Here is a 144,179-nt window from a genome sequence, read left to right as displayed (position 1 = left end):
CCCCCACCTCATTCCAGATCCAATCCTCCAACTTGGCTCCGCCCTCTTGTCCATCTCCCTTCCCACCTGTCCGCTCTACCCTCACCCTCCAACCTATCACAATTACTCACATCTGCATCCACTTATCGCCTTCCCACCTACCTTCCCCCCAGCCCCACCCCCACCCCCACCCCCATATTTATCTGTTATCTCCCTTCCCCCTCCACAATCTGGATGAAGGGCTTATGCCTGAAACGTTGTCTGTCCTGCTCCTCGGATGCTGCCTGACCGGCTGTGCTTTTGCAGTGCCAACCTTTTCAACTCTGATTCTCCAGCATCTGCAGTCCTCACTTCCTCCTGAGAATTGACCTTGGAAACATGAAGAATGTGGGAAAGAAAAGAGATTTCCAAAGTGGGTCAACTCAAGACAGCAGTTACCAGATTAGAGTCGTAGAGATGTAGAGTCATAGAGATGTACATAGAGAAACCAACTCTTCAGTCCAACTTGTCCATGCTGACCAGATATTTTAATTTAATCTAATCCCATTTGTAAGCGCATGGCCCATATCGTTCTAAGCCTTTCCTATTCTTGTACCCATCCAAATGCCTTTTAAATGTTGTAATTGTACCAGCCTCCACCACCTCCTCTGGCAGCTCATTGTATACACTTTGTGTGAAAACGTTGCCCCTTTTAAATCTTTCCCCTCTCACCTTAAAGCTATGCCCTCTAGTTTCAGACTCTCCTACCTTGGGGAAAAGGTTATTTATCCTATCCATGTCCCTCATGATTTTATAAACCTCTATAAGGTCACACCTCAGTCTCTGACGCCCCAGAGAAGATAGACCCAGCCTATTCAGCCTCTCCCACTGGCTCCAATGCTCCAAGCCCAGCGACATCCTTGTAAATCTTTTCTGAGCCCTTTCAAGTTTCACACCTTCCTTCCAATAGGAGGGAGACCAGAACTGATCATGAAATTGTTTCACGAGATAAGGTGCTTTCTCCTATTGGAGATCCTCAAAGAGGGGAACCAGTGGTTGGAAGCATTGTTGAAAAATGTGATTTTAAAAAATCCAATTCCCATTTGGTTGCTTTATGATGAAGCATGGTATAATTTATTTTTAAAAAAGGAGAATATGGGAGATGATTGTATTCTATGGAATACAACAAAAATTAATTGCTAATCAGTTGTACTATAAATAGAATAAAAGTTATAGAGTCATAGAGATGTACAGCATGGAAACAGACCCTTCGGTCCAACCCATCCATGCCGACCAAATATCCCAACCCAATCTAGTCCCACCTGCCAGCACCCGGCCCATATCCCTCCAAACTCTTCTTATTCATATACCCATCCAAATGCCTCTTAAATGTTGCAATTGTACCAGCCTCCTCCACATCCTCTGGCAGCTCATTCCAGAGACGTACCACCCTCTGCGTGAAAAGGTTGTCCCTTAGGTCTCTTTTATATCTTTCCCCTCTCACCCTAAACCTATGCCCTCTAGTTCTGGACTCCCCGACCCCAGGGAAAAGACTTTGCCTATTTACCCTATCCCATGCCCCTCATAATTTTGTAACCCTCTATAAGGTCACCCCTCAACCTCCGACACTCCAGGAAAAACAGCCCCAGCCTATTCAGCCTTTCCCTATAACTCAAATCCTCCAACTCTGGCAACATCCTTGTAAATATTTTCTGAACCCTTTCAAGTTTCACAACATCTTTCCGATAGGAAAGAGACCAGAACTGCATGCAATATTCCATGTACAGCCGCAATATGACCTCCAAACTCCTGTACTCAATACTCTGACCAATAAAGGAAAGTATACCAAACGCCTTCTTTACTATCCTATCTGCCTGCGACTCCACTTTCAAGGAGCTATGAACCTGCACTCCAAGGTCTCTTTGTTCAGCAACACTCCCGAGGACCTTAACATTAAGTGTATAAGTCCTGCTAAGATTTGCTTTCCCAAAATGCAGCACCTCGCATTTATCTGAATTAAACTCCATCTGCCACTTCTCAGCCCATTGGCCCATCTGGTCCAGATCCCATTGTAATCTGAGGTAACCCTCTTCGCTGTCCACTACACCTCCAATTTTGGTGTCATCTGCAAACATTTCACTTTGTTTTCAATTAGTTTTGTCTAAAAATTGTTTTTATGTCTTCAAAATGTTTTATTTGCAGGGAGAACATCTAATATGGCAAACAGTTAACAAGGTCACTGTAGTAAATTGTAGGTGCAGATATAAAGGGTAAATAAGTGGGATAGTGTGAGCGTGCACGAGAACTTGTGTGTGTGTGCGTGCGCTTGTGTGCGTGTGTGCACGCGTGTGTGTGTGCACGCGTGTGTGTGTGAGTCTGTGTGTTTGTGTCTGTGTGTGTGCATGTGCTTGTGTGTGTGTGTGTGTGTCTGTGTGTGTTTGTATCTGTGTATGTCTGTGTGTGCATGTGTGCGTCCATGCGCTCGTGTGTGTGTGCATGTGTGTGTGTCTGTGTCTGTGTGTGCGTGTGCATGTATGCGCGTGTTTGTGTTTGTGTGCGCGTGCATGTGTGTGTATCTGTGCATGTCTGTGAGTGTGTGCATGCGTGTGTGCATGTTTGTGTATCTGTGTGTGTGTGTAAGGAACTGTAAGATTCTATTCACAAAGAAAGGGAGAGCAAAGCACCCAGTTCCCATAGTCGGCAGGACAGTGATTAGAGTCCCAGAGTCATAGAGTCATACAGCACAGAAACAGATTCTTTGGTCCAACCAGTCCATGCTGACTAGACATCCCAAATTAAATTAGTCCAACCTGCCTGCATATGGCCCTTATCCCTCCAAACCTTTCCATTTAATAACTGCATCTAAATGTCTCTTAAACATTGTAATTGTAGCCCCATTAACCATTTCTCTGGAAGTTTACTCCACATACAAACCACTCTGTGTAAAATAATTGCCATTCATTGTCTTTTATAAATCTATATAATGTACTTATTAAAATATGCCCCCCAACATTGAAATCTCCCAACCTAGAGAAAAGACATCTGCTATTCACTTTATCTACACCCCTCATGATTTTGTAAACCTCTATAAGGTCACCTCTCAACCTCCTACACCCCAGTGAAAAGTCGCAGCTTTTCCAGTTCCTCTTTATAACTCAAATCCTCCATTCACGGCAAATCTTTTCTGGACCATATTCAGCTTAATAATACCCTTCCTATAACAGGGCAATCAGAACTGAACACAATACTCCAGGAAAGGACTCACCAACTTCCAGTACAACCTCAGCATGACATGCCAACTCCTATTCTCAGAGGTGTCAGCCATGAAGGCAAGCATGCTAAACAACTTTTCAACCACCCTGTCTCTCTGTGACGCAAACTTCAAAGAAATATGTACCTGGACCCCAGGTCTCTCTATTCTACAACACTATCCAAGACTCTAGTTTGAATTGTATAATCTTACCCTTGTTTGTTTTACTGAAATGTAATATCTCACATTAATCCAAAGTAAACTTCATCTGCAACTCTTCAGCCCATTGACCCAAATGATTATCTTTTTCACTGTCCACTATGCCACCGATTTTGGTGTCTTCTACAAACTTACTACCCATGCATTCTATATTCTCCTTAACATCATTTATATAAATGGCAAACAAAAGTAGACCCAGCACTGGTTACTTGTTTTGTCGCACTGTTGGGACTAGCTCAGCAAAACAGAACTACATAAAAATGTCAGGATGTTTGAACTGAACAAGCCTCCCAGTGTAAACCGTGGACTGTGGACAAACAGTAGGAAATGGTGATCAGCTCAGAGTAGGAAGGCACTGCTGAGGAACTGGCCTTGTCCCTGCTGTTCCAAGTGGGCGAGTTTATTACAGTATAAATTCCTGACAGTTCAAATTACACACTCGCCTCCAAATGTGCATTTTTCCCTCGGGATACAGAATCAAACAGAACAGCGATTTGTTCCACGCTTCTTCCCCCTCCAACAAGTGGCAGGGTCAGCTGTGGTTAATTTGTGTTAACCTCTGAAAACCTTGGCCTGCTGCTGGGAGACATCAGGCACCGGGTTCCTTTCCTCTTGACCCCCACACCCCGTCCACAACCTGTAGGGCAAGGTTATTGAAAGGGGGCAGTTACAGGCTGCTTCACCCACAGAGGGTTCAATGCCAGCCTCAGTCAGACTCCCAGACGTCTCAGGCAGACCTTTCCAAAAAAAAATCTACATAACTTGGCAGCCCCCAAATGCTGGGTCCAATGATCAGTTTCAGTTAAATGGCATTCCTGCGTTTAGCTTCACCACACCACTGTGTCCAGAGAGCTTGAGGCATGATGGATCAGAGAGGATGTAGACAGTGGGGTGGGTGGGGGTCTTGGTTCAGTGAGTAACTAAGGAATCCCCCAAGAAATCATAGAATAGAATCAGAAATCATAGAATCCCTACAGTGTGGAAACAGGTCATTTGGCCCAACAAGTCCTCACCAACCGTCCACAGAGTAACCCATCCAGACTCAATCCCCTTCTACTCTGAATTTACCCCTGACTAATGCACCTAAGTTACACATGCCTGAACACTATGGCCAATTTACCTACCCTGCACATCTTTGGATTGTGAGAGGAAACTGGAGTACCCAGAGGATACCTACGCAGATACAGGGTGAATGTGCAAACTCTGCACAGACAGTTGCCCAAGGCTAGAATCGAACCTGGGTCCCTGGCACTGTGAGGCAGCAGTGCTAACCACTGAGCGACCGTGCCACCCCAAGACACACCAAAACACAGACACACAAAGAACCGTCCCTGTGCCTGTATCTGAAGCTGGTCACAGGGAAGGGAAACAGTTAGGGAAGGGAAAAGGCATGAGAGAGAATATAGGCTGATGGGGGAGTAAGATGTGATTGAGACAGGGAGAGGGTGACTGGGAAGGAGAGGGTAATTGAAATAGTGAGAGGGTGATTGAGACAGAGAGAGGATGATTGGGAGGGAGAGGGTGATTGGGAGGGAGAGGGTGATTGAGATAGTGAGAGGATAATTGAGACAGGGAGAGGATGATTGGGAAGGAGAAGGTGATTGAAATAGTAGAGGGTGATTGAGACAGAGAGACGATGATTGGGAGGGAGAGGGTGATTGGGAGGGAGAGGGTGATTGGGAGGGAGAGAATAATTAGGAAGGAGAAGGTGACTGGGAGGGAGAGGGTGATTGGGAAGGAGAGGGTGATTGGGGAGGAGAGGGGATTGGGAGGGAGAGGGTGATTGGGCAGGAGAGGGAGATTGGGAGGGAGCGGGTGATTGGGGAGGAGAGGGTGATTGGGAGGGAGAGAATAATTAGGAAGGAGAGGGTGATTGGGGAGGAGAGGGTGACTGGGAGGGAGAAGGTGATTGGGGAGGAGAGGGTGATTGGGGAGGAGAGGGTGATTTGGGGAGGAGAGGGTGATTGGGGAGGAGAGGGTGACTGGGAGGGAGAAGGTGATTGGGGAGGAGAGGGTGATTGGGGAGGAGAGGGTGATTTGGGGAGGAGAGGGTGATTGGGGAGGAGAGGGTGATTTGGGGAGGAGAGGGTGATTGGGGAGGAGAGGGTGATTGGGGGGGAGAGGGCGATTGGGGAGGAGAGGGTGACTGGGAGGGAGAAGGTGATTGGGGAGGAGAGGGTGAATGGGGAGGAGAGGGTGATTTGGGGAGGAGAGGGTGATTGGGGAGGAGAGGGTGATGGGGGGAGAGGGCGATTGGGGAGGAGAGGGTGACTGGGGAGGAGAGGGTGAATGGGGAAGGAGAAGGTGATTGGGGAGGAGAGGGTGATTGGGGAAGGAGAGGGTGATTGGGAGGGAGAGGGTGATTGGGAGGGAGAGGATGTTGTGATGGTGAGAGGCTGATTGAGATAGGGAAGGTGTGTTTCAGCTTTAAACTATTTAGTGTGGGTGGGAGTGTTTCAGCTGCATGAGAAATTAGAAAATCAAAGAGAAAGGAGAAGATACTTCATCTCCACAAAGACTGTGTGGTGGTCGCTCTTAATGATACGGGTGGTAAGGTTGATGTCAAGTATGTTTCTCCCTTTTGTTGTATCCCTCACCACCTGCCGCAGACCCAGTCTAGCAGCTATGTCCTTTAGGACCCGGCCAACCTGATTATTGGTGCTGCTGCCGAGCCCCTCTTGGACATTGAAGACCCCAATCCAGAGCATTCTGTGCTCTTGCCATCCTCTGTACATCCTCCAAGCGTTGCTCAACATGAAAGAGTACCAATTCATCAGCCGAGGGAGGACGGTACATGGTAATCAGCAGGAGGTTTACTTGCCCATGTTTAACCTGAAGCCATGAGACTTCATGGGGTCCGGAGTTAATGTTGAGGACTCACAGGGCAGTTCCCTCCCAATTATATACCACTGTGCTACCACCTCTGCTGTTCTGTCCTGCCTGTGGGACAAGACATATCTGTGGACGGCACGGTGGCACAATAGTTAGCACTGCTACCTCACAGCACCAGGGACTCGGGTTCAATTCCCGCCTCTGGCGACTGACTGTGTGGAGTTTGCACATTCTCCCCGTGCCTGCGTGGGTTTCCTCCGGGTGCTCCGGTTTCCTCCCACAGTCCAAAGATGTGCAGGTCAGGTGAATTGGCCATGCTAAATTGCCCGTGGTGTTAGGTAGGGGGTAGATGTAGGGGTATGGGTGGCTTGCGCTTCGGCGGGTCGGTGTGGACTTGTTGGGCCGAAGGGCCTGTTTCCATGCTGTAATGTAATGTAAATATGACTACGGCAGGCTTTTGCTTGACTAGTCTATGAGACAACTCTCCTTATTTTGGCGCTTGTCCCCAGATGTTAGTAAGGAGGACCATGCAGGGTCAACGGGGCTGTTTCTGTTTTGGCGCCAAGGTCAATGCCGATTGGTCCATCTAGTTTCATTCCTTTGTGGACAGTGATTTGATAGGAGCATTTCAGAGTCAACCACATTGCTGTGTTTGGAGTAGGCCAGAGCAGATAAGAATGGCAGATTTCCTTTGCTGAAGGACATTATTGAGCAAGATGGGTGTAATGTCAATTCAGCAGGTCACGTTTTTTGAGACTAGCCTTTCATTGGGGATTTATCAACTAGGTGAATTCAGATTTTTCCAGCAGTCACAATAGGATTCGAGCTCACATCTCTAAATTACTCGCCCACTGACATGACACGGCTCCCAGCAGAATTGATCCTAGTGTACACCCTGGTCTCTCTGAACCTGCACTATCGTTAACACTGTACCTTCTGCTTTCTTTCAGACAAGGAGAGATGTCTGAAGGTTCGGTGGAAGGGGGTCAAGGATTTAACAGATAGAAAGGGGCAAAGGTCAGGGGTGGGGCTGGGTGAAGGATACTCTCACGTTTCTGGTCTGGGCAACTTCAACATCATAGCCGACGGTGGAGCAGAAAGCAATGAATCGAGAAGACATGACCTAAAAAAGTAGTCGGACAAGGGAAATTCTTGATTCTACCGCAAGGGCTCTTCATCTTAAACTGTGTCTTGTTTCTGTCGGACTCTCCAAACTAATGAAGCTAACAGCATCTGGCTTTTTGGGAGAGTTCCAATTCTCCCATCTTATTAATGACATCTGCTCCATCCTTCAATGCCATCTGCTACCCTGACTTTTATTTCGTGGGAATGACTACAGGATCAACATGTTGCATGTTTATTTGCCTTTTTTTCTTTAAACTCGCAAGAGTATTTTCAGTACTCTTCATTGTGAGGGATGAGGACCAGCCTGGATCTTATGTGCCCACTGCTACAGGAGGTTTTGGTAAGGGGTTGGCACCTAAACAAGGGTTGGCATCCAGCTCACTCTCTTCTCCCATCCAGCCCCAAGCTCAACCCTGTAATATTCTAGGCCTAGCAGCTCACCCAGCACAGCAGTATGTGAGGATATTCACTCGTCCTGGCTTTAGATAATGAGCTTGGTATGTCACAATGAAACAATTTCAAGAGCAAACTGGTCACAACGCTGAAAACGTTTCAGCAGGATATCATGCCTGTGTTACACCAGGGACGCGTAGCTATTGGACACACATGACGGTTAACACGTGAGGCTGTTTGGTGACCAGCGCTGAATTACCATCTTCACTGACTCATGAATACCTGTGAGGTGTGTTAAATATACCCACCTGCTGCAGCAGAGGGAGCCTCTACATCAGCACAATGTTCCATCAATAAAGAAAACAACAGACACATTTACAACACAAGGGTGACATCCTTGTGATGCATTACTTTCCCGAGATTCTTATTCTTCAACCACTTATAGCAACACAATGAATTTGTCCACAATTTTCGATTTATTCAGCATCTCAGATCAGACTAGGAATTCCAGACAATGCGGTTTGTTTTGAAAGCAGTGAGGGAGATATTTTGAGATAGAGAGAATTGAAGTTAAGGAATTTCTGCATGAAGACAGGTCTCTGATTGATTGGGTCATTGAATCAAAGCAATCCAATTGATCCATGCTGACCAAATATAAATTTATCTAGTCCCATTTGCCAGCATTTGGCCCAAATGCCTCTAAACTCGTCCTCTTCATATACCTAAACGGATACCTTTTAAATGTTGTAATTGTATCACACTCCACCACTACGTCTGGCAGCTCATTCCATACACACACCACCCTCTGTGTGATAAAGTTGCCCTCAGGTCCCTTTTAAATCTTTCCCCTTTCACCTTAGACTTATACCATCTAGTTTTTGACTCCTCTACCATGGAGAAAAGACCTTTTTTATTCATCCTATCTTTGCCCCTAATGATTTTATAAACCTTTGTAAGATCACCCCTCAGCCTCCAACACTCCAGGGAAAACAGCCCCAACCTATTCAGTCTATAGCTCAAACCCTCCAACCTTGACAACATCCTTGTAAATCTTTTCTGAACCCGTTCAGGTTTCACGGCATCTTTCCTATAGCATGATATGGAGAGCCAGTGTTGGGCTCAGGTGGACAAAGTTAAAAATCACACAACACCAGGTTATAGGATTCTGGAATAGTAATGCTGGAAAAGCACAGCAGTTTATAGTCCAACAGGTTTATTTGGAGTGCTTTCGGAGTGCTGTTCCTTCATCAAGTAACTAGTGAAACAGGATCATAAGACACAGAATTTATAGCAAAAGATTACAGTGTCATGCAACTGAAATAATATATTTAACAAACCTAGATTGCTGTTAAGTCTTTCAGTTTTTAGGATGGGTTGCAGGTTTCAGTTCATCAATATGTAAATTCCAGAACTTTTTATAAGTCACATTCTTGAGATATTTTAAGGTTTATAAGAAGGTGACAGCTCAGCTCAGACAATTATGGGTGTGAGGTTAGAGTCTGTCTGTATCCAAATCTTTAGTTAGATGGTTCTATTTCCAAAGTAGGAACTTAAGAAAATGTTATATGGATTGACTGCCTGCAGGTTGTGTGCTTTTTGAACAAAATTGAATGTATCTGCAAATTAACTTCTGCAAATGCAAATTCACCCCATAGACTTATATGTGTGTGTTGTCTTTGTGCATGAGAGAGAGAGAGAGAGAGTGTGCATGTGACTACATTTGTGTGAATGTGAGTGCATGTGAGAGAGTGTGTGTTTGCATGTGTATGCTTGGTAAAGTGTGTGTGAACGTGATAGGGTATAAGCCTGTGAGAGGGTGGGTTTGAGTGTCAGGTGTGTGTGTGAGTTTCTGTATGATAGAGGGTCCTCCAAGGCAGACTTCGGGATATGCAACAACGCAGAGTGGGTGAGCAGAGGCTGATAGCCAAGATTGGTACCCATGAGGACAGCCTTAACCTGGACCTTGCATTCATGTCACACTACAGGTGATGCCACTGCACTATATACACATAGACACACATAGACACACACAAACACACTCATACTCTCTCTCTCTCTCTCATGCATGCACACACACCCAAGTCTATGGAGTGAATTTGCATTTAGATTAGATTAGATTAGATTAGATTCCGTACAGTATGGAAACAGGCCCTTCAGTCCAACCAGTTCACACCGACCCTCCGAAGAGTAACCCACCCAGACTCATTTCCCTCCAACTAATGCACCTAACACTATGGGCAATTTAGCATGGCCAATTCACCTGACCTGCACATCTTTGGACTGCCTGTCTCCTAATTTGCAGTATTATTTTGCAGATATATTCTATTTTGCTCAAAAAGCATACAATCTCCAGGCAATCAATGCAGGCAGTCAGTCCATGTAATATTTTATAAATTCCTACTTTGGAAATAGAACCAGTCTGACTCTAGATTGGGATATAGACAGATTCTAACCTTACACCTTTAATGCATTGTCTGAGCTGAAATGTCACGTTTTTTTTATAAAACCTTAAGTTATCTCCAGAATGTCTGAAAAGAAGTTCTGGGATTTACATATTAATGAACCAAAACCCGCAACCCACTCTAAAAGATGAAAGGCTTAACAGCAATCTAGGGTTCAATATGACACTATAATCTTTTGCGATAAATTCTGTGTCTTATGATCCTGTTCCACAGCTACTTGATGAAGGAGAGCAGCGTTCCAAAAGCTAGTGCTTCCAAATAAATCTGCTGGACAATAACCTGGTGTTACATGATTTTAAACGTTTTCCTATAGCAGGGAGACCAGCTGTTCGGTACAGCCACAACACAGAGATATCCCGGGAAAGTGAGCTCCACACTGAGGAGTCCCTTGATCCCCTTCATCCAGCAATGTTCGGCAAACCTGAGCCATGACAGTATAACGCATGCAGGGCCAATGGATGACATGCCCAGTCAATTCCCATGATGCAGCAAAGCAAACAATTTGTAACATGTGCCACATTGCAGCATCTCAACACTGAGCTCCTATCGTGCCCCAACGTGTTACATAACCTAACATGCTTTCACAAGAATCTGACATCAAACGTGGAGACAGAAACTCAGCATGAGGCCATTCAACCTATCATGCCTGCAATGTTTGTATCCCCCAGTGCCAATCTCCTGCCTTTTGCCTCAGATATCTTCACATATCATTTCTATGTAGTTGAGTGCTGAGATTGAGGCCTGTTATATGCAATGACTTGGCATCTGTCCTCTGGTGACGGGAAACCTTGAAGTGTTCAGTCTGAAACTGCAGGGGTACAATCCTCGACCTCGCCTACTGGACATTCCACGGGATAATGAGGAATACCCCAAGAAAGTTCCTCAACAGTGGCTGGTGGGCACAATCCCTCCTTTTTACTGCAGCCACCATTACAGTGTGGAGACCGTGGTGCACAGCAATATCCCACAAGCAGACCCAGGCCAACTGGGTTCAGGAATTGCTGAGGGACTGGCGTTGGCTGGGTCACCGAGGAAGGGGAAGACCCCCAGTCCTCCTTTGAAACCATTGCAGGGTGGGCCCCGAGAGGCCAGGATTCATGAGGGCTTTCCGGGGAACATTGTAGTGGTGAGCATGGGATTGTGATGCTTCTTTCTTCCGGATGGAGCTCGAGCTCCCAATTTCCTGTCAGTGCCATACACTGACACCTGCAAACCTGCAAACCTGCAAATGCTTAACCCGAGCTCTCAAAGCTCCTGATAGAAATAGTTACACCCAGTATGTCCTGGGCAATATAGAAGATGCTTAAAACACCTACACAAGGTGCCTGTGGAAAGGTATCTTATTGTTTCATTCAAACTCTTGAAAAATAACATGGACAGGCAGATATTTCCTCCCCAAGGGCATCGGGGTCTCCCCACACCACATGGACTGTGGCCATTATAGGGATGCAGGCACATAATTCCTTGAAAGTGACATCACAGGTAGAAAGTGTAGTGAAGAAGACATTTGGCACACTTGCCTTCATTGGGCAGAATAAAGAAGCGTGATTCTGTAATGTCATGGAGTCATACAGCACAGAAACAGGCCCTTCGGCCCAACTCAACCATACTGACCAGGTTTCCCAAACTGAACTAGTCCATTTGCAAGCACCAGGCCCATTTCCCTTTAAACATTATCTGTTCAAATGTCTTTAAAATGTTGTAATTGTGCCTGCTTCTATCACTTCCTCTGATATCCTTCCTTTGGTAAGGCAAAACAAGGCAGGGCTTACACAGTTAATGATAGGGCCCTGGGGAGTGTTGTCGAATAGAGAGACCTGGGGATGCAGGCAGGCACATAGTCCTTGAAAGTGGTATCAGAGATAGAGAAGGTAGTGAAGAAGGCATTTAGCACACTTGGGCAGAATAATGGGGTGTAGGAATTGCGATGTCATGTTGTGGCTGTACAAATCCAAAGCCACATTTGGAGTACTATATACAGTTCTGGTCACCCTGCTATAGGAAGGATGTTATTAAACTGGAAACAGAGCAGAAAAGATTTACAAGGATGTTACTGGGACAGGAAGGTTTTAGATACAGGGAGAGGGTGGATAGGCTAGGGCTTTTTCATCTGAAGCATCAGAGGCTGAGAGTGACTTTACAGAGGTTTATAAAATCATGAGTGGCATGGATAGGATAGCCAAGGTGTTTTTCCTCAGACGGGGGAATCCAAAACCAGAGGGGAAAGATTAAAAAGGATCTGAGGACGAAGTTTTTCATGCATGTGTGCCATGAGCTGCCAGAGGAATTGGTGGAGGCTGGTTCATATACAACATTTAAAAGCCACCTGGAAGGGTATTTGAATAGGAAGGTTTTAGAGGGATGTGGGCCAAACGCTGGTGAATGGGACTAGGTCAGATTGGGATGTCTGGTCGGTGCAGGATCTGTTGAAGGATCTGTTTCCGTCTTGTATGACTCAATAACTCTGGCAGTTCATTCCACATGCGAACCGCTCTCTGTGTGAAAGGTTTGCCCCTCAGGACCCTCTTAAATCTTTTCCTTCTCACTTTAAACTTATAGCCTTTAGTTATGGACGCCCTTACTCTGAGGAAGACATCTTTGGTATTCCCCTAGTTATACCCCTCATAAGATTATAAACCTCTATAACGACACCCTTCAACCTCCCATGCTCCAAGGAAATAAGTCCCAGCTAATCCAGCCCCTCCCGAGAACTCAAACCTTCCAGTCCCTGGTACACCCTTTCCAGTTTCCACCAATTTCTCAAGGGCCAACTGGGGATGGGCAATAAATGTCTGTCCAGCCAGCAACGCCCTCTGTCCCACAAATGAATAAAAACAAAGACAGAGCAGGTCTGACTCCCAATTGCTCATTAATTCAGCACGGGGTTTTCAGTTTGTTTTAAACATGGAGTTTTATTAACAGTAGTCTCCACTGGGATGTATAAAACACTCAGTAGTTTTATTAATGTCCTGGTTCATATCCAACCCTGACTCACTTCACCAACTCTCAGCTCGTTTCACAATAGAATCTCTTATAAATATCGGAAAGGATTTATTTATAAAAACTGACTGTTGCAGGGAGGTGTGGGTGGGGGTGGGATATGATGTGCAGCTCAGCGATCCTCAACAATGGACCAGAGACCCATTCGCAAGGTTTTAACAGGATTGAGAAGAGATGAAAGCAGACTTATGAGGATTACAGACAGCAGTCCGATAGCCGGGAGCCAGAAACATAAACTGCAGCCTCAATCGATTGGCTGGCTCAAATCTTGGCATGACCAGGGGCTTCAGAAGATTCTGGATGATTCTTGGGTGCTGGGGGAGCAGTGTCCAGTTATGTCAGGTGTAGCTGCGAGGCTCCTGTCTCCCCTCACCTCCACAGGAAGGTGAGTAAAAGGAGCTCAGCTGGCCTTACAGAGGCCAGGATCCCAGCTCTCTCAGACTTATCAGGGTCCTTGAGTCAGCTGGAGAGAATGTAAAGGACGCAACCACAACATACACGCAAAGGAAATCTGGGGGAAAGAGGATATTACACCAGGGGGTCTCATACCAGGGGAATAGGGGTCTCACATCAGGGGAATGGGGGGTCTCACACCAGGGGAATAGGGGGTCTCACACCAGGGGAATAGGGGGTCTCACACCAGGGGAATGGGGGTCTCACACCAGGGGAACAGGGGGTCTCACACCAGGGGAATAGGGGGTCTCACACCAGGGGAATAGGGGTCTCACACCCGGGGAATTGGGGTCTCACACCAGGGGAATAGGGGTCTCACACCAGGGGAACAGGGGGTCTCATACCAGGGGAATAGGGGGTCTCACACCAGGGGAATAGGGGTCTCACATCAGGGGAACAGGGGGTCTCATACCAGGGGAATAGGGGGTCTCACACCAGGGGAATAGGGGTCTCACATCAGGGGAATGGGGGTCTCACACCAGGGGAACAGGGGGTCTCACACCAGGGGAATAGGGGGTCTCACACCAGGGGAATAGGGGGTCTCACACCAGGGGAATAGGGGGTCTCACACCAGGGGAACAGGGGGTCTCATACCAGTGGAATAGGGGGTCACACACCAGGGGAATAGGGGGTCTCACACCAGGGGAATAGGGGTCTCACATCAGGGGAAAGGGGGTCTCACACCAGGAGAATAGGGGGTCTCACACCAGGGGAATGGGTGTCTCAGACCAGGAGAATAGGGGGTCTCACACCAGGGGAATAGGGGTCTCACATCAGGGGAAAGGGGGTCTCACACCAGGAGAATAGGGGGTCTCACACCAGGGGAATGGGTGTCTCAGACCAGGGGAATAGGGGGTCTCACAGCAGGGGAATAGGGGGTCTCACACCCGGGGAATAGGGGTCACACGCCAGGGGAATACAGGTCTCACACCACGGGAATAGGGGTCTTCACACTAGGGGAATAGGGGGTCTCACACCAGCGGCATAGGGGTCTCACACCAGGGGAATAGGGGGTCTCACACCAGCGGCATAGGGGTCTCACACCAGGGGAATAGGGGGTCTCACACCCGGGGAATAGGGGTCTTACACCAGGGGAATGGGTTTTCACACCAGGGGAATACAGGTCTCACACCAGGGGAATAGGGGGTCTCACACCAGGGGAATAGGGGTCTCACACCAGGGGAATAGGGGTCTCACACCAGGGGAACAGGGGGTCTCACACCAGGGGAATAGGGGGTCTCACACCAGGGGAATAGGGGGTCTCATACCTGGGGAATAGGGGTCTCACACCAGGGGAATAGGGGTCTCACACCAGGGGAATGGTGGGGTCTCACACCAGGGGAATAGGGGGTCTCACACCCGGCGAATTGGGGTCTCACACCAGGGGAATAGGGGTCTCACACCCGGGGAATTGGGGTCTCACACCAGGGGAATAGGGGCTCTCACACCAGGGGAATAGGGGTCTCACACCAGGGGAATAGGAGTCTCACACCAGGGGAATGGGGGGGTCTCACACCAGGGGAATAGGGGTCTCACATCAGGGGAATAGGGTTCACACCAGGGGAATAGGGGTCTCATACCCGGGGAATTGGGGTCTCACACCCGGGGAATTGGCGTCTCACACCCGGGGAATTGGGGTCTCACACCAGGGGAATAGGGGTCTCACACCAGGGGAATAGGGGTCTCACACCCAGGGGAATAGGGGTCTCACACCAGGGGAATAGGGGGTCTCACACCAGGGGAATAGGGGTCTCACACCAGGGGAATAGGGGTCTCACACCAGGGGAATAGGGGGTCTCACACCCGGGGAATAGGGGTCTCACACCAGGGGAATAGGGGTCTCACACCAGGGGAATAGGGGGTCTCATACCAGGGGAATAGGGGGTCACACACCAGGGGAATAGGGGGTCTCATACCAGGGGAATAGGGGGTCACACACCAGGGGAATAGGGGTCTCACACCAGGGGAATAGGGGGTCTCATACCTGGGGAATAGGAGTCTCACACCAGGGGAATGGGGGGGTCTCACACCAGGGGAATAGGGGTCTCACACCCGGGGAATAGGGGTCTCACATCAGGGGAATAGGGTTCACACCAGGGGAATAGGGGGTCTCACACCAGGGGAATAGGGGTCTCACACCAGGGGAATAGGGGGCTCACACCAGGGGAATAGGGGTCTCACACCAGGGGAATAGGGGGCTTCACATCAGGGGAATAGGGGGCTTCACATCAGGGGAATAGCGGGCTTCACATCAGGGAAATAGGGGGTCTCACACCAGGGGAATAGGGGTCTTCATGCCAGGGGAATAGGGGGTCTCACACCAAGGGAATAGGGGTCTCACACCAGGGGAATAGGGGTCTCACACCAGGGGAATAGGGGGTCTCACACCAGGGGAATAGGGGGTCTCACACCAGGGGAATAGGAGTCTCACACCCAGGGAATAGGGGGTCTCACACCGGGGGAATAGGGGTCTCATTCCAGGGGAATAAAGGGTCTCACACCAGGGGAATAGGGTGTCTCACACCAGGGGAATAGGGGTCTTCATGCCAGGGGAGTAGGGGGCCTCACACCAGGGGACTAGGGGGCTTCACACCATGGGAGTAGGGTATCTCACACCAGGGGAATAGGGGGCTTCAAGCCAGGTGGAGTGGGGCTTCATGCCAGGGAGAAAGGAATAAGGACTAAATGATTCTAACTTTGCTGTTAGAATAAGAACATAGGTACATCCTGCTCATTCAGACCAAAATGGCCTGCCCCTTATCCTGAGATTATCTGCCCTGGTACTAGACACCACCCCCAAGCCAGGAGAAACATATTATTATCATCCACCCCATAGTTTTTTTTTAAGAATTCTGTATGTTTCAGTGGGATCACCTCCCATTCTTCAAAACTCCAGAGAACACAGGCACAGCCACCTCAATCTCTCCTCATCAAACAGTCCCAGGGATCAGTCTGGCGGAATCACTGTTCCTATATGACAGTGGACACTTCATTAGGTAAGTGGACCAGAACGGCACACAGTGCCCCAAATGTTGTCTATGCAATTGTAGGAAGAGACCTTTAACCCTGTATTTGAATAACTACGGAGTTTAGAGGAATGGTGGGGAACTTACAGGAACTTATAAAATTCTAACAGGATGAACATAGGAAGGATTAGATTACTTACAGTGTGGAAACAGGCCCTTCAGCCCAACCAGTCCACACTGACCCTCCGAAGAGCAACCCACCCAGACCCATTCTAGCACATGTACCCCTTCACCTTACACTACGGGTAATTTAGCATGGCCAATCCACTTAACTGGCACATCTTTGGACTGTGGGAGAAAACCAGAGCCTCCGAAGGAAACCCATACATACACGGGGAGAATGTGCAAACTCCACACAGACAGTCACCCAAGGCTAGAATCAAACCTGGGACCCTGGTGCTGTGAGGCAGCAGGGCTAACCACTGTGCCACCGTGCCACCCTACAGATGTTACCCATGACTGAGGATTCCAGAACCAGGAGTCACAGTGTAAGAATACAGGGTAGAACCAAGAGGGGGAGAAATGTCTTCACCCAGGAAGTGGTGAGCCTGTGGAATTCTCTGCCTCAGAAAGCAGTTGTGGCCAGAACATAGAAAATTTTCAATAAGGAGTTAGATCTGGTTGTTAAGGGTCAAGGGATCAAAGGGAGAAAGCGGGAACAGGGGACTGAGGTCGATGATCAGCCAGAGAAGGGCCAAAGGCATATTCCAACCCCTAGGCCTGTGTCTATGTAATAGCAGTGAGTTAACTGGCTCTCAGTAATGTGCGGATCACCCATCAGTTTATGACGAACAAGTTAGAGGGGTGGCTTGCGAATCATTCCTGTATTATTCCTGCTATTCCTACATCGGCCTTGCAGAAATGGCAGCTCCCTCTCAGCCTCCCTTCGTATTGCACTTGCACCTTCATCGATCATGAGACTGAGCACAAACAGCCAGGCCTGGGAAGCCTGTGGTGCAATGGGAGTGTCCCTCCTTCTGGGTTAGACCATCTGGATACAAGTGTTCGAATAAGATCGGCACTGAGGGGCTCAGAACAAGGCCAGGCAGACACATTCTTTTCTTTACAAAGTTCAAGAAAGACAAGGCTCATACTGGGTGTGGTTAATGATGTGGTAATTGATACAACGCCAATCTGATCTTTGCAACCCTGTGAAAAAGCTGAAAATGTGTTGCTGGAAAAGCGCAGCAGGTCAGGCAGCATCCAAGGAGCAGGAGAATCAACGTTTCGGGCATGAGCTCTTCTTCAGGAAACAGGAGCAGGAAATCCTGCTCCTTGGATGCTGCCTGACCTGCTGCACTTTTCCAGCAACACATTTTCAGCTCTGATCTCCAGCATCTGCAGACCTCACTTTCTCCAAGAAGATTTTAACCCTGTGAAAAAAGCCATTCATACAATGCAATCCAATTCTTACAACCGGTGGAAAGAGAATTTTGGCCTTTGTTTTAAAGGGAATGGAGTATAAGAGTAGGGAGGATTTGGTAAAACTAGACAAGGCGTTAGTCAGACTGAAATACTGTGAGCAAATTTGGGCTCCTTATCTAAGTCCAGAGAAGGTTCACTCAGCTGAGTCTGGCATGGAGGGACAGTTTTATGAGGAGAGGGTAAGTATGTTAGACCTGTACTTGTTGGAGTTTAGAAGAATGAGAGATAGCCTTATTGAAACAAACAAGATTCTTGACAGGGGAGATGCAGAAAGGTTGTCTCTCCTTGTGGGAGAGAATAGGGCCAGAGGGCAGCATCTCAGAATAAGGGGTCACACATTTAAGACAAAATGAGGAGGAATTTCTTCTCTCAGAGGGTAATTAATCTATGGAATTCTTTACCGCAGAGGGCTGTTGAGGCTGGGTCATTAAGTGTATTCAAGGCTGAGCCAGCCAGATTTCATATTAGTAAGAGGGATTATGGGGAAAAGGCAGGAAAATGATGATAAGGCTTATCAGATCAGACACGATCTCATTGAGTGGCAGCGCAGACTGGATGGGCTGAATGGCCCACTTCTGGTCCTACGCCTTGTTTGGAAATTATTGTTATATATATTTCATATATTTCTAAACTTTCTATATTTCCTGCCTGTGATTTCTCTATCTCTCTCTCATCTTTCTTTCCCTCTTTCTGTACCTGAACTGACACTAACCTCAGTGAGAGAAAGAGAGGTGGCTGAATTTTCAGGTATTGTTTGGCGATATCCATGAGAATGGTAGAAAGGGGGTGATGGAAAAAATTTGGAAGAACAAATTGAATGGGTACTGATAGAGAGTGGAGCTACAGGGCAACATGCATGTAGTGGGGGAGCGAGGGCAGAGGGAATGGGACTAGTCAGGTTGCTGCACTGAAAGCCAACCTGAAATCGATAGGCCTCTTCCTGTGCGATACTCTATGACACCACCACCCCCGCCCCCAGAGTGGGATATCAGGTGGGGAGGGGATATAAAATTGATCACCATAGCGGTGATGCCATTCCCATTGCCTGCTTACCACCTCCTGCCCCCAGCATCCCATACTGTCCCCAAGATCGGGGCAGCCTGTTCTTCCAGGGGTCACTTAAAGACTGGCAGCTTTCAAGGTCAGAACCTACTCTCCCTCAACATTTGAAGACCCCTCCTCAAGTCAGTTAGCCACCAATAAGTGGCTTTAGGGTCATCAAGTGATGAAGTATAGATATATTGTGTGCAGATTGTATGCTGCGGGACGTGAACAGAGCCTTGTCATGTGGAAGATCAGTGCCTGGACCCAATGCTTCCCATCTCTGCTTCTCTCTCAAGCCTTGACATCTCATGGGCTAGGGAGATGCACTGTAAGTCTGATTGTTTATCAATGTCCCTCATGCCTCATTTTTCAGGTTCAGGGAGCTGAATCTGGAACTGACGTAGGGAAATAGCTGACATTGCACAGTGCAGCAGAGTAGTGCTGTCTGGGATGACAAGTTTCGGAGTGGAGATGAAACCATAGCACGACTGATACCAGCACTGAGCACTGATCTGTCACAAATCAGCTTCTGAGAAGCTGCTTGCTGTGAGTTCCAGGGCAATCTCCCACACTGAGAGACAGCGACAATCACAATACTGCTCTGCAGCCTCTCTCACCGAGACCGCCCCTGGTAAGATGCCCCCGAGCATTAATCACTGAGTGATTTTCAATTCCACAGAACAATCTGTACAGCCTGTACGGGAGCACTGATTATGTCAATGTAGCCAAAGGAGTAAACACACAAACAATGTGCTGGTCAGGCAGCAGCTATTTTATTATTCACTGCTGTTATTGCCCATCCCTAGCTTGAGAAGTTGGTGAGCTGCCTCCTTGAACCGCTGCAGTCTATGTGCTGCAGGTAGACTCAATGCCTTTAAGGTGGAAATTCCGACGGCAGCAACAGTGAACAATCAGCAATACGTTTATCAGGATGGTGGGGCACTTGCAGGGGATGGTGTTTCCATGTATGTGCTGTCCTTGTCCTTCTAGATGAAAGTGCTCATGGGTTTAGAAGGTGCTGTCCAATGACCCTGTTGAATTCTGCAGTGTACCTTGTTCACACTACTGCTACTGAGCATCAGTGGTGGAAGGAGTGGATGCTTGTAGATTCGGTGCCAGTCAAGTAGGCTGCTTTGTTCTGGATGATGTTTAAGCTTCTTGAGTACTGTTGGAGCAGCACCATCCAGGCAAGTGGGGAGTATTCTGCCACACTCCTGACTTGTGCCTTGTTGATGATGGGCACGCTTTGGGGAGCTAGGAAATGACTTACTTGCTGCAGTATTCCTAGCCTCTGACCTGCTCTGGTAGCCAAAGTGTGTTTATGGCACGTTCAGTTAAGTTTCTAGTCAATGGTAACTCCTAAGATGTTGATAATGGCAAATTCAGTGATGGTAACACCATTGAACATCAAGGGGTAGTGGTTGATCATCTCTTATTGGAGATGGTCATTGCCTGGCATTTGTGTGGCAGAAATGTTACTGACAACTTCTCAGTCTGGACATTGTTCAGATCTTGTTGGACGTACATGGAATAGTGTAGGTTAGATGGGCTTCAGATTGGTATGACAAGTCGGTGCAACACCGAGGGCCGAAGGGCCTGTACTGCACTGTAATGTTCTATGTTCTATGTTGTTGAACATGAACATTTGAACATGAACTGCTTCAGTATCTGAATATTTATGAATGGTCTTGAACATTGTGCAATCATCAGTGAACATCCCCACTTATGACCTTATGATGGAAGGAAGGTCATTAATGAAGAAGCTGTAGATAGTTTTAGATACATTACTAATTAGATTTTAAATTACTTACCATGTGGAAACAGGCCCTCCGGCCCACAAATCCACACCGACTCCCCGAAGAGCAAGCAACCCAGACCCATTCCCCCACACCTACCCCTTCACCTAACACTACGGGCAATTTAGCATGGCCAATTCACCTAACCTGCACATCTTTGGATTATGGGAGGAAACCGGAGCACCCGGAGTAAACCCACGCAGACACGGGGAGAATGTGCAAACTCCACAGTTGCCTGAAGCGGGAATTAAACCCAGGTCTCTGGCGCTGTGAGGCAGCAGTGCTAACCATTGTGCCACCGTGTCGCCCACCCTCTGTGTGGAAAGGTTCCCCCTTAGGTCTCTTTTATACATTTCCCCTCTCACCCTAAACCTATACCCTCTAGTTCTGGAGAAAGGTCCAGAATGGCCCCGTGAGAACCAAACCCACGACTCGAACCATTGAGCTATGGACCCTCCTAGTTGGACTAGGACATTACCCCAATGACCTGGAGCTGAGATCACTGACCTCCAACAACCACAGCCATCTTCCTATGCACCTAGTATGACTCTAACTACTGGAGAATTTGCCTCTTTGATACCCTTTGACTTCAATTTTGCAAGGGCTCCTTGGTACCACACTAGATCAAATGCAGCCTTGATGTCAAGGGCTGTCGCTCTCACCTCTGGAATTCAGCTCATTTGTCTATGTTTGAACCAAGGCTGTAATGAGGTCAGGAGCTGAGTGGCTCTGGTGGAAACCAAACTAGTCGTCACGAAGCAGGTTATTGCTGAGCAGGTGCTGCTTGATAATAATATCTTTCATGTCCAGCAGAGCATGTTCTGCCAGGGTAAATGCCACCATCTTCTCTCTGATACCTCACACTCAGACCATTGCTGCCACTGTACCTAACTCCTGCCAATTCTCATGTTCTACCCCTTTCATTACTGCCTCCAGTCTCTTCCCTCCACTTGCTCCCACCACCCTATATCCCTCCCAATCTCTGCATGGCTCTCTGCACTTCCAATGCATTCACTCAGGACACTGCTCCACCTCTCATTCACCTCCACAAGAACTACCATCTTTGCCAGCCATGTCTACCTCATTCAATCCCTGCCCTTGTCTCATTCCAGGTGAAATCGGCACACAATAGATGGAGAGAGGCACGACAGTGGCCAACATTGATCTGATAGAGACTGACATGTCCCACCCACCGAGTGAAATTCATCGTCTCTTACCATGTCGCTCCATCATTACCACCACTCTCAGCAGCCTTTGAACACGCCCCATCATCAAACTGTTCCCTGCTTCGCCTGAGGCACCCACCAGAAAATAACCCCCTCCCAGACGATGGATCCCTCAGGGGTTTAGCCAACAAAGGTTGCCACTCCACCCTCCCACTTGCACTCTCTGCCAGTCAGCTCAATGACTGATACCTTGGCTGGTTTTGAGTTTGACCCACATCACAGTCACGTTGCCTGCACAGCTGATGGCGAGGGAAGAATGTTGAGGGAAGACTGCCAGAGACCAGGTGCCTATTCAACCCCAGGCAGGGGAAAATCACATGGTCAAGAGTGTGGAGCTGGAAAAGCACAGCAGGTCAGGCAGCATCCGAGGAGGAGGATCGACATTTCGGGCAAAAGCCCTTAATCCAGAATGGTCCAGGAGGGTGGAGAGATAAATGGGAGGGGGGTGGAACTAGGGGTGAGGAAGCTGAGAGTGTGATAGGTAGATGGAGGTGAGGGTAATGGTTTTAGGTCAGAGAGGAGGGTGGAGCAGATAGGTGGGAAGGAAGATTGACAGATAGGACAGGTCATAAGGGCGGTGCTGAGTTGGAAGCCTGGATCAGAGATAAGGTGGGGGAGAGGGGAAATGAGGTAACTGGTGAAATCCACATTGATGCTGTGTGATTGGAGAGTCCAAAGGCAGAAGATGAGATGTTCTTCCTCCAGGCGTCGGGTGGTTAGGATGTGGTGATGGAGGAGGTCCAGGACCTGCATGTCCTTGGCGGAGTGTAAGGGGGAGTTGAAGTGTTCGGCCAAGGGGCCGTGGGGTTGGTTGGTGCGGGTTTACCATGGAGAAAGATATGAACACTTGGGAACTTGGGGACGTTAGCGGTGATGTCATGGGGACAGTCCATATCACAGGTGAGGAGGTATTGGATATATTAGAATGTATGAAAGGGGATAAATCTCCTGGTCCTGACCAGATATACTGCAAGAGGCTGGAGAAATTGTGGGGCCCTGGCAGATATTTTTAGCAACAGGTGAGCTCCCAGAAGTCTGGAGGGTAGCGAATGTTGTGCCCTTATTCAGGAAGGGCTGCAAAGAAAATCCTGGGAATTGTAGACCAGTAAGCTTAACAACTGTGGTAGGTAAGTTACCTGAGAAGATTCTGAGGGATAAAATTTACATTCATTTGGAAAGACAAGTTTTGATTAGGAGTAGTCAGCATGGTTTTGTGAGTGGGAGATCATGCCTCACAAATTTGTTGGAGTTCTTTGATGAGAGGTTTACAAAATCATGAGGGACATAGATAGGATAAATAGACAAAGTTTTTTCTCTGGGGTGGGGGAGTCCAGAACTAAAGGGCATTGGTTTAGGATGAGACGGGAAAGATATAAAACAGACATAAGGGGCAACTTTTTCACACTGAGGGTGGTACGTGTATGGAATGAGCTGCCAGAGGAAGTGGTGGAGGCTGGTACAATTGCAACATTTAAGAGGCATTTGGGTGGGTATATGAATAGGAAGGGTTTGGAGGGATATGGGCCGGGTGCTGACAGGTGGGAGTAGATTGGGTTAGGATATCTGGTTGGCATGGACGGGTTGGACCGAAGAGTCTAATTCCATGCTGTACATTTCTATGACTCTATGACTCTAAGTGACCAGGAAGGTTGGTGAGGGCAGAGCAGTAGACGTAATCTATAAGGATTTCAGAAAGGCCTTTGATAAGGTTCCAAGGCTGCTCTAGAAGGTTAGATCACATGGAATCCAGGGACAGCTGGTACCTGGATGGTGGAAGGATGCTTGTCGGACCAGAGGCCTGTGACTAGTGCAGTACCTGAAGGTCGGTGCTGGGCCCATTGTTATCTGGATGAATGAATCAGATGAGAATGTACAAGGCATGATTACTAAGTTTGCAGATGACACTAAAATAGGTGGTATCATGGACAGTGATGAAGGTCATCAGAAATTGCAGCAGAGTCAGGGAATTGGAAATGTAGTTTAATATAGATAAGTGTGAGGTCTTGCATTTTGGAAAGTCAAATCAAGTTAGGGGTTTCATGGTGAATGGTAGAGCCTTAAGGAGTGTAGTGGAACAGGGGGACCTTGGAGTTCAGGTGTTTGGTTCTTTGAAAGTGGAGTCACAGGTAAACAGGACAGTGAAGAAAGCTTTTGGCACCAAAAGAGAAAATGCTGGAAAATCTCAGCAGGTCCGGCAGAATCTGTAAGGAGAGAAAAGAGCTGACATTTCGAGTCTAACTGACCCTTTGTCAAAGCTTTTGGCACATTGGCCTTCATCAGACTGGACATTGAGTGTAGAAGTTGTAAAGTTATATTGTAGTTGTACAGGACATTGGTGAGGCTGCACTTGGAGTATTGTGTTTGGTTTTGGCCACCTTGCTGTAAGAAGGATGTTGTTAAACTGGTAAGAGTGCAGAAGAAATTTGCAAGGATATTGCTAGGACTCAAGGGACTGAGTTATAGGTAGAGTTTGGACAAGCTAGGAGTTTGTTCTTTTGACTGTAGGAGACTGAGAGGGGATCTTATACAAGCGTATAAGATCATGAGAGGCATGGATAGGATGAATGCGCTCAGTCTTTTTTCCCAGGGGTGGGGAATCAAGAACTCATGGGCATCAGTTTAAGGTTAGAAGGGAAAGAATAAAAGGGAACCCAAGGGGCAACCTTTTTATGGAATGAGCTGCCAGCAGAAGTGATTGTGGTGGGTACATTAACAACATTTAAAAGGCATTTGGAAAAATACATGGAGAGGAAAGGTTTAGAAGGATATGGGCCAAGTGCAGGGAAATAGCACTAGTGAACATTTTGGTCAGCATGGACCAATTTGGGCCAAAGGGCCTGTCTCTGTGTTGCACAGACTCTAAGACACTATGACTAAGTCAGGCCTTGTTGGACTCCCTTGCTTTCTTGAGTCCATGTACCAGCAGCAACTATAGTGGCTTGCCAGCCATACCCTGAAATCTATGAATGAGCCTCAAGCTGAGAGTGGGAAGAAGAGGAGAAAGTCCAGGAAAGAGAGTTCCTTCGTCCACATCTACAAAACCATGGAGCAGGTTCACCCCAGATTCAAGCTGCTCCTCCGGTTTTGAGTGCATCCAACCTGGGCCCCATGACAACACCATCAGCTCCTAGAAGATTCCATACTGTCTGTGTGCCTGTTGTTGCCCCAGGGGTGTTGGCCAAGCAAGCCTGTGTCCGAGGGCAACAGATATGCAGATTCTCCCTGAGCCTGTGTGGGTTTCCTCCAGATGCTCCAGTTTCTTCCCACAGTCCAAAGATGTGGAGGTCAGGTTAATTGACCATGCTGAATTACCCATAGTATTAGGTGCATTAGTCAGGGAGAAATGTAAGAGAATGGGTCTAGGTGGGTTATTCTTCGGACTACTGCCTCTCACTGGTCTGGAGGACATCCCATCAAAGCTGAAAGAGTTTGGGCCTCCTGCACTCCTTCCACATCGTGAGAGCACCCAATGCTGGAAACATCACAGTAGGAGCCTGATCCCCCTCCACTCGAGGCTAATACTACTCCCGGGCTTCCAGAGATGAACTGCTGCTCTCACAGTGTACCTTGACGTTGTTGGGAATGATGCCCAAACAGGTCCCCAGAGAAGACCGTGTTGACCTGCGGATGCTACCGAGTACCTACTTTGACTTATATTATCAGAATTCAATGGTGCAAAAAAGATTGACATGGATGGAGACTGGAGGGTTTGAGTTATAAGGAGTGGCTGGACAGGCTGGGACTTTTCCTCACTGAAGCATAGGAAGCTGAGGGGTGACCTTGTAGAGGGTTATAAAATCAGGAGGGGCATGGTTAAGGTGAATAGCCAACATCTTTCCAACATGGTAGGTGGGTCTCAACTAGACAGTATAAATTTAAGGTGAGGGGATCTGAGGGGCAACTTTTACAAATAGATAGTGGTGTGTGTGGAATGAGCTGCCAGAGAAAATAGTAGCGGTAGGTATAATTATAACATTTAAAAGACATTTGGACAGGTACAATAATAGGAAAGCTTTAGAGGGATATAGGCCAAACTCTGGCAAATGGGACTAGTTCAATTTAAGAAGCCTGGCCAGCATGGACGAGTTGGGCCGAAGGGTGTGGTTTGGCGCTGTATGACTGTGTGACTCTGGCTTCTGACGCTGCACAGGGGTGTGGGAGCCTGCATATAAATGAGGTGAGATTAGGGAAATCATGAGATATTAATATCGCAGATAAACCCTTCATCGTTCATTCTCATCTGGCTGTTGACATAAAATCACACATTGAGTTCCCAACAATCTCAGTTTTCCGATCTCACCATGTTTTCTCAAATGTCATACCACTGACCATGTCATTCAGGTCTGGGAAAATTCAGCACAGAGATTTTTGTTTCCTCCAAGAATATATTTTATTCATAACACTTGTAAAAAGGCATTGCAAAATAATTTCAACTTGAAAATTGCAGAATTTACAGTCACATTGTCTCCATCGAACATGTTCCACTCAATGCGATTGTAATATTTACAGTATATGCTCCATATCAACCCAATTGGGGAAAAACATTTGAAAATTGCGAATTGCAGGGAGTGCAATTAGATAGAAACATTCTCAATTCAATGTCAGTCTTCACGATATATATTCTTTGTAAGGCACAGAGCCCAATGGGGGCTGCAGTTCCCAGTTGCTCAGTATAGCCTGAGAGTGTGACTGACTCCTCACCAGATGAGATCTCGTCAGAAGTGTCCATGGGGCAGGGGATAAGAGCTCAGTTGTGTTTCTAGGACGACATAGCTCGGTGGTAGTAATCCGGGCAGGAAGGACAGGTTTCACCCTCTCCTGATCATCCCTCTGGTTTTGATGTGCCACATCCTCAAGTGTATTCTGTTTTACTGCTGCTGCACGTCCCTTTGTTCAAGCCTGCCGCACCAGAGCTTGACGCTGGCTGCAAAAGATGTTTACGTGCTCCTCCGCCCACGGTTCAGTGATTTCCTGCCAGTATAGCGTGAGGCATCTAGTTTTCACAGAGAACAATAGGGACAAAGCTCTTCCCACATCACTGCCCTCTGCAGTGGCAGATTGGATTCAGTTTAATTATTTCTCAGTCCGAACAAAATAATGGGGAACGTTTCAAAGCAGACTCCTGTCTGTGTGTTTTTGTCATGACACTAACTAATGAAGCTGTTAAGAAGAAATATGAGGTGAGGTTTTGTAGGCATCAATGGGGAGGCGGTGAAGGGTTCTTTTTAACACAGAAGCAATGCACTGGATTTAATATGGTGTTGCGTAACACATTTTCCAGTTCCCTTTGGAAAGTTGACCAAGCTTGCATTTGAATTTGGACAGAAGCTGTCCACCACCACAGGAGCCAACACGAGAAAGCTGGAGGGCAGGATGTAAACTAGACAGTGAATTTAGTATAGCCCATCATTCACTATTACTCACTGCTCTTAAAAAGAAACAGCTGGCAATATATTCACACAATGTGCAACACTTTCTCATGTCTGGTCAACCACAAGATGCAATTATTGAAAGTGTAGCCACTACTGTAAGATCCCTCAAGCAGTCGGACTTCTGTCAAAGGCAAATCATTAGGAGAACATCTTCAACCTTATTTCTTCTAGTCAACCTGTTTAGAAATGTTATTACACACCTCTGGAGCAGGTGGGACTTGAACGTGGGCCTCCTGGCCAGGGATAGGAACGTTATCACTGCACCACAAGAGGGCCAAGATTGCCAGCTCTGTTTCAACCTATTCCTGGAGGTTTTGATCTCATGACTTAGACCACCTGCTGCCAACCCCCGTCCCCCCACCCCCGCAAAGCTGCAGCCATTCATTGGCCATACCTCCATCCTCATGACAGATGACCTTCCCATCAATCAATAGGAAAGGAAAAAGGCTTACTTAGATAGAGTCATAGAGATGTACAGCACAGAAACAGACCCTTCGGTCCAACTCGTCCATGCCCTCCAGATAGCCCAACCCAATCTAGTCCCACCTGCCAGCACCCGACCCAGTTGGGATGATGATGGCTATCAACCACCAGCCTTCCCACCTTCTCCACCCCATTTTCAATATTTTTACATCTGAGCCAGAGAAAAACTCAAAGAAAATTTGTCATCTTTTTTTCTAATGTCCCTTTGATCGTTTTTCTGTGTAGGTTTGGACACAACACTGATCTAGGAAGTGATTTAAATCCCAGGAGTCTCCAGGACAATCCTGGTCATGGCCTTTGCCAGCTGTCTGAATTGGCCAAGACTTTTATTTCATTCACATGTGGAATATGGGAAGTGAAATGTGGGCGTTGCTGACTGGGCCAGCATTTATTGCCTGCCTCTACTTGCCCCCTTGAGAAGGTAGGGGTGAGCTGCCTCCTTGAACTACTGCAGTCCATGTGCTGTGGTTTGACTCCCAATACTGTTAGGGAGGGAATTCCAGGATTATGCCCCAGAGACAGGGAAGGAACAGGGATATATATCCAAGTCAGGATATGAACTGCTTGGAAGGAAACTTGCAGGTGACGGTGTTCCCATCTATTTGATGACCTTGTCCTTCTAGATGGAAGTGGTCATGGGTTTGGAAGGTGCCAATAAAGCAGCTCTGAGGATCTTTGGTAAATTTCTGAAGTGCATCTTTTAGTTAGTACACACTGCTGCTACTGAGTGTCAGTGATGGAGGAAGTGGATCTTGTGGTCATGGTGCCAATAAAGCAGGCTGCTATGTCCTGGATGATATCAAGCTTCTTGAGTGTTGTTGGAGCTGCACCCATCCAGGCAAGTAGGGAGTATTCTAGCACACTCATGACATGTGATTTTTAGATAGTGGACAGATTTGGGGGAGTCAGGAGGTGAGTTACTCACTGCAGTTTTCCTCGTCTTTGACATGTTCTTGTAGCCATTGTATTTAGATGGCGAGTCCAGGTCAGTTTCTGAACTGCGTTCTGAATTAGCGTCTTACTCAATAGGCAACACTCTTCCTCAGTCCTGCACTTGAAGCCTCCATCTAGAGTCGGGAGTGTGGTGCTGGAAAAGCACACCAGGTCAAGCAACATCCGAGGAGCAGGAGAATCAACGTTTCGGGCAAAAGCCCTTCATTAGGAATTCCTGATGAAGGGCTTTTGCCAAAAACATCAATTCTCCTGCTCCTCGGATGCTGCCTGACCTGGTGTGTTTTTCCAGCACCACACTCTTGACTCTTATCTCCAGTATCTGCAGTCCCTACTTTGGCCTCCATCTAGATGCTGAGCTCAGGAGTTAAATCTCTAACGAATTATAGTTTGAACGCATGATGCTAAATATTCTCAATGGATCTGTAGATTACAAGATAAAAGTTACTGTTATTGTCTGGGACCATTGGTGCTGAAAATGTGTTGCTGGAATAGCGCAGCAGGTCAGGCAGCATCCAGGGAACAGGAGAATCGACGTTTCGGGCATAAGCCCTTCTTCAGGAATCCTGAAGAAGGGCTTATGCCCGAAACGTCGATTCTCCTGTTCCCTGGATGCTGCCTGACCTGCTGCGCTTTTCCAGCAACACATTTTCAGCTCTGATCTCCAGCATCTGCAGACCTCACTTTCTCCTCAAAGATTGGGACCATTGGTATCAATGAAAACTTACACTGGATGATGGCTTAGTCATTAATCCTAGTCTCAGTGTGACCATTATAGAGGTTGTAATTTTGGACAGTTAATTACAAGGCAGTAACCTGGTGTACAAGTAAACCATTGATTAGAAGCAAACTGGACCTTGCTGAGACAACCCAACCATTGATAATGACATTATTTTTTAGGCACTAAACAGATCTAGAATTAAGAAGAGTTTGAAGCAGAATATGATATGTCCCACTTGTAAGGGAAATGATGAAACACAAATTGTCGAATCTGGATCAGTGGTGCTGGAAGAGCACAGCAATTCAGGCAGCATCCGACGAGCAGCAAAATCGACGTTTCGGGCAAAAGCCCTTCATCAGGAATAAAGGCAGAGAGCCTGAAGCATGGAGAGATAAGCTAGAGGAGGGTGGGGGTGGGGAGAAAGTAGCATAGAGTACAATAGGTGAGTGGGGGAGGAGATGAAGGTGATAGGTCACCGAGGAGAGGGTGGAGTGGATAGGTGGAAAAGGAGCTAGGCAGGTCGGACAAGTCTGGACAGGTCAAGGGGACAGTGCAGAGCTGGAAGTTTGAAACTAGGATGAGGTGGGGGAAGGGGAAATGAGGAAGCTGTTGAAGTCCACATTGATGCCCTGGCATTGAAGTGTTCTGAGGCGGAAGATGAGGCGTTCTTCCTCCAGGCGTCTGGTGGTGAGGGAGTGGCAGTGAAGGAGGCCCAGGACCTCCATGTCCTCGGCAGAGTGGGAGGGGAGTTGAAATGTTGGCCATAGGGCGGTTTGGTTGATTGGTGCGGGTGTCTCCGAGATGTTCCCGACAGCGCTCTGCTAGGAGGCGCCCAGTCTCCCCAATGTAGAGGAGACCACATCGGGAGCAACGGATACAATAGATGATATTAGTGGATGTGCAGGTAAAACTTTGATGGATGTGGAAGGCTCCTTTAGGGCCTTGGATAGAGGTGAGGGAGGAGGTGTGGGCACAGGTTTTACAGTTCCTGCGGTGGCAGGGGAAAGTGCCAGGGTGGGAGGGTGGGTCGTAGGGGAGCGTGGACCTGACCAGGTAGTCACGAAGGGAACGGTATTTGCGGAAGGCGGAAAGGGGTGGGGAGGGAAATATATCCCTTGTGGTGGGGTCTTTTTGGAGGTGGCGGAAATGTCGGCGGATGATTTGGTTTATGCGGAGGTTTGTAGGGTGGAAGGTGAGCACCAGGGGCGTTCTGTCCTTGTTACGGTTGGAGGGGTGGGGTCTGAGGGCGGAGGTGCGGGATGTGGACGAGATGCGTTGGAGGGCATCTTTAACCACGTGGGAAGGGAAATTGCGGTCTAGAGAGAAGAAGGCCATCTGGTGTGTTCTATGGTGGAACTGGTCCTCCTGGGAGCAGATACGGCGGAGGCGGTGGAATTGGGAATACGGGATGGCATTTTTGCAAGAGATAGGGTGGGAAGAGGTGTAATCCAGGTAGCTGTGGGAGTCGGTGGGTTTGTAAAAAATGTCAGTGTCAAGTCGGTTGTCACTAATGGAGATGGAGAGGTCCAGGAAGGGGAGGGAGGTGTCAGAGATGGTCCAGGTAAATTTAAGGTCAGGGTGGAATGTGTTGGTGAAGTTGATGAATTGCTCAACATCCTCGCGGGAGCACGAGGTGGCGCCAATGCAGTCATCAATGTAGCGGAGGAAGAGGTGGGGAGTGGTGCCGGTGTAATTATAGAAGATCAACTGTTCTACGTAGCCAACAAAGAGACAGGCATAGCTGGGGCCCATACGTGTGCCCATGGCTACCCCTTTGGTCTGGAGGAAGTGGGAGGATTCAAAGGAGAAATTGTTAAGTGTGAGGACCAGTTCGGCCAAACGAATGAGAGTGTCGGTGGAGGGGTACTGTTGGGAACGTCTGGAGAGGAAAAAACGGAGGGCTTGGAGGCCCTGGTCAAGGCGGATGGAGGTGTAGAGGGATTGGATATCCATGGTGAAGATGAGGCGTTGGGGGCCGGGGAAACGGAAGTCCTGGAGGAGGTGGAGGGCGTGGGTGGTGTCTCGAACGTATGTGGGGAGTTCCTGGACTAGGGGGGATAGGACAGTGTCTAGGTAGGTAGAGATGAGTTCAGTGGGGCAGGAGCATGCTGAGACAATAGGTCGGCCAGGGTGGTCAGGCTTGTGGATCTTGGGAAGGAGGTAGAACCAGGCAGTGCGGGGTTCCCGGACTATGAGGTTGGAAGCTGTGGGTGGGAGATCTCCTGAGGTGATGAGGTTCTGTATGGTCTGGGAGATGATGGTTTGGTGATGGGGGGTGGGGTCATGGTCGAGGGGGCAGTAGGAAGAGGTGTCCTCGAGTTGGTGTTTGGCTTCAGCGGTGTAGAGGTCAGTGCGCCAGACTACCACTGCGCCCCCTTTATCCGCTGGCTTAATGGTGAGGTTGGGATTGGAGCAGAGGGATTGGAGGGCTGCGCGTTGTGAGGGTGAGAGGTTGGAGTGGGGGAGGGGGGTTGACAGGTTGAGGCGGTTAATGTCCCGGTGGCAGTTGGAAATGAAGAGGTCGAGGGCAGGTAATAGGCCAGCGCGGGGTGTCCAGGTGGATGCAGTGTGTTGGAGGTGGGCGAAGGGGTCCTCGGAAGGTGGGCGGGAGTCCTGATTGTGAAAGTAAGCTCGGAGGCGGAGGCGACAGAAGAAGTGTTCGATGTCACGGCGTGTATTAAATTCATTGATGCGTGGACGGAGGGGGACGAAGGTGAGCCCTTTGCTGAGGACTGATCGTTCGTCCTCAGTGAGGGGGAGGTCTGGGGGGATGGTGAAAACTCGGCAGAGCTGGGAGCTGGGATCTGGTGTGGGTGTGGAGCTGGGAGTGGGGTCGGAGCCAGTACCTGGAGTGGGTGTGATGGTGGGGGGAATGGGGGTGGAGGCATGAGCAGGGGTAGTGTTCCCCTCGGGGTTCTGGGGGGTGGGGATAGTGACAGTGGGGTCTGTGGGGGGCGAGTCAGCAGAATGCAGGTGAGTGGCGCTGGTGGGGTCGGACGTCGTGGCAGACACGGCAGTAGGGGTGGCGGAAGTCACTGAGTGTGTGGCATCGGCGATGATGTGAGGGCCGGAAGTGGCTGTGGGAGTGGCCATGATGGGGGCAGAAGTGACATCATCAATCAGCGTGGGGGTGGTAGCTGCATCAGCCGCATGGCTAATGGTGTTTCCGAGGCCAGGGGAATCTTCTGGAATGTTTGAGGAGCGCTGGTTATGGAGGTGGGTGGATAAAACCATCATCTCCCAGACCACACAGAACCTCATCACCTCAGGAGATCTCCCACCCACAGCTTCCAACCTCATAGTCCGGGAACCCCGCACTGCCTGGTTCTACCTCCTTCCCAAGATCCACAAGCCTGACCACCCTGGCCGACCTATTGTCTCAGCATGCTCCTGCCCCACTGAACTCATCTCTACCTACCTAGACACTGTCCTATCCCCCCTAGTCCAGGAACTCCCCACATACGTTCGAGACACCACCCACGCCCTCCACCTCCTCCAGGACTTCCGTTTCCCCGGCCCCCAACGCCTCATCTTCACCATGGATATCCAATCCCTCTACACCTCCATCCGCCATGACCAGGGCCTCCAAGCCCTCCGTTTTTTCCTCTCCAGACGTCCCCAACAGTATCCTTCCACCGACACTCTCATTCGTTTGGCCGAACTGGTCCTCACTCTTAACAATTTCTCCTTTGAATCCTCCCATTTCCTCCAGACCAAAGGGGTAGCCATGGGCACACGTATGGGCCCCAGCTATGCCTGTCTCTTTGTTGGCTACGTAGAGCAGTTGATCTTCTATAATTACACCGGCACCACTCCCCACCTCTTCCTCCGCTACATTGATGACTGCATTGGCGCCACCTCGTGCTCCCGCGAGGATTTTGAGCAATTCATCAACTTCACCAACACATTCCACCCTGACCTTAAATTTACCTGGACCATCTCTGACACCTCCCTCCCCTTCCTGGAGCTCTCCATCTCCATTAGTGACAACCGACTTGACACTGACATTTTTTACAAACCCACCGACTCCCACAGCTACCTGGATTACACCTCTTTGCACCCTATCTCTTGCAAAAATGCCATCCCGTATTCCCAATTCCTCCGCCTCCGCCATATCTGCTCCCAGGAGGACCAGTTCCACCATAGAACACACCAGATGGCCTTCTTCTCTCTAGACCGCAATTTCCCTTCCCACGTGGTTAAAGATGCCCTCCAACGCATCTCGTCCACATCCCACACCTCCGCCCTCAGACCCCACCCCTCCAACCGTAACAAGGACAGAACGCCCCTGGTGCTCACCTTCCACCCTACAAACCTCCGCATAAACCAAATCATCCGCCGACATTTCCGCCACCTCCAAAAAGACCCCACCACAAGGGATATATTTCCCTCCCCACCCCTATCCGCCTTCCGCAAAGACCGTTCCTTCCGTGACTACCTGGTCAGGTCCACGCCCCCCCTACGACCCACCCTCCCATCCTGGCACTTTCCCCTGCCACCGCAGGAACTGTAAAACCTGTGCCCACACCTCCTCCCTCACCTCTATCCAAGGCCCTAAAGGAGCCTTCCACATCCATCAAAGTTTTACCTGCACATCCACTAATATCATTTATTGTATCCATTGCTCCCGATGTGGTCTCCTCTACATTGGGGAGACTGGGCGCCTCCCAGCAGAGGGCTTTAGGGAACATCTCGGAGACACCCGCACCAATCAACCAAACCGCCCCGTGGCCCAACATTTCAACTCCCCCTCCCACTCAGCCGAGGACATGGAGGTCCTGGGCCTCCTTCACCGCCGCTCCCTCACCACCAGACGCCTGGAGGAAGAACGCCTCATCTTCTGCCTCGGAACACTTCAACCCCAGGGCATCAATGTGAACTTCAACAGCTTCCTCATTTCCCCTTCCCCCACCTCATCCTAGTTTCAAACTTCCAGCTCCGCACTGTCCCCTTGACCTGTCCGGACTTGTCCGACCTGCCAAGCTCCTTTTCCACCTATCCACTCCACCCTCTCCTCCCTGACCTATCACCTTCATCTCCTCCCCCACTCACCTATTGTACTCTATGCTACTTTCTCCCCACCCCCACCCTCCTCTAGCTTATCTCTCCATGCTTCAGGCTCTCTGCCTTTATTCCTGATGAAGGACTTTTGCCCGAAACGTCGATTTCGAAGCTCCTTGGATGCTGCCTGAACTGCTGTGCTCTTCCAGCACCACTAATCCAGAATCTGGTTTCCAGCATCTGCAGTCATTGTTTTTACCACAAATTGTTGAATATTTGTTCTTCAGGATATGGAAGATCAAATAATTTATTAAAATATTTATTTGTGGTCTGGAACAAATGTTCAATTTTTGTTTCTTAAATGGTGTGCTCCAAGTGATGAGAGTCCATCCAGTTGGAGATATAGAGATCTATAACACAGAAAAAGGTCCATCAACCCAATTATTCAGGCCACTCAAAAATAACCAGGAGACTATTCTAATGCCATTTTCCAGAACGTGACCTCAGATGCCTCGGCATTGCTTACAAGTGTTTATGTAAGTCTTCCCCAGCAATGCTGGCCTAGTGAGCTTTGCATTTAAGTAAAGATTCTCTGCATTATTATTTATGCCAACAGATTCTTTCACTAAACAAGGACGGCCCTCTCAAAGTGCTCTTGTAGTTATAGTGGCAGTGTCCATACCTCTGAGCCAGTGAGCCCAGGTTGAAGTCCCACCTGCTTCACAGCTGTGTTGGTGAGAAAATATCCAGGACAGTCCCCTGAAGTGTGTTCAAAGAAACCCCCTTTAGCTCAGTAATCATGTGAGCTCAGTTCTTTAACTCACGTGAGTGGTTTGGTAACATTTAGTGCTAAGTATTGCATGGTAAAAGACTGCTGTATCACCTCGTTCCCTTCTTCAAATATCCATACATGCAATGTTAGAGAGTCATAGATTCATACAACACAGAAACAGACCCTTTGGTCTAACCAGTCCATGCCGACCAAAATCTAATCCCCTCTGCCTATGCTTGGCTCATATCCTTCCGAGCATTTCTTATTTATGTATGGATCCAAATGTAATGTACTCACATCCACTCCGTCCTGTAGAGGTTCATTTCACACATACAAACCACTCTCTTTGTGAAACATTTGCCCCTCATTGCCTTTTTTGAATCTTTCTCCTCTCACCTCAAAACTATGCCCCCTAGTCTTGAAAACCCTTAACACAGGGAAAATACATCAACTATCCACCTTATCTATAACCCTCATGATTTTATAAGCCTCTATATGTCACCTCTAATCTCTTACACTCCAGTGAAAAAGGTCCCAGCCTCTCCTTGTAACTCAACCCCTCCATTCCTGGCTACATCCTGGTAAATCTTATTTAAACTCTCTCCAGTTTAATAACATTTTTCCTATAGCAGGCCAAGCAGAACTGCACACAGTACTCCAAAAGAGACCTCACCAACATCTTGGACAACCTCAACGTGACGTACCAACTCCTATACTTAAAGGTGTAAGCAATGAAAGCAAGCATGCTAAACCACCCTATCTATATGTGACCCAAACGTCAAAGAATTATGAACCTGAAACCCTACTCTCTGTTCTACAAAACTACTCAAAGCCCTATGTTTAATTGCATAAGTCCTGCCCTTGTCTGTTTTACCAAAATACCTCATATTTATCCAAATTGAAGGACTGGAGATTTGAAGGAGTTGGGTGGAAGTGTAGGCAGTAAGAACTTGCAGAAATAGTCCAGCCTCTTAAATCGGCCACAATAATTGTTTTTATTTCCTTTATGCATACAATTATCACACTTCAATTAAAATATAGTTCTGAAGAACATTAACTGATTTTTCTCCACAGATGTTGCCAGACTTGTTGAGTTTCTTTAGCAATTTCTGTTTTTGTGCTTTTTTCAATGAAAACACAATTTGCTAAAAGTTGGAAGTGCCAGTTATCAAGGTTCTCTTGGGTGACAGAAACTTGCATTTCATTAGCTTATAACCTAACATCAAGCAGAATAATAAAATGTAACATAACACACACACACACACAGTCAAGGTTACATAGTTAAACAGTCCTTAGAGTCACAAAAGGTATTACATTCTTAACCTGAGACCACAATTGTTTAGCAGTTAATGTGTATCCTCAGCAGCAGTGCAAGCTGTAGATCTTTGAGTTCCGGGTGAACAACAGTTTTCTCAATTTGTTTTGTTTTTCACTGGATGCTGCATTTCAAGATGACATGTTTGGGGGGGGGGGGGGGGGGGTTGGTGTGGGGAGAACATAGAACATAGAACATAGAAGAATACAGCGCAGTACAGGCCCTTGGGCCCTCAATGTTGCGCCGATCCAAGCCCACCTAAACTACACTAACCCACTATCCTCCATATACCTATCCAATGCCCTCTTAAATGCCGATAAAGAGGGAGAGTCCACCACTGTTACTGGCAGGGCATTCCATGAACTAACGACTCGCTGAGTGAAGAACCTACCCCTAACATCAGTCCTATATCTACCCCCCCTTAATTTAAAGCTATGCCCCCTTGTAATACCCGACTCAATACGCGGGAAAAGGTTCATACTGTCGACCCTATCTAACCCCCTAATCATCTTGTACACCTCAATCAAGTCACCCCTAAACCTTCTTTTCTCTAGTGAAAACAGCCCCAAGTGCCTCAGTCTTTCCTCATACGATTTTCCTTCCATACCAGGCAACATCCTGGTAAACCTCCTCTGCACCCGTTCCAATGCCTCCACATCCTTCCTATAGTATGGCGACCAAAACTGCACACAATATTCCAGATGCGGCCGTACCAGAGTCTTATACAACTGCATCATGGCCTCAGGACTCCGGAACTCAATTCCTCTACCAATAAAAGCCAGTACGCCATATGCCTTCCTCACCGCACTATTTACCTGGGTGGCAACTTTCAGAGATCTGTGTACATGGACACCAAGATCCCTCTGCTCATCCACACTACCAAGTATCCGACCATTAGCCCAGTACCCCATCTTTTTGTTATTCTTCCCAAAGTGAATCACCTCGCACTTAGCTACATTGAATTCCATCTGCCACCTTTCTGCCCAGCTCTGCAGCTTCTCTATATCCTGCTGTAACCTGCCACATGCTTCCTCACTGTCAACAACTCCTCCGACTTTCGTATCATCCGCAAACTTGCTCACCCAACCTTCTAACCCCTCTTCCAGGTCATTTATAAAAATGACAAACAGCAATGGTCCCAAAACAGATCCTTGCGGAACACCGCTAGTGACGGCACTCCATGAAGAAACTTTGCCATCAACTACTACCCTCTGTCTTCTTCCATCCAGCCAATTTCTAATCCAAACCTCCAACTCACCCTCAATGCCATATCTCCGTATTTTCTGCAGTAGCCTACCATGGGGAACCTTATCAAACGCCTTACTAAAATCCATATATACCACATCTACCGCTTTCCCCTCATCAACCTCCTTCGTCACCTTTTCAAAGAATTCAATAAGGTTTGTGAGGCACGACTTGCCCTTCACAAAACCATGCTGACTATCCTTGATCACATTATTCCTATCCAGATGTGCATAAATCCTATCCCTTACAATTCTCTCTAAGACTTTGCCCACAACAGAAGTGAGACTCACCGGCCTATAGTTACTAGGGCTATCCCTACTCCCCTTTTTGAACAAGGGAACCACATTTGCTATCCTCCAGTCTTCTGGGACTACTCCTGTAGACAAAGAGGACATAAAAATCAAGGCCAATGGCTCTGCAATCTCCTCCCTTGCTTCCCAGAGAATCCTAGGATAAATGCCATCAGGCCCAGGGGACTTATCTATTTTCACCTTTTCCAGGATTTCCAACACCTCTTCTCTACATACCTCAAAGCCATCCATTCTACTTATTTGTGCCTCAGTATTCTCATCGACAACAATGCCCTGTTCCTGAGTGAATACTGAAGAAAAGTATTCATTCAGTGTCTCCCCAATCTCTTCCGCCTCCACACGCAACTTCCCCCTACTATCCTTGACTGGACCTATTCCTACCCTAGTCATTCTTTTATTCCTAACATACCTATAGAAAGCCTTAGGGTTTTCCCTAATCCTATCTACTAAGGACCTTTCATGTCCCCTCCTTGCTGCTTTTAGCTCTCTCTTCAGGTCCTTCCTGGCTACCCTATAACTCTCAATCGCCCCAATTGAACCTTCACGTCTCATCTTGAGATAGGCCGCCCTCTTCCATTTAACAAGGGATTCCAATTCCTTATTAAACCACGGCTCCCTCGCACGACCCTTTCCTTCCTGCCTGACAGGTACATAATTATCAAGGACACTCAATAGTTGCCCCTTGAACAAGTTCCACATATCATTTACACTCTTGCCTTGGAGTCTACTTTTCCAAGCCACACATCCTAAGTCATGCCTCACCGCATCATAATTTCCCTTACCCCAGCTATAATTCTTGCCCTGTAGTACACACTTATCCCTCTCCATCACGAGTGTAAAAATCACCGAATTATGGTCACTATCCCCAAAGTGCTCACCTACCTCTAATTCTAACACCTGGCCTGGTTCGTTACCCAGAACCAAATCCAGTATGGCCTCACCTCTTGTTGGCCTGTCTACATAAAAGAGATTGTCCCAGTTCTTCTCCTTTTCTCTGCTCTACTGCTCAAAAGCACTTGAAATATAGTTTAGTATATATTTTGGAGTTGAGCTCCATTGTCTTTCCAAGCTAGCTAGCTACCACATATGTGAAATTATCAAACAATTAGGAGATGTCAATTTCTTGACGCTGACTCAGTTGCCTGGTTCAATGCCTTTTGACGAAAGTTGTGATTCCAGTGTTTGTTTATTGTACATGGTTCATGCCTTTGTTTATTGTACATGGTTCTCCCAAGCCCTTTGTGGACTGCTGACCACTGAGGCAATTTTAGGTCAATGTTTATTCCTTCTTAAAACACATTTTGGTCTATGCAAGGTCTCAGTGTAACAATCGGCTAATGGAAGTTAAAATGTGATGGTCTATATTTACTACCAGCATCGACATCTCTGAGTGAGATGATGGGGGTGGAGAAATCTTTAACTTTACAAGAGTCAGAATTGATTTTCTGCCATTGAAAGTTTATTGAGGAAAGGAGATCAAAAATGCACAGGATACCAGTCTGCCAGAGCAGATTCGGAGCAGGATGGGGATGGCTGAAACAGAGATTGACACAGAGTGAGTCTTTCTAGTGAAGGGTTATAGCATGGTGGGCACAGGGGTAGACTAACAGAGGCCATTCGGGAGAAAAATACAATACCTGAAGATACATCTAGTGAGGGTGGTGAATGCAGATAGTCCAGATCATACAGCAAAGGTCAACAAGAGATCATTAAGTTGCTCAAGCCTGTTACCCCACTCAGTTAAGATTTGGACTGATATCAATTGAGAAGCAGGGTATAGACTGGTAGCAATATCTAACACCACAAACAATGCATTTTTCGGGATGGGTGGAGATTAGGGAGAGGACCTGTTCCTCCATAAAGTAAACAGTTGATACTGACCAGTGGTAAGTGAAGCAAGTTACAGTAATTGTCCAGGAGCCTGAATGGTTTTGCTTCTCTATGATTGCTTTATCACCCTGGAGGATAATTTTGGCGATTCATCTCCCATTCCAGAGGTGTGAACGTATGGGCTGGAAATCATCTCCCAGCTCCTGAACGATGTAGGTAATGGCGAGAAATTTGGGAAAATTGGATGGGAATTCCAGGGGGCAGCGAGAGGCTTTTTCCCCACAGGTGATTACTCACTAACAGTCCCATTGTTACCTAATCTCTCCTATTCTCCCACCAGCCAGATAGAATATGGACATTGAGAATTCCTGACAGGAAAGTCAGAGCAATGACTCCAGCTCATTGCTTGCTCCTCTTAACCTCAGCAACACTGCATTGGGAACTGGCTGCATGTACGTCTCACATGTTGGCATTGGACATGTACCAGACCCCATCACAGCACCATAGCTCATCTCCCACCAATTTCCAGCGAGGTTCTGCACTTTAGTACATCCATTTGAATGCTGCTACCATGACACTTAGTGAGCGCGGGGTGGGGGGGGAGGTGTGTGCACGCGGCATGGCACCATGATAGTGTAAACTTCAGAACTTTAATAACTGTTCACAGATTGAAAGAGGCAGCAATATCTCATTCTGGAATGAACTGTTAAGGGACAAGGACAAGCTGTAATTGAAAGCAATTAGCAATGTCTGGGTTGAAGAAGGAGTTGAGGCTATATAAACAAAACTATTTTAACAATTGCTTGATAAATGGCTGCGTTATGCCACAAGGACAACTGACTATCCTGCAGAAGAATTTAAGGAGTTAATTGCAGAGAAGATGTGTCTTTAAACTGACAGTCACTGTCAAAAGTAAGAAAGGAAAGGGAAGCTACTTCTGATAAGAATGCAAGCTGCAGACTTGATGCTTTCAGACCAGTAGTCAATATTGTGAATGAAAGAATCTAAAGAATCATAAATAATGTCACACCACGAACTTGAAGGATGGAATATTGTTTAAGAATTCAGCAGCAAAACTTTGAAGAACAACACTGCACAAAGATTGACACTTCCAGAGGCAGACACTGTTCATTGCAATCATAGCTAATTTCCATTATTATTCGGGTAATAGGCAAGTTGAGTTGAAAGGCTAAACTTGCCCACTTGAGGGGTTTTGTTTTGGTTGCTACAAGCAATAAAGTTTCGATGATTGCTTCAGTACTTGATTGTCTGGGAGATTTTTTAATAAGTAGCCCGAATTAAGGTAGTTTGTGGTAATTTACCCACAATTGTACTCTGATGGATTGGACTAGGACATCTCAGAGATCCTCACTCTCTCTCAAGGTGCTCATTCACTTTGTGCCTGCTTTGCTCACCACTTCCCTGCCTTATTACCCTTTGCCCTCTCAGCATGAGCTAATAGGTTCACAGTAGTTCATCTTGCCCTGCCTTTTCCCCGCTTGTTATGGTTGCCAGTAGCATTCTATCCAAGTGGGTGGTCATAATGGCTGAGGGCACCATGCTACATCAGTGCACCATGTGCCAGCTGTGTCCACATCAAAGACACGGCACAGGTTTCAACCAGATGGCCACCCTATTCAATGTCTGAGGGGAGCCATTTTCAGTCAGATCCAGGGAGACACCCTCCAGACATGGCACATGGAGTCTACTAACCTCTGATTTCAGTCTAGGTGCTTGTACACAGTTAGTTGGCCACTCAGGGTGCTTACAGTCAGGAGGTCCGTACTTTTACAGTCTGAGGACAGGGTCACGGTCAGGCCTGTGGATCCAGGGACTTATGAGATAGGTCGGGGTGGCAGGAGAGGTTGTGGGTAGGTGGCATTGTACGGATATCAGTCAGGGGTCTGATCGTTCACTCATTGTTCGGAATTTTCTACCTAATTATCCGAAGGGATGGATCACTCTTAATCGTGGAGGGCCATCCATTATGAGTTGAGGGGGTGAGGAGGGGGAGGTATCAGAGGTAAGTGTTGGGGGAGGGAGACTGGCAATTGAATGTTGGGATGTCGAGGGGATTTCAATTGTGGAGAGACCAACTCAATATAAAAGGAGGATAATCACGAAGAGGATATAAGGAGTCCTCATACAAGAGGTTATACATGACATTGGTGAGGTCTGTCCTGAGGTGCTGTGTCCAGTCTGGTCACCCTGTTCAGATGAGATTTACCAGGATGTTGCTGGGAATGGACGGTTCAGGTTATAAGGAGAGGCTGGAAAGGCCGGGACTTTTTTCACTGGAGCGCAGGAGGTTGAGGGGTAATCTTATAGAGGCTTATAAGATCATGAGGAATATAGATAAGGTGAATGGTAGGATTGGAGATTTCAAGACCAGGGTGCATGTTTTTAAGGTGAGAGGAGAAAGATTTTAAAAAGACTGTGAGCTTGAAAAGCAAGATGGACAGGAATAGGAAATACTGGATGATAAGAGATATTGAGGCTTTGACCAGAAAAAAGGAGGAATGGCTCAGGTACAGGCAGCTGGGATCAAGGGAATCTCTGGAGGTGTATAGTGAATACAGGAGTTTACAGAAGAAGGAAATCAGGAGGGCTAAAAGGGGGGACGAGATAGCTTTGGCTGAGAAGATTAGGGTGAATCCAAAGAGATTCTTAAAGTATATTAAAGGAAAATGAATAACTATACAGACAGAATAGAACCCCTCAAGGACCACAATGGATATCTATGTGGAGAACCACAGGAGACGGGTGAGGTCCTCAATGAATATTTCTCCTCTGTGTTCACTGTGGAGGTAGACATGAAGTCTTGGTAACTTGGAGAAGTTAGTGGTCATATCTTGGAGGCAGTGTTGGATGTATTAGAATGTACAAAGTTGGATAAATCTCCTGGTCCTGACCATATATATCAAGGGGCTATAGAAGGAATTGTGGAGGACCTGGCTGATATTTTTGCATCATCGATAGCCACCGAAAGACTGGAGAGTCGCGAATGTGGTGCCATTATTCAAGAAGGGATGCAAAGAAAAACCTGGGAATTACAGACCAGTAAGTCTAACATCTGTGGTAAGTAGAATACGAGGACTGTAGATGCAGGAGATCAGAGTCGAAAAGTGTGGTGCTGGAAAAGCACAGCAGGTCAGGCAGCATTTGACGAGCAGGAGGGGTCGACGTTTCGGGCATAAGTCCTTCTTCAGGAATGTTGGGGGGAGAGGGATATGCTGAGAGAATAATATGAGGGGGAAGGGTTTGGGGCTGGAAGGGGTAGCTTGGAAGTTGATAGGTAGATGAAGGTAGATGAAGGGTGATGGTGATAGGTCAGAGAGGAGGGTGAAGCGGATAGGTGGGAAGGAAGATGGATAGGTAGGACAGTTCAAGAGGGCAGTGCTGAGTTGGATCTGGGATGCGGTGGGGGAAGGGGAGATGAGGAAACTGGTGAAATCAACATTGATGCTGTGTGGTTGGAGGGTCCCAAGGTGGAAGGTGAGGCGTTTTTTCTCCAGGCATTGGGTGGCTAGGGCTTGGCGGTGGTGGATGCCCAGGACTTGCATGTCCTTGGGGGAGTGGGAGGGGGGGAGTCTAAATGTTCAGCCACAGGGTGATGGGATTGTTTGGTGCGTGTATACCAGAGATGTTCTCTGAAACGTTCTGCGAGTTGGTGTCCTGTTTTCCCAATGTAGAGGAGACCACATTGAGAGCTATGGACATAGTAGATGAGGTGTTTGGATGTGCAGGAAAATCTCTGTCGGATGTGGAATGATCCTTTGGGGCCTTGGATGCAGGTGAGGGGGGAGTAGTGGACGCAGGTTTTACACCTGTTGCAGTGGCAGGGGAAGTTGCTGGGACTGGAGGTGGGTGGGCCTAACGAAGGAGTCACAGAGGGAATGGTCTCTGCAGAATACTGATAGGGGTAGGGAGGGAAATATCTTCCTGGTGGTGGGGTCTGATTGTAGATGGTGGAAATGGCGTTGTATCCAAGATTGGTGGGGTCAAAGATGAGGACCGGGATGGGGGGATCACCCTTCCCTCTGACCTATCACCATCACCATCATCCTAACCTGTGCTGCGACCCATCACCATCACCCACCACCTGCATCTACGTATCATCTTCCAAGCTACCCTCCCCTCAGCCCCACCCGTACCCCTATTTATCTCTCAGCCTCCTCCCCCCACCCCCATCCCACCACAGGACCCCCACCACATTCATGATGAAGAGTTTATGCCTGAAACATCGACTCTCCTGCTCCTTGGAAGCTGCCTGATCTGCTGTGCTTTTCCAGTGTCCCACGTTTTGACTCTGATCTCCAGAATATGCAATCCTCACTTTCTTGTAATATCCTAGGCCCAATCATCTTCAACTGCTTCATCAATGACTTTTCCAGCTATCATAAGGTCAAAAGTGGAAATGTGCGATGATGATTACACAATGCTCAGTACCATTTTTGATACCTCATAGATTGATGCAGCCCATGTTCAAATGTAACAGGATCTGGACAATATCCAGGCTTGGGCTGATAGGTGCCACATTAGCACCACAGAAATGCCAAGCAATGACTATTTCCAATAAGAGACAATAATCATCATTTGGATAGGTGGAGTTAGAGTGTCATACAGCATGGAAACAGACTCTTCAGACCAACTCATCCATTCTGACCAAGTTTCCTAAACTGAACTAGTCCCACTTACTTGCATTTGGCCCATGTCCCTGTAAACCTTTCCTCTGCCTGTACCTGTCCAAATGTCTTTTCAATATTGTAACTGTACCTGCATCTGCCACTTCCTCTGACAGTTAATTCCACATACAAACCAACTTCTGTGTGAAAACATTGCCCCTCAAGTCTGCTTTAAATCTTTCACCTCTCTAGGGAAAATAAAAATATGCTCCCTAGTTTTAAACTTCCCCATCCTAGGGAAACGATACCTTATCTATCCCCCTCATGGTTTTATAAACCTCTATAAGGTCACTCTTCAACCTCCTATCCTCCAATGAAAAAAGACCCATCCTATCCAGCCTCTCAAACTCTTCATTCCCAGCAACATTCTGGTAAATCTTTCGAATCCCTATCCAGTTCAATAATATCCTTCCCATAACATGGTGACCAGAAGTGCACACAGTACTTCAGAAGAGACCTCCCCAGTGCCCTGTACAATCTCAACATGTTTTTCCAATTCCTATACTCAAAGGTCTGAGCAATGAAGGCAAGCATACTGAATGCCTTCTTAAACACCCTATGTACACGTGATGCAAACTTCATAGAATCATGTATCTGAACCCTGAGTGTCTCTTTTCGACAGCACAGCCCAAGGCCCTATTTTTTGTTCAAGATTGTCACAGTAGCTTTGAATGGCAGAGCAATGCGATGGGCTGAATGGCCTACTATGGACATTTAACTGAGCTTTTTAAATTCCACCCTCTATAACTAATGTTCTCGTTTGATGAAAGGGAGTTAATTAAATGGAAGTAAATATTCATGCACAGTCATTCAAAACAAGAGTCCTGATCAATATTTGCTCGAATAAAGCAGAGGGTCACTCTGAGAGCTTGCTTGTGCTTCTTTGCTACATTCAAACACTTCAAAGATGTTTCATTGCCCCGTAAAGCAGTTCACTCAAGCTTGGGACAAGCGTTAGAGAAACGCAAGTTGTTATTTTTAGTTTTAGTTTGCCTGGGGGCTGGGGGGATTGTAAAGAAAGTGGGGTAAAAAATGCCAGAACAGTAGTGGGTAATTGATGAAGAGGGTGAAAGCTGCTGTTTTGTTGCAGGAGGCTGTCACAGGGACACAGAAATTACTTGGGAGGGGGAAGGAAATCAGCAGGTCTGACAGCATCTACGGAGAGAAAGCAGAGTTAACCTTTCGGGTTCAGTGATCCCCAGAAATGTTAGTGAGAAAGGCGGCCTTTCAGCCCATCGTCTCTGCACCGCTTCTCTCAGTGTTCTGACTTTGTAACAATTCCTTGCCTTTACCCCATACATCTGCACTCCGTTTTTATCGAATTCCCTCTTGAACGCCTCAAATGAACCTGCCTCCGTCAGATATCAGGCAGTGCATTCCACACCCGAACTACCTGCTGTGTGGATAATAAAATCTCAGGTTGCGTTCGCTTCTTCTGTTAAAAACGTTCCAACATGGACCGTTGTTTTTTTTTCCCCTCTCGGTCTCCAGTCGTTCAGTGGGAGGGGAGGTCCCACTGATTGACATGGGGTGTGTGGCCAAGCACAGTGAGGGTGTTGCGCCGGGAGCCAGTGAATGGGGTGGCGGAAAGAGCTGTGAAAGCGGTGCAGTGAGTGAGACAGGAGACACACACACACACACGAGAGAGAGAGAAGCGAAGCGAGGAACAGCAAAGGACATGGCATCCAAGTGCCCGAAATGCGAAAAGACTGTGTACTTCGGTAAGTATGGAGCAACCGTAACCATGAGGAGAGCAGCGTGGCAGATAGCAGGCTGCATGGAGAGAGGGAGAGAGTGAGTGAGAGAGAGAGAAAAGGCTCACTGCTTATACTTAGCTCTGTCGGTGCAGTGTCAGGCGGCTACCAATGTATCCTTTTTACAGACAGTGACTGCAATACTGAGGCAGAAAGGAGCTACCTCAACCGGCACTAATCCCAAAATTATTCTCCCACCCCACCCCCCAAACAAGGGACTGAGAACAGAACTAACTCCTCTTTGATCCTCAAAACAATTTAAAAAAACTAATGCTTATTGTAATTACGGATTTTAGTGGGTGGGTATGCGGTTTATTACAGAGACTGGGAGGAAGAGGGGAATCTCTCAATCTTGTTCTGAACACATTTTTATTTCTTTATAATTATGGTTTGCAAACTCATTTTTGTCTTGCAATTCTGGTTTGAAAACTCATTGCTGTGTGTGTTTTTTTGAAATGCGGACGCTGTTAGCTGTACGGAGACCTTGGAAGCGATACTGGATTTTGAAACAAATGACTTGCCATTCAATGCAAGAGGGTACAGGGCGTACAGGAGGCAGGGAAGGGGAGAATGCAGGAGACCGAGTTCAAATGTCTCAGAGAGCCAGTGCTGGAGGCGAGTGGCCGCGTCCTCCTGCTTGCACCATCTTGAGTGAAACTGGAGGGAGGGAGAAACCAATTTGTTTTTTTTTAAATTATCCTCCTCACCCCCATTCCCTGGGAGGGGAGGGGTAGAATCTGGGAAGCACACTGAGAGACTGCCTCTATCTCAGATACTCAGGGTGTGTGCCCATCCCCACACTGTCACATCCTTTGATCCTTCAGAGGCTAGACTTGAAATGGATCAAAATCCTTTTTAAGTAAAATGGCCCATTTTTTCTCTGTCATTAACTGGTGAAACCAGTGTTCAAACGTGCAATTGCTTTTCTTTTGTAATGCTTGGAATCTTCAGCAATGGATGTGTTCACTGAAGGAGTGTTTAGCTGCCTTCCCCAGCTCTAGCCTCATCGCCAATGTATGTAATATAAAATTTTTGTCTTCCTTTTTGGATATTCATCCAATGCTTATTGAAAATGATTAGTGATCGGGTTTCCCACCAGCCACTCAGACAGTTCGTTCCAGATCACGACTTTGTGAACAGAATACTGCGTAAATTAAGAGAGGAATTTGAAGTCATGATTATTTGGCACAGTCTCCCACCCCCACCCATTTGTGTCTCTCCCTGCATTTCTGGGCAAGAAATCAATTGATTTCACCTGTCTTTCGTGTTAATCACCCCTATTTATTTATCCCAGAATCAAACAACCACAGTATTTCAGCCTGTGATTTTCAATCAACCATGTTTCTTTCTACTCCAGCCCTGGGATCAGTGAACACTGTTTCCAATCTAGCCCCTTAGTTTTTTTTTAAAATCCAGGGTCAGGTTCTGGGCAGGAATATTAAGTTTGAGCTTCAGCCCAGGTACCATTGAGGGGGTTGCACTGCTGTTAGGTTTGACTGACAAAATAAGAATCATCCCAGCGATGAGGCACTTCAGTTACTGGGATCGAATGGACAAGCTTGGGTCTGTTTCGCTGGGAGGGGACATGGCTGAGAAAAGATTTGATGAGCATTTTTCAAAATTTAAGAGGTATCTGGAAAGGGAGAAACTGATCCCACTTGTAAAAGGATCAAGAATCAGAAACCAGAGGGCATGGTTTCAAACTGTTCTGCAAAACCAGCAAATAAAATGCAAGAAAATACTTATTCCAACAATGAGTAGTTGGAGTGTGAAATACACTACCTAGAAATGTGGTGAAGGCAGGTTCAACTGACATTCAAGTGGGACATTAGATGATTGTTTCTACTGAAACAAATGTGCAAGGGTCAAAGGGAAAGATTGGCACTGTCAAACTACTGTCTCGAGCTAGTATGAACAGAATAGGCCAAATGGCCTTGTAACAATTCTGTGATTCTGTGAGAATTGATTTAAGCTTGGGAATTATTGGGAGCTTTGATCCGTTATTTATAAGTAACTTCAGTCATCGTTTTCAAAAGTGAATTGGAGAAATTTTTTTTTGTAAAATTGCATGAGAAAACAACGCAATCTGCCTGCTGTGACCCTTCTGCACACTCTGCAGGAGCAGTGTCCTCTCTTCCCTTGACACTTGAAGCTTAATTGTCCCTGGGGCTTACTTGTGGACTCCAGTCAATCTGACGTCTGTTGTTGATTAAGTGTGGGAATGTGCAAGTCACTTTCAGCAATTCTCTGACAGCCTGACACACGAGTGTAATTTTATACACGCCTTTGGCAGGACCTCCCAGCAGCTCCACCTGTGCTCAAATACATTGCTAACTGAGGAAGCTGTTCGTAAGGCGATCTGGTTTCATCTCTGCTTTAACCATAATTGTCTCAAAGTACATATTGTCGTGCATTAATATTCCTTTATTGAGATGTGGGTGGCAGTGGTGTAGTTTTGTTGCTTGTTCTTAATTCACCTTTGAATGTTTGTCTTATTTTGAAGGGTAATTAAACAGTCACAGAATCCCTACAGTGTGGAAGCAGGCTATTCAGCCCATCGACTCCATATTGATATTCTGAAGAACATCCCACCCAGACCTGCTGTCCCTACACTATCCTTGTAACCCTACATTTCCCATGGCTAACCCACCTAGCCTGCACATCCCTGTACGCTGTGGGCAATTTAGCATGGCAAATCCACCTAACCACATCTTTGGACCACGGGAGGATACTAGAACACCTGCAGGAAACCCATGCAAACAGAATATGCAAACCCCACACAGACAGTAGTTTTTAGGCTGGGCTGTGAGGAGGCACCTGTGACTGTAGGTCCATCTGGGTGAGGACAGCAAAGTTCCCTCCCTAAAGAGCATTAGTGTGTTTTTATGACTATAAGCAATGATTGTCACTAGCAGAGTGGTTAGAGTCCCTGCCTGATACACGGGAGACTGAGGTTCAGTTCTCCACTGGGGAGAGAGTGATTGCTGTATATGTTACAGACCAGACCAAACCCCCTCAAAATGTATTAAGATGATAGCCTGGACCACAAATTCCAGGTGCAATTCAACTGATCAAACTACCAGTCTTGAAGCAAATTATTCTTATACTCCAGTTAATATACAGACAAAATAAGAATTTAAAAAAATAGCTCAACCATAACTCTATCAAAATACTTAACAAGGTAATACATATTATCAGAGGTTCAGTGGTTAGCACTGCTGCCTTACAGTGAGTTGGATTTGACTCCAGCCTCCGGCAACTGTCTGTGTGGAGTTTGTGCATGCTCCCCATGTCTGTGTGGGTTTCCTCCAGGTACTCCAGTTTCCTCCCACAGTCCAAAGATGTGTAGATTAGGTGGATTAGCTATGCTAAATGACCCATAGTATCCAGGGATGTGTCAGGTGTGTTAGTCATGGGAAATGCATGATTATGCAGGATTGGGTCTGGGTGGGATGCTCTTTGGAGGGTTGGTGTGGACCTGTTGGGCTGAATGGCCTGTTTGCACACTGTGGGAATTCTATATTAATAAAAAATGTTAACTGCCATTGATTAATTCTTCCAAGATAGTAAAATCTCATAAACACAGCCTTGGCAAAGGCAAATTTGGTGAAACAGATTGTCTCGTGTGCAATATACCTCAAATCTAGGAGGAAAGAACATCAAGAGAAATCTGAGTGAGAAAGAAAGAACACAAGTGTTTTGCTATAGCTGGGAGAGATGTGTTTCAGCTTCCAAACCCCAACAGCTACTGAAAGCTAAACTAAAATCCTGATTTTGTGGGTGCTTGACACCCACCCATTCAGGCTGCTTCTATTGTCCTAACGTTTAAGAAAAAAAACCTGTTTACTTTATTGGCTCAGAACAGACCGCTCAGCACCTCTGTTTCAACCTCTCTTCATAAATAAAACCAGGACAAAATGCACCTCTTAAAGTCACAGTATTGTCCTATCTAGAAATAAGGATATTTTATAACCTGCATAGTCCAGATTGACTGAAGGGCCTTTTTTTTAAACCCTGTACTGTAAACATCTATGATTCTATGGTTGCCAATGGGCTAACCTTTTGAGTTCCAGATTTATTCATTGAATTCAGATTTCACTTTCTTCCAACTTTGAACACGTGCTCTTGCTCAATCTCACACTCACCTTTCCCCGCCCACTCCAGTGTCAGTGATTTACTCAGCCAATGATGGAGCTCTGTCAAGGATGCCAATGCAGGCAAGGTGGGTCCGAACAGCAACATTCTGCTCTGTAGCAATTCTGTAACCCTGTGCTCCAGTAAGAATTGATTTGAGGCCTGGGATTACTGCGAGCTTGCTCTCACGTTCTTTCTAATTAACCTGTCAGCAGAATTCCATAATCAATCTTGGGGAAACCAGAAGCACTGTGGGTTTTGCCAGATTAGGGAGGGGTGGCACGGTGGCTCAGTGGTTAGCACTGCTGCCTCACAGCACCAGGGACCCTGGTTCAGTTCCTGCCTCTGTGTGGAGTTTGCACATTCTCCCCGTGTCTGCATGGGTTTCCTCCGGGTGCTCCGGTTTCCTCCCACAGTCCAAAGATGTGCAGGTCAGGTGAATTGGCCACGCTAAATTGCCCATAGTGTCAGATGCATTGGTCAGGGGTAAATATAAGGTAGGGGAATGGGTCTGGGTGGATTACTCTTTGGAGGGTTGGCATGGACTTGTTGGGCTGAAGGGCCTGTTTCCAGACTGTAGGGAATCTAATTTAATAATACTGATCCGCACCCAGGTGGGATTGTAGAATCATGTATTAATACAGTGCAGGAAGAGGCTATTCAGCCCATCGTGCCTGCACCGCTTCTATTCCCCAGTGTGAATCTCCAGCCTTATCCCCACATCCCTTGCACACCATATCTATCCAAATAACCATCCAGTGCCCCTCTTGAATGCCTCAATTGAACCTGTACATTTCCACCATATTTCAAGGCAGTACATTCCATGCCCTAACTACTCGCTGAGTGAAAAAGTAATTTCATTGTTTAATTTGTGCATTATTTTAAATCTCTTGTTCCCTCTACAAGTAGGAACTGCTTCTCCCTTTCTACTCTATCCAGCCCCCACTCGTGATTTCGAAACCTCTATCTAATCTCCCTCTCAGTCGCCTTCTGTAAGGAGAACCGTCCCAAGTTCTTCAATCTGTCCTTACCACTGAAGTTTCTCATTCCTGGAACCCTCCTTGCAAATCATCTCTGCACTCCAATGCATTCACATCCTTCATGTAATGTGGCACCTGCAACTATACATCATAATAGTCCAGCTGAGGTCGAGCAAGTGCCTTGTACAAATTTAAAATCACCTCCTTGTTCTTGAACTGTATGCCCCTAATAACAAAGCCGATGACACTGTATGCTTTATTCATTACACTGGACACGTTTGCAAGAGTGCAAATTCTGCCATGTCCCTGCTTCTTATTTGGTGAGTGTTCTTAATCTCTACAAAGAGCGATTGATTCTTGACTAGTGATGCTGCTGAGGAAAGGAGACCCAGAGGGATTTGAGGTGGGGGAGGAATTGGAGAAATCAAACTCCAATTAAGCAGTACTTAAAGGGCCACAGTTTGTATTGGCGAGGTCCAGCGAGGGCATTGGTGAAAGCGAGATGGCGTCGAAGAGTGGTGGCTTCTGTTTCAGCAGGGGTGGCATGGCAAAGGGAACTCGAGTCTGGCTACCAAGCTTATGGTCTGTGACAGAGCACTTAGAGTCATAGAGGTGTACAGTATGGAAACAGACCCTTCAGTCTAATCTGACCACATATCCTAAATTAATCTAGTCCCATTTGCCAACATTTGGCCCATATCCCTTAACAAGAAGTACTGTAAAGTTGGACACTTGCTTTATTTCCTCATTTTTCTGCCTTTATATTCTGTGTTTTGGTTTAATTTTCTGTGTTTTAAGATGGCATCAGAGAGTGGTGACACTGTACAACACTTTCCACTGTATTTTTGTAATGAGATACACGTGACAATAAATAACTCAAACTCATTAGGGGCCAAATAGGAGATGACAGAATAAGCAGGCTTGTACAGACAGTTGAGCAGGCAAGCTGAGAATTGTGGCTATCTCATATCATCTGCTACGCCCTGCATTTTGGCAGCCCACATGGTGTTATTTAAACGTTCAAATGTCACATTAACATTTCCTCCTCCTTGTCATTCCAGTAACTGAGCAATTTGAGAGTGGTGTGGCCTGTGTAGCCTCTTTGGGAGCAGGAGGTGACAATGAGCCAGTATTTCCTAAAACTCTCCATTGACTGGGAGTTGCCTCAGTACAACGCACTCTGTTGTAGACTCATAGCTAGAGATGGATCACCCTGATGAACCAATGTCAGAGTGCTTTCTCTTTATCCAGTCATTCTTATGTTGCCAGGCCACTTTTGGAGTGGCTAGCGCACACTGTCAAAGCTTGCTGCCAATAGTAAGTTCATCAATAGTTGGGGGATATCGGGACAGAATTGCTGGCTTGTTTTGTTTTCAGGGTATCCGCCCCTGTTCAGTGGGTAGTGCTCTCACCTCTGAGTCTGAAAGTTAAGGGGTTTGAGTCCCCCAGACACTGAGAGGTGGAGGTTGGCTGACTCTACAATCTTCGGCATACTAACTTTCAGAGGGGACAAATGAGGATTTTTCCCTCGGGTGGGAAGGACGAGCATTTGCAGAATATTTGTAGGATTTCTTCAGGATTTCAGTAGCTGGGGAGCTCTGGGGCACAGGATTATTTTCTGGACAGCTCTTCGAGCTTGCAGATATTTCTCCCTGCAAATAATTTGAAACCCACTAATTTAGCAGACCTTTCTACCTTAGTGAGCATTGATATACTTGTTAGTGCAGTCCAGCTGTGGAAACATAACTCAAGCCATTCTAGCCAGCAACTAGCATGCTACACCCATGAACAAGGGACCAAAACAGGAAAAATATTCCTTTGGCTTTATTTTTTACAAACCTGCTCAATGACCCATCAGAAGATATTTTACAACTTGAGGCATTAATGTGGGGAGGATAACTTGCCAGCTTCTCCACACTGTTATAGAATTTCTGTACTGTTTTATGAAAATAAGCAGCCTTTGTTATAAAATGAAATGAGACCAATTAGTTACAGTGGTAAATCACAGAAACCAATAATGGATAAAGCAGCACTCCGGGGTGGAGAGACAACTTGAGAGTAGGAGGTTGCGAGTGTCGATTGAACCTTCACCCCTGGCTGCTGGGAAATATATTAGCACGCATTTAGAGTCCAACTCATTTGCACCGACCTGACATCTCAGTCTGATCTAGTTTCATTTGCCAGCATTTGGCCCATATTCCTCTCAACCCTTCCTATTCATAAACCCATCCTTTACCCCTCAGGTCCTTTTATAAATCTTTCTCCTCTCGCCCTAAATATCTGCTGATGGGCCACTGAGTCAATGTTGACAAAATCCTTTTATTGGTCTTTTCTCAGCGGTGGCTCCCTGCCATCTGGTCAGGAGGTTATGGGTTAAAGCCCCACTCCCAAGGTGTGAGCCTGAAGTCATAGGAACATAGGAATTAGGAGCGAAAGTACTTCATTGGTGCAAGTCGCCGTGGAATGTCTGAGGTCAGGGTCAAATTTATAGAAAGAATTGGACAGCACGTGGGGCTAAGGGGATAGAGAGGGATAATACGACTGACTACACTGCTGTGCTGAGGGCTGAATGTGTTTGTCCTTCTTTGCTGCAGTTACTCATTAGCTTGCTGCAGAGAACATTTGAGGATCAGGAGTAGGCCATTCAGAGCCTGTTCCGCCACGATTCGCTAAGATTGTGGCGGATCTGTGGTCTAACTCCATAAACCTGCCTTTGGCCCATATCCCTTAATATCTTTGTTTAACAAAAATTAATCTACTAAAAACTGATCCAGCATCCAATGCCATTTGTAGACGAGAGTTCCAAACATTTCCCACCCTTTGTGTGTAAAAGTGTTTCCTAACATCTCTCCTGAACACTCTGGCCCTAATTCTCAGACTATGCCCCGTTCTCGAACCCCCAAGCGGTGGAAATAGTTTATTTTTATCAACCCTGTCCTTGCCTGTTACTATGTTGAAGACTTCAATCAGATCACTCCTTAACCTAAGTTCTAGAGAAAGCAGGCTTAATTTGTGTAAACTCTCCTCTCCTCAAACTTAACCTCTGAAGTCCAGGTGTTATTCTTGTATTCCCTCCAAGCACAATATATGCTTCCCAAAGGTGTGAGCAAGGGATAGATAGAGATGTATGGAAAGTAGCAGCAATAGGTCGCCGTGAGTAAATAAAAAGCCATCTTAACATTTTACTAAACTGTAAATGTTGCACTGCATGGAATAAACAGTGGATACCACGCAAAAATCGAAAACTCATGATGATTTTTAGTGGGACTGTAGCTGGATAGAGACATGATTACTGCTCCATGAGTAAGCCATATAGAGCTTCACTCTTTTCATCGCACGTTGGGCTGGAGGCTTTGAATCCCAGCAGCAGGAAAGAACTAGCATTGGTACAGCATCTTTCACAGTCACAGTACATCCTGAGCACTCCCCCCACCTAGGGCAATGAATTCTTTTTGAAGAGCAGGAAACAGATTCAGAGTTGTTTGTGGATGCTGTCCTGAAATGTTAAAATCTCCTGTCATCTGGTATTCTTATAAATAACTGGATGGGTGATTGCAATCTCTGAGGAATGCTAGACAGAGTTAGGATGGAGCAGATGGGCTATGCTGGGTTGTCATGGCAACAGACTAGCAAAGTAATAGCGATAGCCCGATTTTGGAGGAGGCAACAATGAAGGATTATTTTGGGACTGGGAGGGAAAGCTACACAGCTCTTGGGAATGATGTGATTATGATATTGCTAATGACAGAGAGTGGGCTGTCAGGGTTTCTCAGAGTACAACAGCTGGGCTATAACCGAATTGACTCCCGTCCAAACCTTTCTGAATGAATGCCCTTTTAGTTCAACAGAATCCTTGGCTCAATGCAGAGTCACGCAACAGTGGAAGGTGAGGGGAGATGGCAGCCTATTATTCATTGTGAGGGCTGGTTTATTTTGGGAGCAGTTCTGACAAATGTTATCCGCGCAGTAAAATATTAAAATGTTTGGGTTTTTTTGATTAAACGGTGTCAGCCAGAGGGGAACAGAAGCCAAATGGAATGGTTGCAGTGAGGGATTTGCCATAGCAGTTAGTCAGTGTGGGAGGGAGGAATACAAGGGTGTCTTTTATCACCCACCTGTCATCCCATCTCCTTGTGACTATTAGCTGGCAAGCTTTTCAGATTTCCATTGGGAATCTCTGCTATCCATCTCCATTTCCTCTGGGGAAAGAATAAACAAGACCGCATTGTGCCAGAACAGGGATGATCTTTCAATGCCTGTTGCTCGGGTACTTGATATTTTATAAACTGCCCTTGAATCCACGAAAATACTCAGTTGCTCCCTGCTGTGTCGATGGTTTTGAACTTAGAGTCGTACAGCACGGAAACAGATCTTTCAGCCCAACTCGTCCCATGCTGACCAGATTTCCTAAACTGAACTAGTCCCATTTGCCATCATTCGGCCTATATCTCTAAGTCCTTCCTATCCACATACCTTTCCAAATGTCTTTCAAATGTTGTAATGGTACCTGTCTCCACTACTTCCTCTGGCAGCTTGTTCCATATATGCATCGCCTTCCAGGTTCCTTTTTAAATCTTTCCCCCCTCACCTTAACCCATCTAGGTTTGGACTCCCCTATGCTGGGGGATAAACCTTTGCTATTTACTTTACCTATGCCCCTCGTGATTTTATAAGATCACCTTCAGATACTCCAGTGAAAAATGTTGACTGGATTATGGAATGGAGAAAGTGAGGGTGTCAGATGTTGGAGATAAGAGTCAAGAGTGCGGTGCTGAAAAAGCACAGTGGTCAGGCAGCATCTGAGGAGCAGGAGAGTCAACATTTTGAGCATGAGCTATGGATTGGGATTACTGCCTGCAGTCCCTTGGAGACCGTGAATGCTTTACACATTATTTATAAAACCCAGTGCTTCTGAGATGGTTAAATTGTCACTCATGATATTGTTAATAAGTAACTACAAAGATTGGAGTATAGCCCAGGACTTTGGTCTGTGTCACAATCTCTTCACTCTTCTATTTTCCAGTTATACCAATATAATGTTTATCTGACACGTTAAAAGAGATGCTGAAATCAGGATCACAAATGATCGAAACCATTGGGAGAAAAATGGGATGTCTCGACTCTTGAGGCCTCATGGGCTGCAGTAGGTTTCATTGGGCTTTGTCAGGGCTGTGTGGGCCACCTATTGAGGACAAGAATGGGAGGGCAAACAGACTGCTGGCCTTTATTTCAAAGGGAATGGAGTATAAAAATAGGGAGATTTTACTAAAACTAGGTAAGGCACTTGTCAGCCCATAGCTGGAATACTGTGAACGTTTTTGGGCCCCTTATAATGTCATAGATTCATACAGCAAAGATTCTTCGGTCCAACTCATTCATGCCACCCGACATCCCGATCTGAACTAGTCCCATTTGCTAGCATTTGGCCCATATCCCTCTAAACCCTTCCTAATCATGTACCCATCCAGATGCCTTTTAAATATTGTAACTGTACCCTCCTCCATTACTTCCTCTGGTAGCTCGTTCCATACACGCGCCACCCTCTGCGTGAAAAAGTTACCCCTCAAATTCCTTTTAAATTTTTCCCCTCTGAGTCAATGGAAGTGTGTCACTAACAGACACTAATCCACCAACTGAATTCATGTTTGAGTACTTGGTGAATGTGCTACTGTTCAGTTAAGATAAGATGGAAGTATGGCCGACATTCAAGTAAAACAGAGAGAGAGAGAGGAGGGAGGGAGGGAGAAGCTTTGTGAGAGAGTGGTAGTCCATCATTGTGGATCGAGTATTGGCGAGAGTGAATGGGCCGGAGGGGAGAGGTGTTTGGGATTGGGATTTGATTTGATTTATTATTGTCATGTGTACCGAGGTACAGTGAAAGCGTGCTATCCAGACAAATCGTACCTTACATATGTACAACAGGGTAATAGAACAGAATGCAGAATAGGAGAAAGTGAGGACTGCAGATCCTGCAATGTGTTGCTGGAAAAGCGCAGCAGGTCAGGCAGCATCCAAGGAGCAGGAGAATCAATGATTCGGGCATAAGCCCTTCTTCCTGAAGAAGCGCTTATGCCCGAAACGTCGATTCTCAGAATGCAGAATATAATGTTACAGCGACAGAGAAGGAGCACAGAAAAATCAACCCTAATATATGAGAGATCCATTCATAAGTCTGATAATAGTGAGGAAGAAGTTGTTCTTAAATCTGTTGGTATGTGTGTTCAAACAATTATGTCTTCTTGACGGAAGAGATTGGAAGTGAGTATAAAGACCCTGGGGGGGGTCTTTGATTATGTTGGCTGCTTTCCTGGGCTGCAGGAGGTGTAGACAGAGTCCATGGAAGGAAGGCTGGATTGCACAGTGGACTGGACTGCGTTCGCAACTCTGTCGTTCCTTGCGTTCTTGAGCTGGGAAGTGGGAATGAGCTGGGACAATAAAAGTGGGAGGAGTCTGAGAGATGGAATAGGCTGGAGAGAGGAGCAGCTCATATAGGAACAGATGAAGCCTATAGATCTAGCTGTTTTCCATTGTCGGGGTCAGCTATTAAGAGTTCCACTGGAAAGCCAAATCAGTCCCGACTATATCACCTCAAACTGGAGTCTGGAGACATAGAGATTTTTAAATGTCATTGACAACCTGTGAAGCTGATCTAAACTTGGACCAGTGCAGGAGAAACCAATCACGTGACAGCCACCAGCTTTGTCAACTGTGGAACCCCAGTTGGATTATTTGTAAGACAATGCCACAGCTTTGTGGGATACTGATACCAGTGTGTTATTCTCCACAATTTTCCATTTAAATTGACTTCAGCTTTTCAAACTGCCAGGGCTGGATTCAGGCTCCCATTCCCTGGATTATTAGTCGAACAACATAACCACTGGACCACATGAATAGGGAGATTGTTCACAGTTCTAATGTTCAACATTAGCCTTCCTGGTATTTTTCCCCATCTGTTTGGCTGGGACTATTCTTATTTTAAAAAAGGAACTGAATAGGAATGGATAAATAAGCAAAACCTTTTTTTTTATTTTTAGCAATGCAGGACAGGAACTGCTGTTGGATTTTCCTGGAGTGTGTCTGTCTCTGTTTTATCCATACAGTCTCTTACACCACATGCTCCATGCATTAAAAGGAGCGATTACAGTGTCAAAGGACACTACATCTGAGCTCTAATCCCAGTGAACCTCTAGATTGGTTCCGGTTCTCCTGTTTCCCCACATGCACACCCCCGACCCCCTTGGCACTGTGTAGCCAGGTGGACGTCCCTGATCAGAGTGGGCACACCCAGGCGCCAGGGAGGATTAGGTTCCCGCCAGCTGTGCCTGAGAGAAGCTGTGGGTGGGCATTTGGAAGAAATTCCACTGGTGGGAATGCAGCCGGGTTTTAAGGAGCACAGACAACTGCTGTTGAGGGCAGACTGTTGGAGTGGGTGAGTGTAGTGGAGACTGACAGTCTGTGTATATGGATTAGTGGTGCTGGAAGAGCACAGCAGTTCAGGCAGCATCCAAGGAGCAGCGAAATCGATGTTTCGAGCAAAAGCCCTTCATCAGGAATATGTGTGTGCGCGTGTGTGTTTACAGCTAAGAATGCCCCTGGGAATATCTCCTGCTGCATTGGACAATTGCACTTACAAAACTGATCAAATTATTTAAAACATTCAGCAAGAAACCGTTCAATGTGCCATCTGGTCTAGTCCAGCATTTACATTCCCATCAATCCCCCTTTCATTAACCCGCAATCATCGATATTTTATCTGGAACATAGGCCTACTGCCTCGACTAAGGGTGTCACAGGTAGACAGGGTGATGAAGAAGGCATTTGGCACACTGGCCTTCATTGGTCAGAGCACTGAGTATAGGGGTTGGGACATCATGTTGCAGTTGTATAAGACATTGGTGAGGCCATGTTTGGAATATTGCCTACAATTGTGGTCGCCCTGCTATAGGAAGGATGTTATTAAACTGGAAAGGGTGCACAGGAAGATTGACAAGGATGTTATCGAGACTGGAAAGTTGAGGTTATAAGGAGAGGCTGGATAGGCTGCGACTTATTTCCCGGAAGCATAGGAGACTGAGGGTTGACCTTCTAGAGGTTTATAAAACCATGAGGAGCATAGATAAGTTGAATAGCCAAGGTCTTTTTCCTAGGGTAGGGGAGACCAAAACAGAAGGTGAGAGGGGAAAGATATGAAAGGGCCCTGAAGGGCACCTTTTTCATGTAGAGGGTGGTGCATGTATGGAATGAGCTGCCAGAGGAAGTGGTAGAAGTGAGTACAATTACAACATTTAAAAGACATTTAGGTGGGTACATGGATAGGAATCATTTAAAGGGATATGGACCAAATGCATGCAAATGGGACTAGTTCAGTTTACGAAAAGTGGTCAGTATAGACAGATTGGACAAATGGTCTGTTTCTGTGCTGTACGGCTCTATGACACTAGGGATACTACCACTGCACCACTAAGTCCCCAAATCCTCGTCCTACCATTCCATTTTCCCTCAGGTACTTCACAAGTTGCTCCTTAGTGGCTCTTTTCTTGTAATTTCCATTACTCTCATGTGGGAGTAAGCCCCACATTCCCACCATTCTCTGGGTTCAGAAGCTTCTCTACAATCCTGACCGAATTTGTTAGTATTAGTATTTATTAGTAAATAGAATTTCTTGTATTCATACCCCGCCACCCCACTTTTCAGACATGCTCACAAGTGGAGTTATGTACTGTGTACTCCCTTATCGATTCTCCTCCTCCTGCGCTTTATGTAAATCATTTAGCCTCGATTGTAGGAGAGCTGATCAGTAAATTTGTGGATGATACAAAAGTTGGTAGGGTGGTAAATAGTGTGGAGGATCGCCTCAGATTACAGGAGGATATTGACTGGTGTTCATATGGAATTCAGTCTGGATAAATGTGAGGTGAAGCACTTGGGCAGGACTAATAAGGCAAGTGTATACATGATGAACAGTGGAATCCTGGGAAGCACTGAGGATCACACGGACTCTGTGCATTTACACCAATCTCTTAACATATCTCAGGACAGGCAGTCAAAGTGGTTATGATCACAAAGTGATACTTCCCTTTATTAGCCGAGGCATAGAGTTTAAGAGCAGGGAGGAAATGCTGGAATTGGTATAAAACCTTGGTTAGGCCACAGTTAGAATATTATGTCCAGTTCTGGAATCCATATTATAGAAGGGATGTGACTGCACTGGAGAGGTGCCTAGGCTGGAGAGTTTGTTATGAAGAGAGATTAGATAGACTGTCATGATTTGGAGATGCTGGTGTCGGACTGGGATGTACAAAGTTAAAAATCACACAACACCAGGTTATAGTCCAACAGGTTTAATTGGTTTAATCACTAGCTTTCGGAGTGTCGCTCCTTCATCAGGCGATAGACTGTGGTTGCTCTCCTTAGAGCAGAGGAGATTGAGAGGGGACATGATTAAGATGGATAGAATTAAGAGGGGCATGGACAGAGTAGACAGGAAGAAACCTTTCCCCTTGATGGAGGGATCAATGACCAGGGGACATGGATTTAAGGTAAGGGGCAGAGGGTTTGGAGGGAGGGAAAAGAAATCCCACCCAGAGGGTGGTGGGAACCTGGAACACTCTGCCCATATGGGACAGTGAGGCAGAAACCCTCATAACATTGAAGAAATATTTAATGTACACTATCAATGCCAAGGCAAACAAGGCTATAGGCCAAGTGCTGGAAAATGGGATTAGAATAGTTAGATGGTTGTTTTGATTGGCACAGTCTCAGTGGGCCGAAGAGCCTGTTTTGTGCTGTAGATCTCTGTGACTTATTTCAGGCTGCGCACACCCATGCAGAGAGACACCCACAGACAGACACACACACATCCCCAAGCAGACAGATGGACGGACAGACAGGCACACTCCCAACCAGACAGATACTGACATGTATGTTTCTAATGTTATCTCCATGGTCCTCTTGCTGAAGCTAGTCTGTTCACACGCCTCAGTAAAATATTAAAGGTACAGGTTTGTACGTCTAGCTGATTTTGACTCAAGCCATATTCCTCCCTCTCTCTCTCTCTTTCTCTCTCTCTTTCCCTCTGAGGTGCTGACAGATTCTGACAGATGTCTACATATTCCATTTGAAGCTCTGCAGCCTAGAATTTAAACCTTGCATACAGACACTGAGACCCTGTCAGCTTGCTCAGTAATGTCAAGCAGCTCCTTGTCAACTTGAGCTCTCCCTGTTCCTTCTCTCGAAGGAAAGCTATCATTGCTGCAAACAAGAGACCCGGAGATCTGGCCTGAACCTTAGTGGACAGTTCCCTGACCTTTGTCAGCTCTCCTCTAAAAACATGGATGCCTGAGGTTTCAGGCTCCATGAATCAGTGGAGGCCGCAGTTCACAATTACTGAGTGGGCAGACTGGGAGGGACACAATGACTTATTTATCTGTGGTTGGCCTCTGATTTGAATCATCCCTGCTAAATCAATCCATGCTATAGCTTTGGGAGTGGATTTAGAGAAATAGGCCTTTTGATCTAACTTGTCCATGCTGACCATGTTTCCTAACCTGAACTAATCCCATTTGCCTGTGTTCGGCCCATATCTCTCTGAACCCTTCCTATCTGTGTACCTGTCCTAATGTCTTTTAAATGTTGTAATTTTACTCACCTCTCCCACTTCCTCTGGTACGTGCATCACCCACTGTGTGAAAAAGTTGCCCCTCGTTTCCCTTCATGATCTTTCCCCACTCACCTGAAACCTATACCCTCTAGTTTTAGACTCCCTTACCCTGGGGAAAAGACCTTGGCTGTTCACCTTTATCTATGCCCCTTCATAATTTTATAAACCTCTAGAAGGTAATGCTCAGTCTTGTACGCTTCAGGGGACAAAAATGTCCCAGACTATCCAACTTAAACCGTCTAGTTTCCATGACATCCTTGTCAGTCTTTTTTACACCCTTTCTGGCTTAGTAACATCCTTTCTATAACAGGGTGGCTAGAACTGAACAAGATATTCCAAATGTGGCCTTACCAATGTCCTGTACAGCTGCAACATGATGTCCCAACTTCTATACTCAGTGTTCTGACTAATGAAGGCAAGCATTCCAAATGCCTTCACTGCCCTGTCTACCTATGACACCATTTCAGCCCTCTTTGTCTCTGAATGAGGTGGTTGTTGGTTTGAGTGCCGTTCAGAGGGCGGGTGGTCTCCAACCTACAATTCCGGGTGAGATTTCCATATCCAGGGAGTGCTGCTCCCCTGAAGGGAAATGAGACGAAGACCTCTGCTGTCCTTTGCAGATCGGACCAGGATGAATCATGGTTCCCTGGCTGAAAGTTTATCTATGTCTTAAAACTGATTGGTCGACTCACTTTGCAGTTTCTAGAAGTTCGGGTTGCTGGCTAATCTCCTTCATCACAGCAGAGTCTACACTTCTCAAAGATATTCATAGGGTGGTGGTACTCAACTTTGGCAGCAGTGGGGGAGTATTGAGGATGTGACTGGTGCTAGGGAAATGTATGTCTCTCTCTTCTCTCCCAGTTAATAACTCAGTGGGAACAAACATGTGAGCAGGGAGTTGGGGTGTACCTTCTCTCGTGTGTGTGTGTGTGTGTGAGAGAGAGGTGATAGCTCCCATGACTGTGGCTGTGTTGGGGGAGCACATGAACTATAGGGAGACACTAAATAGGCTGGGGCAAAACCAATTTGGATTCACTCTCCCAGTGAGCTCCCGCAGCAATCCTATCCCACAGGCCCAGGGTGGGATCAGACTGTGCCTGCACCACATCTCTCTCTGTTTCTGTCTCTTTCTCTCTGTCTGTCTCTCTCTGCCTCTGTCTCTGTGATTCTCTCTGTCTCTCGGTCTTTGTTTCTCTCTTTCTGTCTCTCTGTTTCTCTTTCTCTGTCTCTGTGTCTGTGTGTGTCTGTCTCTTTCTCTGTCACTGTCTCTCTTATTTCTGTTACTGTCTCCATACCTCTGTCTCACAGTCTCTTTCTTTCTCTATCTCTGTCTCTCTCTCTCTCTCTCCCCCCACCTGTATATCTCTGTCTCTGTTGCAGGATGTGAGCTGTTGATTTAACTCTCATTCACACCCTCCATAGCAAGGGAGTGGTAGAATCTCGAGCGTTGTCGACTGTAGTTCCTTATTTCCTGCCATTATTTCTGGTGGATTTCACTGCCGTTCCACCTTCTACACTGTGCGTCTGCTTCTATTCTTAGAAGACGGGTGACTAAATCCTGGCACAATATTTTAACTTTTAAGTAAACATCGATTATTTTTAAAACAAAAAGAAATCTTGGGCGGTTATTGTGGGGATGGTGACAGTTACTCTGTCAGCATGCACTACTGTTTAAAATAATTAAAGAAGGAAAAGGCACTTAGTATTAGGAGGAGGTCATTCGACCCCATCCTGTGGTAAAATGGATGGAGAGGACACTGGGCAAACAGAGGGTCAGAGGCAAGGACCACCACCACCACCCCTCCATGCTTAATCTGTAGCTCTGATTTTCCCCGAATTGGGGCAAATGGAGGTGAGTCATGACCCTCAAGTGACCATAAGATTTATCAGCTTTGTAAATGAGGGGACAAATAAATCTTCTCACCTGGTTCTTTCTTGCTGATGCCAAGAAGAGGGAAAGGGTTTGTCTCCAGGGCCATTTCTGTCGTCTCACCATCTGCCAGGGAGTGGAGAGCCATCACCAAGGTCCCCATTGAAAATGCAGTGCCAAGAACTGAACACCGTTTCGTGATCAGGCCTAACCACAGCTCCAGTCTGGTCTCCGGCCCTTCTTCTCCCATCCCTCTCAGGTAAAGAGCCATCATTTCTTTAACCACTTTGTCACACCACTGCACTCTTTGGCAAACATGTCTGGCTCGGGCTTGCTGCAGTGCACCAGCGAACCTCAGCACAAGCTGGAAGAACAAAATCTCATGTTCCACTTGGGAACTCGACAGCTTTAGAGCTCAATGTCGAGTTCAATAATTTTAGGTCCTGAGCACCTTCTCTAAAGATCTTACCCCCACCCCCCACACACACCAGGCCTTGTCATCACACATGCTGCTACCACAAACAATCCATTGTTAGCCACTAATTGTCCCCATTAGCAGCTGGGCATTTTCCTGGGTTGACCTTTATTCATTCCTTTGTTTGTCCAGATGTCTTTTCTCTCTTTTTCTCTCTCAGTTCCACCTATTGTTTACTCCTCATCCCCACCCTATCTTCAGCATATACAGTGTACCAACCCTTTCCTAGCTACCATCTGAAGAAGGATCACTGGGCTGGAAACATTAACTCTGTTTCTCCCTCTCCAAAGATCCTGCCAGACCTGCTGAGTTTTTCCAGCAATATTTGTTTCTGATTTCCAGTATTCACAGTTCTTTCCATTTTTTTGCTTCTTTAACCTTACATCTATAAAAATTATGAGATGCATAGATTGGATTGACTGTCAGAATCTTTTTTCCAGAGTTGAAATGCCTAAAACTAGGAGGCATATATTTAAGGTAACGGGTGGAAAGTTCAAAGGAGATGTGAGGGGCAAGTTTTTTTTATGCAGAGTGGTAGGAGTCTGAAAAGCACTCCCAGGGATGATTGTGGAGGCAGATATGATAGGGGCATTTAAGGGACTTGTAGGTAAGCTCATGGATATGCAAGGAATGGAGGGATATGGTCCAAAGGCATTCAGAGAAGGGATTGGTTTAATTTGGTGTCTTGTTTGGTTCCTGTGCTGTACTGTTCAATGTTCTTGTATAGGATATTGGTGACGTCTCTCCTGGAGTACGAGGCCTAGTTCTAGTTGTCCTGTTATGTGAAGGATATTATTAAGCTGAAGAGGGTTCAAAAAACATTTACCAGGATACTGCCAAGAACAGAGGGTCTGAGTTATAAGGATAGGCTGGGATTCTTTTCAGTGGAGATGAAGGGATTGGGGTGTATAAAATCATGAGGGATATAGATAAGCTGAATAGCTAAGGTCTTTTCCCTATGGTAGGGCAGTTCAAAACTAGGGGACATAATTTTAAGGTGAAAGGGGAAAGTTTACAAGGGACCTGAGGGGCAACTTTTTTCACACAGGATGGTTTGTATTGCAAAAAGCTTCCATAGGAAGTGGTAGACGCAGGTGAAATTCCAACATTTAAAAGACTTTTGGACAGGTAGATGAATATGAGCGAAACGCAGGCAAATGGAGCTAGTTCAGTTTAGGAAATCTGGTTGGCATGGACGAGCTGGACCGAAGGATTTGTTTGTGTTCTACGATGCTATGACTCTGTCTTTCCTGCCTCTGCTGGGTCTTTGTCAATATACTGGACCACAATCTGCCAATACAGTGAATCAACTTGAAACAAGTACAAATAAATTACTGTTTCACTTAAATGAAATGCTGTAGTCGCTGGTGAAGGGGTTACATGCCTTGCTGTAGGTCTAGGAAGGAGTTATGGCCAGACTGGGAGGTGATTGTGGAGTGGATTAAGGCAAGACAGAGAGGAAGTGGTCTCTTCAGGAGAGAAGTGGCAATGGCATCACACCAGAGAAGACACAAATGGCAGAGGATTGACAATGGAAACGGAAGGAAGTGAGGATAAGGGGAACCCTGTAATGGACAGAGGGAGGAGAAAAGGTGAGAGATGAAAGGTGGGAAATAGAATGGGGTATAATAAGCCCAGGTGGGATAGAATCCCTTGTCAATGTGAAAGGGAGGATGTATCAGGATAGTTAGGTAAAGTCGTCATAGTCTTACTACACTATATGGCTGCTCTCATTTGAGAGGGACAGCTGGTGATGAGTTTAACCAGAGAGTCACCATGCCTCAGGCGAGGGGAGAGGTTGAGAAAAAGAGTCCTTCATGATAACCTCAACCGGTGTGAGAATTGAATCCACACTGATGGCATCATTCTGCACCATAAATCAGTAACCAGCCAACTGAGCCAAGTCTGAACAAATGTGTTGCAGATACAGAAATTAGGATAAAGAGTCCTTTCACAAAGTGGCGTATGAGAAACTGTAGCTGTGGGTTTCAGTGGGTTCGGAGTAAAGGTTTCCCTGATAGGCCATTTCCAGAGATGCAGAGGGGTCAGAGAGATTGATCAGGAAAGAGTGAGAGGATTGTGCGGATTTGAAACAAGGTGATAGTCGTTTTTTCAGGCTGGGCAAGAGGTGGAAGGTCAGATTTATCCAGTCAGAGAATCCCTACAGTTTGGAAGCAGGCCATTCAGCCCATCGAGTCCACACCGACCCTCCAAAGTACATCCCACCCAGATACGCCATCACCACCATCTACCCCCACCCCCACCGAATCCCTGTGACCAAGCATTTCTCATGGCTAATTTACCTAGCTTAGTTAAAAATCACACAACACCAGGTTATAGTACACTAGCTTTCAGAGCAGTGCTCCTTCAGTGGTTGTGAAGTATAAGATTGTAAGACACAGAATTTATAGCAAACGCTTACAGCAATAAATTGTACAACCTTATGCTCCACAATCACCTGATGAAGGAGCGTCGCTCCGAAAGCTAGTGCTTCCAATTAAAACTGTTGGACTATAACCTGGTGTTGTATGATTTTTAACTTTGTACACCCCAGTCCAACACTGGCATCTCCAAATCATGATTACCTCGCTTACACATCCCTAGGCACTATGGACAATTCAGAATGGCCAATCCACCTAACCTAACAATCCACCTTTTGCCTAAGAGAGGAAATCAGAGGAACCCATGCAGACATGGGGAGAAAGTGAAAACACCACACAGTCGCTTGAGAGTGGATCTCTGGTGTTATGAGGCAGCAAGCAAGCCCCTGAGAAATTGACCAATGTGAGAGGTTGCTAAGAGGTAGGCACTAGCTGGAGCCGGGGACATGAGAGATGTGGGGGGGCTCTCGCACTGTTCTGGCTGGGTTGTAAAGGGGCTAGACAGCTAATATGAAGAGGAGGTGGTTAGGGCCAAGGAGGTCATGCAAGGTGGCTCCTGTTTCCTCCCACAGTCCAAAGATGTGCAGGTTAGGTGAACTGGTCATGCTAAATTGCCCATAGTGTTCGGGATGTGTAGGTTAGGTGCGATAGTTAGAGGAAAAGTAGAGTAATGGGGCATGGGTCTGGGTGGATTACTGTCTGGAGGGTCACTGTGGACCTGTTGGGCCAAATGGCCTGTTTCACCGTGGGGATTCTATGGATTTTAATGTAGGTGAACCACCAGAGGTAAAGGAAAATGTCAAGAGGAAAAAGAAACCAGTTCAGGATGAGGCCGAATGCATGGATTTACCAGAGCAGTGCTCTAGAGAAGGAAGTAGAAGAGAACTATATGGGACTTTTCACAACTTTGGGATAGTCCAGAGTGCTTTACTGCTGGTCAGGCCTGCAATGGAGAATAGTGGTGATGTAACTGGGTTAGTATCACGCAATCCAGCTGAATGGTCTGAGGAGAGAGAGGTTCAAAATTCCAGGAGTAATTTGGAATTGAAAGCTGGTCACTGATGGTGATCACACAACTATAGTGCTGATTGTCTCAAATGTGATCATGACCAGATGATCTGTTTTTGCGACATTGGTTTGAGGGATAAATATGAGTCAGGACACAGATAATAATTCACCTACTCTTCACGATAGTGTCGTAGCATTGTGTACATGTCCCTAAGACAGCAATCATACATGACTTTAGTTCGATGTCTCGTCAGTTTCTGGGCACAATGCAAATGCCTTCAGGAAGCAGGCAGCCTCTGTCGTAAGCAAATTCTGCAGGATATGGTGGGATTGCAAATTCCGCTGGGATCAATTAAGCAGGAGCTGGGGACTGAAAGCTGCTTCCTCTGAGAGGGAGCTATGTGAGTTTCTGCACGCTGGCGGGAGATACTTAGTTTATACAATCATTTATCTTTGGAACATTTCAAGGGATGGTTTAATGGGGGGCATTTCTGATTAATCCTTGAGCTAATGTGATGGTAACATATTCTAATTCTAATCCTGATTCTAATCTCTTAAAGTCAGGAGTTACACAATATCATGTTATAGTCCAACAAGTTTATTCACAAGCTTTTGGAGCAGTAGTCCTTTGTCAGGGGAAGTCATGAGCTAGAAGGAGAGACTAGGTAGGCTTGGATTGTTTTCTTTAAAGCAAGGAAGACTGAGGGGTAACATGATTGAGATGTATAACATTGAGGGGTATGGACAGGGTGAATAGAGAGCAGCTGTTCCCCATGGTTCAGGCGTCAATCACAAGGGGGCATACTTTTAGGGTAAGGGGCAGGAGATTCAGAGGGGATTTGGGGGAAAAGATTTCCACTTAGTGGGTGGTAGCAATCTGGAATGCACTGCCTAGGAACGCAGTGGAGGCTGAAAACCTTTCAAACTTTAAAATGATAGTTCAGATATCATAACATTCAAGGATATGGAACAAATGCAGGAAGTTGGGATTAATGTGCTTCTAGTGGTAGTTATATCAGTGCAGACTCGATGGGTCGAAGGGCCTTTTCTGTGCTGTTTGTATCTATGACCTTCATGCTTGGGCCCTCTGAGCCCTTCATAATCATCCTTTAAACTATTGATGCATCTGGTGACCAGCGAGATGATCCAGATTGGAATTTGATGTCCACATAAACAAGGAGTGTTATCCAGCCAAAGTGAGAGAACCAGCAAATAACCAGAGAGTCTGGCTTCTGTGCTCCTAAAATAGTACGTTGTTACTGGCTGTTGTTTGAAATAGTACATCAGATCTTCGATGTCTGTCCTTTAAAGGCAAAATATACTTTGTTTTTCTTTGATTCCCACATCCTGTGAAAGAATAACAGGCAAGGTCAAAATGTCCCTAATTGCCTATGAACCTCAGTACTTTCCTCAATACTTCAGAGGATCCACAGTAACGTGTAGGCCAGCATATTTGAAGAACCTCTGCATCATCATAGAAGATAGGAGCAGGAGTAGGCCATTTGGCCACTCGAGCTTGCTCTCCCTTGCGTTCAAAGTTGGTTATCTAACTTAGTCCCCGTTCCCACTTTGTCTCCCGTATCCTTTGATCCCTTTAGCCCAAAGCTCTATATCTGATTCCTTTTAACGTTGTGTTCCTAAAGATCAAAGTTAAACAATGAAATGATTAATCTTCAACCCAGTGCCAAGGTCAGATTACAAGCCTGAGGGAAATTGAATTGGAGTCTGTCATGCCGAAGATTGACTCCCAAGAGGAAATATTTTCTACTGTAACAATAACCAACAGTTCACATATAATTGTGACAGTATCAATTATATTCTGCTTGGGTATTTGGAGAACAGAATTTATTTTTATATTGTACTCCTAAGGAGTCAGAGTTCTTCATGCTGGAAAATCAAACAATCCAATATTAATGCAACACAAATAACACAGAAAATGGTTTAATGCTAATAGATTAAAACAGGTTTTTGAATTCAGTGATGATAAATTAAGACTGGACAGTATGCAGTGTAGCCATTGGCATTGATTGGAGTAAGAGAGAGAGAGAGAGTGAGATCTGAAGTTTTTGTCCCAACCTCCCTTTGATTCCAGATGCTTTGAATTTCTAATATTTACAGTCTGGGTCATGTGGCATTGCCCCATGGGGAGAAAAGGGATTCCAAAAGCAAATCTATTCTTGCCTTCCTTTGAGCCTGTTTTGCACAGTTGCTAGCACCTCTCTTGCTTCTGGTAGGTAGCTTATGGGTTCAAGTCCCACATTGTCCATAGTGCAGTGCAGTCGGGAAAGAGTGCTGCACTGTTGGAGACATCCTTCATCTGAAGCATGGAACTGAGACCCTGAGGTGGAAGGAGAAGATCCCATTGCAAGAAGAGGGGGCAAGAGGCTTTGCTGTCAACATTTGGCTTGATTTGATTTAATATTATCACATGTACTGAAATACAGTGAAAGGTTTTTTGTTTGTGTGCAGTACAGGCAGATCATACCATACAAAGTGCATTAGGGTAATTGAACAGAGCAAGGAATACAATGTTATGGCTGCAGAGAAGATGCACAAAGAGTGAAACCAACATTAAATTTAAAATTTCAGAGTCCATTCAGAAGTCTATTAATAGCAGGGAAGAAACTGTTCTAGAATCTGTTGCTACATGTGTATAAACTTTTGTATCTTCTACCCCACAGACGAGATTATAACCAGGGTGGGAGAGGTCTTTGCTAATGTTGGCTGCCTTTCCAAGACAGCAAGAAGTATAGACGGAATCAATGGATAAGTGGTTGGCTTGGATTGGGCTGATGGACTGGGCTTTGTTCACAACTCTCTGCAGTTTCTTACAATCTTTGGCAGAACACTTGCTAAATCTCCCGGCCAGCAGTCATCACTCAACCCCGCAATCTGATCATTGTCACCTTGTTATTCATTGGGAGCTTGTTGTGTACTTATTGGCAACATTACCTGCCTTTGAGGACAACGATATACTTTGAAAGTATTCCATTGGCCGCAGAAACATTTGGGACATCTCAAGGTTGCTAAAGGTGCTATGTAAATGCAGGTCTTTTTCTTCTTAGATCGTCTGGAATATGAGACCACCCCCTATTCCTTTGTCAGATGTAAAAGGGCATAAAGAGGAGAGAAAAACAGAGTGGGTGGTGGGGAGAGGTTTATTCAGACAGCGCATCATGCGGTCAGATCGCATTTGCTCTGGGAGGCTCCCTGCACTTTCTATCCAGCTCCTGAGCCAAGCAGAGATGGTGTTCCCAACATGTGTGTTCTGGTGAATGAATAATTGAGCGAAGGCTATGACCGATTTACTGACTGCTCTTGTTTCAGCCGAGAAAGTGACCTCGCTGGGAAGGGATTGGCACAAGTTCTGTCTGAAATGTGAACGCTGCAACAAGATTCTGTCACCCGGGAGTCATGCCTCGGTGAGTACCACACCACAGAGAGTCCTGTCTCCGTGCGCCATCGGCAGCACAATGACCATGACAGGCATCACCTCACCAACCAGTTATCACTAAACGCACTCATAGACTGTGATCCCAACATGGTATACCAGGTGCTGCATAAACTCTAGGAGAAAGTGAGGACTGCAGATGCTGGAGATCAGAGTGAAAATGTGTTGCTGGAAAATCGCAGCAGGTCAGGCAGCATCCAAGGAGCAGGAGAATCGACGTTTTGGGCATGAGCCCTTCTTCAGGAAATCTGGACTTCCTGAAGAAGGGCTCATGCCCGAAACATCGATTCTCCTGCTCCTTGGATGCTGCCTGACCTGCTGCGCTTTTCCAGCAACACATTTTCAGCTGCATAAACTCTACACAGGGCAAAAGATACCACGTATACTGTACACGTGGCAGCGGGTAACTGCATATACTCTACACGGGGCAGCGGGTAACTGGGGCGGCACGGTGGGTCAGTGTTTAGCACTGTTGCCCCATAGTACCAGGGTCCCAGGTTCGATTCCAGCCTCGGGCGACTGTGTGAAATTTACGCATTCTCCCCGTGTCTGCGTGGGTTTCCTCCGGGTCCTCCAGTTTCCTCCCACAGTCCAAAGATGTGCAGGTCAGGTGAATTGGCCATACTAAATTGCCCATAGTGTTAGGTGCATTAGTCAGAGGGAAATGGGTCTGAGTGGATTACTCTTTGGAGGGTCGGTGTGGACTGGTTGGGCCGAAGGGCCTGTTTCCACACTGTACGGAATCTAATCTACGCTACACAGCGCAGCAGGTATCGTGTATACTGTACATGGGCACCAGGTATTTTTAGGGCATTTAAATGGTCATTGGATAAACATACGGATGAAAATGGAATATGGCCTTTGATATCCTGATAACTGGAGAAGGGTTAACCATCGGGATGGAACATTGTTCAGCTCTCCTTATCTCTCCGGTCTCTGCTTACACTTCCCTGAGGCAGATGGGCTCTGAAGTTCACATGCATACAGTGACACGCACGCGTACACTCTCACTCGCACAAACACACGCGTGCGCGCACACACAAAAACACATGCACACGAAGACGCACACAGATACACACTCAAATATGTGTGCACAGATGGATGTCCATGCAAACATACAGACACAGACATATGCACAGGCACACACAGCTTGTTGGTGGCTGAACTGTTCCAGATGTGAGACTGCTCGGCCAGATGTTTGCAGCACCTGCCACGCTTACAAGAGGACTAATGGGATAATAGATTGCTGTCAGTTTATGGTTAAAAATACACACAAATGATCACACAACAGTTCAGCACAGAGGTAGCATTTGGAACATCATGTTGAAGCCAGCTCTTTGATACTGCTATCCAACTCACCTCTCTCACCTGCTCTTTCTCTATCTACCTGCAAACATAGAACATAGCACATGAAAGTGCTGTACAGGTCCTTCGGCCCTCGATGTTGCGCTGACCTGTGAAACCAATCTGAAGTCCATCTAACCTATACTATTCCATTTTCATCCATTTGTTTATCCAATGACAATTTAAATGTCCTTAATGTTGGCAGGTCTACTACTGTTGCTGGCAGGGCGTTCCACACCTCTATTACTCTCTAAATGGGCAGCACGGTGGCACAGTGGTTAGCACTGCTGCCTCACAGGGCCAGAGACCCGGATTCAATTCCCGCCTCAGACAACTATCTGTGTGGAGTTTGCACATTCTCCCCGTGTCTGCGGGGGTTTCCTCTGGATGCTCCGGTTTCCACCCACAGTCCAAAAATGTGCAGGTTAGGTGAATTGGCCATGCTAAATTGCCCGTAGTGTTAGGTGAAGGGGTAAATGTAGGGGAATGGGTCTGGGTGGGTTGCTCTTTGGAGGGTCGGTGTGGGCTTGTTGAGCCGAAGAGCCTGTTTCCACGCTGTAGGGAATCTAATTTAATCTAAATAAAGAAACTACCTCTGACATCTGTCGTACATCTTTCACCCTTCACTTTAAAGCTTTGTGCCCTTGTGCTCGCCATCACCATTCGAGGAAAAAAGCTCTCACTGTCCACCCTATCTAATCCTCTGGTTACCTTATGTCTCAGTTAAATCATCTCTCAACTTTCTTCTCTCTAACGAAAACAACTTCAAGTCCCTCAGCCTTTCTTCATAAGACCTTCCCTCCACCAGGCAACATCCTAGTAAATCTCCTCTGAACCCTTCTCATCCTTGCTATAATGCAGTGACCAGAACTATACGCAGTACTCCAAGTGCGGCTGTACCAGAGGTTTGTACAGCTACAGCATGACCTCAAGGCTCCAAAATTCAATCCCTCTGCCAATAAAAGCTAACACACATATGCCTTCTTAACAACCCAATCAACTTGGGTGTCAACTTTCAGGGATCTATGCACATGGACACAAGAATCTCTCTGTTCATCTACACTACCAAGGATCTTACTAGTAGCCCAGTACTCTATTTCTGTTGCTCCTTCCAAAGTGAATCAGCTCACACTTTTCCGCATTAAACTCCATTTGCCACCTCTCAGCCCAGCTATCAGCTTATCTATGTCCCTCTTTAACCAGCAACATCCTTCATCACTATCCACAACTCCACTGACCTTAGTGTCATTTGCAAATTTACTAACTCATCCTTCTACGCCCTCATTCAGGTCATTTATAAAAATGACAAACAGCAGTGGTCCCAAAACATATATTTGCGGTACACCACTAGTGACTGAACTCCGGTATGTACGTTTTCCATCAACCACAGCCCTCTGTCTTCTTTCAGCTAGCCAGTTTTTCATACAAACCGCTAAATCACACTCAATTCCATGCCTCTGTATTTTGTGCAATAGAGCCTACCATAAGAAACCTTATCAATCACCTTACTGAAGTCCATATACACCATATCAAACACTTTACCCTCATCCACCTGTTTGGTCACCCTCTCAAAGAACTCAATAAGGTTTGTGAGGCATGACCTACCCTTCACAAAACTATGTTGATTATCCCTAATCAACTTATTTCTTTCTATATGATTATAAATCCTATCTCTTATAACGTTTTCCAATACTTTACCCACAACGGAAGTAAGGGTCACTGGTCTATAATTACCAGGGCTGTCTCTACTCTCCTCCATGAACAAGGAGAGAACATTTGCTATCCTCCAATCTTCTGGCACTATTCCTATAGACAATGACGACATTAAGATCAAAGCCAAAGGATCTGCAATCTCCTCCCTGGCTTCTCAGAGAATTCTAGTTATCCCATCCGGCCCTATTTTCACTCTTTCCAGAATTGCTAAAACGTCCCTTCTCTCCCAGTATTTACTCCATTCCTTTTTTTTTTTTGGAAAATAATAACTTGTCTGCTTTAGTCGGGGAAATAAGGGATCATAACTGTTCGTTGTGTGGGGTTGGGTTGGGTGGAGGGGCGGAGGGAAGACTCATTTCACCTCTGTCCTTTTCCCAGTCATCTGTAACAATTCATTCTTAAATGTATTGTCAAAACTATTCTGAATAATTCAGAATGTTCCATGGTTACGGTCCAGCAAATATTGTCTTACAGTGAAATTGCTTGTATTTGGCAGGTTTATGTTCTATCTTTGTAATTCTCTACTGCAGAGAGCTGTGGATACTTAGCCATTGAGAATATTCAAGGTAGAAAGTGGTAGACTTGCAGAAACACAAGAGTTCTTTTATTTGTTCACGGGATATAGGCATCACTGACTGCGCCCAGCATTTATTGCCCATCCCTCATTGTCATTGAGAGTCAGCTACACTGCAGAGGGTTTGGAGTGACATGTAGGCCAGACCAAGTAAGTATGGCAGATTTCCTTCCCTGAAAGATGTTACTGAACCTGATGGGCTTGTAACAACAGTCATTACACAGTTGCTACTTTGTGAAAGGCCGAGGTTTTGAAAATTGAATTTAATTGAATTATCACTGTTTGCAGTGGTGAGGATTAGAACCTGTGTCACAAAAGCATGAGCCTAGGGATCTGGATTAACTCATCCACTGTGCCAGTCCCTCCCCTTTAAGGATGTGGGGTGGTGCAGGAAAGTAGTCAAGCTAGATCATCCATGATTGCACCTTGCTACAGGAAGGATATTACTAAATTGTAGAGGATTCAGAAAAGATTTACCAGGTTGATGCTGGAACTAATGGGTTTGAGTTACAGGAAGAGGCTGAATAGGTTGGGACGTTTTTCACTGGATTGTAGGAGGTTGAGGGGTGACCTTTTAGAGGTTTATAAAATTATGAAGGACATGGATAAGATTAACAGCCACAATCTTTTCATTTAAAAGGGGCATTCAGCCCTTCTTTCATTCCATAAGTCATATAGCATGAAAACAGACCTAGGGTAGGTGAGTTCAAAACTAGAGGGGCAGAGGTTTACGGTGAGAGGAGAAAGATTAAAGAGCCACTTGAGGGACAACCTTTTCATGCAGAGGGTGGTTCGTATGTGGAATGACCTGCCAGAGGACATGGTAAGTGCAAGTCGCAAAATTTAAAAGACATTTGAATAGGCATATGGATAGAAAAGGTTTACAGGGATATGGGCCAAATGCAGGCAAGTGGGACTAGTCTAGGTTATAAACTTGATCACCATAGACAGTTGGGCTGAAGGGTCTGTTTCCCTGTTGTATGACTTTATGACATATTGAATATTAGATTAGGCTACATGGGCTGTATGGCCTTCTCTTGTCCTTTTTATTTTTAATGAAAGAGCATGAGGGCATGTGTTCAAGTTACTGCAATAAGCATAGGGCTCATATATTCACTGCAACGGGCGCCACGTCTAGACCAATTAGGAGTCTCTGGCAGAATCTTCTGGTGGGCCTCCACCCAATTACAGGCCTCTTTCTCCTTCCCAGTAAACAACATGCTTCAGTAAAACTTTGAAACAAATGCAAGGCGACACCAACCTTGCCACAAGCTCCCTGAAACATTGAATTGTTTAAAGGGAGCTGGAGAAATTAAAGAGCTGAGTCATGGCCTGAGAGAGAGAATTTAACATGGTAGGTGTGCTTTGAGATAGAGTTGAAACTTTATTGCTGGAACAGCACAGCAGGTCAGGCAGCATCCAGGGAACAGGAGATTCGACGTTTCGGGCACAGGCCCTTCTTCAGGAAGAAGGGCCTGTGCCCGAAACGTCGAATCTCCTGTTCCCTGGATGCTGCCTGACCTGCTGTGCTGTTCCAGCAATAAAGTTTCAACTTTGATTTCCAGCATCTGCAGACCTCACTTTCTCCTTTGAGATAGAAACAACTATCGTCTTCTGAATGGATAAAGGGAGGCTGTTTTACTGAACGACTAATTCAGAGGCTCTGGCTAAATCCAGCGAGATTTTAAATTCAACTGAGAAGTTCAAGAATTGAAAGCTTGTGTTAGTAATGATGACTCATGATGTTATAGTCCATTGTCATAAAAATCCACTCCTTTAGCAAGGGAAGGAAATCTGTTGCCTTAACAGCAGTGAAGGAAGAGAGTTCTGAAGGCCATTTTGCCCAAGTTCAGGCCATCTCTCCTGGACTGCAGTGAGAGGAAGGTGGACTTACCTTGGTCCATTGGAAGTACCAGAGACAGAAGTAGAACTGGAAAAGAGGTTCCGTTGTGGAATTACAAGCAGCTCTGGGATAAATTAAAAAGCGGAAGCATGGAAGTAATCTCTGAAAATTGGCATAGAGCAAATAAGATTAGAGGTAAATGCAAGGCTTAAAAGATTGGTTTGGGGGAAGTGGGCTCTGATTCAAGGGCCACTAGCACCAATACTGGGGAAAGAGACTGCTGTTCCATTGGGATGGCTTATAAAATCATGAGGGGCATAGATGGGATGAATAGGTATGGTCTTTCCTCTAACGTTGGGGAAGTCCATAACTGGAGGACTTAAGTTGAGAGGAGAAAGATTTAAAAAGGACCTGAGGTGCAACTTTTTCCACACAGAGGGTGGTGCACATGTGGAACGAGCTCCAGAGGAAGTGGTAGAGGTGGGTGCAGTTAAAGTTTAGAGGGCCAGTGCAGGCACATGCCATTAGTTCAGTTTAGGTTACCTGGTTGGCATGGACGAGTTGGGCCGAAGAGTCTGTTTCCATGCTGTATGGAACTGGCTTTGTAGACAAGGCTTTAATGAACCTAATTAGTGGGGGCAAGGGTTCAAAAAAATCAAACAGAAATGAGAGAACACCGGTATAGGGTAGTGAAGAGGTGAGCAATAATCAGTGTTACAGGAACTGGTAGAAAATAGTAAAGTCTAATAAAAATTAGAACCAGGGAGAGTAATAATAGTACAAAAGTCCAAGTTTAAGGATTTTTTATCTGAATGTACACACCATTTGTAACAAGGTAGATGAGTTCACAGCTCAAATAGGAATAAATTAAAATGATTTGATAGCGATTACAGAGACATGGCTGCAGGATGACCAAGACGGGGAGCTCAATACTCCAAGCTATTCAACATTCCAGAAGAATAAACAAAGCGGAAGTGGGGTAGATTTGATAATAAAGAATGGTATTAGTGCAGTGATGAGTATTGATCGAGGTGATATCGATCGTGATGTGGAAACAGTTTGGGTGGAAATAAGGAATAGCAGGGGAAAGAAGTCATGAGTGAAGTCATCATTGCAGAATAAAGTATAAATTGGGAAATAATGGAGGTACTGCAATTGTCATGGGTGATTTGAATCTGCATATTGACTGGACCAATCAGATGGGTAAGGGTAACAGGAAAGACAATTTGTTGAGTGCATCATGGATTGTTTCTTAGAGCAGTACATTGCAGTAACCTACCCAGGAAAAGATTATTTCACATCTAGTAATGTGTATGATGAGGTAGGATTAACAAGTGATCTCGTAATTAAGGATCTTCTAGGAGATAGTGATCACAACATGGTAGAATTTCAAATTTGGTTCAAGGGACAGTCAAGTGGGTCTCAAACCAGTATCCTCAAATTAAATAAAGACAATTACAGTAGGACTAAGAAAGAGTTGTTTAAACTGGGCTGGGAAAGTAGATGAAGGAGAAAGTCAGTGGATGAGCAATGTTAGGATTTTAAACAGATGTTTCACAATGCTCAGCAAAAATGTATTCCAGTAAAAAGAAGGACTCAATGAGACAGATAGTGAAAAAGCTAATGGGTAAACAGGGGGCGGATGGTACAGGAGGATATGCTGAATGGGTGGTGGCAGGAGGTTTGAGGGGACTGTAAGTGATGGTACCTAGCAGATGAACCAAAAGAGCAGTCTGTAAGATGTCAAGTGGATTAGGGTCGAAAAGTGTGGCGCCGGAAAATGACAGCTGGTCAGGCAGCATCCAAGGAGCAGGAGAGGTAATGTTTCGGGCATAAGCCCTTCGGCACTTATTCCTGATGTAGGGCTTATGCCCGAAACATCAACTCTCCAGCGCCACTGATCTCCAGCATCTGTAGCCGTCACTTTCACCTGTCAAGTGGAATAGCCCCTGTCTCTTTTGAGCTTACTCTGCCATTCAGTCTAACAATCATCAACTAATCTGCATCCTTCGCTCCTGTACCTAGATGCTCTGTGCATTTGTGACAGTGTTGCCGATATGTTTCATTAGGAAGCCACTTGGCTATTTTCAAAAGCCTCATTCTAAGCTTTCTCTCTGACTGTTCACTTTCTTTTTACTCTCCCTTGTCAGTCCTGCCCGGTAAAGGACCTTCACACTATCTGAGTGGTTGTTCTACGTCGTTCTGAGTTAAAGTGGCCCCCTCCAATGACCCTATCTGTATTGGAGCTCCCCTCAGCAGTTCAGCAGCTGATGGTCCTGTCAACACATGGGAGCTTCGGATCTGTGTCTCCGAACACGGTCTGACGGCCACACTGAGTGATTGATTGTATCGAGAGCTGTCACCTCCTTCTCTCAGCTGAACTTCGCCAGTCCACTGGCAGCTCCTTGCTTGTCATGTTACCCAGCTATCTCACCGCACCAATGATAAATGGAGTGAATCCCCAGGATTTCAGGAACAGAAGCTGCTTGGAGAGCAAGCTATTTGAAGTAGTCAGTAACGGAAGGCATCTGTTTTCAATTTTAACCATTACATTAGTTTTAGCATTTTCCGGGCCTGCCTTGCAGCATTTCTGACAGGGACTAATCTGTTTAACTGTAGGTGAGCAGCAGGGAAAGATCATAAAACCATTAGACTTAGGAGCAGAATTAGGCCATTCAGCCTATTCAGTTTGCTGTGCCTTTTGATGAGATCATGGTTGATCTGATAATCCCTAACTCCACTTTCCTGCTTTATCCCCATGAACTTGGTGAGTTACTGCAGTGTAATTTATACACATTGCTGCTACTGAGCATCGGTGGTGGAGGGAATGGATGTTTGTGAATGGGGTGCCAATCAAATGGGTTGCATTGCCCTGGATGGTGTGAAGTTTCTTGAGAATGCTTTAAAGTAGCAATTAGTCATGTGATCCTCTTCTACACCCCTTTATTTTCGATATTACCAGAAGATAAGAATCAGGGGCAGGAATAGGCCGTTCAGCTCATCGAGCCCATTCTGCCATTTAACGCAGTCATGGCTGATCTTATCTTGGCCTCAACTCCATTTTCCTGCCCGCTCCCCGTAACCCTTAAACCCATTACTAATTAAACGTCTGTCTATCTCCTCCTCAAATTTATTTATTGTACCAGCATCCACCACACTCTAGAGAATTGAATTCCACAGATTCACAACTCTTCGAGAGAAGTAGTTTCTCATCATCTCGGTTTTAAATCTGCCAAATGTTATGCTAAAATGATGACCTCTTGTTCTGGATTGACTCATGAAGAAATCTTTGTAGAGGAAGAGCTTCTGTGCAGAGGAGATGTCCTGGGGTGTGCAGTGAGAGAGGGACTCACTGAAATCCATGAAATCGATGAAGAAATCTCTCCATATCTACTTTGTCAATCCCCTTTGGCATTTTGCATACCTCGTCTTCGAAACTCCAGACAGTATAGTCCTAAACTGCTGAATTTCTCTCTTCATTAGACAAACCCTCATCTCCTGAATCAAACCTCTGAACTACTTCCAATACAATTAGAGCTCTCCCCAAGTAAAGGGCCATCATGTGCCAGGTGAAGGGACCAAACCCCTCCATGAGGGATCTGAGCTCTACCCAAGGTTTTGTACAAAGGCTAAAACAAAATGAGTTGAATTTGGATAAATGCAAGGTATTGCATTTTGGTCAAACAAAAGGAGAAGACTTTTTTTTAGATTAGATTTACTTAGAGTGGAAACAGGCCCTTCGGCCCAACAAGTCCGCACCGACCCGCCGAAGCGCAACCCACCCAGACCCTTCCCCTATATTCACCCCTGCCCCTAACACTACGGGCAATTTAGCGTGGCCAATTCACCTAACCCGCACATTTTTGGACTGTGGGAGGAAACCAGAGCACCCGGAGGAAACCCACGCAGACACAGGGAGAATGTGCAAACTCCACACAGCCACCTGAGGCGGGAATTGAACCCGGGTTTGTGGCGCTGTGAAGCAGCAGTGCGAACCACCGTGCCACCGTACTTATACAATTAAAAGTAGAACAGGGAGACCTCGGGGTTCAGGTACATCATTCTTTGAAGTTTGCATTTAGTGCACTTCCCTTCATTGCTCAGACCTTTGAGCATAGGAGTTGGGATGTTTTGTTGAGTTTGTACAGGACATTGGTGAAACTTCTTCTGGAGTGCTGTGTCCAATTCTGGTCACCCTGTTAGAGGAGGAATACTATTAAACTGGAGAGGGTTCAGAAGAGATTTATCAGGATAGTTTGAGTTATAGGAAGAGACTGGGATAGGCTGGAATGTTTTTCACTGGAGCTTAGGAGGTTGAGAGGTGACCTTAGAGAAGTTTATAAAATCATGAGGGGCATAGATAATGTGAATGGCAGGTGTCTTTTTCCTAGTGTGGGGGATTTCAAGACCAGGGCACACATTTTTAAGGTGAGAGGAGAAAGATTTCTAAAAAAAATACTTGAGGAGCACCTTCTTTAGACAGAGTGGTTTATAGGTGGAATGAACTTCCAGGAGAAGCAGTGAACACAGGTACAGTTACAAACTCGAAAAGACATTTGGATAAGTTAATGAATAGGAAAGGTTTGGAGGGATATGGGCCAGGAGCAGGCAGGTAGGACTAATTTATTTTGGCATTATTGTTGTTATGGACTGGTTGGACCGAAGGGTCTGTTTCCGTGCTGTATGACTTTATGATATGGCATTCTTAAACTTTCCAGCACAGCAGTAGTATCTGGAGAGGTGATGGCCTCGTGGTATTAATCTTTGGGCGCAGGCTGTAATCTGGGGATCTTGGTTCAAATCCTCTCATGCCTGATTTAAATTCAACTTTTTTCGAAGTTGGAATTAAGAGTTTGATGATGACCATGGCTCCTAGCAGTTAGTGATGGCAAAAACATTGCCAGTCTAGCCAATGGTGCCCACATCCTATGAATGAATTAAAACAAAAAAAGCCACAAGTAATCCATTGGGTGAAAGGGATAGTATTGGCAGCTACAGCTAATAAGATGATTAAAGGGACTAAATATTTTACAAATGTCCATGCCACTAATTTGGTGATAAATCGATGTTCAACACAGTTGTATGATAATCCTTGGCAATTTCACAGGCACGGGTCTTACTCTGTCTGTTTTAAGTGAGTTGCGCCACATATTAACACAGCATATGGTGGAATGTAGTTTATACTTTAATCCCACCAACTGTTGTTTCAAGATTACAGTTTGTAGAGAAGCAGATGGGTCTGCTGCATCCTGTTAGAAACCATCCGGGACTCTCTTGGCTCTATTCATGGAAGCAGAAAAGTACAAAAGCAAGGAAGTTGGTTAATCCTTCATAAATCACTGTTTAGGTCACAGAGGGATTGTTCAAGGTAACTACACGTTAGGAAAGATGTTGAGAGGTTTACCAGAACATAAAAATTTCTAAAAGGTGACATGAAGTTGAAACTTTTTATCGTGCCCTCATCAGGATCCAAAAACAAGAAAGCCACATTTAGAAAGGATTTCTCAATATCATAGAATCATAGAATCCCTACAGTGTGGAACCAGGCCATTTGGCCCAACAAGTCCACAGCAACCCTCTTGATGAGTAACCCATCCAGACCCATTCTCCTATTCTATTACTCTATATTTACCTCTGTCAAATGCACCTAACTTTCACATCCCTGAACACTATGGGCAATTTTGCCTGACCAATTCATCGAACCTGCACGTCTTTGAATTGTGGGAGGAAACCGGGGCACCTGGAGGAAACCCGTGCAGATGGTAGGAGAATGTGAAAACTCCACACAGACAGTCGCCTGAGGCTGGAATCGAACCCAGGTCTCTGGTGCTGAGAGGTAGTAGTGAGCCGAATATATACAGCATGAGAAGAGAGCGTTTTGGGGATAGCCGATCTCGGCTAGAGCACCATGGTAGTATCCTGACCAAATAGAGTGCACTTGCCTGGTTTGAATTCAATCCATTAGCTTGACTGTTAGTCGTCTCCATGCCAACCGAAGTCCAATGACACATCGTTGATTCTTTCATTTTTGGATTTGGTTTTCTTGCATTTGGGTCCTGATGAAAAGCTTTGACTCCACGTCTCCTTTTCAGCAATGTTTTTGCTAGAATGGCATCAAGAATGAGAGGTGGAATAGAAAAGATTTGCCTTTGCACTGCACTTCCCTCGGCCTTCAGATGCCTCAAAGCGTTTTTGCAGCCAGTGAAATAGTATAAGTCAGTGTGAGCATGAGGGGGTGGCAGTTAGACTGGAGCCAGAAATGTTTTCCTTGGAGTGACAAATGATCATGTCAGATTCGATGGAGCCCATAAACATTGGAGGCCCCTTGAAACAGACCAAACAAGAGGAAGTCGTGTCCACTGGCAGGAGGTTTGATAACCTGAGGGCACAATTTTAAGGTAATTGGCAAACCAACCTAAGGAGCAATGAGAAGAATTTTTTGATTTTAAAGAAACACAAATAACTTTCTTTTGTGTGCATCCACTTGTGATCTGGAACCTCAAATTGCTGGCAACCGATAGTAACTTTGAAAAGGTAACGAGAGTCATGGAGATGTACAGCTCAGAAACAGACCCATCAGTCCAACTCGTCTATGTCAACCAGATATCCTAAATTATTCTAGTCCCATTTGCCAGTATTTGGCCAAATTCCTCTAAATCTTTCCTTTTCATATAGCTGTCCAGGTGCATCTTAAATGTTGTAATTGTACCAGTCTCCACCTCCACCTCTAGCAGCTTATTCCATACATGCATCACCCTCTGCATGCAAAATTTGCCCCGCGGGTCCTTTTTAAATCTTTTTCCCTCTCATTTCAAACCTAAACCCTCTATATTTGGACTGCCCTGCCCTCGAGGAAGGATCTTGGCTATTTACCTTATCCATGCCCTTCATGACTCGATAAACCTTTTGTAAGGTGACCCCTCAGCCTCCAATGCTCCAGGGAAATAAGCCCCAGCCTAATCAGCCTCTCCCAATAAGCTCAAATGCTCCTCCCATCCTGCCCCCTGTAAAAACACCATCCCATTCTCCCAATTCCTTCGTCTCCGCCGCATCTGCTCCCAGGAGGACCAGTTCAAAATACGAACAACACAGATGGCCTCCTTCTTCAAGGACCGCAATTTCCCCCCCGACGTGGTCGACGGTGCCCTCCACCGCATCTCCTCCACTTCCCGCTCCTCCGCCCTTGAGCCCCGCCCCTCCAACCGCCACCAGGACAGAACCCCACTGGTCCTCACCTACCACCCCACCAATCTCCATGTACAGCGCATCATCCGCCGTCACTTCCGCCACCTCCAAACAGACCCCAGCACCAAGGATATATTTCCCTCCCCTCCCCTATCAGCTTTCCGTAGAGACCACTCCCTCCGCGACTCCCTTGTCAGATCCACACCCCCCACCGACCCAACCTCCACTCCCGGCACCTTCCCTTGCAACCGCAGGAGGTGCAACACTTGCGCCCACACCTCCCCCCTCACTTCTCTCCAAGGCCCCAAAGGAAACTTCCATATCCGCCACAGATTCACCTGCACCTCCACCCACATCATCTACTGCATCCGCTGCAGCCGGTGTGGCCTCCTCTATATTGGGGAGACAGGCCGCCTACTTGCGGAGCGATTCAGAGAGCACCTCTGGGCCACCCGGACGAACCAACCCAACCACCCTGTAGCACAGCATTTCAACTCCCCCTCCCACTCCACCGAGGATATGCAGGTCATTGGACTCATCCACCGCCAAACCACAACAACGCGACGGTCGGAGGAGGAGCGTCTTATCTTCCGACTGGGAACCCTCCAACCACAGGGGATGAACTTGGACTTCACCAGTTTCTTCATCCCCCCTCCCCCCACCTTGTCTCAGCCGAATCCCTCCAGCCCGGCACCGCCTTCCTGACCTGCAGTCTTCTTCTTGACCTCTCCGCCTCCATCCTACTCCGACCTATCACCCTCACCTTGACCTCTTTCCACCTATCACATTTCCAACGCCCCTCCTCCAAGTCCCTCCTCCCTACCTTTTATCTTCTGCTGAACACTCTCTGCTCATTCCTGAAGAAGGGCCTGTGCCCGAAACGTCGAATCTCCTGTTCCCTGGATGCTGCCTGACCTGCTGTGCTGTTCCAGCAATAAAGTTTCAACTTTGATCTCCAGCATCTGCAGACCTCACTTTCTCCTCAAATGCTCCAACCCTGGAAACATCCTATAAATGTTTTATGACCCCTTTCAAGTTTAACAAGATCTTTCCTGTCTCAGGGAGACCAGAATTGAATGTGATATTCCAAAAGTGGCCTAACCAATGTCCTGTACAGTTGCAACATAACCTCCCAAATCCTATCCTCAATACGCTGCCCAATAAAGGCAAGTGTATCAAATGCCTTCTACCCATAGTTCTACCTTTTGAGGGACTATGAACCTGAACCCAGAGGTCATTTTGTTCAGCCACATTCCCTAGGACCTAAGGAGCAATGAAAAGAATTTTTTGATTTTAAAAAAAACACAAATAACCACGACCTTACTATTAAGTGTTTAAGATTCAAGAAATAGTTGGAAAAAGGAAAGGGACAGAAAAAAATTTATGGCGAAGTGTTTACAAACTTGAGACTACTTGCAAACTTTTGAAGTTGCTGTTCACTGTGGAGGAATTTCTGATGGGGTGGAGTCGCACTGTCATTGGGATGTGTAACAGGTGATGTGATCAATGCAATACTCCAACAGTGAATGGTGTCAATGCACTGTTGGTTAGCTGTGGGTTGTTAGGATGAACGCTTAATTCCTGAAACTTCTCACATTTACATCAAGGTTCTCTTTTTGTTTTGGAGTCTACTACATTGCGAACAAGTCTTATTTAGTTTGTACTAACTGAGCCTCTCTTCCTATTCCACAGCATGATGATAAACCATACTGCCATAAACCTTGCTATGCCACACTGTTCGGCCCTAAAGGTAAGAGTGAATGCATTCTCCTGAAAGCCAAGTAGAGCTTACCAAGAGACAAAAAGCACTAAACACTGCATAACACTAAGAGAAGTGTCTTGAACCTGATGGAATGCATCGGGATATTCAAAGACATAGCGACAGAGATGGTGGATGTCTCTTCCAAGATTCTTGAGATTCTGAAAAAGTCCCAAAAGAACAGAAAGCTATCAAAGTAATATCTTTATTTAACAAGTGAAGGGGGTAGAAAAGGTAACTATAGGCCAGTTTGCTTTAACTGATATTGGGAAAATGTTAGAGTCTATTAGAAAGAATGTAAGAGCAGAGGATTTAGAAATGCATAATACATTCAAGCAGTCAGCATGGTTTCATGATGGGAAAAGCATGCCTGGTAAATTTATTAGAATTTTTTTTAAGGAGGTAAAAAACAGGATAGATAAGGGAGAAAGCAGTGGATATAATATATTTAGATTATCAGAAGATATTTCACAAGGCAAAACACATTGGCCTACAAAAGTTCATGGTTTTGGAGGTAATATATTGGCATGGAGAGAGGATTGGTTAACTCCTAGAATAAAAGAGAGTTGGGATAAAAGGGGGCATCTTCAGGATGGAACTAATGTAACTAGTGAAGTGCCACAGGGAACAGTGCTGCGCCACAATTATTTACAACACATTAATGATTTGGATGAATTAAGGGAATGTGTCAAGTTATAGTCTGCAGAAAGATAGATAGGTTTAGTGAGGAAAATGTGAGTTTGCACCTTGGCAGGAAAAACAGAGGAGCTGAATATTATTTCTTTGGAAAAAGCTACAGAACAGAGGGATATGGGGTCCCCATGCATGAACCACAGAAAGCTAGTATCCAAGTTCAATGGGTAATAGGAAAGCCAAATGGAGTGTTGGTCTTGGAATAGAGTATAAAAGTATAGAGGTTTGGCTAAAAATGAACAAGGCACTAGTTAGACCTCAGCTGGAATACAGTGAAAAGCTTTGGGCCCCTTGTCCAAGGAAAGATATACTGGCGTTGGAGGTAGTCCAGAGAAGGTTCACTCAGCTGATGTGGATACAGGGATGAAAAGTGAGAACAAGGAATTGTGTTCTAGTATCAGCAATGACCATGTTAAATAGGAGAGCAGTCCCAAGAGTCCAAATAGCCTGTTTCTGTACTTTGTTTTGATGTGATTTCACACCCGCTGCCTCACACTTTTGCTCCTACCTCTTGTTGTCAGGTGTGAACATCGGAGGATTCGGCTCCTACGTCTACGACCAGCCCCCGCCGGCCTCCAATAATCCACCCCCAAGCATGGCCCCTGAGAATCAGGCTCCCAAGGCAGTGGCTCCAAAAACTACAGCCCCTCCCAAGGGCCCCAGTAAAGGTAAGAGGGTCGAGGCCTCTGGGCCCGGCGTGCCCGGCTCAGCCTGAGGGGGTGCGGCCCAGCGCTCCCAGCTCAGCCCGAGGGGGTGCTGCACTGTCGAAGGATTGTTCTTCCTGATAGAAAGTGACGCTGGGAGCCCTCTTAGGCAGACCCTGTGGCATTGTTTAAGATCTCTAGGTTCCTGTACCAATATAGGTAAAATACTCTATGCTACTTTCTCCCCACCCCCACCCCCACCCCCACCCTCACCCTCCTCTAGCTTATCTCTCCACCCTTCAGGCTCTGCCTTTATTCCTGATGAAGGGCTTTTGCCCAAAACGTCGATTTTACTGCTCCTCAGATGCTGCCTGAACTGCTGTGCTCTTCCAGCACCACTAATCCAAAATCGTGTACTAATATCTCTATCTCAATCAATGTAAGACTATTTGATTGTTATCATGTCACACCTTTTTTGGGAGCTTATTGTGCCTAAATTGATTGCCACATTTCTGACATTGCAATGGTGATTGTGCTCCACAAGTAGTACTACAGTTGCAGAGCACTTTGGGATGTTCTGAATGTAGCCTCTTAGAGATATTTGTGTTTGTAATTTTAAACTATCAGTTCTTCTCTGTTGAGTTTGGATCAGTAGTCAGTGGTTTCTGCCTCACAGCAGGAACAAGGCTAATAAAGGCTTGAGTCTATCTCTCCATCAACCCATCTCTCTTTCTCGTGTGCGCTCTCTCTCGCACTCTCTCTCTCTCTCTCTCGTCCTCTTTCTCTCGCACTTTTGCTTAACTTCTCTCTTGCACTCATGCTCTCCCTCGCATGAGTGCAAGGGAGAGCATGCACTCTGTCTCTTGCATGCTCTCCCTGTCACTTGCTGTCAGTCTCACGATCACTATCTCTCTCGTGCTCTCTCGCTCCCTATCTCCCTCTTGTGTTCTTCTCTCTCTCTCATCGTTCGCACTGTCTTTCTCTCATGCATGCTCTCTTTCTCTCTCTCGCTCTTGCATGCTCGCGCTCTCATGCTCTTTCCCCTCTTGCGTATTCACTCCCCCCTCATGTGCTCCTTCTCTCATGCATCTTCCCCTCTCGTGCGCGCATGTGTGCTCTCTCTACCTCTCTCTCTTGCTCTCTCTCTGTCTTTCTGTTTTCATTCAGCAACTCGCTGAGTGTTTCCAGTGTTTGTGCCTGTCCTCCTTTATTGTTGGCTCCTTGTGTAACCCGACCAGTCGCCCATGTTTTCGTTCCAGTGACTCCATTGTGAATAATGAATGCTGCAAAGTCCAGTTACATACTCGAGGGCATAGCAATCCTCTGGGCTGCCTCGTTATCCCCGTGCAGCAAGACATCCCTTTGTTTTCACAATTGGCTTTATGTTCAGAATCCATCAGTTGCTATAGAAACCCAGGATGGTGATGAAACATTTATCACGCAGGAGAACATTGTGGTTCGTGACAGGGAATCAGTGATTATAGGCAGATGGAGGTGTACAGCGGTTATGTTATTGAATAAGAAATCTAGACACACTATGCCCAGTCCAACTTACCTCAAATCCTACTGCAGCTTGAGATGGAAACATCAGCTGTTCCTCAATTGTTGTGAAAATGGTTTTGCTAACGTGCTTTAGGGAAGGAAATCTGCCAGTCTTAACGTGTGTGTTTGAATGGATTGCAGATTTGAAGTGATTAGAAGAAGGGTTAGAGAGAAGTTGAATTAATTAGATTTGATTCGGTTTAGTATTGTCTCATGCACTGAGATACAGTGAAAAGTATTGTTTCGCGTGCTAGCCAGACAAATCAGACCTTGCATAAGTACATCAGGGTAATAGAACAGAATGCAGAGTATAGTGTTATAGCTACAAAGAGGTGCAGAGAAAGATCAACTCTAATGTGAGTCTGATAAGTATGGGGAAGAAGCTATTCTTCAATATATTGGTATATGTTTTCAAACTTTGGTAACTTCTGCCGGATAGCAGAGGATGGAAGAGTCTATGACCGGAGTGGGAGGGGCTGCTTTCTGTGGCTGCAGGAAGTGTAAACCGCGTCATTGGATGGAATTGACCCCATCCCATCCCACAGAGAGAGCTAGGTTTCACTGCCTGAAAGGGGACGTCGAGGCTGAAACCATCAATCCATTTAAAAGGCATCAGGGTCCGCCCCGAATTCCTGTACCCTCCGGGGGATATGGATCTGGAGCGAGGGCGTGAGGGAGAACGGGGAGGGGCTGTTTTATTTTGATGGCCACCTCCTGTGCTGTGACTGCTTCAACATTTTCCAGAGTATCAAAAAAAGAGGTGCAGGGATGTGGGAGTTTAGTTTAACTGGGCATGTATTCATTACAGATGAGAAGGATTAGAGGGGGATCTGATTGAAATGTAGAGAATTCTAACCGGGATGATCAGACTAGATACAGGGATGATTTTCCCTGCTTGGGGAGTCAAGAACCAAGAGATAGACTATTTAGGATTGAGATGAGGAAAAATATCATCACTTTGGAATTCTCTATCACAGAAGACTGTGGAGGTCAAGTCACTGAATACGTTCAAGAAAGGTAGTTATTTTAGATTTTAAAGGGATCAAGTGGCATGAGGATAAAGCATGAATATGGTAAAGCATGAGATGGAGGATTGTATTGAATGAGGGAGCAGGCTCAAAGGGCTGAATGGCCTACTCCTACTCCTGCTCCTAGTTTCTGTGTTGGGAGGAGGAAGAGGCTGGATTACTTGCCAGGAAGGTTAGCACAGACACCGAAGGCCGAGTGGCCTTTCTCAGCTAGACTGCTGCTCCCCATTCCTGTTCCGACCAGTTCCAGGTTTTGCCTCTCTGAAGGTGCTAAGTGTCACATGAAGATGAGTAGCAGCCTGTCATATCCCCTGATCTGAGAATTCCTGTCTCGTGGATTTGGTACTCAGGCTGAGCAAACAGATTTGGAATGGATTTTCAGGGATGAGTGCGATCTGGATCTTTACATTTGGGGGATAGGGACTAGGTGCTTTTATACTGGCTAGTAGTTTGCCAAATTGAGGGATAGCCTACGAGGACATAGACTGATACATCACCTGCCTGTAAATTTCATTGGTTATAAATAAAGCTGCTCAGTCGACCTAGTCGTCTCTGAAACTATATTCTGTGGACTAACAATGGTTATCACTGCTGCCTCACAGTGCCAGGGACCTGGGTTTGATTCCAGGCTTGGACAACTGTCTGTTTGCACATTCTCCTCCTGTCCGCATGGGTTTGGACAGGCAAGCAGAGATGAAGTAGGTGATCATATCGGGTGATGGAGGCCCAAACGGTCTCACTCCTGAGCTGATCTCTTGTACTTTTCAGCACTGTCCAGCTTGGTCATTTGCTGGGCACGAGGCTAACGTAAGTTGTTTGAAGCTTATAGCATGCATTAATGTTTGGGCATGTTTTCAAACCCCGTAATGGGCTTCTTGTGATCTTTCTCAGCATCAAGCATGACCACCTTTGCCGGGGAGCCCAACATGTGCCCGAGGTGTGGTAAGAAGGTCTACTTTGGTGAGTAATCAATAGATATTAATGTTCGGGAAAGCAGGCACGCTGCTTGGACACTCTTGCTGCGGGTGAGGGAGACATTTAAGCAATAGTATGGAGGTCACTGTTTGTAGGGCTGTAGCTCCGAGCAGACAGAGAGGTGGAGGTCCTCATGCCACACCCTTCCCCCATTCCAAATGTGTGAATGCCTGTCATTTTGTTTTTCTGTAAAACATTGTGCTCTGATTGAGATTGTGGATGAAATTGGAGGGATGTGTTTCAAACAGTGTTGTCTGTCTCTCTCTCTCTCTCTCTCTCTCTCTCCCCGTTTCTAACACAGCTGAGAAGGTGACGTCACTGGGCAAGGACTGGCACCGTCCTTGTCTCCGATGTGTGCGATGCAACAAGACCCTGAACCCCGGAGGCCACGCAGAGGTGAGGGGGACATTAAAAAAACACATTGGCTCCATAAGACTGCCATCAGTTGTTGCTCACAAATACCCTTTAGGGAAAGAAATCTGCCATCCTTACTCCAAGAAAGCAATGACCTAGTGATATTATTGCTAGACTTTTAATCCAGAGACCATGTAATGTTTTGGGGACCTGTATTCAAATTGCATCATGGCAGATGGTGGAATTTAAATTCATTAAAAAGAAAATCTGGAATTAAGTGTCTAATGATGACCATGAATCCATTGTCAATTGTTTGAAAAAGCCCATCTGGTTCACTAATGTCCGTTAGTGCCATCTTTACCTAGACTGGCGTGCGTGTGACTCCAGATTCTCAGCTCCATGGCTGACTCTCAACCATCCCTTGCAATAGCCTAGCGAGGCCCTTGGCTCAAGGCAATGAGGGAAGGATAGGAAATGCTAGCCTTACCAGTGATGCCCACACTCCTTGAAAGGCCACAGGAACAAAGGCAGCAAATCTTGTCAGAACTTTGTCCTTTTTATCACGTTTGGGCTTTTACATTGGGATGGAACCCCTTTAGCTTTATTATAATAAGTAAACCATGAAGGCCCATTGTATCAGAATGAGGCAGAGCACTTCCATAGAAAACATTGCACACCCCAAGACAGGATCCAAGTGAGGGCTACAACCCTTTTCAATAGCTTGTGACAATATAAAGACAGAAACTGCATTTTTGCAGTGCATTTCATGGTCTCAGTCCATCACAAAGTACTTAAAAACCAGTAAGGGGAGGCGATGGCCTAGTGGTATTTTCACTAGACTATTAATCCAGAGACCCAGTAATGTTCTGGGGACCTGGCTTTGAATCCTGTCACAGCAGATGGTGGGACTTGAATTCAGTCTAATGACTGAAACTGTTGCTGATTTGTGGGAAATAACCAACTTATGGTTCATTAATGTCCTTTGGGGAAGGTAACTGCCATGCTTACCTGTTCTGGCAAGACCCCTTTGCCTCTCTCCTTTCACTCCACAATTGCCCCGTCTTTTACCTCCTAAGCCTAAGGCCTTAGAGGTGGTAATGCCTCCGAACCCTTCTTTCTTTTTTTAAAACTCTTGCTTTGACCGAGTATTTGAGTTTTGTAACCAGATCAGTGAGTTAGCCAAAATAGCATTGAACTTTAAAACGATCCTTTCTGTAAAAGCAAGGCTCCAGAATTTTCTGATACTCCTCATCACTGTCAGAGGTACATTAAGGCTGCAGAGAAAGCTTTCAAGCAATTGTGTGTTGGTGCTCTCATAATGGAATCCACTTCATTTAAGAGAATCTGTATTAGATGTTCAACTTATGGGAAAATGGCTCTGGCTGCTGGAGTGCAGATGTGCTGTGGGAAATGAACCTTCTGTCTTTTAATGTGCAGCTGCAGACGGTTCCGGCCTAGTTTTATAATCCGGTAGAACATTTGCGCAATATTAAAAAGGGTATTTGGAGAAGTGGGTCAGACTGGCACCAAAGGCAAATACTTTCATTTAAATTAAAAAAAAACCATGGATGTTGGAGATCTGAAATAAAAGCAGAAAGTATCTTTGGAAAACCTGGGTTTTGACTAAATGATGCCTGGGCTGATATCACCACATAATACAGTCAGGGAGATCTGTGACAGAGAGGAATATCAGAGATTATTAACAGAGACTGTGGCTCTGGACATATGATGATTTTGAGAAACAGAATGCACTGCGGAAACTCAGCAGGTCTGGCAGCATGTGTGCAGAGAGAGAGGAAAACAGAGTTAATGTTTGGAATCTGGTATGTCTCTCCTTCAGAATGAAACTGAAGAGGAGTGATCCTGGGCTCGATATGTTAACTTTGTCTCTCTTCTCACAGTCACTGGCTGACTTGACAGATTCTCCAGCAATTTAAACAATTTAAATTTGTAAAATGCCATAGTCATACAACACAGGAACAAGCTTTTTGGCCCTCATGCCGATCAGGTTTCCTAAATTGAACTAGTCCCATTTGCCTGCATTTGGCCTATATCCCTCTAAACTCTTCCTACCCATGTACCTGTCCAAATGTCTTACAGTTGAAACCACTCCACCACTTCCTCTGGCAGCTCATTCCATACACACACCAACCTCTATGTGAAAAAGTTTCCCCGGGTCCCTTTTTAAATGTTTCCCCTCTCACCTTAAACCTATACCCTTTAATTTTGGACTCCTCTACCCTTGGAAAAAGACCTTGGCTATTAACTTTATCTGTTTCCCTTGTGATTTTATGAACCTCTATAAGGTTACCCCTCAGTCTCCTACGCTCCAGGGTAAAAAGTCACTCCTTGTAACTCAAACCTTCCAGTCTCGGTAACACCTTGTAAACCATTTTTCAGCCTTTCCAATTTAATTCAGGGCGACCCCTGAATTGTATAGAGATTCCAAATTCCTATCAGTGTCTTGTACAGCTGCAACACAATGTCCACAAGGCGGTAAACCATTGAACTGTTATACTAACAAATTCCCACCTCTATTCCCCACCATCTATTAGCTGCCGTCAATGGGCTGCTCACTCTCCTTGGCATATCTTGTAATGATAAAGGAGTTTTCTGAATGCAAAGGGGTTCAGCACACATAATTAAGCCCCATCTGCCTTTGTGAACAGAGATACCAACTCACCCAGATGCCCACCTGACTCTGATTTCCATCATATTACACTCACTTTGCAAGTTCTCACAAGTTTGACCTTGAACTCTGGAGTGGGAGTGAAAAGTTTAGCCAAGGGTGATGCAGCAAAATGCTTGGAGTGAACCAAGGCAAGGGATGGGGAGTGTTGGAAACTTGAAGGTTTGCCCTCTTGTAACACACACAATCCCTACAGTGTGGAAGCTGGCCATTCAGCCCATTGAGTCCACACCTACCCTCCAAAGAGCACCCCCACCCTATAACCGTGCAGTTCCCATGGCTAGCCTGCACACCTGTGGGCATTGAGATAATTTAGCATGGCCAGTCCACGTAATCTGCACATCTTTAGACAGAGAGGAACCTGGAGGAAACCCACAAAAATACTGAGAGAATGTGCAAACTCCACATAGTCACCCAAAGGTGGAATTGAACCAGGGACCCTGGCAGTGTGAGACAGCAGTGCTAACCACTGTGGCATCGTATCACCCATGATGATTCTATGAATATCTCTGAATCATTCTATGATGACACCATCAGTCAATGTCAATAAAGTCTCCAATTTTTCTCCCTGTCACATAGTTCTTCCTGACCATAAGTGTGGCCATATCAGCCAGGACATTACTTTATCGAAATCCAGGTTTTCCAAAGATACTTTCAGTATTTCATATGATTTTCATTCACTCACGGGATGAAGGTGTCAGTGCTCGATCAGCATTTATTGCCCATCCCAAATTGTATAGAGGGTAGTTGAAAGTTAACCATGTTACTGTGGGTCTGCAGCTATGGTTACCAGATTCCCTCCCTAAGGACATTAGTGAACCAGATGTGTCTTTTCTCCCACAGTTAACAACAGATCCATGATCATCATTAAACTCTTCAGATTTTTTTAAAAATAAAGGTCCAAGTCTACCATCTGCCATTGTCTAATTCAAACCCAGGTCCCCAGAATCTGCGGGAACAGTCCAGCAATGATACACTAAATCACTATCTCCCCATGATCTGCAGTCACTGACGATCGCTGAAAAAGCAAGCGGAAAGACATTACAATTTATAAAAGTTGCATGCCAATGCCAGACCAAACTATTAAAATAAACTGTGAAGAGAAATCAGAGTTAACATTGATTTCTCTTCACAGATGCTGCCAGACTTGCTGCGCTTTTCCAGCAATTTGTTTTTGTTTCTGATTTACAGCATCTGCAGTTCTTTCGATTTTTATATTCTAAAAAAATGCTCTGTTTGTTTGTAATTGCTGGCTACACTAATATTTATTGCTCATCTCTAATTGCCCTGGGAAGGATGCAGTGGGCTATGTCACTCATTCTAAGTAGTGTCCCAGGAGTCCTGGGGCCAACATTTATCCCTCAGTCACATCACAGAAAGTATGGTCATTATTACTGTGTGGGAAATTGCTGTGCACCAATCAGTTGCTGCATTTCCCACAGTCTAAAAGGGATGGAAGACCCCTTCAGCCAACAAGGCATATTCCAGACTGCTCACTATCAGCTTGCAGGACCATGAGTGGCAATGAGGTTGAAATTAACTGTCTCTTTGTAGCCATGAGCTTAGGGCTCAGGACCCAATTGTGAGGATTGCTTTAGCAAGGAGTTAGTAAAATAATGTCAACAACATTTTACTCACAGAAGGAATACCCAAATTGTCGACTCAAACAGTCTCACTACAGGGTAGCTCTTGGGCCCATCATTAGCATTGGAGTGCCTCTCCCCTGCTCTTTCCCTGTAATCCTGCAAATGTTTCCACATCAATTATTTATCGAGTTGCCTTTATAAACTTCACTGCTTTCATCACCCTTTCATTGCTTAGGGTCCTGATCTGAACTTACTGCATTTAAAAATAACAATTCCTCTTTGTCTCACTCTCTCCGCGCTCTCTCCAATCATCTCCATAGTGTTTTGCTGTTACCAGCTCTGTTTACCACTGGAAACATACTGTTTTGTAAGCTCCTGTCAGATGTTCTGTCACATTAAGGGCACAATGTAAATGCAGCTTGTTGTTATTGCCGTGTACCCCACTACATTTCATTTTCCTCTTTTAAAACCTACCTCTCATCGAATCCTGACAATGTGAAAGCAAGCCATTCGGCCGATCCGTTCCACCCACCCAACCCTCCGAACAGCATCCTACCCTATCCTTGTATTTCCCATTACTAAACCACCTCACCTACGCAACCCTGGACACTATGGTGCAATTTCTCATGGCCAATCCACCTAATCTATACATCTTTGGACTGTGGGAGGAAACCAGAGCACCTAGAGGAAATCCACACAGACATGGGGATAATGTGCAAACTCCACAGCCAGTTGCCTGGAGGTGAAATCGAACCCAGGTCCCTGGCGTGTGAGGCAGTGGTGCTAGCCACTGTGCCGCCCACAACGAGCACTTGCTTACTTGAATCAATCTCCAAATCGAAGGCTTCACTCTCTGCCTGCTGCCAGGGTTACACAGAATGATATATTGCTACTGTAGCTTTGTTATGGTGGACGTGTGTTTAATCAATCTGTCATGGTCCATATCTGGAAACCTATCGCATATCAACACTGGGGAATATTAAGGATGCAATTTGAGGCGTACTTGATTACAAATCTACTGAAACATATCTCAGAGATAGAAGCCAATTCAGATGCATTTAAACCTAACGTACTTCGATTTCCATTCTAATCATGAAAAATAATCATAAATACAAGTCTTCCTTTTATGTCCTCCAGAGTGCTGGAGAGAACACACGTCCTGCTCTTCCAGTTAAGGCTGTGGAAGTCTTTAACCTCCATCCCGACAGCAGATGGGGCCTGAAATCTGATGGAACACCCCATGTGCAGCAACCCCCTGGCACTGCACACAATTTCCAGTCTGGATTCTGTGCTCGAATCTGAGGGATAGGCCATAAACCTTCTGATTCTAAAATGACAGTCCAACTACTGAATCAAGGCTGCTCAGTAGTTTTGCTGTTGGACCTTTGACATAGAGTCATAGTCATAGAGATGTACAGCATGGAAACAGACCCTTTGGTCCAACCCGTCCATGCCGACCAGATATCCCAACCCAATTTCATCCCACCTGCCAGCTCCCGGCCCATATACCTCCAAACCCTTCCTATTCATATACCCATCCAAATGCCTCTTAAATGTTGCAATTGTACCAGCTTCCACCACATCCTCTGGCAGCTCATTCCATACACGCACCACCCTCTGCGTGAAAAAGTTGCCCCGTAGGTCTCTTTTATATCTTTCCCCTTTCACCCTATGCCCTCTAGTTCTGGACTCCCTGACCCCAAGGAAAATACTTTGTCTATTTATCCTATCCATGCTCCTCATAATTTTGTAAATCTCTATAAGGTCACCCCTCACCCTCTGACGCTCCAGGAAAAACAGCCCCAGCCTGTTCAGCCTCTTCCTATAGCTCATCCTCTAACCCTGGCAACATCCTTGTAAACTTTTTCTGAACCCTTTCAAGTTTCACAACATCTTTCCAATAAGAAGTAGACCAGAATTGCACGCAATATTCCAACAGTGGCCTAACCAATGTCCTGGGTAAAAACAAGGATTCAGATGCTGGAAACCAGAGTCTAGATTAGAGTGGTGCTGGAAAAGCACAACAGGTCAGGCTGCATCCGAGGAGCAGGAACATAGACGTTTCAGGCAAAAGCCCTTCATCAGAAATAGAGGCAGGGTGCCTGCAGAGTGGAGAGATTTATCTCTCTACTTTCACAATATTTGAAGATTCTGCAAGCACTTCCTTTTTAAGGAAGGGAGTTTCAAAGACTCTAAGACCAAAAAAAAATTGCCCATCTCTATTTTAAATAGTTGTCCCTTATTTTTAAACAATGACCCTTAGTTCTAGATTCTCCCATAAGAGAAAACATCCGTTCCACATCCACCCAGTCAGGTTCCCTCAGGCCTTCAAATCAGTAACCTCTGACTCATCTAAATTCCAGAGGATACAGGCCCAGCCTTTCCTTATAAGGTAATCCACTAGTCCAATAGTCTGCTCTGAACTGCTTCCAATGCAGTAACATCCTTCTGTAAGTATGGTGATCAGTGCTGTACACTGTACTCCAGATTTGGTCTCACCAGTACTCTGTATAACTGAAATATGACCTCCTTACCCTTAAATTCAATTCCCCTCACAGCAAAATATAACATTCTATTAGCTTTCCTAATTACTTGCTGTACCTACACTCTAATCTTCCTCAATTCATGCACTAGGACACCCAGATCCCTCTGCAACCTCTCACCATTTAGATAATGTGCTTTTTTTTAAAATTCCTCCTGCCAAAATAGAGAGTTTCATATTTTGCCACAATGTACTCCATTTACCAGATCTTTGCCCATCATTGAACCTTTGTAGGCTTCCTTTTGTGTTTTAGTTAAGATTTGACTCAAGAAATGTAAATCACTTCCTCACAGCTGATATGAAGCAGAATGTACATGATGCCCTCCACAGTAGGATTACCTGATGAGTGTTGAAGTTCAGGTGCTGAGAGATGGCAGGGCAGTGGGACAGATATCAGCAGTACAGTGACAGCAAGGTGAGCCAGCATGAGTAATGTTTCCCACTGCAGCTCAGTCCATCTTGGAGCAGTTTGTTCAGAAGTTGTGGTCAAACCTGTTACCTCTGCTGGGACTTATAGCAGATCATCCCAGGACTCCAGGAGGGATCAGGGTGATCCAGATGTTTTCTGGTCAGTCAACATCTTGCAAGCCATTTCCTGACTGGTACTCTTAAAATGTCAGGACTTATTAACCCCCCAGTGTGGCTGAGAAATGGGTTTCAATAGCTTACTGTTTGTGTACGGAAGAACATCACAGTTAGTGATGTCATCCTGGTTTATATTAAATGGACACTTTTTTAAATGGGGGTACTTGGCTGTCTTGGTTAGATAACTTGTGCAGATTAAAATGTGGGTTCAGTCCCCATAAGACATTAGTGCAGGAGTAGGCAATTCAGCCCGTCAAGTCTGCTCCACCATTCAATGAGATCATAGCTGAACTGATCATCCTCAACTCCACTTTCCTGCCTTTTTCCCATAACTCTTGATTTCTCATACTGATTAAAATCTGTCCGTCTCAGCTTTAATGACCAGGCTTGGACAGCCCTCTGCAGTAAAGAATTCCACAGATTCACTACCCTCTGAGATCTAATCCAGTCTCATCCCTCTCTTTAAAATATTTTCTAGCTAACTTGTTCAGAGATGTCACTATAAACCTCTGAGCAATTGAGACTTGAACCCAGGCCTCCTGGCCCAGTGGGGGGGACACTGCACCACAAGAGGGCCCTGTTGTCTTAAATGTGTAGCCTGTCATTTGTAGCAGATGTGGTTGTTAATGGGGTGGCCTGTCCCCACCCCCAAACAACATTTGTATATCTTCAATTTGTACTGAGCCAATCATGTCTCTCTAATGGAGTGAGATGCCTCTTGTCCTTTGAATATCCCTCCACTTCTCAAACAAGAAAAGGGACATAAGAGTCATCCAGACTTTGACAAATGCCCATTCCTCCTCCTCCTCCTCCCCCCCACCCCCCCACCCCCCCCCCCCCCCCCCCCCCCAACCCCAACCCCAACTCTATCTTATTGCTGCTGCTAAGGGGAAGGCGCATAAGTTAATTGTGCTGCAGGGAATGGTAGAGCATTGCCTTTGGATGAATGACCTGTTCCTGGGCAGTGCCAGGGTCAGTGCTAGCTACTTAGCCAGCTCTGATAACCAATTGATTGAAATTGGCAGAGGGTCGAGAACAGCTAAGAGGGGAAAGGTCATCAGGTGGAGTGTATACATATGCTGAATTAACTGGTGAACAAAGGGCAAGCTTACAACTGCCTCACTGCATAATGGGAACATGGGCTTGCCCCAGTCCCCACAAGCCAATGACCTTTCCCCAGTTACAGGAAAGTGAACGTCACCAACAAGTCAACGTGCCTGGTGCCTTCATGGTCTCCCAGTGGATTAAAGGCAGGGATTGCTGTGACCAACAATCTTAATGCTTTATCCCAATACATGGAGTCCACCAAAACATACCCAAAGGATGAGCCTGGCAACTGCAACTCATCCTCCAGTCGTGTCCCTTTGCCAAAGTTTATTTTTTTTTTGTTGAGGAAAGCAATTTGTGTTCCTGAAGTGCTTTTCAGCAGGTCCAGGACATCCCAGAGTGTGTCACAGCTAATGACATGGCTTTGTGAAGTGCTGCCACTGTTGGTATGTAGGAAGCATGGCCCATTTCAAAACAGTGGGATCCCAGGAAAAGCCACTTGCAAAACAGTCTGGGGATTTTATCTTCGTTGAGGGGGCTGTTTAAGGTGAGCAGTTGGTATGTGAGTGCAGTGGTAAGGTGCTGAAATAGTTTTTCTGTTTGTCTCTGCACAGCATGATGGACAACCCTACTGCCACAAGCCCTGCTACGGAATCCTGTTTGGACCAAAAGGTAACAATGGTCTCAACTATCAGAATTAACACACAAGTGGGGAATTGCTGCTTATCTTGACCTACTGACTTCATTATAACTAAAACTGATCCACATCTGTCTAGAATCCATTGGCTTATGTGTGGAACTGATCCCCCTCTCACTGGGATCCAGTGGCCCATAGGTGTAAACTGATCCGGCCCTTCTCAGTGGGTCCAGTGGCCTGTAGGTAGAACTGATGCCCCTCTCTGGGATCCAGAGGTTCACAGGTGTAAAATTGATCCCCTTCTCATTGGGATCCAGTGGTCTGTGGGTACAACTGATTCCCCTCTCGCTGGGATCTGGTGGCCCATGTTTGGAACTGATACCCCACCCCACCCCTTCACTGAGATACAGTGACCTGCAGGTGGAACTGACTGCCCATTCACTGGAATCTGGTGACCCATGGGATCCAGTATAATCACCTCTCAGTTGAAATGCTACTTGTTGTAGCTTTGGAAGATTGATTCAGCAGTCAGTCTTATCTGTCTGATGGTGACTGGCATTAGGGAGAGGAATTTCAGAGCCTGGCATCTCTGCAGGGCCCCTGGCTGTTGGGGCAATGATCAGCAAGGGGCTAGAGTTACAGAAGAGGAAAGGATTTTGAAAAGCTGGAGACAATTACAAAGGGTAGGGAGAGGTCAGACCTTAGAGGGATCTGAGCAGACGGCTATTTCAAGTTAAAATGCATGGCCTTTCTGTTTAATCCTGTATGGCAGTGCATCTTCCTCAATGGCCATCTGTTTCCTTGCTGTGTTTACAGGGGTCAATACCGGCGTTGTTGGGAGCTACATCTATGAGAAGAGTGATGCTGCTGGGGGCCAGTGATGGCTTTCATACACTCCAGGAAGATCCAAGTTCAATGTTGTGCTGTTTACCCGCTAACGCAAAGTGCTGGGGACACTGTCTTCACTGTAACACACAGTAACAATAGTTTAGAACTAGGCATGTTCAGACGTATTCCATGTAGTGTGCAATCTGTGAGGGATGGGACAGGGCTGCCCTCACTACCTGATGGCCTCCGATCACCCTCTCGAACTTTAACGTAGCTCCGAGCTGTTGGCAGCTCTTAAAAACACCGCAGACCTGCCAAAACTCTTGTCGGATCTCAAACCACAGAGTGATGGTCAGGGTTAAAAGCCAGCAAATGTTTTTATTTTGAGCTCTACTGCAGTACCTATAAGTCACAACATCTTGATCTCTCCTAGTATTATAAGCTGCTTGTCCCCTCATCATTCACTCCATTGTGATTTCAAGCACCACAGTATTATATTGTGCAAACTACGTTTTAAAAATCTTGTTCTTTTTCTAAAGAAAGCACCAACAAAATGAAGCACCCTGTTACATCGCATTAAATAAAATATTAAATGCTTGTCATTACCTTTATTGATAATAAACTTATGCCACATATTTCTGGGCGTCTCTTCATTTTAATCATTTACTTCTCAGCTGCAAAGTTAAATTTTATCCAATCTATGTTTCCTCTCCTAATCTCTTCTGAGGGAATACACTCTTACTGGGAGCGTTTGTATAGATTTAAACATCTCTGGTCTCTTACCCAAGTGATTCTAGACTGTGTTGAGAGGAAGGGAGCTGGAAGAATCCAACCTCAGCAACTCTCCTCCTTTGTCCCCACACCCTGCACACTATCTCTATCCAACTATGTTCATTTTTGGGCACACTTTCAATTAAATTGGACATTGTTACATTGCATTAAGGGATAAGAAGCCAGCTGTTTTTCACTTATCTGTTCACTGTCACTACAATGAAAGTCAATGTTCAGCCTCAAAATGATCAGCAGGTTTTCCTTATTCACTCTTGGGACATAGGTATTGATGCCTGTCCCTAATTGCCCCTTGAGAAGGTGGGGGTGAGCTGCCTGCTTGAACTGCTGCAGTCCATGATCCACAATGCTCTTGGAGGGAGGTGGAGTACTAGGACTTTGACCCAGCATCACTGAAGGAATGGCAGTATAATTCCAAGTCAGGATGGTGAGTGGCTTGGACAGGATCTTGCAAGTAGTGGTATTCCCATGTGTCTACTGTCTGTCTTTCTAGACAGAAGCAGTCCTGGGTTTGGAAAGTGCTGTCTAAGGATCACTGGTGAATTTCTGCAGTGCATCTTATAGATAGTACACACTGCTGCTACTGAACATCAGGTGGTGAAGGAAGTGGATGTTTGTAGATTTGGTGCTAATCAAGTGGCTGCTTTTGTCCTGGATGATGTCAAAGTTCTTAAGTGTTGTTGGGGCTGCACTCATCCAGGGAGGTGAGGAGTATTCCATCACACTCCTGACTTGTGCTTTGTAGATGTTGGACAGGCTTCGGGGAGTCAGGAGCTGAGTTACTTACCGCAGTTTTCCTAACCTCTGACCTGCTCTTATATCCACCATTTATGTGGCAAGTCCAGTTCAGTTTCTGGTCAATGGTAAGCCCCAGGATGTAGTAATATCAAGGGGCAGTGGTTAGATTGTCACTTTAGGAGATGGTCATTGTCTGGCATTTGTGTGGAGTGAATGTTACTTTTCACTTGTCAGCCCAAGCCTGGATATTGTCCAAATCTTGTTGTATTTGAACATGGACTGCTTCAGGATCTGAGTTGTCAGGAATGGTGCTGAACATTGTGCAATCATTAGCAAACACACTCACTTGTAACTTTACGATGGAGGGAAGGTTATTGATGATGCAACTGAAAATAGTTAGGCATAGGACACCACCCTGAGGGACTCGTGCAGAGATGTCCTGAAGCTGAGATGCCTGACTTCCAATAACCATAACCATCTCCTATGTGCCAGGTATGACTTCAACTAGTGGAGAATTTTCCCCCTGATATCCATTGATTCCAGTTTTACTAGAGAACCTTGATGTCAAGGGCTATCACTCTCACCTTACCTCAGGAATTCAGCTCTTTGGTCCATGTTTGAAAATAGGCCGTAATGAGGTCAGGAGCTGAATGTCCTGATAGACACCAAACTGGGCATCATTGAGCAGGTTGTTGCTGAGCAGGTGTTGTTGATGACCCCTTTCATCACTTTACTGATGATCGGGAGTACTGACAGAGCGGTATTTGGATGGTTTGGATTTGTTCTGCTTTTTGCGTCCAGGATATGCCTGGGCAATATTCCACATTGTTGAATAGATGCCAATGTTGGCTAGGGGATTAGCAATTATGGAGCACAACTCTTCAGGGGTTGTGTGTGCTGATCAATGTGTTACGCAGGGAGTCGTGTGCACTGATCAATGTGTTACACATTGTGTTGTCACACTGATCAGTGTGTTACACAGCGAGCTGTGTGCACTGATCAGTGTGTTACACAGGGAGTCGTGTGCACTGAGCAGTGTGTTACACGGAGTCGTGTGCACTGAGCAGTGTGTTACACGGAGTCGTGTGCACTGAGCAGTGTGTTACACGGAGTCGTGTGCACTGAGCAGTGTTACACAGGGAGTCGTGTGCACTGAGCAGTGTGTTACACAGGGAGCCGTGTGCACTGAGCAGTGTGTTACACTGGGAGCCGTGTGCACTGAGTAGTGTGTTACACAGCAAGTCGTGTGCTCTGATCAGTGTGTTACACAATGTATACATCTGTGAAAATTCAGCAGTAAGTTTTATTTATCTGTGTTACCTTGGTTACACAGTCCAGCTGGATTACTTCAATCGATGGAGTGACTGAGAGTAATTATTTTTGGCAGAAACAAGCTTCCAATTTGGCACATGGAAGGAAAACTATTTCCTTTGCAAATTGGAGAGCATGACAGAAATGTCTTGTAGCTGAGAGGTGGAATGTTTTCCTGTTGACTGTGGAATCTGAGGTTTAGCCAGATCATGGTAAAATACTGGCTGGACATTTGCCTGTTCCTCTCCTGTCTTCTGGAATTCTGTGACACTACCCAACATGTCACAATCACAATGGGGTGAGACAGGTTCATTCTGAACCCTAGCTTGGTGTATATTCTGGGTTCTTTGGGAGAGTGGGCACTCCTTCTGTTTGTTCATTCAATATTAAGATTGTCATGGATGGATCTTTCTCTCATATAGGGTTGTGGTAATTATATGCACTCAATTTAATTCTGAGTGGTGCCCCTCAAACTGTATATCTGTTTTTCTCTCTCTTTCTCACACTCCCTCGTCCATAAATGACAAATTACCTACCCTGGGAGGTATAAACGTATAATCTTTCAGTTACCATGCCCTGAACCATAGAGATGATACAGCACAGACTGAGGCTATTTGGCCCATCTTGACCATGTTGACCCAAAAACACCCAGATGCCCCTTCTATTCCCATCTTCATACACACAGCACATAGCCCTGCAGCGTACAGCACTTAAGATGCAGATCCAGGTACTTTTCAAAGGCGTTTAGGGTCTCTGCCTTCAGCACCAACTCAGGCAGTGATCAAAGTTTGTGCGAAGATTTTTAGCTCGGGTGCTCGTTGTTGTGGTTCTGTTCGCCGAGCTGGAAGTTTTTGTTGCAAACGTTTCGTCCCCTGGCTAGGCGACATCATCAGTGCTTGGGAGCCTCCTGCGAAGCACTTCTTTGATGTTTCCTCCGGTGTTTATAGTGGTCTGTCCCTGCCGCTTCAGGCAGTGAATTCCAGACACCACCCCCTCACCGTCTGTGTAAAAGCATTTTTCTTCACATCTCCTCTAATCCTACTGCCGCTTAGCTTGAATCTATAACCTCTGGTTTTGAACTTTCTGCCAAGGGAAACAGGTTCCTCCTTCCACTGTACTCCTCACAATTTTGTATATCTCAATCATGTCACCCCTCAGCTTTCTCTGTTCCAAGGAAAATAGCCCCAATCTTTCCGATCTCTCCTCGTAGCTACAATTCTGCAGCCCTGGCAACATTCCAGCAAATCAGCTCTGCACTCTCTCCAAAGCAATTGCATCTTTCCTGTAATGTGGGAATCAGAATTATTCCAGTTGTGGCCTCACCAGTGTCTTCTACAGTTTCATCATTATATCCCTACTTTCGTATCCTGTACCTGAGCTGCCATGATCTCCAATGCTGAAACTTGCACCTTTGATACAGTACCCTGTATTGAATGCTCAAAACTAGATTTGCTCTGACCATATACTTGCTGAGGAGCTCCTCTGTCTGACTTTTTGATTTGGTGTGCAGAATTCTACTTGATTTGTCGATTGCTGCCCCCACTTTATTTCAACAATTTACCTGAATGAGTGGGGTCAGATTGGAGTGACCACTCCCTTGTCAGTCCTTTGCAGGCACTATTCCATCTGGGACACCCTGATCCACTCCTCCACTCCCAACACCTTCCAGGTGAAGTAGCGATTTACCTGGACTTCATTCAATTTAGCCTCCTGGATTCGCTGCTCACAATGTGGTCTCCTCTACACTGGGGAGACAAAACGCAGACTGAGTGACAGCTTCGCAGCACACTTATGTTCTGTCCAAACAAAACTGGAGGTGTAATGAACAATGAAGAAGGTTATCTCAGAGTACCTTGATCAGATGGGTCAATGGGCCAAGGATTGGCAAATGGAGTTTAATTTAGATAAATGTGGGGTGCTACAGTTTGGTAAAGCAAACCAAGGCAGGACTCATACACTAAATGGTAGGGTCCTGGGGATTGTTGCCAAGCAAAGAGACCTTGGGGTGGAAGATCCTTGAAAGTGAGGCACAGGTAGACAGGACAACAAGGAAGGTGTTTGGTAAATTTGCCATTATGGTCAGTGCACCAAGTTTAGGAGTTGAACTGTCATGTTTGGCTGCACAGGCTAGTTTTGAATGCTGCATTCAATTCTGGTCTCCCTGTTATAGGAAATAAATTGTTAAACTTGAAAGGATTCAGAAAATATTTATAAGGATGTTGCTTGGACAAAGGATTTCAGCTATAGGGAGAGACTGAATAGGCTGGGGCTATTTTCCTTGCAGCATCAGAGCTGAGCGGTGACCTTATAGAGGTTTATAAAATAATGCGGGGCACGGATTGGATTAAACACCAATGTCTTTTACCCAGAGGAGGGAAGTCCAAAACTAAAGGGCATAGGTTTAAGGTGAGACGAGAAAGATTTAAAAGGGATCTGAGGGGCAACATTTTCACATAAAGGGTGGTGCGTGTGTGGAACAAGCTGCCAGAGGAAGTGATAGAGGTGGATATTTGGACAGAATTTAGAGGGATATGGTCCAAATATTGGCAAAAGGGACTGATTCTGTTTAGGAGACCTGGTCAGCATGGACGAGTTGAGCCAAAGGGTCTGTTTCTGTGCTGTATGACCCTGAGAACATTCATTGCATGACAGACAATTGCTCAGGCATGCTCACATGAACCTGACAGGAGTTAGTACAAAAGTTAGATATCACTAGCAGTAGAACAGATGAAACAAGTACAGCATGAATATTAGCCCCTTCAGAACCATTACTTTGTACAATATTTCACTCCACCAGCCTGAACCTATTTCCCTGTGTTTATCCCATTATACAATCGTGGATTTTTAAAAATCAAATGCTACATTTTATTGGCTGTTATTTCATATAACATGCACAAGACCTATCATGTGAAGCCAATTCAAATACAGAATAATTATAAGCATGAATTGCAGATTATTCAAGTGCTTGTAAAATACCTCCCAGAAAAATTATAAAACAGAATTCGGCATCTAGTGTTGTAGAACAGAGACACCTCGGGGTTTAGGTACATAATTCTTTGTAATGTGTGTCAAGGTAATCAGGATAGTTAGGAAGGCATTCAGTATACTTGCCTTCATTGCTCAGACCTTTGAGTTGGGATGTCGAAGTTGTATGGGACATTGGTGTGGCCTCTTCTGGACTGTTGTGTGCCGTTCTGGTCACCCTGTTATGGGAAGAATATTATTAAAGTGGGGAGAGTGCAGAAAAGATTTACCAGGATGAAGCTGGGAATGGAGGGTTTGAGATCTAAAACAGACTGGGATTTTTTTCACTGGAGTGTAGGAGGTTGAAGGGTGAGCTTATTGAGATTTGTAAAATCATGAGGGGCATAGATAAGGTGAATGACAAGTGTCTTTTCTCTAGGGTGGGGAAGTTTGAAAGTAGGGGCCAGAGGTTTAAGGTGAGAGGAGAAAGATTTGAAAAGGACATGAGGGGCAATATTTTTATAGTGAGTAGCTAGTGTGTGGAATGAACTGCCAGAAGAAGTGGTGAATGTAGATACAGTTACAACATTTAAAAGATATTTGGATAAGTTCATGAATAGGAAAAGTTTGGAGGGATAGGGACTAAATGCAGCAGGGAGGGCTGGTTTAGTTTGAGAACATGATCGGTGTGGATTGGTTGGACCGAAGGATCTACAGTATTTCTGTGTTGTATGATTCTATGATTGTAAATCAATTTTGTAGGATTCTTGTTTAAACCATTTTAATACTAATGACACTGAACTAGGTACATGTGAGAATAACTGAATATGTGCCATGTAACCTAGAGATACAACAGTAACTATAGTCTCAGATAATGGGCACAGAGGACTTTCTTTTAATATATAAAAGTACAAAGGCATATTCAATCCACTTCCATTTCCGTGCCCTGATTTTCTGCTGGTTTTAGCTGTTTGGTGTTGCTTCCAGTTGCAGCATTAGATTCACTTCGGATCAGTCCCACTTTCCTTATTAAGTGGTCCATTTGCTTTCTCCTCTTTTTCTCCACTTTGGGTTTTGATTGGTTAACAATTATTATTCACCCATCTCCCCTCAAATTTCACAAATCCAGGAGCTTTGGACATTTTACAATCTACCCAAAGTCTGTGCGAAAGTGGCAGACACGGCAGTGTCCGAGAACATTGCATCTGTCCCAATCCAAAATGGAAAATCCTGTCCCACATGTTAGGACATTCCAACAAACAGCTGCCAGGCTGAGTTCCTGTTAGTAGCTGGGCTATGAAATAAATGCTTTGTCTCCTAGTCATGGGACCAGGCCAATGAAACAGCATTCAGGTCAAGAATGTAATGCTAAATGCAATTCAAATCTGGCACTGTGTGCTGGGAGAGGAATGTGCTCTGATATACTGTATATTCAGCTCAGAGAGACAGTCAAAATATTCTGAAAATAGATGTCAGTAAAGATTCCTGGGAATGGAAGTCTCTTTCTCTCTCACTAACAACATGCATACTCCAGAAAGCAAAGAATGCAATATTGTCCTGCCATTTAATCAGGAGTATTTTTGAATGATCGGGTAACTTTCATTTCATACTATCTCCCCCATTGACTCTGGACGAGTCCCTTCTGCTTCTTAATGACTGTCTACAGTGTTTTTAACCCAATGATTATTTTAGATGATTAATAGCCTGCTTCTTTGATCTGCTTTAATACATTTGCAGTACTTGATGGATCCCTGTGAGTGTGACTGTGCCTTGTAATCCTGTGCTGAAATGTGCTGTGTCATGTGAGCGATAGCCTTCTACAAATCAATAGTGCATTGGAGACTGACTAACCAGTGGGTTAATTTAGGTAACACCGTAAAACACATTAGAAGTTATGAAGCAGACATTTCAACGTTTGTGTACGTATGCAGCTTGCTCGGCAGAGTCACAATACTGTATACAGACAGCCTATGAAGTCCTTAAAACAGGTCACATTGTACTCTGACATAATCTTCTTCGCTTTCTACTATACCTCCAATTTTGGAGTGATCTGCAAACTTACTAACCATACCTCCTATATTCATATCTAAATCTTTAATGCAAATCATGAAAAGCAATGGACCCAACACTGATCATTGTGACACACTACAGGCCTCCAGGCAGAAAAGCACCATTATCTGTTTGATATCTTTGAGCCAGTTTTGTATCTAATTGGCTAGCTCCCCCTGGATCCCATGTGATCTAACCTTACCAAGCAGGCTATCATGCGGAACCTTGTCAAATGGTTTGCTGAAGTCCATATAGATAACTTTGGATGGTGTTAAATTTGAGGGGGTGCAGGAAAGATTTACAAGGATGTTGCCAATACTGAAAGGTTTGAGTTATAGGGAGAAGCTGAGTAGGCTCGGGCTTCTTTCCCTGGAGGCTGAGGGGTGACCTTATAGAGGTTTATAAAATCTTGAGGGGCATGGATAGGGTTAACAGCTAATAGCTTTTTCCTAGTGGCGGGGGGGGGGGGGGGGGGGATGGGGTGGTGTCCAGAATTTAGAGGGTATAGTTTAAAGGTGAGAGGGGAAAGACTTAAAAAAGACCCAATGGGTAACATTTTCATGCAGAGGGTGGTGTGTGTATGGAAAAAGCTGCCAGAGGAAGTAGTGGAGGCAGGTCAATGACAACATTTAAAAGGCATCTGGATGGGTATATGAATCGGAAGGGTTTAGAGGGATATGGATCTAATGCTGGCAAATGGGACTAGACCAGAGTGGGATATCTGGTCAGCGCTGATGAGTTGGAAAGTAAGGTCTGTTTCTGTGCTCCATGAACTCTCTTAAAGGCAAGGTACACATAGAATATGCTGCACAGCTGCAATGCTATTCTAAAAGCAACTTTTGTATCTTCAGTTGTTGGTAACCTTGCTTCAGTTGTTGTAAAGTGTTGGAAAAGGTTATAAGAGATAGAATTTATAATCATCTAGAAAAGAATAATTTGATTAGGGATAGTCAGCATGGTTTTGTGAAGGGTAAGTGGCGCCTCACAAACCTTATTGAGTTCTTTGAGAAGGTGACCAAACAGGTAGATGAGGGTTAACCAGTTGATGTGGTTATACGGATTTCAGCAAGGTGTTCGATAAGATTCCCCACAGTAGGCTATTATACAAAATGCAGAGGAATGGGATTGTGGGAGGTATAGCAATTTGGATCAGTAATTGGTTTGCTGAAAGAAGACAGAGGGTGGTGGTTGATGGGAAATGTTCATCCTGGAGTCCAGTTACCAGTGGTGTACCACAAGGGTCGGTGTTGGGTCCACTGCTGTTCGTCATTTTTATAAACGACCTGGATGAAGGCATAGAAGGGTGGGTTAGTAAATTTGCAGACGACACTAAGGTCGGTGGAGTTGTGGATAGTGACGAAGGATGTTGTAGGTTACAGAGAGACATAGATAAGCTGCAGAGCTGGGCTGAGAGGTGGCAAATGGAGTTTAATGCGGACAAGTGTGAGGTGATTCACTTTGGTCAGAGTAACCAGAATGCAAAGTACTGGGCGAATGGTAAGATTCTTGGTAGTGTAGATGAGCAGAGAGATCTCGGTGTCCAGGTACACAGATCCTTGAAAGTTGCCACCCAGGTTGACAGGGTTGTTAAGAAGGCATACAGCTTTTATTAATAGAGGGATCAAGTTCCGGAACCATGAGGTTATGCTGAAGCTGTACAAAACTCTAGTGCGGCTGCACTTGGAGTATTGTGTACAGTTCTGGTCACCGCATTATAAGAAGGATGTGGAAGCTTTGGAAAGGGTGCAGAGGAGATTTACTAGGATGTTGCCTGGTATGGAGGGAAGGTCTTATGAGGAAAGGCTGAGGGACTTGAGGCTGTTTTTGTTAGAGAGAAGAAAGTTGAGAGGTGACTTAATAAAGACATATAAGATAATCAGAGGGTTAGATAGGGTGGACAGGGAGAGCCTTTTTCCAAGAATGGTGACGGTGAGCACGAGGGGGCATAGCTTTAAATTGAGGGGTGATAGATATAGGACAGATGTCAGAGGTAGTTTCTTTACTCAGAGTGTAGTAAGTGAGAATGCTTTGCCTGCAACGGTAGTAGATTCGCCAACTTTAAGTACATTTAAGTCGTCATTGGACAAGCATTTGGATATACATGGAATAGTGTAGGTTAGATGGGCTTCAGATTGGTATGACAGGTCGGCGCAACACCGAGGGCCGAAGGGCCTGTACTGCGCTGTAATGTTCTATGTTCTACCCCTTTTTAAATGTTGATATTTATCTTTAACAACTGATGAAGAGGCACATAGTATAAGCTATATTTGTTTTAATTTACTGACATATCACACAGAATTAGACTTCATTAATGCTGCTACAGTGTATATATGCTCACACATTCACATGGGTTTGGTTAGGGATGGCACCCCTATCACTGTAACCTCTTCCAACTTCATAATTCTGGAAATTAGGGAATACCATCCCCCTGTAAGTTCCCCTACCAGCCACTTACCATCTTGATTTGGAAATGTATCATCGTTCATTCACTGTCGCTCGATCAAAATCCTGGAATTTCCTCCCACAGAGGCCAGTATCCTGTCGCCAAGTCACCCTTTATTTACATGTGGAGAGTCCTTGACACTGACCAAGCTCCCTCAGAGCCAGCGCTCAGAGTGCCAGGATGTCTGGCATTCCTGTTTATTTCTGTCAGCCAGGGATCCCTAACTGGACCAGATTAGCAGCCCCACTCAGGGAACTCTAAAGTCATTACAAATCATGACAGTGGGTCAGCCCACAGCCCATGGGTTGCAGCGATTCAGGAAGGCAGCATGTCAGAAATGCAGTTTTTTTTTTATTTTCACATGCAGTCTCTCTCCAGTTCAGTAGTTAGAAACACCAAAAGAAACAATCTGCCCTTTTTGATTTTTTAAGAGGAAACCTCTCTGTTCAAAATTTTACCCTGAAAATGCAAGTTTTCAGCTCGAACAGTCAGCAAAAGCCCACCAACTGAAAAGAAAACTGAAGTCCTTTTGGGTCAGGATGAGCCTGACCCCACTCACTGATGATTCTTTTGACTTACTTTTAAAAAAAACACTCACAGAGAACTCAAAGCTGTTTGCTGACAGCCTGTCTGAAGGAGACATTTCGGTACCACTGTGACAGCACTCCTCTGCATGAGAAACAGCATAGAATACAAGTCTTAAATGCACAATATTATCATAGAACCGCCAAGATGGTGGTGGACAGGTCGCTTCAACTCGCGCTCGTCCGCTCCATCTGTTCCTTTTTTTCCCCTTATTTTTCAATTTTCTCTTTTTCTCTCTTTAGTGCTTTTTTTTTGCCTCTTCTTTTTTCTCAGCATCTTCCTGTAGTCCTAGCCTTAGCAGCACAGACTTGGACTCCCAGCCTCCGTGCAGAACTGGACTCTCGGCCTCTGTGAGAACCCGTCCTGGTGTGGAGGTCTCCTGGCCTGGTGTGGTGAGTTCCCATCCTGGCATGGTGGTCTCCTGGCAAAGTGTGGTGAGTTCCCAGCCCGGTGTGGCAAGTTCCTGGCCCGGTATGGCAGTGTCCCTTCCTGATGTGGAGACCTCCTGTCCTGGTATGGAGGTCTCCCAGCCCAGTGTGGAGATCTCCTGGCTGGGTGTGGAGGTCTCCCAGCCCGGTGTGGCAGGTTCCTAGCCCAGTGTGGAGGTCCCTTTGCCCGGTGTGACGAATTCCCGGCCTGGTGTGGAGTTCACCCGGTCCGGTGTGGCGGGTTCTTGGCCTGGTGTGGCAAGCTCCCGGCCCGGTTTGGTGGTCTCCTGGCTGTTGTGGTGGTCTCCCAGCCTGGTATGGAGATCTCCCAGCCTAGTGTGGTGAGTTCCTGGCCCGGTGTGGCAGTTTCTCTGACTAGCGTGACAGTCTCTTGGCCCCCGGCATGGTTTCAGCACAAGCCTCTGGCCTCGAGGTGATTCCAGAGCAGTCTCCTGGCCTTGATAGCCTTGAGGTGAAGCCTGGCACAGTCTGGAGTCAAGGCTCAGTACGGACTGGAGGCTAGGTGCCAATGTGGACTGCATTGGAAGGACTCTTTGTTTTGAATTTTTATTTCTCTATTTTCTAATATAATCCCAGATTTTCAATGCTGGGCTTTTTAAAATTTTACCAATTTTTTTTCCTATGAATTTGTACTGAACAATCTGTACCTAGGTACCTTGTATCCAAGATGGCACTGTAAGTGGCGACTTGTAAACTTTTCACTGTACTCAGTTAAGTACATGTGGCGAAAACCTAATTTAATTCAATTCAGATTTGAGGGAGGTGTCAGACTTTTACCTATAAACACAAAGCCAGTTTTCAGGTGTTTAGCCCAATGTGCAGCATGAGGGTGGAGTGGATTGCCTGATATTCCTCAGTTTCTGATCTAGATTAATAGAAGCAATGAGGAATTTACAACAGCAACAGTTATGTGATGGATGGCAGTTATAGGAAGGGGGGGGAAAGTCTCAAATACAGTCACATAGATGGGTTAACTCCAGGAAAGGTAAGAGAGGTAGGTACCTAGGGCAGGAGTCTTTTGTGGATATACCCACTTGAAACAGGTATGCTGTTTTGGAAAATGTAGGGGGTGATGGATTCTCAGGGGAACGTAGCATGAACAGCCAAGTTTCTGGTATTGAGACTGGCTCTAATGCAACAAGGGGTACGTCGGCTTCCAAGGGATCAATTGTGTTAGGGGATTCTGTAGTCCAAGATACAGACAGACATTTCTGTGGCCAGCAGCGAAAAAGCAGAATGGGGTGTTGTTTCCCTGGTACCAGGATCAAGGATGTCTCAGAGAGGGTGTAGAATGTTCTCATGGGGGAGAGAGGCCAGCAAGAGGTCATTGTCCACATTGGAACCAACGATATAGGAAGGAAAAAGGTTGAGATTCTGAAGGGAGATTACAGAAAGTTAGGCAGAAATTTAAAAAGGAGGTCCTTAAGAGTAGTAATATCTGGATTACTCCCAGTGCTACGAGCTAGTGAGGACAGGAATAAGAGGATAGAGCAGATGAATGCATGGCTGAGGAGCTGGTGTATGGGAGAAGTTAACCCATCTATGTGACCTTTTTGGATCATTGGAATCTCTTTTGGGGTAGAAGTGACCTGTCCAAGAAGGATGGATTGCACCTAAATTGGAAGGGGACTAATATACTGGCAGGGAAATTTGATAGAGCTGCTTGGGAGGATTTAAACTAGTAAGATGGAGGGGTGGGACCCAGGGAGATAGTGAGGAAAGAGATCAATCTGAGACTGGTGCAGTTGAGAACAGAAGCGAGTCAAACAGTCAGGGCAGGCAGGGACAAGGTACAACTAATAAATTAAACTGCATTTATTTCAATGGGGCCTAACAGGGAAGGCAGATGAACTCAGGGCATAGTGAGGAACATGGGACTGGGATATCATAGCAATTACAGAAACATGGCTCAGGGATGGGCAGGACTGGCATCTTAATGTTCCAGGATACAAATGCTACAGGAAGGATAGAAAGGGAGGCAAGAGAGGAGGAGGAGTGGCATTTTTGATAAGGGATAACATTACAGCTGTGCTGAGGGAGGATATTCCCGGAAATACAGCCAGGGATGTTATTTGGGTGGAACTGAGAAATAAGAAAGGGATAATCACCTTATTGGGACTGTATTATAGACCCCCCTAATAGTCAGAGGGAAATGGAGAAACAAACTTGTAAGGAGATCTCAGCTATCTGTAAGAATAATAGGGTGGTTATGGTAGGGGATTTTAACTTTCCAAACATAGCCATAGTGTTAAAGGTTTAGATGGAGAGGAATTTGTTAAGAGCATGCAAGATAATTTTCTGATTCAGTATGTGGATGTACTTACTAGAGAAGGTGCAAAACTTGACCTACTCTTGGGAAATAAGGCAGGGCAGGTGTCAGTGGGGAGCACTTTGGGGCCAGTGACCATAATTCTGTTAGACTTAAAATAATGATGGAAAAGGATAGACCAGATCTAAAAGTTGAAATTCTAAATTGGAGAAAGGCCAATTTTGACGATATTAGGCAAGAACTTTCGGAAGCTGATTAGGGCAGATGTTCGCAGGTAAAAGGACGGCTGGAAAATGGGAAGCCTTCAGAAATGAGATAATGAGAATCCAGAAAAAGTATATTCCTGTCAGGGTGAAAGGAAAGGCTGGTAGGTATAGGGAATGCTGGATAACTAAAGAAATTGAGGATTTGGTTAAGAAAAAGAAGGAAACATATGTAAGGTGTAGACAGGATAGATCGAGTGAATCCTTAGAAGAGTATAAAGAAAGTAGGAGTATATTTAAGAGGGAAATCCGGAGGGCAAAAATGGGACATGAGATAGCTTTGGCAAATAGAATTAAGGAGAATCCAAAGGGTTTTTACAAATAAGGACAAAAGGATAACTAGGGAGAGAATAGGGCCCCTCAAAGATCAAACTTTATTGCTGGAACAGCACAGCAGGTCAGGCAGCATCCAGGGAACAGGAGATTCGACGTTTCGGGCACAGGCCCTTCTTCAGGAATGAGCAGAGAGTGTTCAGCAGGAGAAGATAAAAGGTAGGGAGGAGGGGCTTGGAGGAGGGGCGTTGGAAATGTGATAGGTGGAAAGAGGTCAAGGTGAGGGTGATAGGTCGGAGTAGGATGGAGGCGGAGAGGTCAAGAAGAAGACTGCAGGTCAGGAAGGCGGTGCCGGGCTGGAGGGATCCGGCTGAGACAAGGTGGGGGGAGGGGGGATGAAGAAACTGGTGAAGTCCAAGTTCATCCCCTGCGGTTGGAGGGTTCCCAGTCGGAAGATAAGACGCTCCTCCTCCGACCGTCGGGTTGTTGTGGTTTGGCGGTGAGCGTCTTATCTTCCGACTGGGAACCCTCCAACCGCAGGGGATGAACTTGGACTTCACCAGTTTCTTCATCCCCCCTCCCCCCACCTTGTCTCAGCCGAATCCCTCCAGCCCGGCACCGCCTTCCTGACCTGCAGTCTTCTTCTTGACCTCTCCGCCTCCATCCTACTCCGACCTATCACCCTCACCTTGACCTCTTTCCACCTATCACATTTCCAACGCCCCTCCTCCAAGTCCCTCCTCCCTACCTTTTATCTTCTCCTGCTGAACACTCTCTGCTCATTCCTGAAGAAGGGCCTGTGCCCGAAACGTCGAATCTCCTGTTCCCTGGATGCTGCCTGACCTGCTGTGCTGTTCCAGCAATAAAGTTTCAACTTTGACCTCCAGCATCTGCAGACCTCACTTTCTCCCCTCAAAGATCAGCAAGGCGGTCTTTGTGGGGAGCTGCAGAAAGTGGGGGAGATACTAAATGAGTATTTTGCATCAGTATTTACTGTGAAAAGGATATGGAAGATATAGACTATAGGGAAATAGATGGTGACATCTTGCAAAATGTCCAGATTACAGAGGAGGAAGTGCTGGATGTCTTGAAACGGGTAAAGGTGGATAAATCCCCAGGACCTGATCAGGTGTACCCGAGAACTCTGTGGGAAGCTAGAGAAGTGATTGCCAGGCCTCTTACTGAGATATTTGTATCATCGAAAGTCACAGGTGAGGTGCCAGAAGACTGGAGGTTGGTAAATGTGGTGCCGCTGTTTTAGAAGGGTGGTAAGGACAAGCCAGGGAACTATAGACCAGTGAGCCTGACCTCGGTGGTGGGCAAGTTGTTGGAGGGAATCCTGAGGGACAGGATATACATGTATTTGGAAAGGCAAGGACGAATTAGGGATAGTCAACATGGCTTTGTTCGTGGGAAATCATGTCTCACAAACTTAATTGAGTTTTTTGAAGAAGTAACAAAGAGTATTGATGAGGGCAGAGCGGTAGATGTGATCGATATGGAATTCAGTAAGGCGTTCGACAAGGTTCCCCATGGGAGACTGATTAGCAAGGTTAGATCTCATGGAATACAGGGAGAACTAGCCATTTGGATACAGAACTGGCTCAAAGGTAGAAGACAGAGGGTGGTGGTGGAGGGTTGTTTTTCAGACCGGAGGCCTGTGACCAGTGGAGTGCCACAAGGATTGGTGCTGGGTCCTCTACTTTTTGTCATTTACATAAATGATTTGGATGTGAGCATATAAGTTTGCAGATGACACCAAAATTGGAGGTGTAGTGGACAGCGAAGAGGGTTACCTCAGATTACAACAGGATCTTGACCAGATGGGCCAATGGGCTGAGAGTGGTAGATGGAGTTTAATTCAAATAAATGCGAGGTGCTGCATTTTGGGAAAGCAAATCTTAGCAGGACTTGTACACTTAATGGTCAGGTCCTGAGGAGTGTTGCTGAACAAAGAGACCTTGGAGTGCAGGTTCATACCTCCTTGAAAGTGGAGTTGAAGGTAGATAGGATAGTGAAGAAGGCGTTTGGTATGCTTTTCTTTATTGGTCAGAGTATTGAGTACAGGAGTTGGGAGGTCATGTTGCAGCTGTACAGGACATTGGTTAGGCCACTGTTGGAATATTGTGTGCAATTCTGGTCTCCTTCCTACAGGAAAGATGTTGTGAAACTTGAAAGGGTTCAGAAAAGATTTACAAGGATGTTGCCAGGGTTGGAGGATTTGAGTCATAAGGAGAGGCTGAACAGGCTAGGGCTGTTTTCCCTGGAGTGTCGGAGGCTGAGGGGTGACTTTATAGAGATTTACAAAATTATGAGGAGCATGGTTAGGTTAAATAGGCAAAGTCTTTTCCCTGGGGTCAGGGAGTCCAGAACTAGAGGGCATAGCTTTAGGGTGAGAGGGAAAAGATATAAAAGAGACCTAAGGGGCAATGTTTTCACACAGACGGTGGTACGGGTATGGAATGAGCTGCCAGAGAAAGTGATGGAGGCTGGTACAATTGCAACATTTAAGAGGCATTTGGATGGGTATATGAATAAGAAGGGTTTGGAGGGATATGGGCCAGGTGCTGGCAGATGGGACGAGATTGGGTTGGATATCTGGTCGGCATGGACGGATTAGACCAAAGGGTCTGTTTCCATGCTGTACATCTCTATGACTCTATAATAACCTACTCCATGGTTCCAGAAGCCAGTGGAGAGAGTGTGACAGAAACCTGCTTCTCACTTTTGCTGGTGTTTATTTCAAAGGAATGTTGGGGATAGGAACCAAACAGAGAGGCCATACATACCAAGGACAGTTTAGACAAGCTAATAAACAAATTGGACAGGGCAACGTGTCATAGAATAATAAAGGGCCTTTATCGTAGAGAGAAACCATTTGGCTTATTGATTGTATGCTAGCTCTTTGCTTTGTTGTACTCCCTAGCTCTCTTTCTGTAAATATTGGCTCCAAGAGAGATCCAATTTCCAATTATTGAAGGGCAGAATGATTGAAACCAGAGGCGACAAGTATAAAATAATCACTCAAAAATCCAATCAGGGATTTAGGGGAGAGGTGAGAGGGTGGAAATCACATCCACAAGGTGACATTGACATGAAGTCAATTTAAAAGTCTATTTAAAAGGAAACCAGATAAGTACATGAAGAAGAAAGGACTAGAAAGACAAGATGGGAAGTTATGATGGAGGCTGAAAAGAGAACGTATATGGTAGAAGAACTAGTTTCGACTGGTCAACTGGCTCCTGTACTGTAACTCCCATGGAATTCAGTGCAATAACAAATGTGGTCCTTTTATCTTAAGTGCAAACATGTTTATTGCTGGACTTTTTGTCAGTGTTTGAAATGAGGTTATCAGGTTATCAGCTCCTCCGTGTAAACGACTTAGAACTTTGGAATTTTGTGATCGTACTTCAATTTACATGGGAAGAAGCATCTGCTGGATCCCTTCCAGGGTTTCTATTCCAATGTGTGGTCTCTGAAGATATCACGTAAATAGAGCTGGCATTTGTACCAGGGAGAGTGTCAACTTTATAAATGACTGCTCAGTATCAGGCATTTTCAGGAGACATTTCATCCTCAGAATAGTTCCAATGACACCTCTCTAGAAAATTCCTGAACCGTTCCCCATGTCAGCTAGACATTAATATATTTTATTTAAATAGGATCATTATCACAGTAGAAATTCTTGTGGCTGCATTCTGACCAAAAACTCATCGATCTTCAAAAGGGGATATGAGGACAAGTCTTGATCAAAGAGGTCATTTTGGTGTCTTAAAGTAGGAGAGAAGGGTGGAATGGTTTGAGGAAGGAATTCCAGACTTTGAGACTGAGGAGGTTATATTAATGATGGACACTAATGTGGAGATTTGAATGGAGGTCCACAGGAAAGTGGAAGCAGAGGTGAACTAATGTTTTGGAGAGTTCCAATGTGAACACAACGGTAAGAATTTTTCAATTAAATTACTTTTTGACAACAGGAATCAATACAGCATGGGCTAGGGGAGAAATGTCTGTAATTCAGATGGACAATTACAGAAACAAACAGTGACCAGAAGGAATCAGGATGGGGGTGGGGACAGTCAGTGAGAGTCTGGGGGAGGTAGTAAGTGTTGGGCACAGGGTGGTCAGTAAGTACTGATTTGGGAGGGTCAGTGAGTGTCGGGGGAATCAGTGTCAGGGGGTCAGTGTCAGGGATGTCAGTCAGTGTCAGGGGGTCAGTAGAATAGAGTAACTTTATTTGTCGTTTCTTCCAGATACAACAGGTACAATAAAAGCGAAACAGCATTCCTCTAGGACCAAGGTGCTATATAAACACACAGACTACACGAGAGTACAGTCATACACAGGGCAGCATAAAGTGCATAGAAAAGTGCAAAACATGCAAGATAGCACTGTAATTCCTGACAAGACATCAGGCACAGAAGTGGACAAATTATAATGTGACAATGAATGATCATTAATAAAACATTATTTTAGCCGCAATTCAAAAAGTCATCTGAAAATTGCAAATGGAATAGAGTGTGTCGGTGGGTTGGTGAATGTCAGGGAGTCAAGTGTCAGGGGGCTCAGTGTCGGGGGTCAGTGTTGGGGCATCTGTATATGGGGGGGCTCAGTGAGTATCAGGGGTCAGTGAGTGTCGGGGGGAATCAGTGAGCATTGGGGGGGGAAATCAGTGAGCGTCAGGTGGTCAGTACCTGGGGTCAGTGAGTGTCAGGGGTTTAGTGTCAGAAGATCAAGTCAGGAGATCAATGTTGGGGGGTCAATGTTGGGGAGGTCAGTGAGTGTTGGGGGGTCAGTGTCAAAGGAGTTCATTGAGGGTCAGGGTGTCAGTGAGTGTTGGGGGAAATCAGTGAGTGTTGGGGGAATCAGTAAGTGTTGGGGGGATCAGTGAGTGTCAGGTGGTCAGTACCTGGGGTCAGTGAGTGTCAGGGGTTTAGTGTCAGGAGGTCAGTGTCAGGAGGTCAATGTTGGGGGAGATCAATGTTGGGGGAGGTCAATGTCGGGGAGGTCAGTGAGTGTTGGGAGGTCAGTGTCAGGGGAGTTCATTGAGTGTCAGGGTGTCAGTGAGTGTCGGGGGGCAATGTCAGGGGGTCAGTGAATGTCAGGATGTCAACGAGTGTCAAGGGGGTTAATGTCAGTGAGTGTCAGGGGTTTAGTGTCAGGAGGTCAGTGTCAGGAGGTCAATGTTGGGGGAGATCAATGTCGGGGAGGTCAGTGAGTGTTGGGAGGTCAGTGTCAGGGGAGTTCATTGAGCGTCAGGGTGTCAGTGAGTGTCGGGGGGGCAATGTCAGGGTGTCAGTGTGTGTCAGGATATCAGTGTGTGTCAGAATGTCAGAGTGTGTCAGGATGTCAGTGAGTGTTGGGGGGGGCAGTGAGTGTCAGGAAGGTTCAATGTCAGGGTGTCAGTGAATGTCAAGATGTCAGTGAGTGTCGGGGGGGTTCAATGTCAGGGTGTCAGTGAATGTCAGGATGTCAGTGAGTGTCGGGGGGGTCAATGTTAGGGGGTCAGTGAATGTCGGGGTCAGTGAGTGTAGGGGGGTTCAATGTCAGGGTGTCAGTGAATGTCAGGATGTCAGTGAGTGTCGGGATGGTCAATATCAGGAGTCAGTTAGTGTCGGGGGGTCAGTGTGTGTCGGAGGGGGTCAGTGATTGTTGTTGGGGAAGTTTGAACCAAGGCTTAATGAGGCCAGGATCTGAGTGGCCCTGGCAGAATCCAAACCCAGCAGTTTGTGTTTCTTTTTCCCTGCAGTGCATTCATACTGGACACCAAGTGGGGTCTAGTGACCTTCTTCAGAAGGTGGTTATGGTTCTGAAGAAGAGTCATAGAGTCATAGAGATGTACAGCATGAAACAAACCCTTCAGTCCAACTCCTCCATGCTGACCAGACATCCCAACCCAATCTAGTCCCACCTGCCAGCACCAAGTCTAAACTCTTCCAATTCATATACCCATCCAGATGCCTTTTAAATGTTGCAATTGTACCAGCCTCCACCACATCCTCTGGCAGCTCATTCTATACCCGTGAATGAGCTACCAGAGGAATTTTACCTCTGTGTGAAAACGTTGCCCCTTAGGTCTCTTTTATATATTTCCCCTCTCACCCTAAACCTATGCCCTCTAGTTCTGGACTCCCCGACCCCAGGGAAGAGAGTTTGTCTATTTATCCTCTCATAGATTCATAGAGTCATAGAGATGTACAGCATGGAAACAGACCCTTCGGTCCAACCTGTCCATGCCGATCAGATATCCCAACCCAATCTAGTCCCACCTGCCAGCACCCGGCCAATATCCCTCCAAACCCTTCCTATTCATATACCCATCCAAATGCCTCTTAAATGTTGCAATTGTACCAGCCTCCACCACATCCTCTGGCAGCTCATTCCATACATGTACCACCTTCTGTGTGAAAAAGTTGCCCCTTAGGTCTCTTTTATATCTTTCCCCTTTCACCCTAAACCTATGCCCTCTAGTTCTGGACTCCCCCACCCCAGGGAAAAGACTTTGTCTACTTATCCTATCCATGCCCCTCATAATTTTGTAAACCAATGTCCTGTACAACCGCAACATAACCTCCCAACTCCTGTACTCAATACAATAAAGGAAAGCATACCAAATGCCTTCTTCACTATCCTATCTACCTCCGACTCCACTTTCAGGAGCTATGAACCTGCACTCCAAGGTCTCTTTGTTCAGCAGCACTCCCTAGGATCTTACAATTAAGTGTACAAGATTTGCTTTCCCAAAATGCAGCACCTCGCATTTATTTGCCATTTCTCAGCCCATTGGCCCATCTGATCAAGATCCTGCTGTAATCTGAGGTAACCCTCTTCGCTGTCCACTACACCTCCAATTTTGGTGTCATCTGCAAACTTTCTAACTGTACCTCTTATGCTCGCATCCAAATTATTTATATAAATGATGAAAAGTAGTGGACACAGCAACGATCCTTGTGGCACTCCACTGGTCACAGGCCTCCAGTCTGAAAACAACCCTCCACTACCACCCCGTCTTCTACCTTCTGTTTCTGTATCCAAATGGCTAGTTCTCCCTGTAATCATGAGATCTAGCCTTGTTAACTAGTCTCCGATGGGGAACCTTGTCGAACATCACTGGGCCCCAAAACATTAACTCTGCATTCTTTGCATAGACCCATTGAGTTTTCCCAACAATTCCTGTTTTTGTTCCTAACTTCCATCATTCACAGTTCTTTGAGGTCTTTTTTATATAGTGTTACACTGAGCTATTGTTTCAGGGTATTGCTCCACACTGCCACCTAGTGAGATGCTCATTCAGATAAACTGCATCATCCGACACTCCTGTTTTCACAAGAAATGGGCTGTCAAGACAGCAAAAATGCCACAAACCAAACCAATCTGCATCCTATCCTGATCTTGTTTTCAGATTGTAGCATAGTGGTAATGTCACTGGCCTAGTAATCCAGAGGCTAGGCTCGTTCAAATCTCACCAAAGCAGCTTCAAGGGGGAGCTTAAATTCAATTCATGAGCAAAATGATAGTCTCATTAGTAATCTTCATGAAACAGCTAGATTATTTTAAAAGTAGTTCACTAAGGAAGGAAATCTATTCCCTTACCTGGCCTTGGCTACACATGACTTTAGGTTCACAGCAATGTGGTTGATTTTTAAATGGCTCATCAAGTCACTCAGTTTGAGGGCACTTAGGGATGAGAAATAAATGCTGGCCTTGAGGGTGATCATCCAACAAAGAGGGCTTTTCAAAAACGTCATTGTTTTGCACAAAGCTGAACACCCACCCTCCCCTCTCCCTCCCATCCTTAAATGGACCTTTATATTGGTTGTGTCCTATGAATACCCGGCATATCCTTTCATTCACTGTCTGGAAACGGTACATCCAAGCAATTTCCACAATCACTCCCCACACACCATCAGCTTTTAAAATTCCTTCACTTCTACAGGAATGTCCTCAGGCCATCGAAGTGTGCTTGCAGTCAGTGCATCAAAGAATCATCTGCACATTCTTCAACACTATTGCAAACACAATGTCCTTAAGGTGAGTTCAGACCAGGCAAGATAAAATTGCAATCCTGTGAGCTCAGGATGTTCTATGAAGTTTGAAGGTTTGATTTTAGGTATGTTTATGAGATGCTGCTATATTGGAACAGTTGATTAGTAGTTAAAATATATATTATTTTGTTAGTATTTCAACAGAGTTAATTATGCCAATTCTTTTTATTTGTTTGTATTTAAACTGTGGTGTATGAATAAAGTGTATTCTGCTTAAAGCCTCATAGTTTGACCAATTGAATCACATCTGGAAGCCAGCACCTTGCACTTGTTTTTAAATACGATAAAAGTTAGAGTCTAGACTATCTCCTTGATATGCTTTGAGGGTGTATGGTCTGGTGCATATCAATTAATTGTCACAAAAAAAATCATCTGATTCATTGGTGTTCTCAGAATATCTCCTTTTGGGAAGGATAATCTGCCATTTTTACCAGATCTGTCCTACATGTGACTCCAGGCACGCAACAATGTGACTGCCTCTTAACTGCTCTCTGAAATGACCTCAGAGAGCCAGTCAGTTGTATCAAATCACTTCAAAGCCTCTACAAAGGAATGAAACTGCTCAGACCACCTGGCATCCAGCCAGTTAATTACCCTCCAAAGCAAGCTACAAAGGTCAAGGGAAATTAGGGATAGGCAACCAATCCTGACCTTGCCAGTGATTCCTACATACCTTGAATGAACAAAAATAAGTGTGCTTTCAAAGTGTACGAAGAACACTGTGGTTTTTGATATACATTAATGAATTAGATTTGGAGGTACATGGCTCAATTATGAACTTGCAGGTGGAAACTTGGAAATGGAAGATGGTCAGGAAGATAGTAATAAACCTGAGGAGGACCTGGATAGGTTAATAGAATGAGTAGGCTCAATCAGATGAAATCCAACCCCCAGAGTTGAGATGTCATGTTGCGGTTGTACAGGACGTTGGTGAGGCCTCTTTTAGAGTACCATGTCTAGTTCTGGTCACCCTATTATAGGAAGATATTATTAAGCTGGAGAGGGTTCAGACAAGATTTACCTGGATGTTACTGGGAATGTAAGATTTGAGTTATAGGCAGAGGCTGGATAAGCTGGGACCTTTTTAATTGGAGCGTAGGAGTTTGAAGTGTGACCTTCCAGAGGTTTATAAAATCATGAGGGGCTTAGATAAGGTGAATAGCAAAAGTCTTTTTCCCAGGATTGGGAAGTTCAAAACTAGGGGGCAAATTTTTAAGGTGAGAGAAGAAGGATTTTAAAAGGACATGAGGGGCAAGTTCTTTACACGGAGAGTGGTTCGTCTGTGGAATGGATTTCCAGAGGAAGTGGTGGATGTGAGTACAGTTACAACATTTAAAACGCATTTGGATAAGTACATGAATCGGAAAGGTTTAGAGGGATATGGGCCAAGCTCAGGCAGGTGGCACTAGTTTAGTTTGGGATTACAGTCAGCATGGATTGGTTGGATCAATGGATCTTTTTCAGTACTGTATGACTCTGAGAAAAACACAAAGTGAAACGACATAAGGATAGACAGTGCAACCCAAGTGGTGAAATTTGAAGATCAGAAAGGGATCTGGGAATGGTCATGCACAAGCCTTCTCATTCTTTTTTTCAGTTCACTCCATGGTCTTGGTTCTCTCATTCTCTGGCTTCCCATTCAGTCAAACAACTCTGAGATCTCTCCCCTTCCCATCAACCCAAGCTTCTTAACATCCCCCCCCCCCCCCCCACCGCATCCCCAACCACACACACCCCCAACATATACTTTATGTTTCCCCATTGGTGGCCATTCCTTCAGCTATCTTTCCCACCCCTGAGCATCATTACATTAAAGATGCTCCTTTGGTCCAAACTTTAGATACTGGTCCTAATATTTCGTCATTGTCAAATTCTGTCTGATTACGAATCAATGTAATGCATGGCAAAGTTTTACTATGTTGGAGGTTCTATAAAGTCACTAGTTGCTGCTGACTCTCCAGTCTTTCAGGTCTTTTTTTCAACAGCTGTGGCTCTGGATGGCAGTCCTTTACAAATTCAAGAAAACCATTTCCTGTTCCAACTGCAGATTACCAACACCACTCCTCTCATTGCAAAGGTGAAAAGTAAAGTCACCCAATAATCCTAGAAGACTCGTTCATTAGAGACAACTGGGGGTGGTTTAACCTGAGGGTCACTAAACCTCATGGTAACTTCAGCCAGTGTGGGAATTGAACCCGGTTATGGACCAGACTAGACCCCCTCAAAACATTTCAAGAAGGTAGCCCAGTTTTCTAGTTGCTTTAAGCAGGTGTAGGTGGATATTCCAGGAGTGATGCAGCTCGTCAAAGCTCTTGGTTTTAAACAAAACAGAATTTATTTGCAGAATACCAAATGAAACACAAACAAAAGAAAACAGAATACAGAATAACTTAACCTAGCCAAAAGCCCAACAGACTATTCCAACTTAATGATGCTCTTCTAAATGCCTGCAACAGTCCCCATAAACACCCCCTTGGCAAAAAGGTAAAATCAGACACAGGTTCTTACAGGAGTGGGAGATAGCAGAGAGATTCAGTATGGAACCCCCTTCCACTGTAGCTGTTTCCTTAGATTCACAAGCTTAAACTGACCAGAAGCTCTGAATGGCCAGACTGCTAAAACCAAACCAAACCAAACCAAACCAGAGAAAGGCTGAGCTGGGAAAAATGGACACTCCCTTTTCATTGTACAAGTGTTTACTTTTAAAACTTGAAAGCCTTTTTCCGAGGCAGTATCTGTTAGTTATATTCAAATTGGCCCTAAAACCCCAACAAACCAGACACCTCGGAATTTATGCATTTATGACCAAGGACAACCTAACTTTGTTAAAGGAGCAGCATCATCAGAACCCACGTTGTTGTTATCACTCTGCATCATAAACCAGCTGTCCAGCCAACTGAGTTAACCAAGTCCAACAAACACTGACACACAAGCATGCACAGGCATTTACACACACGTGTAGGTGTGTATGTATATGCAGTCATATTTACACATGGAGATAAAAGTTTGCACACATGTATGTAAACAGATAACAGTAGACGTGCACAAACACATACGCGTATGCACACACAAACATACGCAGATGCTCATGCATGCACACATACATGATCCAGACATGCATTGACAGGCACACACAGATACAAGCATGTACAGACACATGAAGATAAATTGAGTGGAAGTCTGGGTTTCCATCATTACAGTAATCAATGTATGGGGTCAGAGGTTACATACTTTGAAATTCTTCAGCATTTGTCAAGCACGCTATCAGATCTGTGTGTGAAATTTGGAATGCTGCTGAGATAATTAGATGAGACACTTAGAAGAATTAGCAATGGAAAATACACTTCTCATTAATTACCAGGCAGTCTTTTATCAAAAGTGGGCATGATTAGGCCACACTTGGAGTACTGCGTATTCTTCTGGTCTTTGTGCTGTAAAAAGTAATATAGAGGTACTGAAAAAGATGCAGAAATGATTCATAGGATGATAATTAGAAGTGAGAGGCTTAATGATTGGGAAAGGCTTTCAGAGTGTGAGTTCCTTTCTCTGGAAAATAGAACACTAATGGTGATCAGTGACAGCAGATAATGAAGTGTAGACATGGATACAATGTTGTATCTGTGGTTGAGCTAAATTCAAAAGGCCATGAAATAAGTTGGTTGCTAAATAAGCCAGAAAGGAATTCAGAGAATTTGTTCAGAGAGCAGTTTGAAAGTCAAACTTTACACCACAATCTGGCTCAGTCGTATCATATGCATGAGCCAGAAGGAGGTCTGCAGTATTTTTGCCCGATCTGCACAGAGTGCACGTCAGAAGATTTCACACAAAAGTATAAACTGTAAAGTCCAGAACAGTTAGTGAGGTCGGACTTGGTATACCAGAGGATTTCTATGCTCTATGGCTGGATCTTGTTAATCACATCACAGAAATCCTTCAGCTCATGGGCAATTAGGAATTGACAATAAATGTTGGCCCATCCCGCGATGCCTTCATCCAGTGAATGAATTTAAAAAAACAGAAAGGATGTTTCTGATGACCAGGTTGTCCACAGCCAGGCGTCACAATCTTAGGATACATTGCCTCTCTGACTAGTGGTCTCTCAAGGCCATGCACAGCCTGTCAACTATGAAAACTTTGTCCTGGCTTTAGTACTGAACAGACTGTGGCCCATTTCCTGTGTGACTGCTGAAGGCTTTTTATCCAATCTGAAAGAGAAAGCAGGCCTAGGGTCATTTGGTCCTTGAAAGCCAAACAGTGCTCAAGGTGAGACACCTTTTTCATACTGGCCAAAAGTAGGTGCTGGCTCAGTGGTTGGCACTGCTGCCTCACAGCACTAGTGACCAAGGTATAATTCCACCCTTGAGTGACTGTGTGGAGTTTGCACATTCTTCCATTTCTGCTTGGGCTTCCTTCAGGAACTCTGGTTTGCTCCCACAGTCCAAAGATGTGCAGGTTAGATGAATTGGCCATGCTAAATTGCCCAGTGGTATCTAGGGACGTGTTGGCTAATTGGGTTGGTCATGGTGAATACAAGAATAGGTGGTATGCTCTTCAGGGAGTTGGTGCAGACCTGATGTAGGGATCTATGAGAAGTCCCAATATTTAAGAGCCCTATTGCAGGATTACATGTGGAGGGGCTTCTCTAATGATGAATTGGCCAGAATTGTGTGTGTGTGTGTGTGAGAGAGAACATTGTGCAATTAAGAACAGGATATAACAGAGAAGGTACGGAGCCTATGTCTTTAGTGTTTAGGTGCCAGATTGCAGCAATTGATAATGCAGCACTTCCAAAAGGTGACCCAGCAGGCGAGTCAAAAACTTTCTGGCAATTCCATTTATAATGCCCCCAGAGCTGTTCTGGCCATTGTGGAAGAAGGAATGACAATCCATGTCATAGGAATTCATTTCATCAGGGAAATCTCAAATCAACTGGAATCTGAATCTGAGTTAGTCTATGTAACTCCATTGATACTGATATTAAAAAAACAAAGCACCAATGGAAACACTCAGTAGTTCAGGCAGCAACTATGAAGAGAAAACCCAAGTTAACAATTTAGGTTAGTGACATTTTATCAACTGAGTTCTGCAAAGAATTCTTCAATTGGTGAAATGATTCCACCACAGTTCATGCTCCAATATGTTTTTCAAATGCAAGTGTATTATTCAGACACAAAAATACACTAATTGTTACATTACACAAACACACTAATGTAACTGTGCTTTCTTCAAGCTCAGGGTGATTAGATTTGCTTTCTAAAGGTGGTCTTTTGGCTGTTCATCAGCTCTTCCAGCACTGTTACAGAGAAATATTATTTCCCTTCCACTCACGCCCATCTTTGATAAGTCAATCACCTGATGTTCTCTCTGTACAAACCTCTAGGTAATAATATATCTGCTATTTCTATGAATCCAAAAGGAAGCATCCTAGCCATGCATCCATTAAACTTCCTGTTCCACCCACCATAACAGCCAAACTACCATGTTCACACTGTGTTCAAACTGGATGATAATGACTCAAAACTGACACTGGTGTGATTAAAAAGAGAAACCAGGCAGTTGCTGATTTTCCCCACAAGTGAACCTTAGATATAAGCTCTGCTTCATGTATTTATAATTGCTGTGAGAAAATGCTGATGAAGTGCCTTCATGAGCCACTGCAGTCCATGTGCTGCATGTAGATCTGTAATGCCCTTAGGGAGGGAATTCCAGCATTTTGATCCAGTGACACTAAAGGAAAGGCAATATATTTCCAAATCAGGATGGCGAATGTTTTGGAGGTGAACTTGGAGGGGGTGGTTTTCCCAAGTATCTGCTACCCTTGTCTATCTAGATGGGAGTGGTCATGGGTTTGGAAGGTGCTGTCTAGAGTTTTTGGGGACTTACTGCACTGCATCTTGTAGATGGTACCAATAAGTATAGGTGGGCGGAAGGAGTGGATGTTTGTGGATGTGGTGCCAATCAAGAAGGCTGCTCTGTCCTGGATGGTGTCAAGCTTCTTGGGTGTTGTTGAAGCTTTTCCCATCCAGGCAATCATCGCTGAACATCCCCACTTCTGACGTTATTATGGAGGGATGGTCATTAATGAAGCAGCTGAAGATGGTTGGACCTAGGATACTACCCTGAGAAAGTCCTCAGAGCTGTCCTCAAGCTGACATGATTCTCCTCCAACAACTATGACCATCTTCTAATGTGCCGGGTATGACTCCAACCAGCAAATAGTTGGCACCCCAATGCCTACTGATGCCAGTGACTCCTTGATGTCAAACTTGGTTAAAAGCCATCTTATGTCAAGCATAGTCACAGTCTCCTTTCATCTTGATTTTAGCTCTTTTGTACATGCTTGAACCAATTTAGCAAGGTGCTAAGGGGCTTGACAGAATTTAAACTGAGCATCAGTGAGCATGCCTGACAAGTTACTTGAGGACTGCAGCCTTGCAATTGACAGAACCTTTAACAGTTTCCCAAAGGTGATTGCATGGATTCCCTAACACCAAGGATCTGAAAAGCCACAACCCCACACTGTAGCTACCATGTGCCACCATTTATCAACTTCATCATCTGGTGTGGTCCTCCATCTCTTTCCATGGGTTAACTACAGTCTATTTGTTGTAATCCCATAGAAATCAGAAGTCAATGCCATTAAAGATAAAGAGTAGCAGCTGAACAAAAAAGGGCAGAATCCTGAGTATCAGGAGGCCAGAGAGTGGGGTATGAAGGAGAAGGAGACACTACACAAGCATAGTTTGCCTCTGCCTGTAGAATTTATCTGAACATGACTGCTGGCCTGTGCTGAAGGAATCTGCAACTTTATACTCTTGTTGCTGTGAATTTCATATCACTTTACCTGCCAATAACAGCCCAGTTAACTGTGTCTTTGAGTTTTTTAAGTACTGGATTCTGTCAAAGGTCCCTGAGAGATTCCAATTCCAGTCTGTCACCAAGATGATAGATGCCTTGTCCGACAAAGCTGGATAACTACCAATGTAACTGTTGCTAGTGAGAAGCTGCTGTTTTATTTTTTGGCATTGATGACAGTCTACTGTTAGGATGCGATGCTGTGTCCTCCTCGACCTGTCTAAAAGAGGCTTTGGGTTGATGATGAGGCTGGTGAGCGATATAGGAAGAGTTCATGAGCTTTGGCCTTGGAGAGCTAAAAGTTTGGTAATGTTGAGACCTTCCACACCACCCTGCAATCAGCATTTGGATAAGATGTGGCACCGCCCTCTGCCTCTTCAGTAACCTGGATTAGTAATCTCATCATCACAACTACCTTCTGAGAGAGCCTCCTCAATGCCTCAACCACCTTCTCAATTCTCTTTAAGGCACCTTCTCCTCCCATTCACCCCACTTCTTGAGTCTAAACAGCATAAGAAATAGGAGCATGATTGAGCCACATTGCCTTTGAGCCAGCTCTGCTGTTCTATATGATCAAGGAAGATCTTGGGTTTCAATCCCACTTTCTCATCCATATCCCTAATTCCTTCAACCTCAAATATCTGTCTTCCACAGCCTTAAGCTGATAGGGGGTTCGGGATACTCTGAGTACAGAAGATTCAGAATTAACCGTTTGGCATGGCAACTGCTCTGCCCAAGACCGCAAGAAATTACAGGGAGTTGTTAACGCAGTCCAGTCCCACACAAGCCAGCCTTCCTTCCATTGACTCCCTCTACACTTGCCACTACCTCGGGAAAGCAGCCAAAATAAACAAAGACCCCTCCGGTTATATTCTCTTCCATCAGGTAGAAAACACAAAAGTTTGAAAACACTTAACAACAGATTCAAGAACAGCTTCTTCCCTGCTGTTATCAGACTTATCAATGGACCCCCTCTGGAGTTGATCTTTCTCTGCACCTTTTCTGTAGCTGTAATACTATATTCTGCATTCTGTTGTATTACCCTGATGTACTTTCATAAAGTATGATTTGTCGGAATGGCACACAAAACAACACTTTTTCCTGTATCTTGGTACATGTGAGAATGATAATTCAAATTTAAAAAAATGAAATTATTCACATTTCAGACTTAACTAATTGGCCATTCTCCTGAGACTGTGCTCCTGCGTTCTGGATTCTTCAAGCCAGTGATTGCAACCTCAGTTTCTACCACTGTCAAGCAGTCTTCATAGGTTTTCAATGAGATGATCTGTCAATTTTCTAAACTCCAGACAAATTAGACCAAATGTACTCAGCCTCCCAACATCTTATCCCAGGAATCAAATCGAGTGAACTCTCACTTCACTGCTTCTGATGCAAGGATATCGTTCCTTAAATATGGAGACCTAAAGTGCACATACTATTCTAAGTGTGGTTTCACCAAAGCCGTGTACAACTGTCACAAAATACTTTATCCCTATACTCCAACCCCCTTACAATAAAGACCTTCACCTAACTGCTTGCTGTACCTGCCTTCTAACTTTCAATATTATTTGTACACAGCCAAGTTCAGTTCCTCTGAACATCATCATTCACAATGTTTATTGCTTTATAAAGATATGCTATTTTCCTATTTTTATGACCAGAATGAATAATCTCACACAGCTCCACATTCTCCATCTGCCATTCGACTGTACAGCCAACTTATCTAAATCTCTCTACAGCCTCTGAGTTCCCTTGATAACTTGCATTCCCACGTATCATCAGCTAAAGCTGATAATTACCCTCAGTCTTTGCTTCTAAGTCTCTATGTCCAACATAGTTATAAGTAGCTGAAACCTCAACAATAATCCTTGTGGCACTCGAGTTTACAAAAGCTGTTACCCAACCTTCCTGAATGTTAACCAATTCTCTATCATTGCTAATATATTATGGCTAACTTGCAAACTCATTTCTTGCATTTTTTTATGTGGTGTCTTTTTAGAAATATAAGTATATTGCATCTACTGGCTTCCCTTTATCAACCCTACTGGCGACATCTTCAAAAACTCCAATAATAAATTTGTAAAACACGATTTCCCCTTCATAACAAAATATTAACTTTATCTGATCATACCACATTATACACCCATTTCTCCTGTGAGGACTAAAGAAAGCTATGACACTGTTGTCCTTTAGGGACAGGTAAATTGTTCCCAATAATCAGTAAAAGTATTTTAATCAATCTACTGGAACAAGGGACACACCTCCATGGAACATGAATCCAAACCTATAAGCCTAGAGATAGGAACACTACCACATGGACTGCAGCACTTCAAGGTAGCAGCTCACCACCACCTTCTTAAGGGCAACTACAGATGGGCAATAAATGCTGGCAAGCCAGCGACGCCCACGTCCCATGAGCGAAGCTATTGGAGAGGATTCTCAGGGTTAGGATATATGCACATTTGGAAAAGCCTGGCCTAATTAGGGACAGTCAGCATGACTTTGTGCAGGGCAGGTCATGCCTTAATAATTTGATTGAATTTTTCGTGGAGGTGACAAAAGTGATCAATGAGAGGAGAATAGTGAATATTGTCTATATGGATTTTAGTAAGGCCTTCGACAAGGTCCCTCATAGTAGGCTTACCCAGAAGATTAAGATGCATGGGATCCACAGTGATGATACAAAGATCTATGGAATTGTGGATAGTGTAGAAACTTGTCAAAATATACAGTGGGAGAGAGATCAGTTGCACATATGGGCGAAAACGGCAGATGGTGCTTAATCTATGTAAGTGTGAGGTACTTCACTTTGGAAGATCAAATGTTAAGGAAATGTATACAGTTAATGGCAGGATCCTGAACAGCATTGATGTACAGAGGGATCTTGGTGTTCAAGTCCATAGCTCTCTGAAAGTGGCCACATGAGTATCTAGGGTGGTATAGAAGGTGTATGACATGCTTACCTTTATTGGTCGGGGAATTGAGTACAAGAGTCAGGATGTCATGTTGAAGACTTTGATTAGGCCATACTTAGAGTATTGCATTCAGTTATGGTCATCACATTACAGGAAGGATGTGGAGGCTATGGACGGAGTGCAGAAGAGGTTTACCAGGATGCTGCCTGGATTAAGGATATGAGCTATAAAGGGGAGGCTAGGAAAGCTGAGGTCGTTTTCTCTGGAATGGCAGAGGCTGAGGGGAAACTTGATAGAAGTCTATAAAATTATGAGATGCATAGATAGGGTTGACGGGTCAAAATCTTTTTCCCCAGAGTTGAAATGTCTCAAACTAGGGGGGCATGCATTTAAGATGAGAAAATGAAAGTTCAAAGATGTGAGGAGCAATTTTTTTATTTAAAGAAAGTGGGAGGAGTGTGGAACAAGCTGCCAGAGGTGGTGGTGGAGACAAATATGCCAGGGGCATTTAAGAGATTTTTAAATAAGCACATGAATATGCAAGGAATGGAGGGATATGGACCGAAGGCAGGCAGAAGGGATTTGGCGTCATGTTCAGCACGACATCATGAGCTGAAGGGCCCGTTCCTGTGCTGTGAATAAAAGATATTCCACAAACTGCACATTTCCATAATGGCATGTCATAAGAGTCATCCAGCATGGAAACTGATCCTTTGGTCTAACTCACAATATTGACCATGTTCCCAAGCTAAACTAGTCCACTGGCCTGTGTTTGGCCCATAATCCCGACAATCTTTCCTAAACAAAATGTTGTAACCATACCTACATCCACTATTTCCTCTGGCAGTTCATTCCACGTCTGAGAAGTGTGACACCTCAGAGCTTCTCTATGGAGTGACAGAGGCACAGATTGGGCACACATTCCTCCACAGTTGAGGAGCAGTACAAGTCCTGTATCTCCTCAGCAACTGAGTGAGGTAGGGACCATACCCAAAGACCTGTCTTAAAACTGGAAAGTTTTACTCACCCTGCCAGATTGTGATGGCTCATTGAACTGTTTATTACATTGGTTGATGTCTGCCAGATCCCTCTCTAGCATTAACTTTGTTGATTAATTCAAGCCATGTCCTCTTGTTCTGGACAAGTGACATACCTTGGTCTCTGGGAAAATAGGATCTCTCTCTCTCTCTCACATGGCTTTGACTAAGGTGTCCAGGTCATCATGTTAGTAAACAGCTATCTGAACTGAACTGCTTTTTTCTGCGAAAGAGAAGATATTCAGTTCTGAAATCTTCACTTGAATTTTGTGTACTTTAATACTACTTTCAAGAGTGAGATGTTTGCAATTTGTACATAAACCCAAGATCGAAAACAACAAACAAGGTCACATTGTTGAACTCGTATGACAAATACCTACAATAGTTTGCCATGAGCAAACTGAAAAGTTGTTTTCACAACATTTATTTTCCATGAATAAATGAGACTCTCCTAAAGCTTTGGGAATCAGTTACACAGAAAGAGGCAGTGCATAATGCATAGCTTTGTAGCCCCTGGAAACGGTGCTCTCCCATCAGTCAACGGTTGTGATCTAGCTCAGTTCCCATCAGCCATTAATTAGTCAGGCAAAACCCAGCCCCTCTCCAATGCAGTCTTGACAGAAGTGATGATCAGAGGAAAGATCTTTACGCAGAGGGTGGTAAGGGCGTGGAATGCCCTACCTGCTAATGTAGTCAACTCAGCCACATTAGAGAGATTTAAACAATCCTTAGGTAAGCACATGGATGATGATGGGATAGTGTAGGGGAACGAGTTGAGAATAGTTCACAGGTCGGTGCAACATCGAGGGCCGAAGGGACTGTTCTGTTCTGTATTGTCCTATGTTCTATCAGTTCCAGTTTGGTATGAGGGATAGATTTGAAACACAGAAATTAACGTGCCTCCCGATTCCTGAAATCTGCAACAATCTGACTCTTAGTGTCTTCACACAGATCCTAACTTATATGAGTTTGATGCTCAGTTTTGAATTCTCTCAACTGCAGTTCAGTATAAAATCATTGAGCAGAGAAAGATTAGCATAGCTAGTTAGAGAAATAAGTACGGTGCTGTATATCAGCGGGAGTGGGGTATTCATTACCATTGCCCATTCAGGTTTTGTGATAATTTTACACAACCCAAAGACAGCACCAGAAATACAATGGTAGAATACATTGTTCTGTTTCCAGTGATCAGACAGGATTCTTATCCCAAGTGTGTACATCCACTTCTTTAATGTCCTCACTGTACATTCTGTTTCTTTGGCAAAGACTTTCACACAGTTCTGACAAGTTTGATGAAATGGTGAGGTGACCAACTGTTGCTGAATTGAGCGAAGCCTGATGATACTATATAGAAGCAACTGTTTCACATCCTAAAGAAATATTGAATCAGCTAAACATCATGTCAAAAGCAACAGAAAACAGCTTATCATTGTTGAAAGTAAATAAATGCACTGACAGGAAGCCTGTTATTCTGATGACTGTAAATACCCTTTCACACTAATCTTCTCTCAGCAGCTAGGTTCACTTGCCTTGAGTACAACACTCCTGTGACCTTCCTCTGGCTTCTATGCACAATGAGCAGTGAGATTATACTGATCCTTTCCTATCTGGAAGGATCTTGTGGTGTAGAATGCCAGGGCAATAATGACTTCCAAGGCCATTGGGAGAGCAGCACTTAACCTAATTCGAGGCTGGAGTTTGCTGTGAAACCAGCAGCACAACTCTGTGACTACCTCCTTCGTGAAAGTTAAAAAAAAATCAAACAACACCAGGTTATAGTGCAACAGGTTTATTTGGAAGCGCTACCTTTCGAAAAGCTGCTTCTTCATCACACAACAACCACTTGATGTTGTGTGATTTTTAACTTTGTCCACCCAGTCCAAAACCGGCACCTCCAAATCCTTTGTGAAACAGTCTCTACAGGCTCCTGACTTGGGCCAAGTCAGAGTGGTGCTTCTGGAATATCCTTCGTGGGTCAGGCCCTTTATGGAAAAATCACCTTCTCGTCACCCAGTGGTTAGCACTGCTGCCTCACAGCGCCTGTAGACCCGGGTTCAATTCCCGACTCAGGCGACTGACTGTGTGGAGTTTGCACATTCTCCCCGTGTCTGCGTGGGTTTCCTCCGGGTGCTCCGGTTTCCTCCCACAGTCCAAAGATGTGCGGGTCAGGTGAATTGGCCATGCTAAATTGCCCGTAGTGATAGGTTAAAGGGGTAAAGGTAGGGGTATGGGTGGGTTGCGCTTCGGCGGGTCGGTGTGGACTTGTTGGGCCGAAGGGCCTGTTTCCACACTGTAAGTAATCTAATCTAATCTAGTCCCTCATCATGTCTAGCCAATGCACCATACCAAGTGGCACAGCAGTGACAAATCTCATACATATGCAAGGGAATGTTATTTTCTGCTTCCCCTTCATGAGCAAAAGCCTCAAAATTGTGCCAACAAAACACCATACTGCCTCCAGAAACATTGTCTTAGCACAAGCATGTTAAATTATTCTGTTGTGACATACTGTTACAGTAAGCTGCAGACTACTGCCAATCTCGCTTTGTATTGTTTAAGACTAATTAAGGAAAATGGTGCTGCATGACCTTTGAGCAGTTTTAGTATCCTGGAGTCACATCAGCCTATTCTCCTCAATGACGGTATGATTCCATGTTTAGCACATCTTTGAGCACACAGGGAAGGCAACTATGTACACCATTCTTGTCTATTCACACCACATGAGGAAAAAACTCACAAAGAAAATACTGGGAAGCCACTGTAGCACTGCAGAAAGCATTTATTCCTACACAGTTTTCTACCTTAGTGAATGAATGATTTATTTTCACATATGTCTAGGTAGATACAGTGAGAGTGTTCTGTCACCACAATCCGGTGCAATTTTGAGGTCTAAAAGAATAAAAAGATACTTAAATAGAGCTTATCTTCATTAGTTGAGGTCCCAAACATGGCTCCAGGACCTATGCAAGGTCTCTGCAAGGTCCTTGCTTTCGGACTACCAGAGCCAGGAGTCCCTGTTCCACCATCACAGCAGCCTGGCCGCTGATTCACGGAGTCCACACATCAGTCCTATGAAGCCAGGAGGCTCCACTCCAGTCATCACCAAACCGTTGAGGTAGCCACGTGATGTCAGGAAGTACAGAAGAAAAAGGTTAAAAAGACAAAAAAAGGAGAGAAAACAAAACCCCACGGATGGGCATTGTTGGAGAAAATCTTTTGAATAAATCTCGTACAAAGACCTTGAGTACTGACACGTTTATTTCATATATAGCATGGGGAGAGAGAGAGACCAACTTGAATGAATGGTCCCAAATCACTCCAACGGGTTACAGAGTTTCACTGGACTTTATAGTCTTACAGGCATACCATGCCAGTGCCAACATCTTGAACAGCTGAGCCTGCTCTCTCCTCTGCACTGCAAGTCCAGGATCTGTTAGTCAATCCTTAATCCATGCCAGTATTGCACCTCCTATCCCATGTGGGTTAATCTTGTCACCCAAACTCTTGGTGGGGACCTTATCAAAAGCCTACAAAATCTAAATATACTACAGCCATTAACTCTTCACTCTCAATGTTTCAGCAATATCCTCAAATAAAGTCCAACAGTTTTGTTGAAAATGATTTTCCATTCACAAATCTGTGCTTACTATGCTCAATCAGATCATTTGTATCCAAGTGTCCATTTGTCATGTCCTTTATCAAAAATTCTAGGATTTTTCCCTACTGTTTCAGGATTCTTTTTTCTCTTGTTCCTTTCTTAAGTAATGGGGCGGTACTTGCAATCTACCGTGGAATCATTCCAGAAACTGGAATTTTGGGATATAATTATCAAGGTATAACCTATCTCTTTGCCACCTCTTTCAACACTCTGGGATGCAGAGTGTTGAAAGAGGTGGCAAAGAGATAGATAATACCTTGATAATTATATGTCCTTTCTATCCATTCCACCTCAGCCTTTTGTAAGTTAATAAGTGCCTAGGTCATGGGCACTTATTAACTTACAAAAGGCTGAGGTGGAGTGGGTAGAAAGGACATATTTCCTTTAGCAAAGAGGTCAATACAAAGGGTCACAAAATTAAAGTAAGGCCAGAGGATTGAAAGAGAGTTGAATAGAAATGCTATTACACTGAAACTGGAGGAGGTCTACAACTCATTATTTGAAAGGGCAGTAGGGGCAATCATCATTGGATGTACAGTTGGAGGTGCTTTAACCTACAGTGCTAAGACAAAGAGCTGGGAAGTAGAATTTGGCTAGCACCTTCTTGCCATAAACGCTTCACCTTCTACACTGCACTTTACATAAATACCCAGAATTAAAATAACACTCTTGCTCAAGGATCATTCTGTAGAATTTCGATTATAACAGCTGTGACTGCAGTCAGGTGATGATTCATTAACCCAGAGAAATTGAGGATAGACTAAGTTGTGTTGTGACAGAGTTACAAAGGTATCCAATCCCAATATCAATCTTCCCAAGTCAGAATGTTCAGGGACAGTTTCGTTCTATACCCAGTGACATCATTCCCATTCAGCACTGGGGATAAAACTAGATATTCAGAAATAGATTACATTGAGGCCAGGATGTTTCTGAACATTTTTTGAACAAAGTAAATATTAAAACAACCAGATAGCACAATGAGTAACAGCAGCAAAGAATTGCAATAAATCCAGCCTGTCTAACAGTTCAAACAAATCACCAGCAACAAAACTGCTAGGACAGGGAGCACCATCAGTACAGGATACCAGCACACTGCTAGGACACAGATTGTTGTCAGAACTAGATACCAGCTCATTGCTGGGATAGGGACTGCTGTCAGTACAGATACCAGCACCCTGCTGGGACAGGCACTACTGTCAGTTCAGGATACCAGCACACTGATGGGACAAGGACTGCTGGCAGTACAGGATAAAAGCTCACTGCTGAGACAGGGACTGCCGTAAGTACAGAATACCAGCACACTGGTAACATATATCTTTACTAGGGCTTGTCTCTCTTTTTGCTGATGAAACTGTTTGCATTTAATCCAAAGCAAATTTTGTCGAGTTGCAAACTCAAATGGGACTGAGTCTTCATATCTCATTTTTCTGATTCCTCTATGAAAATGGGCTCTGCCTGAAAGGTGCAGACATTTGGAGCAAGCAGTAGGGGCTTGCTCTCTGAATGGCAGCAGCTGAATTTCTACACTAACACTGCTGGAATATTACCCAACCCATTTTGAGAGCATTGTCAATCACATGATCACAAGATAAGGGCCAATGAACAATAAATTCCTGAGACTCCAAACACTCTTGCTCATTGTTAGACTATCTTTCAATGTGAACTTTTTCACCTCAGATTCAACCTCAGAACGAAAGTAGTCTGTTCTAATGCTAAATGATCCAATAATGCATGGATCTGATCCCTAAAAGTGGAATCCTATGCAGACAGGATAGTGAAAAACCCATCCGGTAGTTTGCCTTTACTGGTCATTGTGTGGAGTCTCGGAGTTGGGAGGTCATATTGCAGCTGTACAGGACATTGGTTAGGCCACTTTTGGAATACTGCATTCAATTCTGGTCTCCCTGCTACAGGAAGGATGTTGTTAAATTTGAAAGGGTGCAGAAAAGCTTTATAAGGATTTTGCCAGGATTGGAAGGTCAGAGCTCAGGGAGAGCCTTATTAGGCTGGGGCTATTTTCCTTGAAGCCTTGGAGGCTGAAGGGTGGTTTTATAGACATTTAAAAAAAACACTGGGGGAAAGGATAGGGTAATAGCCGAGGTCTTATCCCCAGGTAGGGATGTCCAAAACTAGAGGGTATAGGTTTAAGGAGAAAGGGGAAAGATTTAAAAGGGACCTATGAGGCAACTTTTTCCCACAGAAGGTGGTGTGTGCATGGAATGAGCTGCCAGAGGAAGTGGTGGAGGCTGGTCCAACATTTAAAAGGCATCCGAATGGGTATATGAATAGGAGGGTTTAGAGGAAAGTGGCCAAACGCTGGCAAATGGGATTTGATTAATTTAGGATGTCTGATGGGCACGGATGAGTTGGATTTAAGGACCTGTTTCCATGCCGTACAAATTTATGATTATATGATTCTATCATCAAAGTTCTGCATCTTGTCGCACTCAGTTACGAATGGTGGTGCTGAATTAAACACAACTAGAAAAGAAAACTCTGCAATCATTCCCATTAAGTCAAGGTGAGTATGCACCTAACCACCTTTAATCAGAGCGTGAAGTGGATAATCCATGTTGACATCCTCCTTAGGTCCCCAGCATCACAGTCTCAACTAATTGTATACACTCCATGTAATGTCAAGAAATGGCTGAAGGCAATGGATACTGCAAAGACCCTACCTCTGGCTGTAACACTAAACATACCCCAGAACTAAATGCACCTTTATTCCAGGATATATGAACATGTTATGATAATTTTTGTTTAATATAATCATGTGAGCTAGTTCGAATAAGATTGGATAATATATGTATGCTGGCCTGGAATGTTGACTATGTGAACACTGTTGGATAAATATGGATGAGTCAATGTATAACGTTTTGATTGGAAATTATTATCTGTAGGCATAGCTGATCGGAACCTTGGTACCAGGAGAAATAGTACAAAGCCTTTGGTTTCGTAATAAAGTTTGAGCTATATGCCATCTTTTATAATGTACACTTTCCATGCATGCATGAATAAACATTAAACAAAGAAATCCGAGTTCCGTCAGGTCTAAATATCCTGGAGCTGAAATGGTTGACCTCTACGACCACAACCATCTTCCTTTGTTTTAAGTTCGACTTCAACGGGTATTCTCATTTACTCCAGTTTTACTGGGACTCTTATGGAATACTCGATCAACTCTCCCTGATATCAAGGTAGGTACTCTTACTTTTCTCTTGGAGTTCAGCTTTTTTCTCCGTGTTTGAACCAGAGATGTAAGGAGGTTGGGTGCAGAGCGGGCTGGGAAAAGCCAAACTGGGCACCAGCTTTCCTTGGTGTCAGGCAAAGGTCAATGTTGTTACTGTACGTAGCTAGAGGTGTGGCAGTACCAGAGCACAAATCTTCAGTACAATTGCCAGAATGTTGTTAGGTTTTGCAGTATCCAGTGCCTTCAGCCTGCCTTGATGCTATGTAGGGTGAATTGAAAAGAAAGAGTCCTGGCATTGGTGATACTGGGGACCTCTGGAGCGAGCCAAGACGGAACATCCTACTTATGACTCAAGATGATGGAAAATACTTCAGCCTCTTGCACTGATATGCTGGGCTCCCGTCATTGAGGATATTTGTGAAACCTTCAGTGAGTTTAACTGCCCAGTACCATTCACGACTGGATGTGGCTGGACTGAACTCTATCCTATCACTTGCTGTCACAATTTGGCATACAAGTACGCCTAGTAGAAAGTGAGGACTGCAGATGCTGGAAATCAGAGTCAAGAGTATGGTGCTGCAAAAGCACAGCACATCAGGCAACATCTGAGGATCAGGCGAATCGACGTTTTGGACAAGGGCTTATGCTCGAAACATCGATTCTCCTGCTCCTTGGATGCTGCCTGACATACAAGTACTCCGGTTTGGTAGCTTCACCAGGTGGACACCTAATTTTTAGGTATGCCTGGTCCTACTCCCAGCAAGCCCTGTTGCACTCTTCATTGAACCAGGGTTGATTCCCTTGATGGTGATGTTTATAGATTGTAGTTGAATACAGTTCGGCTGCTGCTGCTGCTGATGGCCTACAGCGCTTCATAGATACCCTGCTTGCATTGCTAGATCTGTTCAAAATCTGTCCTATTCAGCACAATGGTTGTGCCACACAACACGATGGATGGGACTTTGTCTCAAAAAAGGCTGTGTAGTACTCATTCCTACCAATACTGTTTGATGCATCTGCTGAAGGTAGACTGACAAGGATGAGGTTATGTTTTCTCTTTTGTCGGTTCCCTCACCAATGTGTCAACCCACGTAAAAGTAAAGTGGCCATAGTCTCAGAAGACCACTCTCTCATTACAGAGAGAGACATTGGTGGTGGTTTAACCTGAGGGCCACTCCAGCAGAGGTGAGGGGAGAGATTGACAAGGACAGTCCTTCATGGCAACCTCAGCCGGTGCGGGAATTGAACTACACCGTTGGCAGTGTTCTGCATCACAAAGCAGCTAAGAGTCCAACTAACTGACCTAATCAACCCTCACTATCTGCCATAGACACAGTCTGGAAGATTTGTTCTTCAGGTCAGAGGCTGGGAATTTGTAGAACTTACAGCATATAGAGTACAATACTGTACATGTCAATGTTAACTCTTCGAAAGAATTACCCAATCAATCCCACTGCACCACTTTCCCCACAGCCTTGCAATGAATAAATTAAAAAAAAACACTGCTGCAGTTTGTCATTTGCTGGTTTGAGCAAATCAGCGTCCTGCGATGCTTGGCACCTTGCCTGGGTATGGCCATTTAAAAATGTGACTGGAGATCTAGTTTGTAACATTGGTGAGATCATGTTTGTGCGTTATACTGAAAGGAGTTGATAATCATTGTGGGACTTTTCAGTGAGTTTTCCAACATGAATATCTTTGTATTTGCATTTTGAAAGTTAACTATAACTGTTAAGTATTCTTCTACTCAAGAAACTAACCTCTTTGTTAAAAGAATTCCTTTAACAGTAGTTTGTGGCAGACATTGTAGTATAACCATCCTTCTAAGGTTTCAGCTAATTCTTTGATCTTTCTCTCAAACTACTTATTATTGTCTCACTGAGAAGTTGAATTAACCTCAAGAAAATTGTTTATCATCATAAATGTGTAAAGAGGCTTTTTCCAGTCTCAGACCTAAATGAAGTCAGACCTATATGCATTGAATCTTATATCTGTAGCTTCTGTTTCCTCATCCCTAAACTTTATTTATCCCTGCAAAACATTTTTTATGAATGCATATAACTACAAAGACAGAGGCTCCAACCTGTTACACTGACAGACCCGATCCACATTTTGTACAAACTTGACAAAATAAATCAATAATTTAATCACTTTCCCAGATTTGAATGCTTTTACTCTTTGTGCAAAAGGTGACAGAAGAGAGCTGTCCAAATCTGATTGTTGCATCAGGAGCAATTTGGAGTTGAAAAGTAGCTCTGAGAAATCAGAGATATGGAAGGAAGATCTGGGAGCAGGAAGACAGCCAAGCACATGGATAAGTCCAGCAATGTTCTCTCGAAGGAAGATCCTGAGGGTAATTTACCCAGTATTCTGGTGAACCACTACCAGTTTTGTGGCTATGACTTGGAGATCACTCGGTACTTGAATGAAAGGATGGGGGTCTCAGCTTTCGTTTGGAACAGTGTAAGTTTAAAGAACTTTTGTATTAACCTAGTTTGGGGAAACTAGTCAACATTTACATCTTACATTACCTGAGAAAAACTGCAGCGTCTTCACTCACTAATAGCAGAAGATGTTGCAAATACTCAACAGGTCGGGCGGTACCCTTGGAGAAAGAGAGATTTAATATTTCAGGTCAGCAATGACTGATCAGAATTAGGACATGTTGGAGATATAACAGGCTTTAAACAAATGCAAGCAAGTGGGAAATGAGACAAGGGAGGAACCAAAAGAGAAGTCTATAAGGGAAAGAAGGCAGGAGAGATTAAATAACAAGAGGAATGATAGTCCAAAGCAAAAGGAGCTGGTAATTCATTGGACATTGAATTCAATTAGCTTTATTGTCACGTATACTCACATGACTACTGTGAAAAGTTTATAAGTCACCACTTATGGTGTCACCTTAGACACAAAGGTACCTATGTATAGATTGAGTACAAATGTTTAGGTTAAAAACTCAAAAATAAATTAATAAAAATTCCAGCAGTACAGACTTTCAAAAGTACTGAAATCAAGTCTTACTATTCTTGGTGTTTAAAAGTCTGCAGAATTTCCCAACTTACCTGTCTTTTTGTCCCAGATTGACAGAAACCATAAACTAGGTTTCT

General features: G+C 45.2%; 2 protein-coding genes across 2 annotated transcripts in view; both read left to right on the top strand.

Moving 5' to 3' along the window:
- Window positions 1-46,454: 46,454 nt before the first annotated feature.
- LOC122553880 (cysteine-rich protein 2-like) lies at window positions 46,455-101,871 on the top strand. The gene is made up of 8 exons (XM_043698337.2): window positions 46,455-46,676; window positions 71,545-71,639; window positions 86,020-86,077; window positions 87,301-87,447; window positions 90,885-90,953; window positions 91,270-91,364; window positions 100,386-100,443; window positions 101,225-101,871. The coding sequence occupies exons 1-8, from the start codon at window positions 46,481-46,483 to the stop codon at window positions 101,287-101,289; spliced, it is 783 nt and encodes a 260-aa protein (XP_043554272.2). The 5' UTR covers window positions 46,455-46,480; the 3' UTR covers window positions 101,290-101,871.
- Window positions 101,872-143,343: 41,472 nt separating this feature from the next.
- Window positions 143,344-144,179, top strand: part of LOC122554026 (EEF1A lysine methyltransferase 3-like) — a 10,291-nt gene continuing 9,455 nt past the window's right edge. Inside the window, exon 1 of the mRNA XM_043698513.2 lies at window positions 143,344-143,535. Within this exon, the coding sequence (XP_043554448.1) occupies window positions 143,344-143,535 (192 nt within the window). The remainder of the gene's footprint in view (window positions 143,536-144,179) is intronic.

This window comes from Chiloscyllium plagiosum, unplaced genomic scaffold (genome assembly GCF_037043375.1).
Source record: "Chiloscyllium plagiosum isolate Xiang-an unplaced genomic scaffold, Cpla_swu_hap1 HiC_scaffold_8, whole genome shotgun sequence".
Taxonomy (NCBI): Eukaryota; Metazoa; Chordata; class Chondrichthyes; order Orectolobiformes; family Hemiscylliidae; genus Chiloscyllium; species Chiloscyllium plagiosum.
The sequence above is the reverse complement of the archived record's forward strand: the minus strand, read 5'-3'. Positions and strand labels throughout refer to the sequence as shown.

Coding starts and splice junctions, on each gene's coding strand:
- LOC122553880 (XM_043698337.2), top strand. CDS start 46,481: ATGGGGTGTGTGGCCAAGCACAGTGAGGGTGTTGCGCCGGGAGCCAGT. Junction 46,677..71,544: donor CGAAAAGACTGTGTACTTCG/GTAAGTATGGAG, acceptor CTCTTGTTTCAG/CCGAGAAAGTGACCTCGCTG. Junction 71,640..86,019: donor CACCCGGGAGTCATGCCTCG/GTGAGTACCACA, acceptor CCTATTCCACAG/CATGATGATAAACCATACTG.